The sequence below is a fragment of the Ranitomeya imitator genome, chromosome 5 (assembly GCF_032444005.1).
Source record: "Ranitomeya imitator isolate aRanImi1 chromosome 5, aRanImi1.pri, whole genome shotgun sequence".
NCBI lineage: Eukaryota > Metazoa > Chordata > Amphibia > Anura > Dendrobatidae > Ranitomeya > Ranitomeya imitator.
The window spans coordinates 215,548,608-215,692,786 of record NC_091286.1 but is presented as its reverse complement, the minus strand read 5'-3'; the positions used below and the strand labels follow the sequence as shown (position 1 = coordinate 215,692,786).

At 43.7% G+C, this 144,179-nt stretch overlaps 1 protein-coding gene across 2 annotated transcripts; it reads right to left on the bottom strand.

Moving 5' to 3' along the window:
• Positions 1-31,600: 31,600 nt before the first annotated feature.
• TAB2 (TGF-beta activated kinase 1 (MAP3K7) binding protein 2) lies at positions 31,601-139,102 on the bottom strand. Of its 2 annotated transcripts, none has more exons than XM_069725891.1 (8): positions 138,751-139,102; positions 97,973-98,018; positions 81,298-81,484; positions 62,373-63,804; positions 43,119-43,279; positions 35,215-35,308; positions 34,766-34,861; positions 31,601-33,842 (listed from the first exon to the last, which is right to left on the bottom strand). In XM_069725891.1, the coding sequence occupies exons 3-8, from the start codon at positions 81,397-81,399 to the stop codon at positions 33,697-33,699; spliced, it is 2,031 nt and encodes a 676-aa protein (XP_069581992.1). In that variant the 5' UTR covers positions 81,400-81,484; positions 97,973-98,018; positions 138,751-139,102; the 3' UTR covers positions 31,601-33,696. The 2 variants fall into 2 exon arrangements, with proteins under 2 accessions (XP_069581992.1, XP_069581993.1); XM_069725892.1 differs by lacking the exon at positions 138,751-139,102 and adding an exon at positions 128,047-128,135.
• Positions 139,103-144,179: the final 5,077 nt, after the last annotated feature.

Sequence of the window (144,179 nt, the reverse complement as noted above, 5' to 3'; positions counted from 1 at the left end):
AAGTTCCTGGTCACTCCCTTTTATCAAAAACTCAAAATGACCATTGATGCATTTGAGTAAGATATTATTAACGGTAAAAAGAAATAAATGTCACCGTGATAATACAGACTTCACCAAGAACCAAGCTTTCAAGTGGACAAATCGTAATAATAGACGGTTTGCTGGTATGGAGTCGAGAAAGTCTTGCATCAATTCTGGGGAAACAGGAGCAAGGACTGAACTTTCATCCAGTGATTTTTTTTATCATCGGAAGTAAGCGATACCGAAGGCGCCATAGGAGGAGGGGGAGACGGAATGCTAATAACCACAAGACAGAGGGGCAAAGGACACAGAAAGTAGTCACCAATGTATCAGAGGGAAACCAGACACAACCGGAAATGTTGAACCTGTATATTTGTACATCTAGTCCTTTGAAAACATGTAATCTGCAAATTTTGAACCTACCCTCTTACATCTTGTCAGACTTAGAAAAATCAGTGCTGACTCAAGGCCTCTCCTTTTCTCCTATGAATACCTTAAATAAATTTATTCTAGTGAAAGACCTGTATCTGTTTTGCCACCAGATGACTTTCAAACTATTGTACCACCAACCTTCAATTATAGACTCTTTCCCAGACCATGAAAAACAGGTATTGCAGGATTTATTAGAGTTGTTACAAGAAAATGAAAGCCCTATGCACAGTAAAAGATTCACTAGGAGAACTCCCTCACAGGCTACTCCCTCCCTGTCACTTTTTCCTGTAATTCAAATCTTTATTGTTAGTATGCAGAGACAACAAAAGTCTAAAATTGGACAAAAATCATCAAGATAATCTTAGTCATGAGGAGAGGATGGCTCTTAAAAATCTTTGTAATAACAACGATTTTATTGTACGGGAAGCTGACAAGGGAGGGAATATTGTACTCTGGCCACATGATCTATATGTGAAGGTAGTGTCCAGACAGACATCATACAGAGAGCATTGTATCACAACATCTTGAATAAAAAGGAAGCAGATTTTTTGACAACTCACCATCCGGTAACTCAAACATTCTTTTCTCTACCAAAAGTCCACAAATCGGTCACCAATCCACCAGGTAGGCCTATTGTGTTGGGGATTGGGGGTTTGATGTAATGACCTTGTATTTATCTTGACCACTTCCTACAACTCCTAGCATCTTCATTGGACTCATTTATTCAAGACTCTGGACATTTGATGTCCTATCTGGAAGAATTAACTGTACCAGAGGGGACCCTCTTGGTGAGCCTAGATGTGGAATCACTCTACACCTGTATTGCACATGATCTTGGGCTACGAGAAGTGTCGTCATTTTTGGATAAATAACGAATTGGAGAGGGTGAGCACAATGGATTTATTCTGGAACTCTTGTATTTTATTTTGGATAAAAATTACTTTACATTTGATAGAAAGCTCTATAGGCAAATCTCGGCAACAGCTATGGGGGTGAGATGTGCGCCCTCATATGCTAATTTATTTTTAGGATGGTGGGAGGAGAAGTTGGTATATGTACATGAACTTTTTTCTACCAGGGTGGCATCTTGGAGACGCTATATAGATGGCGTACTGCTACTCTGGATGGGTACTCTTGATGATTTTATGAGGTTCATTGAAGATCTTAACCACAATTCTCTTAATATTAGACTCACCTCCACCATCTCGGATAACAGTATCAAGTTTGTGGATATCAAACTTTCAATCATTGGCAAGAAGATCTCCTCATGTCTCCACCGGAAGGACACTTTGACTAACAGTCTTCTCCACTACAACAGCTTCCATCCTCAGCACTTAAAGAATGGAATCCCGAAAGGTTAGTTCTTAAGAGTACGCAGGAATTGCAGCTTTCATGATGACTTCCGACTTATGGCCAATGACTTAAAGGAAACCTGTCACCTGAATTTGGCGGGACCAGTTTTCGGTCATATGGGCAGATTTTTCGGGTGTTTGATTCACCCATTCCTTACCCGCTGGCTGCATGCTGGCCGCAATATTGGATTGAAGTTAATTCTATGTCCTCCGTAGTACACACCTGCGCAAGGCAAGATTGCAACAGCTATTTCAGTTTCATATATCTAATAACTGTTGGACACAGTATTGTTTCTGCCTTGAAATGAGGTTTATTGTACTAACAGAAAATGTGCAATCTGCATTCAAACAAAATTTGACAGGTGCATAAGTATGGGCACCCCACCAGAAAAGTGACATTAATATTTAGTAGATCTTCCTTTTGCAAAAATAATAGCCTCTAATCGCTTCCTGTAGCTTTTAATGAGTTCCTGGATCCTGGATGAAGGTATTTTTGACCATTTCTCTTTACAAAACAATTCCAATTCAGTTAAGTTTGATGGTCGCCGAGCATGGACAGCCCTCTTCAAATGATCCCACAGATGTTCAATGATATTCAGGTCTGGGGACTGGGATGGCCATTCCAGAACAGTGTAATTGTTCCTCTGCATGAATGCCTGAGTAGATTTGGAGTGGTGTTTTGGATCATTGTCTTGTGAAAGATCCATCCCCTGCGTAACTTCAACTTTGTCACTGATTCATGAACATTATTGCCAAGAATCTGCTGATACTGAGAGGAATCCATGCGTCCCTCAACTTTAACAAGATTCCCAGTGCCGGCATTGGCCACACAGCCCCAAAGCATGATGGAACCTCCACCAAATTTTACTGTGGGTAGCAAGTGTTTTTTTTGGGATGCTGTGTTTTTTGGCCGCCATGCATAATGCCTTTTTGTATGACCAAACAACTAAATCTTGGTTTCATCGGTCCACAGGACCTTCTTCCAAAAAGAAATTGGCTTCTCCAAATGAGCTTTTGCATACCTCAGCCGACTCTGTTTGTGGCGTGCTTGCAGAAACGGCTTCTTTCGCATCACTCTCCCATAAAGCTTGTCCTTGTGCAAAGTGCGTTGTATAGTTGACCGATGCACAGTGATACCATCTGCAGCAAGTTGATGCTGCAGCTCTCTGGAGGTGGTCTGAGGATTGTCCTTGACTGATCTCCCCATTCTTCTTCTCTGCCTTTCTGATGTTTTGTTGGCCTGCCACTTCTGGCCATAACAAGAACTATACCTGTGTAATTCCATTTCCTTACTATGTTCCTCACAGTGGAAATTGACAGGTTAAATCTCTGAGACAGCTTTTTGTATCCTTCCCCTGAACAACTATGTTGAATAATCTTTGTTTTCAGATCATTAGACAGTTGTTTTGAGGAGCCCATGATGCCACTCTTCAGAGGAGATTCAAACAGGAGAACAACTTGCAAGTGGCCACTTTAAGTAGCTTTTCTCATGATTGCATACACCTGGCTATGAAGTTCAAAGTTTAATGAGGTTAGAAAACCAAAAAAGTGCTTTAGTAAGTCAGTAAAAAGTAGGTATGAGTATTTAAAACAAGAAAATGATAAGGGTGCCCATACTTATGCACCTGTCAAATTTTGTTTGAATGCAGATTGCACATTTTCTGTTAGTATAATAAACCTCATTTCAAGGCAGAAACATTACTGTGTCCAACAGTTATTAGATATATGAAACTGAAATAGCTGTTGCAAAAAAAACAATTTTTATAAAATATTAAGCTTAAGATTAATAGAGGTGCCCAAACTTTTTCATATAACTGTACACTTCACAGGCTTTTATAAGCAACTTTGAGTGACTTTTGTATATAATATTTGTAGTGGGTGGTGGTTTGCAAACTACACTCTGGTTGAATTGAATTGTTGAGCTTGTCCCAAATGTAACATCTCAAGAATCTTAAAAAAGCAGATAAAGTCTATGTTCTTTTTTTAAGAGATCACAAATAATTTGATGCCCATGGGCATGGATTGGCACCAAATACAAACTTTAGGTATCATAATCTGGGTTCCAGGAGATACATGTCTGTATTTCTGTGTATGCTTTCTTCTGACTGGTTTTGTTAAAGTAGAAGAGGTCAACTGTTCAGTATATTTGGGTCTGAGCTCTCTACCATTAGCTTGGGAGCTGCACCTCTTTGTATGCATACAACTCTATAGGTGGGGATACCATTCTGAATGTATTTCCCACAACAATCAGTCATGATTTCTGATCTACTTACCTGTTGTATATTATGGAAGGCTCCATTTAGGATATATAGAATAAGATCCATATATGTTGTATGACTCCTGACAATTGTGTGAATTTGTATGAGCAACCCTCAGACTCACATTTTTTTGTACCATATTATTTTCTTACCCTAATAAGCTTAGTGGTGATCTGTATTATAATACTTACGATATGAGCCATTTGAATGAATGATGGCCATGTGAGAATGTTGATAATCCTAAGTATGCTTTCTAAAAATAAGTATTGTATACTCTTAATGAGTGGATCTATATTTTCACTAGTCTGACTGAAACAATTGCTAGTGGAAGTAGCCTCCTTTACCCCACTAAATAGAAAGTCTATAACTTAGTCGGCCTCTTAGGTCTAATACTGGAGTGTGTCAATAATCACTACTAAAATATGTGCCATAAATGGATTGCAGTAAAATCTAATTTGTGAATGGTAATAACAAACAGAGTAGAGTCTTTCTTCATGAAAAGGTTTATGGTGGTACTTTCGATATATCTGCCGGCCGCATATGGTGTCCATGTTAAGGTCTGCACAGAGATAGTGCGCATGGAGTATGGTAGACCATATGTAGAGATGACCTTGCTACTGGGGTAAATACCTTGCTGTTATCACATCAATATACCGGCAGGTTATATGTCGCGGTCTGGACCCTTTGTGAATTATGAGATCTTCACATAGGACCTGCGGACATGTGACCATAAATATGCAGCGTGTAATGGTAGGACCTTAGGTCAGGTGATATATTGCGCAAACGCAGAGTTCATTTTAATGCCTTGTGCAGTATTGACTTAAAGATCTGAGGGTGACGTTATGACCGGTCTGCGCAGCTGCGGACCTAAGAGTCCTTTGGTCACTATACCAACGCTAGCACACACGCATAGGAGACTGAACTTTCTTAGCACTAACACTTCCTGGTATCGGAAGATGCCGCACTGAACGCACGTGTACCTCATGCAGTGAGTCTAGCAGCTGTCACCTGACATGTATATATTGATATACAGCATTGAACCCACTAACCTCTTACTTGCCCCTGATGAAGTCACGGTAGTGACGATACGGGTTGGGCCTACAGAACATGGCTCTATCCTACTATCTATGAGAGTGCAAATGATGCATGGGGTCTTGGGAATTGGTCAGTAGTCGTGACTGGTATAAGATTGGTAATGTATCTGAACATGTGCTGTCATACGGAATGCTGGATTGGTCTATTTAGAGGGCCGTAATATGAATACATTTGGATACCCTTTTTGAACATCCCCTCTAAGAAATTGATTAGACCACAGCAATTCCATGTTGTATTTGGTGCCAATCTCTGGTTGTAAATGTGTACTGGATTTATCAATATTATTATATATTGTATACATGTACATATACTGTCTGACCACCCTCTTATTAGTATATTAACTCTTAAAGTCCAAATATTAGATTGGATTTCTATTAATAAGATAGTTTGATGTTAACAGGCTAACCATGATTCCTGTTGGGCTAGGCCACATCAAGTGGCAGTATACTCTTTCTGTGTATTTTAAATATCCCTTTGTGTGTGTTTTTTGCGGTGTTTGTATATGTTAATACAATTTGATATGTTATATAAAGGTGATCCCTGCTTTCTTGTATGTCTTCTGGCCTTGGTTTTTTGATGCTCTCCACGGGAGATCGTAGTGGGACACTAGTTATGAAATGGATTGCATTGGAATGGAGTATACTGTTGGTTTATTATTAATTTATTTTTTACAGTTGATCAAGGGCATCAGGGATTAGCTGTATGCAGAGTATGTACTGTATGTATGCACTGTATGTCTATATGTAATGTATGTCTATATGTATGTACTTTATGTATATGTACTGTATGTATATATGTATGTACTGTATATGGGTGTGTTTTTTTAATTCTTTTACACTTGAACACAGTAGCTGGATGATGGGACTACTACTGTCCCATCATTGGCTAGCTGTCACTGTAGCAGGCATAGCCGGATGGGACTAGTAGTCCTATTGGACCATGCCTGCCTACATACAGCCACACACGCACAGATACACACAAACACCCGCACACAGACACGCACATCATCTCCGTACACACAGTCTCCACCACACACTCTTCCTCCTCCCGATCTGCAGCGTTTCTCACACCCAACTCCACAGCATAACCGCAGATCTTTTTAAACCAGATTTGACTGAATCAATGGAAGTCAATGGGTGCAGAAACGCTGCAGATCCACAAAAAGAAGTGACATGCTGCGGAAAATAAAATGCTGCAAATCTGCGCGTTTTTCTCCATTGACTAACATTGCTTGTGCATTACACTGCGGATTTGATGCAATTCCAAAAATGCTGCGGAAACGCATCAAAATCTGCAATGTGTGCACATAGCCTAACAGTAAATCTGCGCTATAATAAGACTCCTTCCCTTCTGAGCTTTGCACTGTGCCAAAAACATATTTACAGATTACACGTAGGAAATTGGTGCACTCAGAGGAGAAATTGTACAACATATTTTGGGGTACATTTTCTCCGGTTATCCTTGTGAAAATGATAAAAAAAAAAAAACGGTTCAAAATGGGGTCAAATGTGGGGGGGGGGGTTCCACTGTCTAGGCACATCAGGGGCTCTCCAAAAGCAAAATGGTGTCTGCTTTTGATTTCAGCCATTTTTGTGTTAAAAAAAAGTCAAACGGTGCTCCTCTTCCAAGCCCTGCACCCAAACAGTAGTTTTTCCCCTACACATGGGGCATCGGTGAACTCAGGAGAACTGGACCCAAAATCTGTTGTGCAATTTTTCCTTTTACCCCTGTGAAAATAAAAAAAAATTGGGGGTCAAGTAAAATGTTCATTTTTATTTTCCTTCCTCATTGCTTTAGTTCCTTTAAGAAGATGAATGGTTAAACTTTCTGAATATGGTTTTGAGGACTTGAAGGCATGCAGTTTTTAGAATGTTGTCACTTTTGGGTATTTTCTGACATGACATATAGGCCCCTCAAAATCACTTAAAAAATGATGTGATCTCTAAAAAAGAAAGGGTTGTAAATTTTGTTGGAAAAATTAGAAATCACTTGTCAACTTTTAACCCTTCTCAAAAATTGTGCTGATGTAAAGCACAAATGGGATAGGTTATTAACTATTGCGTGAAGGGCTTAACCCCTTTCTGACCTCGGACGGGATAGTATGTCCGAGGTCAGAAGCCCCTCTTTGATGCGGGCTCCGGCAGTGAGCTCGCATCAAAGCCGGGACTTGTCAGCTGTTTTGAACAGCTGACATGTGCCTGTAATAGGCGCGGGCAGAATCGCAATCTGCCCGCACCTATTAACTAGTTAAATGCCGCTGTCAAACGCAGACAGCGGCATTTAACTACTGCATCCGGCCGGGCGGCCGGAAATGACGTCATCGCCGACCCCCGTCACATGATCGGAGGTCGGCGATGCTTCAGAATGGTAACCATAGAGGTCCTTGAGACCTCTATGGTTACTGATCGCCAGTAGCTGTGAGCGCCACCTTGTGGTCGGCGCTCACAGCACACCTGATTTTCTGCTACATAGCAGCGAACAGCAGATCGCTGCTATGTAGCAGAGCCAATCGTGCCATGCCAGCTTCTAGCCTCCCATGAAGCATGGCAAAAGTAAAAAAAAAAAAAAAAAGTGGAAAAAAAAAAATATGAAAGTTTAAATCACCCCCCTTTCGCCCCAATCAAAATAAATCAATAAAAAAATCAAATGTACACATATTTGGTATCGCCGCATTCAGAATCGCCCGATCTATCAATTATAAAAAAGCATTAACCTGATCGCTAAACGGCGTAGCGAGAAAAAAATTCGAAACGCCAGAATTACGTTTTTTTTGGTCGCCGTGACATCGCATTAATATACAATAACGGGCGATCAAAAGAATGTATCTGCACCAAAATGCTATCATTAAAAATGTCATCTCGGCACGCAAAAAATAAGCCCTCAACCTACCCCAGATCATGAAAAATAGAGACGCTACGGGTATCGGAAAATGGCGCAATTTTTTTTTTTTTTTTTTTAGCAAAGTTTGGAATTTTTTTTTTACCACTTAGGTAAAAAATAACCTAGTCATGTTAGGTGTCTATGAACTCGTACTGACCTAGAGAATCATAATCTCAGGTCAGTTTTAGCATTTAGTGAACCTAGCAAAAAATCCAAACAAAAAACTAGTGTGGGATTGCACTTTTTTTGCAATTTCACCGCACTTGGAATTTTTTTTCCCGTTTTCTAGTACACGACATGCTAAAACCAATGATGTCGTTCAAAAGTACAACTCGTCCCGCAAAAAATAAGCCCTCACATGGCAAAATTGACGGAAAAATAAAGTTATGGCTCTGGGAAGGAGGGGATTGAAAAACGACCACGGAAAAATTAAAAATCCCAAGGTCATGAAGGGGTTAAGGGCAAAAAAATTAAGTTTGAATAAAGCAAAATTTTTGCCATATTTCTGATTGATTTTTTCACTAATTTCCAATATTTTTTTTTTTTTTTTTATAATGAAGTACAATTTGTCATGAAACAAATATCAGAATCAGTGGGATTACGTTGACGAGTTCCATACTTATCACCACAGGAAGTGACAATGGTCAGAATTCTAAAATTTGTCCTGTCTTGAAGGTAAAAACAGGCTTTGGGGCAAATGGGTTAAAGCGGGGACTGTTTAAACCAAATATACAAATTCGGTGAACCATTTTGTGGCCAAACATTTAAGTGCAACTTCTCACCTGATTGTTCTCCATCTCAGCCCTTCTCTAGCTCTATGAAGCAAAATCTGTGAAGGAGGGAGGCATTAGGTGGAGAGAGAGTGAAAACAAGGAGGTGGGAAGGGGTACTTAAATGTTTGGTCATATCGGAGAGCACTGAACACTTGTATATATATTGAATAGTCATTCTGTGCTAACAGAGTCCATTTAAAAGGAACATGTCATCAGTTTTGTGAAATAGCAGCTAAAAACATCACCTTATTCAGTGTCTGCGCTGCATTCCCTAAATACTTATATAACCCCAAATATACTCCCGAAAACCTTATTTAATTTCTTCCGCGTTATATGGTAATCTTCTCAGTCCGGTCCAATGGGCGTGGTTTCGGACTTCTGCTCGGCGTCCTGACATGGATAATGATCCACATCGCCATGCATTATATGTTCCGGCAGTGAGAATTTTTTTTGAAATGGCTAAGAAGGATATTGAGGCAATACCCACCAGGCTTCCGATTGCGGTCAACTTGACACCGTCTGAGAAACGGGCGCTCTCTAACCTGAAAACCAATAGTGAGTTCATTATACGTGAAGGCTGCAATATTGTTCTCTGGCCCCATTATTTCTACTTGGAAGGAGCCCATAGACAACTAGATAACTCTAGATTTTATCGTAGGCTCCCACCAGACCCTACTGGCGTGTACTTGACAAAACTGTGAACGCTTATCGATAGAGCCTTGGAACTAGGCATAATCAATACAGGTGAACGGGATTTCATCTGGGTCAAACATCCTGTTGTGTCAACCTTTTATATGTTGCCAAAAATCCACAAGGACATCCACAAGCCACCTGTAACAACTCTGCTGGCATCACAGCATGGCCTCACATCTCTCACACAATCTTACCCACTGCTCCAGGCCATGATGTGGTTTCTGTTTCATGCCAGCTCCATGTTCTGTGTCTCTGCTCTGTGCATGCTTCATGGCTATGTGTATAGGGGGCCGGCGCCTGAACTCTCTGGTTCTTATAGGAATCAGGTGCATCTGTCTAATCAGTTCCTGACCAATTATCAAGAGGCCTCCTGTATATAGTGCAGCTCCACCTTGTGGTCTGGGCCTGTGCAATGTGTTAGCTCAGTTACTGTTTAGCTGCTGAGTTTGCCTGGCCTTGCTCTGAGTTACTCCCTCTCTGGAGGCTTTTCTCTGTGCTATTGCCTTGATCTTGTAGTCCGCCCTCCAGGAGGCAGAATATCCTGGTCCCTGTGTCTTGTTCCATTGCCTTGTCTGTACTTAGTCTTTTCTCGGTCTCCTTGTCTGTGGCTTCCTTCCCTGCTTTGTCTTTCCTTGTGTTCTCAGTCTGCTTACACTCCGCACTCTTGCGGCTCTGCACTCAGACCTTGCTTTGCACTCTCTGGCTTTGCTCTGTGGCTCTGCTCTTTGCGGTTCTATCTGGCTCCGCGCTTTGCGGTTCTATCTGGCTCCGCCTCCTGTGTTTCTGCACTTGGCTCTGCCTCCAGCGTCTCCGCTCTTGGCTCCGCCTCCAGCGTCTCCGCTCTTGGATCCGCCTCCAGCGTCTCCACTCTTGGCTCTGCCTCCAGCGTCTCCTCTCTTGGCTCCGCCTCCAGCGTCTTCGCTCTTGGCTCCGCCTCCAGCGTCTCCGCTCTTGGCTCCGCCTCCAGCATCTCCGCTCTTGGCTCCGCCTCCAGCGTCTCCGCCCTTGGCTCCGCCTCTTGCGGCTCCGTCCTTGGCTCTGCCTTCTCCTTCTCTTAGTTCCTCCTTCTACTTGTTACTTAGTCCTCCTGTCTGAACAGGTTCCAACCTGTTTCACATACCTGCCTGCAGACCGGTCCCTACCGGTTCTTCCTATGTTCCAGCCGTACCCGCCTGCCTACCAGAGAGCCAGCCGTGTCCGCCTGCCCGCCAGTGTCTCTGTTGTACCCGTCTGCCTGCCTGTGTCCCAGCTGTGCCCGCCTGTCAGCCAGAGTGCCAGCCGTGCCCGCTCCGTTCCTTAGTGGGATCAGCAGCCACAGCCAGACATCACCCTGGAGTGGCACCTGGTAGCTTCCTATTGCACAAGTCTGACCTCACCATCAGAGGCTCCAGCGAACACCTAGGAAGCTACTTAGTTACGCCCCTTCCAGGGAAGTTTGGTCTGTGGTCCAGTGGGGCCACACCCCCGTATGCCCGCGCCAACCAGTCTGGGCGCGTGCGTGACAGTTTGCACAGGCCATGGTCCCCGCTGAGTCCCATGTACCTTCGCTCTCGGAGCAAGATGAACTCTCTTCTTGCCAGTATTGGCCTCCGAGGAAAATGTTTACCCAGTCTGAAAGCCAGTCCTTCACTGCTCCATCCCCAATTGTCATCGCTAATGAGCTGTTGGATGAACTTCAAGCCTGCGCTCCTAATGTCGAATCCAAGCCAGCAGATCCTCCATGCTACTATGGGGACCCAAATCAATGTCATGTGTTCCTGGAGCGGTGCTTGCATTATTTCAAGTGGCATGCTACCCAATTCCCCACTGACTGGTTGAAAGTAGGTTTCTTAATGGCCTACCTTAGAGGAGATGCTTTGATGTGGTGCGACCCCCTTTGGGAAGCAGGGGACCCCATCATCTCGAATCTGCCGGCCTTCCTGGTGGCCTTCTGTAAAGCCTTCGATGAGCCAAGTACTGCATCTCCTGAGAAGTCTTCCCCTTCAAGCTCACAGAGACGGTCAAGACGTAAGAAACCTGGAGGTAAACCGTCACTTCCGTCCATGACCGTCCAAGACTCATCTGTTCCACAACCTGCCAAAACGGCCACCCGAGCAAGATCCAAGAGGTCTAATAAAAGGGGTCTGGCAAATCTGCAGCCTGAATCTGGTGCTGAGATTGAAATACGGTATCCCTGTGTTTTGTAAAGAACATTCAGATGGTCTTTGCCCTGTGAAGCCTGTACTCCAAAACCCTGGGCCAGTAGGAGAGGCTGCCCCTGGCGAGAGTACTTCCTCTCCGTCAAAGTTAATGACTGTTTCTCTGCCTTCTGGGAGCTTTGGTGTGTTTAAGCTGCCTATCATTCGGAGTCAGTGTATGGTCTCCGTTCTACAGCTCCCGAACCCGGTGTGGGCGTTGTCTGATAATGGCCGAGCCCTGCTAAAGAGCAGTCTAGTCCTGCAAGGACAACTACAGCTCCAAGTTGGAGCCTTATGCACGAAGAAGTTTGTTTTCAGTATGCTGTCTGTTATGCCCATGGGTCATTCTGAGCCAAGGACTCTACCACCCGCTCTGGTCAAGAGTTCCAGTAAAGTGCTTCGTTTGAACTTACCCAGTCTTGAGAAGTGTCTGGTTCCCATGCGTCAAAGACACTCAGCAGTGTCATCTTCTTCAGCTGGTCTGCTAGTCGTCGAGTCAAGGTGTGCTGACGTCACCGAAGATGGGGAAACGGTGACGATGTCTCCACACATCTCCAATGACTATACCAGTAAACAGTTAGTCGTCGAGTCAAGGTGTGCTAACGTCACTGAAGATGGGGAAGCGGTGACTATCTCTCCACACATCTCCCACAACTATTCCTGTAATCTGTTCCTAGGAACATCCCCGCCGTTTGGACGATTTCTTCTGGATAACGGGCAGAAGATGGTTCCTATGTGGATACCTTCTGCGTCCTTGTGGCCGGCTGGTGAAGATTTCAAAACAGAAGTTTGTTCACCTCAATCTTTCTCTGACCCGGTGGAGCTGTTGTTCTCCTCTCTCATCTCTAATGACTTTTCTTGTGTTCCGTATCTAAGAACATCTCTGCTACCTGTCGGGCAAAAGTTGAATCCTATGAGAAGGCTTCCAGTTTCCATGTGTCCGGCTGGTGAAGATGTTAAGACACCAGCATTCAATTCCCTGTTACCTGTCTACCTGAAGGAGGTGGTCCAGCTCATTGTGGAAGCTAACCCTGTTGAGCACCAAGAGACTTTGTTTTATGAGATTCCTGGTGACCCGCCTGCCTTATTCTACCCTGAAGATGTCATGTTGGCCTGGACTATGTGTGCTCCTATCCTTCTTCTACAAGTTATTCTGGCGGGCTTGAAGAAGAGGGGCCGTAAAGGGGGGGGGGGTACTGTAACAACTCTGCTGGCATCACAGCATGGCCTCACATCTCTCACACAATCTTACCCACTGCTCCAGGCCATGATGTGGTTTCTGTTTCATGCCAGCTCCATGTTCTGTGTCTCTGCTCTGTGCATGCTTCATGGCTATGTGTATAGGGGGCCGGCGCCTGAACTCTCTGGTTCCTATAGGAATCAGGTGCATCTGTCTAATCAGTTCCTGACCAATTATCAAGAGGCCTCCTGTATATAGTGCAGCTCCACCCTGTGGTCTGCGCCTGTGCAATGTGTTAGCTCAGTTACTATTTAGCTGCTGAGTTTGCCTGGCCTTGCTGAGTTACTCCCTCTCTGGAGGCTTTTCTCTGTGCTATTGCCTTGATCTTGTAGTCCGCCCTCCAGGAGGCAGAATATCCTGGTCCCTGTGTCTTTGTCCCTGTGTCTTGTTCCATTGCCTTGTCTGTACTTAGTCTTTTCTCGGTCTCCTTGTCTGTGGCTTCCTTCCCTGCTTTGTCTTTCCTTGTGTTCTCAGTCTGCTTACACTCCGCACTCTTGCGGCTCTGCACTCAGACCTTGCTTTGCACTCTCTGGCTTTGCTCTGTGGCTCCGCTCTTTGCGGTTCTATCTGGCTCCGCCTCCTGTGTTTCTACACCTGGCTCCGCCTCCAGCGTCTCCGCTCTTGGCTCCGCCTCCAGCGTCTCCGCTCTTGGCTCCGCCTCCAGCGTCTCCGCTCTTGGCTCTGCCTCCAGCGTCTCCGCCTCTTGCGGCTCCGCCCTTGGCTCTGCCTTCTCTTTCTCTTCTCTTAGTTCCTCCTTCTACTTGTTACTTAGTCCTCCTGTCTGAACAGGTTCCAACCTGTTTCACATACCTGCCTGCAGACCGGTCCCTACCGGTTCTTCCTATGTTCCAGCCGTACCCGCCTGCCTACCAGAGAGCCAGCCGTGTCCGCCTGCCCGCCAGTGTCTCTGTTGTACCCGTCTGCCTGCCTGTGTCCCAGCCGTGCCCGCCTGTCAGCCAGAGTGCCAGCCGTGCCCGCTCCGTTCCTTAGTGGGATCAGCAGCCACAGCCAGACATCACCCTGGAGTGGCACCTGGTAGCTTCCTATTGCACAAGTCTGACCTCACCATCAGAGGCTCCAGCGAACACCTAGGAAGCTACTTAGTTACGTCCCTTCCAGGGAAGTTTGGTCTGTGGTCCAGTGGGGCCACACCCCCGGATGCCCGCGCCAACCAGTCTGGGCGCGTGCGTGACACCACCTGGACGTCCAATTGTTTCCAGCATAGGGAGCCTTTGTGAGAAGGCTTGTACATACGTTGACTTCTTGCAACCTCTGGTATTGGAACTCCCCTCGTATATTAGGGACTCATCACATTTTATTACATCCCTACAGGGAATTACTCTTTCCCCGGGTGAAATTATGGTTACATGTGATGTCGAGTCGCTATATTCGAACATTGATCATGATCATGGTCTACAAGCGGTTCTGTTTTTCTTGGATTTACAACAGAATTGTGACAGGATGCACAACTCTTTTATTGTGGACCTTCTTGACTTCATTCTTAAACATAATTTCTTTGTATTTGATAGGACTTTTTTCCTCCATGTATCTGGCGTGGCAATGGGGGCCCATTGTGCCCCAGCCCTGGCGAATCTTTTTTTGGGGTGGTGGGAGTCCACCATTGTCTACAACTCCATGTGGTACAAATTGAAGGTACAATACTGGTCGAGGTATATCCCAGGATGAAGATGGGACCTTCATAGACTCTTTAAATCACAATTTGCTCAATATTTTTTTTACTTTTTCATGCTCTTCCTCCTCAGTGAGTTTCCTGGACCTTAATATTGTATGTCGGAACGGTGCCTTGGCTACATGCTTATATCGTAAGCCTACTGCCACAAATAATCTTGGTGTATCGCAGCTTCCATCCACCGCACACCAAAAGGGGAGTTCCCGTAGGACAATTCCTGAGAACTAGGAGGAACTGCACACTTGATGAGGATTTTCGTAAAGAATCTCAGGACCTCACTTTAAGGTTCAAGAAGAGGACATATCCCAATTAATACATCTCTCAAGCATATCAGAGGGCCAGTCTTCAATAACAAGTTTCCTTATTGGAACCCGGAAAGAAACCCCCTGATAAATATGTGCGCTTCATTACAGGATACAATACCCACTGGTCTCAGGTAAGACAAATCTTACAAAAACACTGGGGGGTACTCACAACAGATTTACTAACATCTCAGACTATCAGTGAGCGGCCGCTCATAACCACCAGGAGAGCACCCAACCTAAGAGACATCCTTACAAGAAGCCATTATACCAGGCCCACTATAAGACTGAATCAGGGCATTTCATTAAGGGGCTCCTTTCGCTGTGGCGACGGCATCTGTCCATACATGCATCCCGTCAGGGACATTTTCTACAATCCCACTGATCAGACTGAGTATAGCCTGAAGCCCTATATTAATTGCAAGACCACAATTGTAACCTATGCAATCATTTGTCCTTGCCCGCTTGTATACATGGGACAGACGTCTCAGGAGTTACGCTGACGCATTCAAAAACATTTTTCTACTATCAATACTGCATCTGCAGATTCCCGCAAGGGCAAGGACCTTACTACAGTGGCATCTCAGTACTTATCACATCATGCGGGTAGGTGCTCAGGCACCAGGATAGTGGGCCTTGAACATGTCAGGGGCTCAGGCAGGGGTGGATCGCTGGTGAAAAAGCATCTACAAGTAGAAGCTCGATGGATCTTTTTGCTCCACCCCACAGCTCCATCGGGTATAAATGAGGATCTTCTCTTTACTGGCTTCCTGGGTTGACTTGCTGGTTGTTAACGTCTCCTATATGTCCCTTCCAGGTTGTGTTCCAGACTTACCTTGGGATCCATCGGCCTTTGAACAGCGTATACAGCCGTGACTGAAGGTGAAAATCACAAATAAGGACCTATACATATTTTGCAGTATGAATTTGCGGAACCCTAGATATATAAAAAAGATGGAAAGAGAAAAAAGAAAATATATTAACATTTATGTGGACTCCTTGGGCTCAACCGGGCAACTGGTGCATGCAGTTTGCACATTAAACCGATCTCATGGTGGAATAGTTTGGGATCGGTTTATACTTTGGCACTTGACCTCCAGTCTATAGTCATTTGGTTTCCATTTCTACATTGGTGCCCTGTCAATTTCCCTATATTAATTTCTGGTTTTCCTAGGCCAGTAGTATATCTGTTCTGCGGGCTCCCTGTTCTATTTTGTACCTGTATGCCATCAGATTGATTAGTATCTTTATTTTGGTTCTTCATTGGCTAAGTTCATCTTGTGAATGGCAATATACCTCCTTATTAGGACATCATAAATCTTAATGTCCATTAGGTTCCTCCCCTACCTATAGCCCCAGCTTAACTTTTTACTATTATCGTGCCATTTTATGTGGTTGTTCCTCTTCATTAGCAGCTATCTGTACCAATTGGCCTACACAACTGCTATGGGGCACTGTATGGAATTCCCTTCATACGACTTAAGAACCCTTGACTATATGGGTGTCTGTAACTTCTCTCTGATGGTCATACATATTTACGAATCCTGTAATCCGCTTTTTGTTACATAGACTTCCGTTCCCAGTACCTAAGTTTTTCTCTAATACACAATTATATGTTTCTATGTATGCTATATCTATTTGGACACATATTTAATGTGCCATATAATTGTCATTTATGTGCTCTTCATGTTTCATACAATAAATACAGTCTGTTGCAACCAAAAGACACCTCTATATATTTAACTGTTTTTCTCCCTACAGATATCATCACATATCCATATATGGGCAAGGGAGAATGATAACAATTATTTTGGAATTTGCCATCTTCCCCCTTTTTTGCTCTTAAGGTAATTAATTTTCTTTATTTTTCTTTGTGTTTTTTTTCATTTCCCCATTAATGTACACTTCATGTGTGCCTTTGTTGTACTGTTCATATATGTTGTTGTCTTTAATTCACCATTTGTTTATATTAGGCATTATCATATTCCATCTGTTTTTCACATATTCCTCACTATGTTATGGTTTATATAGCAATGATTTTCTCCTGCCCCTTTGATCTGTCATCATGCTTGATCCTTCTCTTTACACACAAGCTCACGATGCGCATTGTGTACTACTGGCAGAGACGTCTGCCCGCATTTTTTGCCCTCTTCATGTCACTTCTGTTTCCGGCTCTTTGCGTACCAGCCTGTACTGAAAGGTATTTAAACCGGCATTGATCGCTCAATTGGTACTCTCCCCTGACAAAGCCATCCGTGTAACAGCGACACACGTTGGGTTTTGTCCCCACGCTGATCCCTGCCCTTTCCTTCTCTCCCCGGCTACAGCATTCTTTATCCTGGGCTTGACTATTTAAATATAGAGGACACCATCAACAATAATGTCTAATGTGCTCAACCTGCAGCATGTCAAAACACAGACTATACAAAAAAAAGAGAAAAGAAACATGCACAAACGCAGGATCACTAAGACAGTATATAGTATATAAACATATAACGTTTTATTTAATGTCTTTTAACCCTCTTTTTGCCTCAAACCCCTCAGCCCTATGCAGTATGTGAGCTGGCCTATTAGGAACTATTTGTTGGGTAAATGTATTTTTTTCCCCCTGATTAACCCTTTGGGGTCTTTTTGCTCAACCATGCTGTGTATCTATTGAGATTCCTATCTAGATTTGGTGCCAAACTGTTATTTGTGCTTTTGGGTTATTTAGCTACATGTGTTCTTGATGCCCATTATATTAGCACCATAACAATATTATATTGTTTACATTGTTTATATCTATATTGGGTACCAATCCATAATCAATAGGCTGTTTGGAGGTAAAATAGGATTTATTGATGTTTGTGGTTCATTATACGATTATTTGAGGTTATTTGGTGAGGGATTGTCCTCTTCCATTGGCAAGATTTCATCCTTGTACACTGCCCTTGTTCTTGGGCGTATTTTTTTGTATTCATGTTTTTAGATGTTTTTAAAAGACATTAAATAAAACGTTATATGTTTATATACTATATACTGTCTTGGTGATCCCTACGTTTGTGCATGTTTCTTTTCTCTTTTTTTGTATAGTCTTTACCCTGGGCTTGTTACAGGGCTGGACATGTGGACTCTGAACGATATCGCTTTCATATGGCTGTGGTAACTTATCCTGGCCCAATGCATGCTTAGATGTGTACCATCTTTTTTGTGGGCATTGGCACAACGCTTATTTAAGCCTTTCTGTACCATTTACCCTACATCACAGGCGCATTAATATTGTTCTAGCATACAGGTACACACTATATATAATTTTGTGGTTTTGGGTTATCGTCAGTGTATTCTGTGATGATCCAGTTACCCATATGGTTCTGTTTCCACTCTTGGCACAAACAGTGACTGCCTATTTCTCCAACCCCAGGGGGGGGGGGGGTTTGATTGGCAATTCATGCATTAATACACGAGGTCATTTGTTATTTTGTATCATATCCTGTTTATTGTGTAAATATCTATGAAAGACTTGCACTCTCCTTGACCTCCATTACTCTGGCGGGATCACCTTGGGGATCTTGGGATTTTTTAGATGTTTTTATATTTGTTGTATCAATAAAAGTTTTTTATATATGTATATAGTGGTGTGCATTACTTTGGAGTGGTTCCTTTTTTTCTTTGTTCGCGCCTGCGCATAAATATCAAGTGCACATGGGCTCGCCAACGTAGTTAGGTACATGAGCCGGAGGTACGTATGCAGGCGCATGACATCTGTTTTTTGGATTTGCCCACAGATGGGCAAAGCATACTATGCAGATGTGAAAGGCAGTATTTCTGAGCAGGCACGAGATGTCACACGGGGATGTGGATGACGCAAGAGGCATTGAGGCCCGAAACCACGCCCATCGGACCGGACTGAGAAGATTACCATACAGCAAGGGAGAAATTTAAAAATTTTTTTTTCGGGACTAAACAAAGGGAGTCAGGGGGTTATATAAGGTTTTAGGAAATGTAGTGCAGACACTGAATAAGGTGATTTTTTTTTTTTTTAGCTGCTACGTCACAAAACTGGTGACAGGTTCCCTTTAACCCCTTGCTTGGAACAAACAAGTATCTCTTGTTTCTAGAACCAGCAGACAGCACTAATCAGATCTTTAACAGTTACAGAATCTCACTTAAATCTATAGGTGTGGGAAACCAGAAGGAAGCTACACTAGGGAAGCACCACACAGAACAAGAGAACGGAGCAATAAAATCCCACAAGACATTCATAAAAATCGTACAAATTTTATTTAAACCAATACTAACTAACACTAGGGAAGCACCACTACGCCAATTTATCGTACTCACAAGATTCAAATAAAAGCAATGCCTTGCAGTATAGTTCAAAATGTAGGTGTCTTGCCCAACTGTTATGAACAGGTAATTCAGAACCACAATGGACATTGAAGTTCAGAGCACACAAAGTGACCTGACAATTACCAAAAACAAAGGACGAGCTCTGATACGTGGAAACTCTGCTGACCGCAATCCCTAATCCTAACACACCACACTAGAGGTAGCCGTGGATTGCGCCTACCGCTCCCTATGCAACTCGGCACAGCCTGAGAAACTAACTAGCCCTGAAGATAGAAAAATAAGCCTACCTTGCCTCAGAGAAATTCCCCAAAGGAAAAGGCAGCCCCCCACATATAATGACTGTGAGTAAGATGAAAATACAAAAACAGAGATGAAATAGATTTAGCAAAGTGAGGCCCGACTTACTGAATAGACCGAGGATAGGAAAGATAGCTTTGCGGTCAACACAAAAACCTACAAACAACCACGCAGAGGGGCAAAAAGACCCTCTGCACCGACTAACGGTACGGAGGTGCTCCCTCTGCGTCTCAGAGCTTCCAGCAAGCAAGAAAAACCAATAAAGCAAGCTGGACAGAAAAAATAGCAAGCAAAAAATAACACAAGCAAAACTTAGCTTATGCAGGATAGACAGGCCACAGGAACGATCCAGGAGGAAGCAAGACCAATACTAGAACATTGACTGGAGGCCAGGATCAAAGCACCAGGTGGAGTTAAATAGAGCAGCACCTAACGACTTAACCTCATCACCTGAGGAAGGAAACTCAGAAGCCGCAGTACCACTCTCATCCACCAAAGGAAGCTCATAGACAGAACCAGCTGAAGTACCACTCTCGACCACAGGAGGGAGCTTGGCCACAGAATTCACAACACCCAACTCTAGTTTCTCCTGCTCTGCTTCGTCCAGGGCTTGTCTACATGATTAAACCGCTTAGCTCTTATACTCTTGTATTACAAATAGTAGTCATTAAAACAAGTCTTGAAACACTGTGTCCCTCAATGTTAAAAAATGTACAGAGAAAAAAAAAATCTATCTGGACTAAAATTTCATGTAACTGAGAAAGTCCAAAAAATATGAAGAGTTGGAGATTCCATAAGGGATTTTAACACATGAGAGCTACAGCATATATACATTAAGGACACTTGTGCCGAATGGTTTCAATACAGAAATAGAATTAAAGTCATTTTAAAATTGGAAAAATATATATTTTTGTATCTACTGGTTAACAAGGTAGCCGGATAGATTTTTCCATATGTTTAGATTAGTAATACAACCCCTGGCAAAAATTATGGAATCACCGGCCTTGGAGGATGTTCATTCAGTTGTTTAATTTTGTAGAAAAAAACGCAGATCACAGACATGGCACAAAACTAAAGTCACTTCAAAAGGCAACTTTCTCGCTTTAAGGAACACTAAAAGAAATCAAGAACAAAAAATGTGGTAGTCAGTAATGGTTACTTTTTTTTAACCAAGAATATGGAGCCACTCAAGTCTGAGGGAAAAAATTATGGAATCACCCTGTAAATTTTCATTTCCAAAACTAACACCTGCATCAAATTAGATCTGCTTGTTAAGGTACCTTCACACAAAACGATATCATTAACGATATCGTTGCAACGTCACGCTTTTTGTGACGTAGCAACGATCCCGCTAACGATCTTGTTATGTGTGACAGCGACCAACGATCAGGCCCCTGCTGGGAGATCGTTGGTCGTTGGGGAATGATCAGGACCTTTTCTTGGTCGCTGATCACCCGCTGTCATCGCTGGATCGGCGTGTGTGACGCCGATCCAGTGATGTGTTCACTTGTAACCAGGGTAAAATATCGGGTTACTAAGCGCAGGGCCGCGCTTAGTAACCCAATATTTACCCTGGTTACCATTGTAAAAGTAAAAAAAAAAAAAAAAAAAACAGTACATACTCACATTCTGATGTCTGTCACGTCCCCCGGCATCCACAGGGTTAAAACTGCTTTCGGCAGGAGCGCTGCTAATGCACGCACTCCGGCCGAGAGCTTCCCTGCACTGACTGTCAGTGCCGGCCGTAAAGCAGAGCACAGCGGTGTAGTCACCGCTGTTACTGCTGGCGCTGACAGTCACTGCAGGGAAGCTCTCGGCCGGAACGCGTGCATTAGCAGCGCTCCTGCCGAAAGCAGTTTTAACCCTGTGGATGCCGGGGGACGTGACAGACATCAGAATGTGAGTATGTACTGTTTTGTTTTTTTTAACTTTTACAATGGTAACCAGGGTAAATATCGGGTTACTAAGCGCAGCCCTGCACTTAGTAACCCGATGTTTACCCTGGTTACCCAGGGACTTAGGCATCGTTGGAGACAGTTTCAACGATGCCGAAGTCTTTCCCCTGATCGCTCGTCGCTGGAGAGAGCTGTCTGTGTGACAGCTCCCCAGCGACCACACGACTTACCAACGATCACGGCCAGGTCGTATCGCTGGTCATGATCGTTGGTAAAACGTTTAGTGTAACGGTACCTTTAGTCTGCATCTAAAAAGGAGTGATCACACCTTGGACTGCTGTTGCACCAAGTGGACTGACATGAATCATGGCTCCTACAAGAGAGAGGTCAATTGAAACAAAGGAGAGGATTATCAAACTCTTAAAAGAGGGTAAATCATCACACAATGTTGCAAAAGATGTTGGTTGTTCACAGTCAGCTGTGTCTAAAATCTAGATCAAATACAAACATGGGAAGGTTGTTTAAGGCAAACATACTGGTAGACCAAGGAAGACATAAGAGTCAAAACGATAAGCTTCAAGCAATATGTCTCCAAAACAGGATATGCACAACAAAACAAATAGGGAACGAATGGGTGGAAAATGGAGTCAACGTCTGTGACCGAACTGTAAGAAACCGCCTAAAGGAAATGGGATTTACATACAGAAAAGCTAAACAAAAGCCATCATTAACACCTAAACAGAAAAAAACAAGGTTACAATGGGCTAAGGAAAATCAATCGTGGACTGTGAAAGACTGGATGAAAGTCATATTCAGTGATGAATCACGAATCTGCATTGGGCAAGGTGATGATGCTAGAACTTTTGTTTGGTGCCGTTCCAATGAGATTTATAAAGATAACTGCCTGAAGAAAACATGTAAATTTCCAGTCATTGATGATATGGGGCTGCATGTCAGCTAAAGGCACTGGGGAGATGGCTGTCATTACACCTTCAATAAATGCACAAGTTTATGTTGATATTTTGGACACTTTTCTTATCCCATCAATTGAAAGGATGTTTGGGGATGATGAAATCATTTTTCAAGATGATAATGCATCCTGCCATAGAGCAAAAACTGTGAAAACATTCCTTGAAAAAAGACACATAAGGTCAATGTCATGGCCTGCATATAGTCCGGATCTCAATCCAATTGAAAATCTTTGGTGGAAGTTGAAGAAAATGGTCCATGACAAGGCTCCAACCTGCAAAGTTGATCTGGCAACAGCAATCAGAGAAAGTTGGAGCCAGATTGATAGAGTATTGTTTGACACTCATTAAGTCCATGCCTCAGATACTGCAAGCTGTTATAGAAGCCAGAGGTGGTGCAACAAAATACTAGTGATGTGTTGGAGTGTTTTTTGTTTGTTTTTCATGATTCCATAATTTTTTCCTCAGAATTGAGTGACTCCATAATTTTTCCCCTATGCTTGGTTAAAAAAATGTAACAATTACTGACTACCACATTTTTGTTCTTGATTTCTTTTAGTGTTTCTTAAAGCCAGAAAAGCCGGATTACTTACCGGTAATGCTCTTTTGAGTCCACGAAAGTACCCACTAGAGAGAGGATGCACCGATAGGAACAGGAAACCTACAGAAATAAAAGGGGGCAGTCGACCTCTCCTCAGTTGGATTTCAGAGTACTAGAGGAACCACCCCAGTATTAGGTACATGCGATCTACAGCTATACATTCAAGAATCCTATTTTGCGCTCTTAATTATCCATAATTTTTAACATGTACTATTTACAACTTAGGGAGGGAAGTGAATGGGTGCTGTCCTGGACTCATTAAAACAGCATGCTTTTCTGACTTTTTACCCTTTGCCAGAACACCCACTAGAGAGATTTTTAGAGATCATCAGCTGGGAGGGACCACCGTGCTGAGTACAGCTCTGCCAAAGGCTAAGTCTACCAAAGTCAGAAGAGGATGAGAGATCAAGTCTGTAGTGATTATAGAAGGTAGACGGAGTCGACCATGTTGCATATAAATTCAATTGGAACATCTGCTCTCTCAGCCTGGAAGATGCCATGGCTCGAGCTGAATGTGCCCGGAGGATTTTCATTTTTTGTGGAGTATACCAGGTAGATCGCATCCCTGATCCAATGAGATAAGTTGCCCCTCGTGACTTTATACCCTTTTTTTGCGGCCCTGAAAGGATATAAACAGCCCTGTACTGTCTCCAGTCCCTAGATCTATGTATTTCATGACCGCTCTTTTGACGTCTAGGGTATAAAATTCTTCTTCTTCTGGAGTAGAAGAAGGAGGGAAGAAATATTCTTGAGATCTATGAAACGTTACTGCCACCTTAGCGAGATACGAGGGATCCGGTTTAAGTATTAAACTATCCTGGGATATTAATCAAAAAGGTGGGTCAATGGATAGTGCTTGGATATCACTAACCCTTCTAGCTGATGTCAGTGCCGTCTTTAGAGATAAATATTTCAGTAGAACTGAGTCTAATGGTTCAAATGGTGATCCTGCCTGGGCCTGCAGGACTAGATTCAAGTCCCAGGGAGGAATACGAGATATGTGAACCGGATTTATGCGTTCACATGCCTTGATGAACAGAGATATCCACCTATTCCCTGCTATATTATGACTGTAAAGAGCTCCTAGAGCAGACACTTGGACTTTTAATGTGTTAACAGATAGACCTAAATCTCTACGTTTCTGTAAAAATTCTAAGATAGGTCTTATCGGAACATCTCTGGAGCAGATGTGTGTAGAGATCTAAGAATTTTCGCCTTATTTTGGTGTAAATTTTTGCTGAGGGTTTTCTGCTCTGCAGGAGCGTATTAATTAGCCCTTCTGAGAACCCTCTTGATCTTAATAACTGCCTCTCAAGTTCCAGGCCGTCTGTCAAGTGTAGACTGCCTACTTGAGGAAGGAAGAATGGGCCCCGGGAGAGCAGATTGGGGAATAAAGGAAGGGTCTGATATTGACATGGCCTGCAGACAAGAGAAACACAGCCTCCTGGGCCAGAATGGTGCTATCAAGATTATTCTTGTCTTCTACTCCCTGATTTTCCTGATGACCAGCGGAAAAAAAAATATTGGTGGAAAGGCATAAGCTAGCTTGAAATGCCATGGAGCTTGAAGGGCATCCACTATTTCTGGATGATCTATTACGTTCAGGGAGGCAAATCTCTGTACTCGCTTGCTGTTTCTTGTGGCAAGATCTATTTGAGGAAGATCCCACATGTCCACGATCTTTCTGAATATCTGATGGTTCAGACACCATTCTCCTTGCCTCAACATATGACGACCTAGAAAATCTGCTTTTAGATTGTCCTTGCCCTTGATATGAACAGCAGAGAGGGATAGTAAATGATCTTTGGCTAAATCGAAAATTTCTTCTGCGGAAGACAAGGCTTTCTGATCTGGTTCCACCCTGCCTGTTCACATAGGCGACTGCTGTGGTGTTGTCTGACATGATTATTACGGGTTTTCCTTGAAGTTGTGGGAGATAATGGTGCAGAGCATGACTTACCACATCCAATTCCTTTAGGTTTGACGACCTTTGTAATTCTCGTATGTTCCACTGACCCTGTGTGACACGGTCTCCCATATGGGCGCCCCATCCCATAGGGCTAGCGTCCGTAGTGATTATACATGAAGGCTTCACCACCCAAGGGACTCCGCTAGATAGATGGGTATTATCTAACCACCAAACCAGAGAAGATAAGACTTCCGCGGATAGAGTTATTATTCCTCCATGGTGACCTTGTAAACATCTCTCCTCAAAGAAGATCTGATGCTGCAGCTTCCGAGTATGATACTGGGCTCATTGGACCGCTGGGATACAAGACGAAAGGGAACCTAATGGGGACATTGCCTCCCTTAGAGACATCCGGGGTGTGTCTATTGCTGCTCTAATTTTTCTTTAATGCATTAACCCCTTTACCCCCAAGGGTGGTTTGCACATTAATGACTGGGCCAATTTTTACAATTCTGACCACTGTCCCTTTATGAGGTTATAACTCTGGAACGCTTCAACGGATCTTGGCGATTCTGACAATGTTTTCTCGTGACATATTGTACTTCATGAAAGTGGTAAACTTTCTTCGATATAACTTGCGTTTATTTGTGAAAAAAACGGAAATTTGGCGCACATTTTGAAAATTTTGCAATTTTCCAACTTTGAATTTTTATGCCCTAAATCACAGAGATATGTCATATAAAATAAGTAACATTTCCCACATGTCTACTTTACATCAGCACTATTTTGTAACCAAAAATTTTTTTTGTTAGGGAGTTAAGAGTTAAAAGTTGACCAGCAATTTCTCATTTTTACAACACTATTTTTTTTTAGGGACCACATCACATCTGAAGTCATTTTGAGGGGGTCTATATGATAGAAAATAACCAAGTGTGACACCATTCTAAAAACTGCACCTCTCAAGGTGCTCAAAACCACATTCAAGAAGTTTATTAACCCTTCACGTGTTTTACAGGAATTTTTGGAATGTTTAAATAAAAATTAACATTTAAATTTTTTTTTTCACAAAAAAATTTACTTCAGCTTTAACCCCTTAGTGACCGAGCCAAATTTTTGAAATCTGACCAGTGTCACTTTATGTGGTAATAACTCTGCAATGCTTCAACAAATCCCAGTGATTTTGAGATTTTTTTTCCGTGACACATTATACTTTATGATAATGGTAAATTTTGTTCAACATTTTTTGTGTTTTTTGATAAAAAATATCAAAAATTTGAGAAAAATGTTAAAAAATTAGCAATTTTCTAAATTTGAATGAGTATCCCTTTAATCCAGATAGTCATACCACAGCAAACCATTAATAAATAACATTTCCCACATGTCTGCTTTACATCAGCATCATTTGTAAAATGTTATTTTATTTTGTTAGCAGTTTAGGAGGTTTAAAAATGTAGCAGCAATTTTTCATTTTTTCAAAGAAATTTACAAAATTTATTTTTTTAGGGACTTACCCATGTTTGAAGTGACTTTAGGGGTCCCATATATTGGGAAACCCACAAACGTGATACCATTTTAAAAACAGCACCCCCTGACATATCAAAAACTGCGGTCAGGTAGTTTATTAACCCTTCAGGTGCTTTACAGGAATTAATGCAAAGTGGTATGACAGAAATGAAAATGTGTATTATTACCACCTAAAAGTCTCTAACTTCTAAACAGATTACTACAGCCGTCAGACTCTAAGGCCGCTATTTGGCCATGAATTGCCATCGCAAACCTCAGGACAACAAAATCATGATCTGAGGGCACCAATTGTGACAAAGAAGAAGCCCCCACACTCTGTTAACCATTTATAATGATGTAGTCACTATTGACAGCAGCATCTAAGGGGTTAAACAGATTTAGATGGTGCAAATACTGATCGTGGCTGGTACAGCAAGTTGTCAGCTATAGTGTACAACTGACAGATGCTGGATTGTCACCTGTATGGGGAGGCTATTCTCTTATATCTCAGGTCAGTTAAAAGACGTATTGGCGGTCATTAAGGGGTTAAATTTGTTTTATTTTCCCAAGGGTAAGAGAAGAAATTGGACCTCAAAGTTGTAGTGCCATTTGTTTTGAGTATGTCGATACCCCACATGTGGGAAAACACCACTGTTTTGGCGCACAGCAGAGCTCAGAAGGGAAGGAGCGCCGTTTGACTTTTCAATGCAAAATTGACTGGAATTGAGATGGGACGCCATGTTGCGTTTGGAGAGCCCCTGATGTGCCTGAACATTGAAACCCCCCACAAGTGACACCATTTTGGAAAGTAGACCCCCTAAGGAACTTATCTAGATGTGTTTTGACAGCTTTTAACCCCCAAGTGTTTCACTACAGTTTATAACGCAGAGTCGTGAAAATAAAAATTAATTTTTTCCCACAAAAATGTTTTTTGGACCCCCAAATTTTTATTTTCCCAAGGGTAACAAGAGAAATTGGACCCCAATAGTTGTTGTCCAATTTGTCCTGAGTATGCTGACACCCCATATGTTGGGGTAAGCCCCTGCGCATGGGAGAGCTCGGAAGGGAAGGACCAGTTTTACTTTTTCAAGGCAGAATTGGCTGGAATTGAGATCGGATGCCATGTCGCGTTTGGAGAGCCCTGATGTGCCTAAACAGTGGAAACCCCCAATTCTAACTGAAACCCTAACCCAAACACACCCCTAACCCTAATCCCAACCATAACCCTAACCACACCTCTAACCCGGACACACCCAACCCTAATCCCAACCGTAAATGTAACCCTATCCCTAAATTTAGCCCCAACCCTAACTTTAGCCCCAACCCTAGCCCTAATGGGAAAATGGAAATAAATACATTTTTAAATTTTTTTTTGTTTCCATAACTAAGGGGGTGATAAGCGGGGGTTTGATTTACTTTTATATTGGGTTTTCTAGCGGATTTTTATGATTGGCAGCAGTCACACACTAAAAGATGCTTTTTATTGCAAAAAATATTTTGAGACCTATAATTTTTCCATATTTTGGTCTACAGTCATGTGAGGTCTTGGTTTTTGCGGGACGAGTTGACGTTTTTATTGGTAACATTTTCGGGCACGTGACATTTTTTGATCGCTTTTTATTCCGATTTTTATGAGGCAGAATGACCAAAAACCAGCTATTCATGAATTTCTTTTGGGGGGGAGGGCGTTTATACCGTTCCGCGTTTGGTAAAGTGGATAAAGCAGTTTTATTCTTCGGGTTAGTACGATTACAGCGATACCTCATTTATATAATTTATGTTTTGGCGCTTTTTATACGATAAAAACTATTTTATAGAAAATTATTTTTGCATCGCTTCTGAGGACTAACTTTTATTTTTTCGCTGATGCTATATGGCGGCTCGTTTTTTGCGGGACAAGATGATGTTTTCAGCGGTACCATGTTTATTTATATCAGTCTTTTTGATCGCGTGTTATTCCACTTTTTGTTTAGCGGTATGATAATAAAGCGTTTTTTGCCTCTTTTTATGGTGTATACTGAAGGGGGTTAACTAGTGGGACAGTTTTATAGGTCAGGTAGTTGCGTACGCGGCGATACTAAATATGTTTACTTTTATTGTTTTTTATTTAGATAAAGAAATGTATTTATGGGAACAATTTTTTTTTTTTTTTTTTTTACACATCTAAAAATTTTTTTTTTTTACTTTGTCTCAGGGGGGACATCACTGTATAGTGACAGATCACTGATCTGACACTTTGCAGAGCACTGTGTCAGATCAGCGATCTGGCGTGCCCTGCTGCTTAGTTACCGGAGCCTGCTCTGGACCCAGAAGTACTCCCCCTGCAGGACCCGGAATTAGCCCTGCAGCCATTTTGGATCCGGGGCCTGCAGGGAGAAGACGCTCGGTACAAGGTGAGCACATCGCCTTGTACCGATCGTCTCAGGGAAGCCCGCAGGGAGCCCCCTCCCTGCGTGATGCTTCCCTATACTGCCGGCACACTGCGATCATGTTTGATCGCGGTGTGCCGGGGGTTAATGTGCCGGGAGCGGTCCGTGACCGCTCCTGGCACATAGTGCCGGATGTCAGCTGCAATAGCTGACACCCGGCTGCGATCCCCCCGTGAGCGCGGCCGATCGCGCTGGACGTACTATTCCGTCCTTGGGAATTAGCGCCCACCCCACATGGACGGAATAGTACATCCAATGTCAGAAAGGGGTTAAATCTTTACCTCTGGGAGTATGCATCTCTGACTCGTTGAGTCTAGGTGAAGACCCAAAAAAGACTGGAGGGTTTGTGGTACGAGCCTGGATTTTTCGATATTGATGGTCCACCCTAATCCCTGCAAGGACAAAATTGTATCACCTAGACCAAAGGTTCCCAACATTTCTTATGTTGAGAGCCACATCCAGCCTTGAGAGGGTCGCGAGCCACATTCAGCTCCCGCCCCCTCAAAATAGTGGCAACCAAAGCCCCATTACAGGAATAATGGTAACCTAAGTTTTTCCAAAAGAATCAATCACCCCAAAGCAATATATAAAGATCCAGGGGTTCCTACAATTCAGTATTCTCTGTCACATCCAGCTTCAAACACTTCCTCTGATAGGTGGTGTTATCTTGTCTCCAGCGTACCATTCTTAAATCATCTCAAAACCCGTAAGACCAGTATATGTGCATCCAGATCTGCTCTTCTTTGCAGGGCTACTCACAATTCACCATTTTCATACCTGTTTGCTAGAACTGGAGCTAATGCACCAAGCTGGCAGACAGCCGTGAGCCACGATTCATGGGACCGCAAGCCACATGTGGCTCCCGAGCTACAGGTTGGGGACACCTGACCTAGACGATGTTTACATTGGGTGACCGAATTTCCTACTATGAGGAAGTTATCAAGATATGGTATAATTAATGTATCCTTCTGACGTAAGAAAGCCATAACGTCCAACATCACCTTTGTGTACACTCGGAGTGCCATAAAGCCACCAAAGGGCATCACCATGAACTGGAAGTGGTGGATCTCTCCCGCAAAGAACACTGCCACTCTGAGGTACTTCTGATGTTCGCAGTGTATGGGTAGATAGTAGTATGCATCTACAGATCTAGACCCGCCATCATACATCTAGGAAACAGAAGTTTTATGGTGGATCTAATTGATTCCATTTTAAATTTTTGATTGCGGATTGTCCTGAATGAGCCATAACATTTAGAGATCAGGAACAAATGGGAATAAAATCCCCTTCCCTCCTGGTCTTCCAGAACCTTTATTAGAACTCCCTTAGACAAAAGGCTGTACATTTCTCACTCAAGAGCCGCCTGTTGCATTGGCGACATGAGAGATTTAACTATAAGGCTATGTGCACACGTTTAGGATTTCTCGCAGAAAATTCCTGAGAAAAACCGGACATTTTCTGCACAAAACATGTGGAATTCATTCTAAATGATGGGATGCTTATTGTATGCGGTTTTATAGCGTTTTTATCGGGAAAAAACGCGAAAAAAACGCCACACAGCCTTAATGATTCCTGGGGAATCTGATGGAAGTCTATTCTCAGTCCTTCTTTAACTATCTTCAAGATCCAGGTACTCGCTGTTATGGTTTCCCATTTTTGGAAAAAAAAAATTTAGTCTGCCTCCTACTGGAGGATCAGGATTATCTATATCCGCCACCTTTCCAGAAGGAAGATCCTTTAAATATGGCACCTTTTTGCTTATCTTCCCTTGTAGTCCAATGGCTGTCTTTCTGACATCCCCCTTCTATTAAATGTGCAATTTAAAGGTGCTAGTGTGTCCGGACTGCATAAAGTGCATAAGTGATGTACAAAGGGTATAAATACCAATATATTAGTGATCCGTGGCTCACTTCCCCTTCACTCCTTGAAAAAGCTACGGTGGCGAAATGTACGTTGGAGCTGGTGTCCTTGGGAGCCACGGATCACTAATATATTGGTATTTATACCCTTTGTACATCACTTATGCACTTTATGCAGTCCGGACAGACTGATTATTAGATTTGCACTTTATATGATTTTTTGAGGGTCATTTAGCCAATTATATTTGTATATAATATGGGATCTGTGTTCCTAATGATATATATATTCTTTGTACTATGATATATATGGTGATGGTTGTTAGTTTCTCCTGGTTTTTAATTATATTCAATAAAATTATTTTAAAGCATTTGATACTTGGATTTTGAATATTGACTTTTGAGTAGGTTTTCTATCTTTCTCCAACCCCCCAGATTCTGAAGCCTCCAAGCAAGAAAATCACTGATAAAACCAGGATGATAAGAATTGGGACATCGACCACACACTGATGAAAACTGATCCAAAGCACAGATGTAAATCCAGAGATGTGGAGTCGGGGAGTCTGTGTCCATTTTGGAGTAGTCGGAGTCTATACAAAATGGACAGACTCCTTTTTGCTGAATATTTTTTCATAAAAATTTGGAAAAGTTATGTAGTGTCCTATAAATGACTGGTCTGTTCCTGATCTAAGGATGTAGGCTTTTAGTGGAGATGAATCTGTGCTGCACTTTATGTAGATAGATGCTCAGTAGCAAGACGTGTGAGGGAGTCTGAGTCGAAGTCAGGGATATTGAGGAGTCAAAGTCAGTGGTTTGGCCTATAGACTTCACAGCCCTGTGAAAATCGGTCTGTTCTTTTCTAGAAGTACGTGGAAAAACAAAACAAACCACAAATTAGTATTTAGAATATATATTTTTTTAATTTTTATAAATAACTTATCTGTTACAAAGACTGTTTACCCAGCTAAATCACAAAACCATCAGCTCAAGATGTCCAAATTAGATTTTATTATTAAAACAAGTAAAAATTTGTCAATCTTCACAGAAAACTGCAGAAAAAAGCTGAAAATGGTCTTTTAAACAAAAAACATTGCTTGCAAGTGCTTTGGTTCTGCTGTTTAGCCCAATTATAGTGCTGGAAGGCCTAAGACATAACAAGCCTTTGCAACACTTTGGTTACCTAGAAATTTAATCTGTAACACAATGAAATTGCCTTAAGATAAAAGGCTCATCACATTTTAGTTTTCTGGTACAAAAACCATACAAACAACTGTCTGATGTTGAGTCATTTACAGTGGATGACTTTACTAAACCAATGGCTACTTAAATATCAAAGCCTGAAAAGAAAAAAGTGAGCCACTGATTGTCAACAATTTATTCTCTTAATACTTAAACAAGAGCAGCAATAACGTACATTTCTTTGAGATGCCAAGCAGTGTATGGTTTTATTTCCTAAAGAGTGATTTGCTTACGAAACGTGTGGTATTTCTGCCCTAAGCTTCAGGATGTTCAACAGCTCATTGCTTCAAGACAGTGAATATTTTTAAATTGGCCAAAACCTACCTCTGAATATTTTTCTTTGCTGGGAATGAAGGAATGAGAATTACCCAGATCTATGTTTACATAGGAGCTTCCGTTTTAAGATACAAGTGTCTCAAACTGAAAAATCACAGATTTGAGGCTATTGTAGCAAAGAACATGGACCCATGTGTATACAAAATAAGTTAAAAAAACAGAGCTTCCTAAGAAGATCCTGGGCATCAGCAAAATGTCTCATTCTCAACAGATAGACAATATTGACAATACAGTACTTTTGTATTACTGAACATATGATGGTGCAAAATGAAACCTGCATCTTCAGATAGCGGAATTACTATGGCGCCCTACATACGATTATTAAGAATCTGGGTTTTCCTTTTGCCATAAATATACCACTTGTTCTAAGACTTAACTGGCATGAGGCATTTGGCACATTTTGGAATAAAACGATTCAAGGAAATCAATACAAAGTAGTCACCCACTGTAAAGTCTAATGTGTATAGAAAAAGATGGTACAACATTGTGCCTTTTCAGGATTTTCACAGGACATCAGAATATACAAAAGAAATATGTTTTGTGGAGGAGAGATGGCCAACAAATCAAACTATGCACAATGCTTTATTCCCTTCCACCACCCAGTTAAAAGGCACCAAATTTTTGATGAGAGATCTAAAAAGGACATTGACTGTGCCAAATAAAAAAAAAAAAAGGAACAGTAAGAAAACAAAAAACAAAACAAAAAAAACTATTACAACTATACATACAGAAAAACATGAAATTAATAAAGGTGAGATGGGAAAATAGGTCACTTAGAGCAGGCTTCAGAGCTATGTACAACTGGAAAGAAAGCTTTAGGTAATTTCACTGTATCGTACAGAGACAACACATGCAGTTTTTCATCTATGTTGCATTTGATTGTACTGATGCTGGTTTCACAAGTCATGGGAGGTTCCCGAGAGGCACTTAAACACATGAACTGAATAGTCCTTCCTCTGTTCATGCAACGGCAACAGCTTACAGCAAGTTGCAAATCCTTTGTTTTAGTGTTTATTTGGGGTTGCTGGTTTCGCATAAGGAGAATTTAAAAGCCAAAGACAAATTTCTTGGTTTGCTTCTTCTCTGAATATCCAAAACGATCCAGTAACGGATTTAAAAAAAAAAAAAAAAAGTAGTAAGGACCCAAAATACTGGGCACAGTGGGAAATCTTTAAGGGCTATTAATACTGTACATGGTACAGGCGGTCAGCTGGGAGCCAGGTTGAATCAGTCTTACACTGATTAGAGAATTTAAGAAAAGGGGAGAAACCCAACTTCGCACAACCAACACTGAGGTATTATTCTGTGGACTTATGTTTGCTAGTAGTAAACAACCACAAGGCCGTTCTTTTTCCCATCATTAAAAATGCTGTTTCTGACAATCTTCCGTATATTTCCATTGACAAAATTGACCTACTGGCTCAGTAATTCCTGGGCATATCGCACTGTTCACATCGGTTTAAGGCAGGGTGGTTCAGAAAAGTACATGCAGTGCAATTCCACTGAGCTCCCTCATCTTCCTCTGTGTCGGGAACCTTTGTTGGCGTTTTGACAGTGGACCTTTGATCTAAATGAGAACACAACATTGAATTAAAGTAGTAAAATGAACCAGACAAAACCCCTCCAAAAAAATATGTAGCGACAAGCTCTGAAGAGGGATCTTGAAATAAAGTATTGTAGAGATCCTGACAGCTGATGCATACTGCCTGATCCACAGGCTCAGCAAAGTAAGCCTGGCTCCAACTTTATCATTTACATGGTTGATTATAACGGTTTCCTATGAATAAGAGAGAGAGAGAGAGAGAGAGAGAGAGAGAGAGAGAGAGAGAGAGAGAGACACGTTTTCTCCGTCAGCTGAAAACAGCTCTTTTTTAATGGATCCGGCAAAAACCGGATGAAAGGTGTGGCCATCAGGCACAATCTGGCGCTAATACAACTCGATGAGAAAAAAACGGATTCGGCAGATTGTGCCTGGGGGCAAAAACCTGATGTGTGAAAGTAGCCTAAGGGAGACTGCATCAGGTTTTTGCCATTAGTCTGAGGACAGCATAATGTATGGGCAGAGCCTGATTGCAAAGACGTGTCGCTTGCTTAGCAGCTTGCTGTAGTTTCACTACAATCAGTGTTTCATCAGCAGGAGATTATCACTGTCAGACTAGGGGCCTCGTGCAAGCCAGACCAGCTCGTGTGTGTAACACTGGTTGGCAGCTTGCTGACAATGTACACAGGAAGCTGCCAATGAGGGGTGCAGTTGGGGTTATACATAGCTCAGCATTCTGACCACTGCTAAATCTACAGCAGAGAAAAAACAAAATTCTATAAAAACTGCACTGTAATGTAAGTGATACATTGCTGGAACCATGCTGCTCTTGCATTCCATAGCAAAACCCTGCTGGTGCTAGATTCCCTATAACTAGATTGCATATTGTCAGTTTAGTATATAATACTGCAGTTTTATTTTGCCTATGTTTTGCTTTTGCATGAACTTACCAACAGATTGTGTACCTTTTGGCTTTGGTGGCACTGGGCCTAAAAATCCAATGTTATCATAGAAATTATGAATGGCACTGGGATCAAAATGCGGTCCTAAACAAAACCAGGTAAGAAAAGTCAGTTTTTGACCATTGTTTGTGACGTAAAATTTCATTTTAGTAATTAAAAAACAAAAACAGACAAAAGGGCATCATCGTGTAATTTAAAACAGAACAAAATAACTAAACATTTTAAAATCTACAGCTTGAAGCTGTACTGCCAAACCAAAATACACTAAATTGTAATTTATGAAGTTTACGAATCATTTAGAATCAAATTGTAAATGCAAAAATTCTTTAGGGGGAAAACAGATCTCAATACAAGTCAGAGACATATCAAGTCATATAAAAAAGGCAGACTTAAAAATAGACATGGTAAAGAAAAGCTAGAACATTCTATGAACTCACCTCTTGCCTGGAAAAGATCTATTTCTTTGGTGAGACAGTCTATATCAATTTGCAACTGCCTGTTAGAACTTCTTAATTGCTGCATTTCTTCCAGCTAGAAAAGGGAAAAAAAAGTCTATTACACAGATTTCTAGGGTACTAAACGCATCCAAATCAAAGTATGCATTATGCATTGAGCAACAGTAGTTGTATGACAAGTCCTAATAGCCACAGACCATTGAAATGCGGCTAAGCAGCAAGTTACTAGCATTTTTTTTCTTAATGTACAGTGCGCTAAAAGCTGTATGACAAAAGAAAAAAGCCCCATGCATGACGTTTATGCACAATTAGCGAATACATGACAATTTTATTGATTCATTACCATAATAATGCAACACAAAGAAAAAGAGGATTGGTGTTATATTACTGTGTCACTGAATAGATAAAAGGACAGGCTATATTATTTATTGGCAAGTAGTGCACAAGCATCTCCTGTGGCTTTCCTCTGCATTTCATTTATATCCTGTTATTCATGTTTAGCACTTTAGTGTCTACTTAAAGGGTTTGTCCACTACTCAGACAACCCCTTCTTAATCCCCATGAACTTGCTCCAGTTTTTTAAAATGCGGTGCCCAGAACTGGACACAGTATTCCACATGAGGTCTGACCAAGGAGTAGAGGGGGGATAATTATTTCAAGTAATCTAGGCTTCTTTTAATACCTCCCATAACTGTGCTTGCTTTTTGCTGCTGCATCACACTGTTGACTCATGTGCAGTCTGTGATCTATTAGTATACCCAAGTCTTTTTCACGCATGATGTAGCCTAGTTCTATTCCTCCCATTCTGTAGATGTCACTTATTTTTCCTGCCTATATGTAGAATCTTGCATTTTTCCCTGTTACATACCATTCTAATAGTTGCTGCCCATTGTTCAAGCTTATCTAGATTCTTCTGAATCCTTTCCGTGTCTTCTCTAGTGTTAAAGGGAACCTGTGTAAACGCTTATTTTTAGTGTGAAAAGACGACTTTCACTGATATTTGTGGGGTATAGATGACATTTTGATAACAAAAATCTAATAGGTTGGTGTGGTGACCAAAAATCTGCAATTCAGGCATTTGGCAGGTGATTGGCAGCCCATTTACAGTGTCCAATTATCGGGAACCTAGCTTTCAGATTTCAGAGGAATGGTCTCTCCCAATAATTGTGAACTATACAGCTGGGCTTATACTATCCAACCCGCTGCGTTGAACAACAGCCAATCAGCTACACATTTGCAGATCCGCAGTTGTTTAATATCTTGTTTTAACAGGCATAGGCTATGTTGTGAGGCGAAATTTTAACCCCGCGTGTTCCAATTAACCAAACAATTTTGCCCCTATCTACATAATGAGGAAAAAGTGAAAGGAAAAGTGTAGGAGGCAAATTGACAGCTGCCAGATGTGAAGAAGGGGGACTTAAAGAGTGAGAGCAATGGCGCCAAAGAGTATATACCGTACAGTTGCTAAGGTGGGGCCCCGACCATGGGATACTCACCACACACGGGGATATGAACACACACACAAAATGCGCCCTCACTACCACGTGCTTGAACACATATACCACCCTCAGCACATATTTTACCACACATACACCAACCTCGCCACATAAAAGTCGAAACACAAAAGTCGCCGCTCAAAACTCGCCACATGCAAAACTAGGCTCACGCAAAACTCGCCACACGTGCAAAACTCACCTCATGGAAAACTCGCCACACGCAAAACTTGCGCAAATGGAAAATGGCCACATGCACAAAAGTTGCCTCACACAAAACTTGCACATACTCAAAACGCACCACATAAAACTCGCCATGCGCAACTTGCTACACTAAGCTGTCACATGCAACTTGACACACAAAAAGTTGTTACACGCATGTCGCCACACAAAACTCATCTCACAAAAGTCGCTACATGCATGTCGCCACACGCAACTCAACACACACAACTTGACACCTTGAAACTCGCCTTAAAACACACACAAGTCTGGTATTATCCTTCAAAAATAAAAATCTGATTAACCCCTTCATGACCCAGCCTATTTTGACCTTAAAGACCTTGCCGTTTTTTGCAATTCTGACCAGTGTCCCTTCATGAGGTAATAACTCAGGAACGCTTCAATGGATCCTAGCGGTTCTGAGATTGTTTTTTCGTGACATATTGGGCTTCATGTTAGTGGTAAATTTAGGTCAATAAATTCTGTGTTTATTTGTGATAAAAACGGAAATTTGGCGAAAATTTTGAAAATTTCACAATTTTCACATTTTGAATTTTTATTCTGTTAAACCAGAGAGTTATGTGACACAAAATAGTTAATAAATAACATTTCCCACACGTCTACTTTACATCAGCACAATTTTGGAAACAAAATTTTTTTTAGCTAGGAAGTTATAAGGGTTAAAATTTGACCAGCGATTTCTCATTTTTACAACGAAATTTACAAAACCATTTTTTTTAGGGACCACCTCACATTTGAAGTCAGTTTGAGGGGTCTATATGGCTGAAAATACCCAAAAGTGACACCATTCTAAAAACTGCACCCCTCAAGGTGCACAAAACCACATTCAAGAAGTTTATTAACCCTTCAGGTGCTTCACAGCAGCAGAAGCAACATGGAAGGAAAAAATGAACATTTAACTTTGTAGTCACAAAAATGATTTTTCAGCAACAATTTTTTTATTTTCCCAATGGTAAAAGGAGAAACTGAACCACGTACGTTGTTGTCCAATTTGTCCTGAGTACGCTGATACCTCATATGTGGGGGTAAACCACTGTTTGGGCGCACGGCAGGGCTTGGAAGGGAAGGAGCGCCATTTGACTTTTTGAATGAAAAATTGGCTGCACTCTTTAGCGGACACCATGTCACATTTGGAGAGCCCCCGTGTGCCTAAAAATTGGAGCTCCCCCACAAGTGACCCCATTTTGGAAACTAGACGCCCCAAGGAACTTATCTAGATGCATAGTGAGCCCTTTAAACCCCCAGGTGCTTCACAAATTGATCCGTAAAAATGAAAAAGTACTTTTTTTTCACAAAAAAATTCTTTTAGCCTCAATTTTTTCATTTTCACATGGACAACAGGATAAAATGGATCCTAAAATTTGTTTGGCAATTTCTCCTGAGTACACCGATACTTCACATGTGGGGGTAAACCACTGTTTGGGCACATGGTAAGGCTCGGAAGGGAAGGAGCGCCATTTGACTTTTTGAATGAAAAATTATCTCCATCGATAGCGGACACCATGTCGCGTTTGGAGAGACCCTGTGTGCTTAAACATTGGAGCTCCCCCACAAGTGACCCCATTTTGGAAACTGGACCCCCCAAGGAACTTATCTAGATGCCTAGTGAGCACTTTAAACCCTCAGGTGCTTCACAAATTGATCCGTAAAAATGAAAAAGTACTTTTTTTTCACAAAAAATTTATTTTCGCCTCAATTTTTTCATTTTCACATGGGCAATAGGATAAAATGGATCCTAAAATTTGTTGAGCAATTTCTCCCGAGTACGCCGATACCTCATATGTGGGGGTAAACCACTGTTTGGGCACACGGCAGGGCTCGGAAGGGAAGGCGCGCCTTTTAACTTTTTGAATGGAAAATTAGCTCCAATTGTTAGCGGACACCATGTCGCATTTGGAGAGCCCCTGTGTGCCTATGCAATGGAGCTCCCCCACAAGTGACCCCATTTTGGAAACTAGACCCGCCAAGGAACTTATCTAGATGCATACTGAGCACTTTAAACCCCCAGGTGCTTCACAGAAGTTTATAATGCAGAGCCATGAAAATAAAAAATAATTTTTCTTTTCTCAAAAATGATTTTTTAGCCTGGAGTTTCCTATTTTGCCAATGGTAATAGGAGAAATTGGACCACAAATGTTGTTGTCCAGTTTGTCCTGAGTATGCAGATACCCCATATGTGGGGGTAAACCACTGTTTGGGCGCACGGCAGGGCTCAGAAGGGAAGGCACGCCATTTGGCTTTTTAAATGGAAAATTATCTCCAATCATTAGCGGACACCATGTCGCGTTTGGAGAGCCCCTGTGTGCCTAAACATTGGAGATCCCCCACAAATTACCCCATTTTGGAAACTAGACCCCCAAAGGAACTAATCTAGATGTGTAGTGAGCACTTTGAACCCTCAAGTGCTTCACAGAAGTTTATAACGCAGAGCCATGAAAATAAAAAAAAAAAATTATTTTCTCAAAAATGAATTTTAGCCCGCAATTTTTTATTTTCCCAAGGGTAACAGGAGAAATTTGACCCCAAAAGTTGTTGTCCAGTTTCTCCTGAGTACGCTGATACCCCATATGTGGGGGTAAACCACTGTTTAGGCACATGCTGGGGCTCGGAAGTGAAGTAGTGACGTTTTGAAATGCAGACTTTGATGGAATGCTCTGCGGGCGTCACGTTGCGTTTGCAGAGCCCCTGATGTGGCTAAACAGTAGAAACCCCCCACAAGTGACCCCATTTTGGAAACTAGACCCCGAAAGGAACTTATCTAGATGTGAGGTGAGCACTTTGAACCCCCAAGTGCTTCACAGAAGTTCATAACGCAGAGCCGTGAAAATAAAAAATCATTTTTCTTTCCTCAAAAATGATGTTTTAGCAAGCAATTTTTTATTTTCTCAAGGGTAACAGGAGAAATTGGACCCCAGTAATTGTTGCGCAGTTTGTCCTGAGTATGCTGGTACCCCATATGTGGGGGTAAACCACTGTTTGGGCACACGTCGGGGTTCGGAAGTGAGGGAGCACCATTTGAATTTTTGAATACAAGATTGGCTGGAATCAATGGTGGCGCCATGTTGCGTTTGGAGACCCCCTGAAGTGCCTAAACAGTGGAAACCCCTCAATTCTACCTCCAACACACCCCTAACCCTTATCCCAACTGTAGCCGTAACCCTAATCACAACCCTAACCCCAACACACCCCTAACCACAACCCTAATTCCAACCCAACTCTAAGGCTATGTGCCAACGTTGCGGATTCGTATGAGATTTTTCAGCATCATTTTTGAAAAATCCGCGGGTAAAAGGCACTGCGTTTTACCTGTGGATTTACCGTGGATTTCCAGTGTTTTTTGTGCGGATTTCACCTGTGGATTCCTATTGAGGAACAGGTGTAAAACGCTGCGGAATCCGCACAAAGAATTGGCATGCTGCGGAAAATACAACGCAGCGTTCCCGCGCGGTATTTTCTGCACCATGGGCACAGCGGATTTGGTTTTCCATATGTTTACATGGTACTGTAAACCCGATGGAACACTGCTGCGGATCCGCAGCGGCCAATCCGCACCGTGTGCACATAGCCTAATTCTAAAGGTATGTGCACACGCTGCGGAAAACGCTGCGGATCAGCAGCAGTTTCCCATGAGTTTACAGTTCAATGTAAACCTATGGGAACCAAAAATCGCTGTACACATGCTGCGGAAAAACTGCACGGAAACGCAGCGGTTTACATTCCGCAGCATGTCACTTCTTTCTGCGGATTCCGCAGCGGTTTTAGAACTGCTCCAATAGAAAATCGCAGTTGTAAAACCGCAGTGAAATGCGCAGAAAAACCGCGGTAAATCCACGATAAATCGGCAGCGGTTTAGCACTGTGGATTTTTCAAATCCGCTGCGGAAAAATCCGCATAGGACCAGAATACGTGTGCACATACCGAAACCCTAACCCTAGCCCTAACCCTACCCCTAACCCTAACCCTACCCCTTACCCCAACCTTAGTGAAAAAAAAAAAAATTCTTTATTTTTTTTATTGTCCCTATCTATGGGGGTGACAAAGGGGGGGGTCATTTACTATTTTTTTTATTTTGATCACTGAGATAGGATATATCTCAGTGATCAAAATTCACTCTGGAACGAATCTGCCGGCCGGCAGATTCGGCGGGCGCACTGCACATGCGCCCGCCATTTTGGAAGATGGCGGCGCCCAGGAAAGAAGACGGACGGACCTCGGGCGGCCAGGTAAGTATAAGGGGGGGGAGATCAGGGCACGGGGGGGGCGTCGGAGCACGGGGGGGTGGATCGGATCATGGGGGGGGTGGATCGGAACACGGGAGGGAGGATTGGAGCACGGGGAAGGATTGGAGCACGGGGTGAGGGATCGCTGTGCGGGGGGGGTGGATCGGAGCACGGGGGGGGGGGGTCGCTGTGTGCGGGGGGGGGGGGGATCGGAGTGCGGGGGGGTTTGATTGCAGCACAGGGGGTGTGATTGGTGCACGGGGGAAGCGGACAGGAGGACGGGGGAGCGGAGCACAGGACGGAGGGGAGCGGACCACAGATCGGGGGGCTGGGGGGGGCGATCGGGGGGCTGGGGGGGCAATCGGAGGGGTGGGGTGGGTGCACATAAGTGTTTCCAGCCATGGCCGATGATATTGCAGCATCGGCCATGGCTGGATTGTAATATTTCACCAGTTTTTTAGGTGAAATATTACAAATCGCTCTGATTGGCAGTTTCACTTTCAACAGCCAATCAGAGCGATCGTAGCCACGAGGGGGTGAAGCCACCCCCCCTGGGCTAAACTACCACTCCCCCTGTCCCTGCAGATCGGGTGAAATGGGAGTTAACCCTTTCACCCGGCCTGCAGGGACGCGATCTTTCCATGACGCATATGCTGCGTCATGGGTCGGAATGGCACCGACTTTCATGACGCAGCGTATGCGTCAAAGGTCGGGAAGGGGTTAATAAGCAGACAAACTACAAGAGCAACAACTGTACCATATAGGAAATACGGCAGCAGTCAGTCAACCTGTCTATTATGTGTATGTGTGAGCTAATATATACTGCCAGGGGGAGGGCTTCCTGTTGGCTTGGGATTTATCAGGCTGCCAATTTAGCTTACAAATACTGAGGTAAAAATACTGACCAAATAACGTGTGAACGCGGTCTAATACAGGAGGAGATGACACACAAATATATACAGGAGGAGATGACACAGGTATATACTATATACAGGAGCAGATGATACACAGGTATATACTATATACAGGAGGAAATGACTTACAGGTCCATACTATATACAAGAGGAGATGACAGTATATACTATATACAGGAGGAGATGACATACATGTATATACTATATAAAAGAGGAGATGACACATAGGTATATAGAGATGACATACAGCAGGTAGGTATATACTATATACAGGAGATGACATACAGGTATATACTATATATAGGAGATGACATACAGGTATATAGTATATACAGAAGAGATGACATACAGGTATATACTTTATACAGGAGGAGATGACATGGGTATATACAATATACAGGAGGAGTTGACATACAGCAGGTATATACTATTTACAGGGGAGATGACATACAGGTATATACTATATAAAAGAGAAGACATACAGGTGTATACTATATATAAGGGAGATGACAAACATGTATATACTGAGGTGAAAATGAGGGGTGTGAGGTGAAAATGAAAAGGTGTGAGTGCAAAATGAGAGGAGTGAGGAAAAATAGTGGAGTGATCGGAAAATGACATATGTGAGGTCGAAATGACAAGTGTTAGGGGGGAATGAGAGGAGTGAGGGGGATAAGAGGAGTGAGGGGGAAAATGAGAGGTGTAAGGGAGAAAATGAGAGATTTGAGGGGGAAAATGAGAGGCGTGATGGGAAAATAAGAGAAGTGAGGTGCTATAACTAACCACTGATATTTACTATGACCAGGCAACGCCGGGCTCTTCAGCCTATATATATATATATTTTAGATTTTCCTTATAACTGTTCACTTTCCAATACAAAGTCAGTGGTTTCAAAGTAACAATATCCATCACAAATGCAACATTTAAACCTCAAATTTAACATAATTAAAAAAAAAAAAAAAAAAAAAACACCCAAAAACAACATTGGCAAGTCAATTTAAGGCATAGTGCAAACTTACTGATGGAATTTGTGAAACTGAATTCGACCTATTTAAGCGTCTCTGGGTGAGATTATTTTCCATTTCATTGACCTCTGTTTTAAGTTTATCCAACTTTTTCTTTTGTATTTCTAGTTCTCGATGAAGCCGCTCCATTCTTGCCTTCTGATGTATCAGCAAAGCTGAAAAAAAGCATGTTTAAAAAGGTTTATTGGTAGTTCTGACTAACTTAAAAAGTTAATTGCACTACAGTGACTTGGAACAATTGAAAAAAACAAAACAAAAAACAAAACCAAAAAGCCAATTTAAACAATTGGTATAAAGGTACCTTCACACATAACGATATCGTTAATGATATCGTTGCTTTTTGTGACGTAGCAACGATATCGTTAAGGAAATCGTTATGTGTGACAGCGACCAACGATCAGGCCCCTGCTGTGCCATCGTTGGTAGCTGAACAAAGTCCAGAACTTTATTTCGTCGCTGGATCTCCTGCGGACATCGCTGGATCGGCGTGTGTGACACCGATCCAGCGATGTCTTCACTGGTAACCAGGGTACACATCGGGTAACTAAGCGCAGGGCCGCGCTTAGTTACCCGATGTTTACCCTGGTTACCAGCGTAAAAGTAAAAAAAACAAAACACTACATACTTACCTACCGCTGTCTGTCCCCGGCGCTCTACTTCTCTGCACTCCTCCTGCACTGGCTGTGAGCGTCGGTCAGCCGGAAAGCAAAGCGGTGACGTCACCGCTCTGCTTTCCGGCCGCTGTGCTCAGTCAGTGCAGGAGGAGTGCAGAGAAGCAGAGCGCCGGGGACAGACAGCGTTAGGTAAGTATGTAGTGTTTGTTTTTTTTTACTTTTAGGATGGTAACCAGGGTAAACATCGGGTTACTAAGCGCGGCCCTGCGCTTAGTTACCCGATGTTTACCCTGGTTACCGGCATCTGGTCGCTGGAGAGCTGTCTGTGTGACAGCTCTCCAGCGACGCTGCAGCGATCCGGATCGTTGTCGGTATCGCTGCAGCGTCGCTTAATGTGAAGGGGCCTTTAGACTAACAGCACACAACAAAGTAATTTATGTGATCGGACACCCTCCTGATACCACATGGACCTATGAATATCAGAATCTGTACATCACATGAACAGGGCCAACTGATGAACTGTATTGGGTAAATGTGTTGAGACAGAGGCAGCTTTATCCCCTAACATCACACTGAAGTGCTTCAATTTATCTGATTTACAGTTCTCCCTTCTCACTAGACACCTTGACTATGTGTAGTATATGATTCCCTGTGCATTTTGTGTGATAACAGGGACATCTAGGGACAGCAGCCGTGGAACGGAGGGCGCCAAAAACCTCCTAAATAGGGTGCCAACCTCTGCTGTCAGGCAGAGTGAATACTAGGACAGCTCAGGGATGCATAGGCCATGTGGTATCACCTGGGACCAGTATATACAGTTTTTATCTCTATAGCTCTTGTTCTCTCCATTTGATACTAATGACATCCTAAAATGGGAAAAATATAATAGAATACAAATATATACAATGTTATATATATAGATGATGTTCTCAGCCGTAGATCCGGTTTATGTTAATAGCAATAGAATAATCAGTGGATTAATATGATGCCAGTCCAATAGAGATCGGGCTGATTGAAACACATACTGCATATTGTAAATTCCACTATAATTGGTGCTCGCAATTGGGTGACATAGAAAATTGTTTCAGCTGAAAAAATTTAATAATAAAACTTATTTTTGGAAAAGTAGTGCCATCTCAAGGCCAAATTATGAATAGCAATTGCTAATTGTTTTTTGAATCTCAAAAGTTCATCATTATATCATTATTATTTATTTATATAGCATCATTAATTCCATGGTGCTGTACATTAGGAGACATTATTTATAGCACTAATCACTTTATGAGATTTATTAAAGAGCAATTATAGCAGAACAGCACTTTCTTAACATATTTTGTGATTTGTGATAACATTTTTATTAGCAATTTTTTGAGATTCCATTGTAAGATAAGTTTTAAAAACATTAATTTGATAAATATGTCACTCAAATAATCATTTGTTTACTTCCAACAGCTTGTTTTTCAAGTACCTTTTTTCCTGCAATTTCTTAAAGTATTTCTTAACTATGTATTAATAAATTTATTTTAATTGAATCTTTGTGTCACTTCAAATTATTTTTTGTAATAAATATATATATATATATATATATATATATATATATATATATATATGTGTATATATATATATATATATATATATATATATATATATATATATATATATATATATATATATATCTATATCTCTATATATATATATCTCTATATATATATATATATATCTCTCTCTATAGAGATATATATATATAGATATATATAGAGATATATATATACATAGATCTATCAATCTATCTATCTATATCTATCGATCTATCTATCTATATCTATCTATCTATATCTATCGATCTATCTATATCGATCTATCTATCTATCTCTATCGATCTATCTATCTCTCTCTCTCCATCCATCTCTCTCTCTCTATCTCTCTCTCTCTCTATATATATATATATATATATATATATATATATATATATAGATAGATAGATAGATAGATAGATAGATAGATATAGATAGATATATATATATATAGATATATATATATAGATATATATCTACTATATAATTGTCTAGGGTCACTTCCGTCTTTCTGTCTGTCCTTCTTTGTCACGGATATTCATTGGTCGCGGCCTCTGTCTGTCATGGAATCCAAGTCGCTGATTGGTCTCGCCAGCTGCCTGTCATGGCTGCTGCGACCAATCAGTGACGGACAGTGACTGTCCGATTAGTCCCTCCCTACTCCCCTGCAGTCAGTGCCCGGCGCCCGCTCAATTCTCCCTGCAGTCACCGCTCACACATGGTTAATGCCAGCGGTAACGGACCGCGTTATGCCGCGGGTAACTCACTCCATTACCGCCGCTATTAACCCTGTGTGAGCAGTGACTGCGGGAAGTATGGCAGCACACTGCAGCGCTAAAACATGCAAACTTGAAAACACGAAATTTGAACTGCATTACTGCACTAGAAATATGAAAAATGAGAGCTTTTAGCGCATTAAAATGGCCAATTTTATGTATACCTGGTAGCCACTTTACGGCATCTCTCTTATACCAGGTCCTACGCTTGCCTTACCTCGCTGAGAATAAACGTCTCCATCTGAATGGGTGCATGTGAAACCTCTTCTTAGACTAAAATTCTAGTCTAAGAAGAGGTTTCACGTGCACCCATTCAGATGGAGACGTTTATTCTCAGCGAGGTAAGGCAAGCGTAGGACCTGGTATAAGAGAGATGCTGTAAAGAGGCTACCAGGTACACATAAAATTGGCCATTTTTATGCGCTAAAAGCTCTCATTTTTCATATTTCTAGTGCAGTAATGCAGTTCAAATTTCGTGTTTTCAGGTTTGCAAGTTTTAGCGCTGCAGTGTGCTGCCTTATTCACTTAACTATATACGAGTTGGCGACTCTAGGTTCAGCACCTGTTCACACTGAGTCTATGTTTGGATGTGCCGGTCAGGTTTTTGAAATGCGGCAAGTATGGAGCGGGCGCCGGGCACTGACTGCAGGGGAGTAGGGAGGGACTATTCGGACTGTGGCCATCGCTGATTGGTCGCGGCAGCCATGACAGGCAGCTGGCGAGGCCAATCAGCGACTTGGATTCCATGACAGACAGAGGCCGCGACCAATGAATATCCGTGACAGAAGGACAGCCAGAAAGACGGAGGTGACCCTTAGACTATATATATATATATATATATATATATATAGCACATATACACACACAGTACAGACCAAAAGACAGACACCTTCTCATTTAAAGATTTTTCTGTATTTTCATGACCATGAAAACTGTAAAGTCACACTGAAGGCATCAGAACTATGAATTAATACATGTGGAGTTATATACTTAACAAAAAAGTGTGAAACATCTGAAAATATGTGTTATATTCTAGGTTCTTCAAAGTAGCCACCTTTTGCTTTGATGACTGCTTTGCACACTCTTGATAAGCTTCAAGAGGTAGTCACCGGGAATGGTCTTCCAACAATCTTGAAGGCGTTCCCAGAGATGCTAAGCACTTGTTGGCCCTTTTGCCTTCACTCTGCGGTCAAGCTCACCCCACACCACCTCGATTGGGTTCAGGTCTGGTGACTGTGGAGGCCAGGTCATCTGACGTAGCACCTCATCACTCTCCTTCTTGGTCCAATTGCCCTTACACAGCCTGGAGGTGTGTTTGGAGTCATTGTCCTGTTGAAAAATAAATGATGGTCCAACTAAACGCAAACCGGATGGAATAGCATGCCGTTGCAAGATGATGTGGTAGCCATGCTGGTTCAGTATGCCTTCAATTTTGAATAAATCCCCAACAGTGTCACCAGCAAAGCACCCACACCATCACACCTCCTCCTCCATGCTTCATGGTGGGAAACAGGCACGTAGAGTCCATCCGTTCACCTTTTCGGTGTCGCACAAAGACACGGTGGTTGGAACCAAAGAACTCAAATTTGGACTCATCAGACCAAAGTACAGATTTCCACTGGTCTAATGTCCATTCCTTGTGTTCTTTATTCCAAACAAGACTCTTCTGCTTGTTGCCTGTCCTTAGCAGTGGTTTCCTAGCAGATGTTTTACCTTGAGCACCTGCTGCACAAAGTCTCCTCTTAACAGTTGTTGTAGAGATGTGTCTGCTGCTAGAACTCTGTGGCATTGACCTGATCTCTAATCTGAGCAGCTGTTAACCTGCGATTTCTGAGGATAATGACTCGGATAAACATCCTCAGAAGCAGAGGTGACTCTTGTTCTTCCTTTCCTGGGGCGGTGATGGTTTTTGCCACTGCACTTGGGGACACTTTCAAAGTTTTCTCAATTTTTCGGACTGACTGACCTTCAACGAGTGATGGCCACTCGTTATTCCTTACTTAGAATTTGTATTATGGCAAGAAAAAAGCAGCTAAGTCTATTCAGCAGGACTATCAGCTGTGTATCCACCAGACTTCTGCTCAACACAACTGATGGTCCCAACCCCATTTATAAGGCAAGAAATCCCACTTATTAAATTGACAAGGCACACCTGTGAAGTGAAAACCATTTCCGGTAACTACCTCCTGAAGCTCATCAAGAGAATGCCAATACACTATGTTCCAAATGATTATGCAGATGACATTTTTCTCGGATTGTTTTAAATGGTCGGTGCAAATGGCAGTCAGTCTAATAAAAGTCATCACCCGTTAGAGTATACATCGAATTTTATTTAAGAAACCTCCCAATGATGACAGTATAATCTCCAAAATGAATAAAAACTCAAAATGCACTGTTCCAAATTATTAGGCACAGTAAAATTTCTAAAAATGTGATGTTTTAAAGAAAAGAAATTGCTCATTTGTGGAATTTGCAGCATTAGGAGGTCACATTCACTGAACAAAAAAGCTATTTAAAGGGAACCGGTCACCCCCAAAATCCATGGTGAGGTAAACTGCCGATGTTACCTGAAAGAGGAGAAAGAGAGGTTAGATTAGACTCACCCATGGACGGTCCTGATCGGATGGGTGTCTCAGGTCCGGAACAGCGCCTCCTATCTTCATTCCATGACGTCCTCGTCTTCACGCCGTGGCTCCGGCGCAGGCGTACTTTGTCTGCCCTGTTGAGGGCAGAGCAAAGTACTGCAGTGCGCAGGCGCCGGAAAGGTCATAGGCCCGTCGCCTGCGCACTGCAGTACTTTGCTCTTCCCTCAACAGGGCAGACAAAGTACGCCTGCGCCGGAGCCGCGGCGGCGGACTTCATGGAATGAAGATAGGAGGCGCCGGAGCAAACCCGAGACACCCATTTGACTGGACCGCAGCGGGACCGCCCGTGGGTGAGTATAATCTAACCTCTTTTTCTCCTCTTTCAGATTACATCGGGGGCTTATCTACAGCATTACAGAATGCTGTAGATAAGCCCCTGATGACGGTGAGCTTAGCTCACCAACGATTTTGGGGGTGACAGGTTCCCTTTAACTCCAAAACATCCTAACTGGCCAAGTTACATGTTAACATAGGACCCCTTCTTAGATATCACCTTCACAATTTTTGCATTCTTGAGTTTTTGGATTGTTTCAGCTTGTACGTCTTTGCATGAAGTCAGAATAGCTTCCCAGAGCTGCTGTTTTGATGTGAACTGCCTCCCACCCTCATAGATCTTGTGCTGGATGATACTCCAAAGGTTTTCTATAGGGTTGAGGTCAGGGGAAGATGGTGGCCACACCATGAGTTTATCTCCTTTTATGCCCATAGCAGCCAATGACTCAGAGGTATTATTTGCAGCATGAGATGGAGCATTGTCATGCATGAAGATGATTTTGCTCCTGAAGGCACGTTTCTGCTTTTAGACCATGGAATAAAGTTGTCAGTCAGAAACGCTATTTACTTTACAGAGGTCATTTTCACATCTTCAGGAACCTTAAAGGGCCCCACCAGCTGTTTCCCCATTATTCCAACCCAAAACATGATTTCTCCACCTACTTGCTGACGTCGCAGCCTTGTTGCGACATGGTGGCCATCCACCAAACATCCACTACTCCATCCATCTGGACCATCCAGAGTTGCTTGACACTTATCAGTAAACAAGACTGTTTGAAAATTAGTCTTCATGTATGTCTGGGCCCACTGCAACCGTTTCTGCTCATGAACACTGTTTAGGGGTGGCCGAATAGTAGGTTTATGCACCACAGCAAGCCTTTGAAGGATCATACACCTTGAGGTTCGAGGGACTCCAGAGGCACCAGCAGCTTCAAATAACTGTTTGCTGGTTTGTAATGGTATTTTGGCAGCAGCTCTCTTAATCCAATGAATTTGTCTGGCAGAAACCTTCCTCATAATGCTTTTATCTGCATGAACTCTGTCTGTGCTCTGCACTATTTAACGCTTTTCAGCGGCAGAGAGATCCTTTTTATTTCTCATTTTGCTTGATACCTTTGGCCTGCTTAATAATGTGGATCATCATCTTTAAGTAGTTTTCCTTTAATTAGAATCACCTGGAAAACTAATTATCACGTGTTTAAGATTGATTTCAGTTATCTATTGAGCCCTGAGACACAATACCATCCACAAGTTTATTTGAAAAACAAAACAATTAAATCTTTAGGACACAAATCCAATTTGCATAATAATTTGGAACACACTGTAGTGTGCAAAGCAGTCAAAGCAAAAGGTGGCTACTTTGAAGAACCTAAAATATAAGAAATAATTTCAGTTGTTTCACACGTTTTTGTTAAGTGTCTAATTCCACATGTGTTAATTCATAGCTTTGATGCCTGCAGTGTGAGTTTATAGATATATAGATATATATATATATATATATAGATATATTCTATATCTATATATATATATATCTATATCTATCTATCTATCTATCTATCTATCTATATCTATCTATACACATACATATACACATACATATATACACATATATACTAGATGGTGGCCAGATTCTAGCGCATCCGGTATTCTAGAATATGTATGTAGCTTATTTTTGAAGTTTTCAGAATAATACAATTTATACACAGGATTCGGCCGGCCGCGACCAATTAGCGAAGCGCTGTTCAAATTCCGCGCCAATTCGCGGGTGGACTGCGTACGTTGCTGATTGTTCGTGGCCGGGCGTGACCAATCAGTGAAGTCAGGGCCGGCTCCAGGTTTTTGAGGGTCCCGGGCGAAAGAGTCTGTGGGCCCTCCTCTAACACATACCACGATTCATGATGCACAGATACAGCAGAGAAATATAGCACAGCCAAGTAGCATATAACACAGCCCACGTAGTATATAACAGCCCACTAAGAAGGTACATAAAGCTGGCACCTCGCACTGTATCCGGTCCCCCTGCTTTCAACTTGTCTCAGGTATTTGCTAATCTGTATGCGATCATTATATCCTACACAGAATTCGGAACAGCCTATTATATATAGTATCTAGTCATTATGAGTTACCGTATATACTCGAGTATAAGCCGACCTGAGTATAAGCCGACCCCCCTAATTTTGCCACAAAAAAAAACTGGGAAAACTTATTGACTCGAGTATAAGCCTAGGGTAGAAAATGCAGCATTTACCGGTGAATTTCAAAAATAAAAATAGATGCTCCATACCGTTCATTATTGCCCCATAGATGCTCCATATACAACTGTGCTATATAGAATGCTCTGCACCGTTGATTATGGCCCCATAGATGCTCCTTATAATGCTGTGCCATATATGCTCTGCACCTTTGATTATGGCCTCATAGATGCTCCTTATAATGCTGTGCCATATATGCTCTGCACCTTTGATTATGGCCCCATAGGTGCTCCTTATAATGCTGTGCCCCATATATGCTCTGCACCTTTATGGCCCCATAGGTGCTCCTTATAATGCTGTGCCCCATTTATGCTCTGCACCTTTATGGCCCCATAGGTGCTCCTTATAATGCTGTGCCCCATATATGCTCTGCACCTTTATGGCCCCATAGGTGCTCCTTATAATGCTGTGCCCCATATATGCTCTGCACCTTTATGGCCCCATAGGTGCTCCTTATAATGCTGTGCCCCTTATATGCTCTGCACCTTTATGGCCCCATAGGTGCTCCTTATAATGCTGTGCCCCATATATGCTCTGCACCTTTATGGCCCCATAGGTGCTCCTTATAATGCTGTGCCCCATTTATGCTCTGCACCTTTATGGCCCCATAGGTGCTCCTTATAATGCTGTGCCCCATATATGCTCTGCACCTTTATGGCCCCATAGGTGCTCCTTATAATGCTGTGCCCCATATATGCTCTGCACCTTTATGGCCCCATAGGTGCTCCTTATAATGCTGTGCCCCATATATGCTCTGCACCTTTATGGCCCCATAGGTGCTCCTTATAATGCTGTGCCCCTTATATGCTCTGCACCTTTATGGCCCCATAGGTGCTCCTTAGAATGCTGCTGGTGCTGCCATAAAAAAAAAAAAAAAAAAAAAAATCACACTCACCTCTCTTCTCAGGACGCCGGCGCTTTCAATAATTACCTGCTCCTCGTGTGGCTCCGTCTCCAGCACTGACGCTCAGCAGAGGGCTCGCACTGACTACGTCACAGCGCCCTCTAACCTGAGCGTCACTGCTAGAGGACACTGCAGACAGAGCCGCACCGGAGCGAGGAGCAGGCAATTATAGCGCTGCGCTCCCCTTACCTGCTGCGGCGCGGTCCCTGCAGTCCCTGGCTTCTCCGGCGCTGCAGCTTCTTCCTGTAATTGAGCGGTCACATGGCACCGATCATTTACAGCAATGAATATGCGGCTCCTCCCCTATGGGGGTGGAGCTGCCTATTCATTTCTGTAATGAGCGGTGCCATGTGACCGCTCAGTGCAGGAAGAATCTGCAGCGCCGGAGAAGCCAGGCACTGCAGGGACCGCGCTGGGAGCAGGTAAGTATAACTACACAGCCCCCGCTCCCCCTCCCCTGCTGACACCCGGGTATATGACTCGAGTATAAGCCGAGAGGGGGACTTTCAGCCCAAAAAAATGGGCTGAAAATCTCGGCTTATACTCGAGTATATACGGTACTTTTCAGGCCTGATGTATACTTAATATATAGCATCGCAGTGGTATAAAAATCTGGAATTAATGTTAATGTTATCTGTAATGGATACGCTGTTTTGCATAAATAACTTTTCTATATGAGGACCTAGAAAAAAGTAAATATTGTATGCTAGACTACATTTAATGGATGTACCGATATGGTTATTTAACCTTTATTATTAGATCTAAACGGTACATGATATCTTTTTACTCTAAGTGAAGGTATATCTTTGAGTGCTGCCATATGTTTACAAGGAATGCCATATATTGTACCCTTCTACACACTCTGTTTTTGTGAGGTCTTTCTCTGCTTTGTGGATTTTAATTTTGAAAATAAAGAAACGTGTTTTTATATATGGATCTCTTCTTGCGGCTAATGGAATATAAGTCCGCTTTTTTGTGTGGTTACTAAAGGCTTGAAGTGCCATAGAATTGGATTAAGACGAGACACTAAGGATTTTTTTGAATATAACAGCCCACGTAGTATATAGCACAGCCCACGTAGTATATAGCACAGCCCACGTGGTATATATAGCACAGCCCACGTGGTATATATAGCACAGCCCACGTGGTATATATAGCACAGCCCACGTGGTATATATAGCACAGCCCACGTGGTATATATAGCACAGCCCACGTGGTATATATAGCACAGCCCACGTGGTATATATAGCACAGCCCACGTGGTGTGTATATATAGCACAGCCCACGTGGTGTGTATATATAGCACAGCCCACGTGGTGTGTATATATAGCACAGCCCACGTGGTGTGTATATATAGCACAGCCCACGTGGTGTGTATATATAGCACAGCCCACGTGGTGTGTATATATAGCACAGCCCACGTGGTGTGTATATATAGCACAGCCCACGTGGTGTGTATATATAGCACAGCCCACGTGGTATATATAGCACAGCCCACGTGGTATATATAGCACAGCCCACGTGGTATATATAGCACAGCCCACGTGGTATATATAGCACAGCCCACGTGGTATATATAGCACAGCCCACGTGGTATATATAGCACAGCCCACGTGGTATATATAGCACAGCCCACGTGGTATATATAGCACAGCCCACGTGGTATATATAGCACAGCCCACGTGGTATATATAGCACAGCCCACGTGGTATATATAGCACAGCCCACGTGGTATATATAGCACAGCCCACGTGGTATATATAGCACAGCCCACGTGGTATATATAGCACAGCCCACGTGGTGTGGAACGGACGCCGGGTGTGGCACTCCCGCCACCGATCATCAATTTATTAAGTCCCAGATAACCCCTCTAAATTAACAGGAGGTTCTGTAAGAGGCAAGAGACCTCATCTGTTAGCATTTGGAGGAGACCTCTTCTGCAAAGTATCACACCATAGACATAACTTTCAATACTAAAGAGGCTCAGGTGATTTAGTATATTCTATTCAAATTGTTACTGTGGGTTGACGTACTAGCATGCATATAGGGATTCAATTAAACTCTGTATAAGCTCTGCTCACATCTGCTATGCAGAGAGTCAGTGCACACTACAAAGACCGGAGCAGAGCTTCAGGTGAACAGGAGGGAGCGAGGAGAGAGAGTGTGGGAGCACGCTCTGTATATAGGAGCGGTGTGTGGACTCATGCTGGATATATGGGGGCTAATGGTGTATTAGAAGGAGCTGTGTGTGGGATCATACGGTATATAAGGGGGGGTATCAGTATACTTAATTCTGTTTAATATTTTACTTTAATAATTGTGTTATTAATATTGCGTAGAATTAATGTCAGCCTATTGGTTCAATCCTCCACAGTCAGTGTCTCTGTGGGCCCTTTAGAAAATGAATTGCCCAACACTGGCATTTCAATATGGAGCTGCACGCAGAAAACAGCATACAATGGAGAAAAATCAGGGACTTGGCTTAGTGAAATTAGCAGTCAGCCAGCCCTCTTCACACATGTCTTAGGTCACATGTTACATAGGTTGAAAAAAAGACCGAGGTCTATCAAGTTCAACCTTTCACAGGAAACAATGTTCTGCATGCTAGCCTAAACCCTGGACAGTAGTGGCTCTGAGAGAATCTCAGCTAAGGCTAGTAAAACTATATAGATTATATTATTTGCCATTATAAGCTGCTATAAAAGGGAACCTGTAATCAGATTCATGCCCAAACCACAAGCCGCATCAATCTTGACAGTGGTTGAGTGATTGTAGCCAGGAATATTGTACTCCGAAACGTTGAAACCTTTAGGGTATGTGAACACGTTCAGGATTGCATCAGGATTTGGTCAGGATTTTTCATCAGTATTTGTAGCCAAAACCAGGAGTGGAACAATTAGAGGAAAAGTATAATAGAAACATATGTACCACTTCTGTATTTATCACCCACTCCTGGTTTTGGCTACAAATACTGATGAAAAATCCTGACCAAATCCTGATGCAATCCTGAACGTGTGCACATACCCCAAGAGTAAACAATGCTTAAACAAGCTAGCCAGGGAATCAGCAGATTTCTCTCTACCCTTCAGTTCACTAAGGCTGCCGTCACACTAGCAGTATTTGGTCAGTATTTTACATCAGTATTTGTAGCCAAAACCCGGAGTGGAACGATTAGAGGAAAAGTATAATAGAAACATATGCACCACTTCTGTATTTATCACCCACTCCTGGTTTTGGCTCACAAATACTGATGTAAAATACTCAGCTTTAAAAATACCACGCTATAGAATATGCATATATATTAAAAAAAAAAAAAAAAAAACATTCACATATATACGCATGCATATATCTTCCACTACAGAGAAGCCATGCGACCACAGGATGCCGCTATTTGCAAGTAAAAGTTTGGTAGGTATCCACTATATAGGGGGCTGCAGTCATAAAATAGCAGGATATATAAACCTTCCTTGTAAGCGTTCAATAGTAGGAGGTTTTACTTTCCATATGTATGCACAGGGAGAAATGGATCAGGACAGGAAGAAGATGGCTGGGTACCCACCTCAGAGTAGTGAGTCAAGGACGCATGGGCCCCAGCCGACTACTCAACATGGAGGGAAGTGTGCTCCCGATTCACTATCCTGACATAGGCATGGTCGCCCTGCTGTTCACTGAACTATGAGGATTTACCAAGTTCAATACATTCTATTGATGACATTTCTGATCAACCGCTGGAAGAAGTGACATTGCTGCATTCTGCTAAAACCAAGGTTTTGTGCAACATACTGAGAACAAAAAAACATGCTGTAAACATGAGATTTCTGAAATCTCAGACTTTGCTGGTACTTTAAAACGCAGCTGAAAGCTTGCATTTAAAAAAAAAAAGCATAAAAACGCAACATGTGAACAGACCGAGTGGTTTAAAAATTTTGTCATTTTGTCGTTGTGTCATTTTATGTGTTGCTTGCATTAAAACTGTGAAGCCATTACAATTTCTTGGTAATCGTGATGACAGTGTGCACAATAAAAGATTTTCTCTACAAATGATGTATATGGTAAATAAGTGAAACTTTAGAGACCAATACATAAATTATTATAGGCAGACTTATTGGCCATCTTAGTCAAGAATGATTATAGCCATTGTGCCATTTAAAAGGAATCCGGTCACCAGATATAACGACTTGCAGATATGAGGTTAATGTGCAGGTTAACATACCGTAGTTATTATGCTGTTCAGCGCCTGCACGCAGCGGGGAGAAAATTATCTTTATTCTTCCCGCCAGCAATGGGTATTCAGTCATAGGGGCGGGAGCAGTGCGGGTTCAGTCACTGCTCCGAGTTTACAGAGCGGCCACTGTAACCGTGTCACCGGTCGGAGCAGGGGGTCCTGACTGAATACTGATGGGGACAATAAAGATCATTTTCTCCCTGCTGCATTCGGCTGCGAGCAGGCGCCAGACAATATAATATTAACCTGCAGATATGAGGTTAATCTGCAGGTTATCAGGTTCCCTTTAAACATGGCCTGTTACCAGTACAAAAGTGGACAGTTTTTGCTCTTACTTTATTCCCATTGCTCCTTTAAGTATTCGGTTCTGCATTTTTTTTTTCTTTTTAAATCCGCCATACGGTTGCAGAGATATTGACCTATTCATTTACTGCTCATTTTTGTGGTCTTTACAAACAGGGTGTTGATCACAGGATTCTCTGGGAGCATGTCTTTAGGCTGCACAGTATTACCCTGCGAGTCACACGTCTTGTAATGAAAATAAAAACTGGGACCAAACACAGATCTATCTAAAACGGAATGGCAGATTTACCAAAAACAAAAAACTGAATAAAATAAGAGCAAAAACTTACAATTTTTTTTGATTTGCCAGCAAACTCGCCTGACCTTAAACCCATAGAGAATCTATTGGGTATTGTCAAGAGGAAGATGAGACACCAGACCCAACAATGCAGATGAGCTGAAGGCTGCTATCAAAGCAACCTGGGCTTCCATAACATCTCAGCAGTGGCACAGACTGATCGCCTCCATGCCACGCCGCATTGATGCAGTAATTGATTCAAAAGGAGCCCGACCAAGTATTGAGTGCATTTACTGTACATACATTTCAGTAGGCCAACATTTCCGATTTTAAAATCATTTTTTCAAGCTGGTGTTGTAAAGTATTCTAATTTACTGAGATAATGACTTTTGGGTTTATTGGCTGTAAGCCATAATCATCAACATTAACAAAAATAAACACTTGAAATAGATCACTATGTGTAATGAATCTATATGAGTTTCACTTTTTGTATTGAAGAACTTAAATTAACTTTTTGATGATATTCTAATTTAGTGAGATGCACCTGTATGTAACCAATAGAAATGTATTGAATGTGGTAAATACGCATAGTTAAGGCTGTTTTCACATTTGCGTCTGTGTGCGCAGTGTACGATCCGCATGCGTACCTATCTTTAATCATGGTGTATGTATGGACATGCATTTGCATGCTTTTGCGTACGCATGAGTTTTTTCGCGGTGTGCGGTGGGGCGCGGGGAACGCAACATGTTTCATTTTTGGAAGTGTCAAAAATCAGTCAAATATGTGGAGGCATGCACACGCGGATGAGTGCGTTAAAAAAACGCATTACTGTCTATGGGAACACATGCGTATGTATGCGTTCAATGCGCATGCGTACTTCGGACTGCGCATGCCCAGGAACTGATTGAGACACGCCCTCCTGGAACTATCGAACACATGCGCATAAAAAAACGCTGCTTTTTCTGCCGTTATGCGTAAGCTGATGCAGATAAACGCTGCGTTAGCATTGTGTTTGCGGATGATACACTGCGCACATAGACGCAAATGTGAAATTAGCTTAAGTGAACACATGTGGATTTACATGCGTTCAATAGACTGCATAAACTGCAACTCAAGCGCTGCTAGTTCCGGATTGTGGGCATGTACACTTAGTGGACTTGAACCTGTGAGGGCCTTAATATTACTTTTACGATGTACTGCAATTCAATAGTAGCTTGGAATGTAGCGAAAATCCCATGAAAATCATCCTCTAGATGAGCTTCACCATAGTACAAAAATAGCAGCGACAGGGGCCGGAGCGCACAAGCACCAGTAACCGCACCATTTTAAAGCCATCGCGAGATTATTAGTGGAATATAAAAGGTTACGGTATATCATACAGTCACCATCAACCACATGTAAAGATACCTCAGCTCCTGAGCATCAACACCTGGCTACCCCTACAATCATATACATGTACGCCAATTCATGTGAAGGGGTTAATGAAATTAATTTTCAGAATGGCTTTTTTGTCCTATTTCAAGAAATTTTATTGCGTTCACTAAAATGACATGTAGAAGGCTTGTAAATGTCAACATCATATTTTGCAATGAAAACTAGGGCTTTTAAAGATACATACATGCTCAGTTTTGCTAAAGAAGCAATTCCGGGAACATTTCCTAGGGCAATATAAAGAAAAAAAAATACCAGTCATTGCAAAGACATGTGTTTTGTTTTTTGCATTAACCCCTTAAAAGAAGATTTGGGGATTCTATCTTTTCCTTTTCCCCCCCCCCCCCAAAGAGCTATAACTATTTCTTCATACTCTTAGACGTACAACAGCTTGTTTTCTTGCGGGAAGAATTGTAGTTTTGAAATACAACATTTACTTTATCTTATGTACTGAACAATTGGAAAACAAAATCCAGATGTGGTGAAAAAGCAAAATTCTTCCATTTTTTTTTTTAGTTTAGTTTCATTTCTACAGTGTTTGTGCAGTGAAAAAAAAAATTACTTAACAGGATTTTTCAGGTCTGCATGAGTACGTCGATATCAAGCACGTATATAGCCTTTTTAACGCGGCTATAGACAAAAATTCGAAGTTTGTTGGGGAAAAAATGTTTTCTATGTGTGACACGCTGGCATTTTTATTCATGCCATTTTGGAGCAATCTGATAAATTTAGATTTTAGAGTTTTGAATATTTTGATAAAACCATGCGAGATACCAGCTATTTTTTTTATCTTCACTTTTTCCCCAGGAAGAAAAAAAAAAGGGAAAAAGAGGAAAGTTTTTTTTGTTTGTTTTTCTTTTACACTTTTCTCATCAGTCCCATGAGGGACTTCTAAAACTTGTACTATAAAAGTTTTTCAGTATGTAATGAAAAAAAAAATGTCACTCCCCCCTATAGTGACTGGACTTACAGGACAAAGAATGTGGCAGAGACTGGAGGCCTCAACAAACAAGGCAGACTGTAAAGCTTAAACGACGCTCCTGAGCCTGCTCCAGACTTGCTATATGATGTATATATACTGTATATATCTTCCATCGAACATTAAGGGGTTATTGCTTGGATTGAATTATAAGGCCTTTTTCACACGGACAGGTCAGATCATGGATTATTGCATTGATTGAATACAAAATCATTGTAAAGTAACATGATTTTAGGCAACTATGGCAAAGGTGCAGCATTTTGACACAATCTACTATATAATTGTCTAAGGGTCACGTCCGTCCGTCCGTCTGTCACGAATATTCAATGGTCGCGGCCTCTGTCTGTCATGGAAATCCAAGTTGCTGATTGGTCATGGCTGTTTTGCCGCGACCAATCAGCGACCGGCACAGTCCAGAGGAAAAATGGCCACTCCTTCCTCCCCTGCAGTCAGTGCCCGCTCCATACTCCCCTCCAGTCAGCCCTCACACAGGGTTAATGCCAGCGTTAATGGACCGCGGTGTAACACACTCCATTATCGCAGCTATTAACCCTGTGTGACCAACTTTTTACTATTGATGATGCGTATGCGGCATCAATAGTAAAAAAATCTAATGTTATAAATAATAATAATAAGAAAAAAAGGTTATTCTCACCCTCTGCCATCGCGTCCTCTCCTCGGCACTGCAAGCGGCAGGTTCCGGGGCCAAGGATAGTATGCGAGAAGGACTTTCCATGAAGTCCCTGTCATGTGACCGAGACAACATCACAGGTCCTGCGCTCATACCAACCCTGGGACCGGAAGCTGCAGCGTGCACCGTACACAGGCGACAGGACTACAAGGGCTCCCTCGGATGGTGAGTATGTGTTTATTTTTAGTTTAACTCTTATTTTTAACCTGTTACATGCGTGTCTGGGCAATACACTACGTGGCTGGGCAATACACTAAGTGGCTGGGCAATACACTACGTGGCAGGGCAATACACTACGTGGCAGGGCAATACACTACGTGGCAGGGCAATACACTACGTGGCAGGGCAATACACTACGTGGACATGCATATTCTAGAATACACGATGCGTTAGAATTGGGCCACCATCTAGTATATATAATTTAATTCAATTAAAATAAATTTATTAATACATAGTTAAGAAATACTTTAAGAAATTGAAGGAAAAAAGGAACTTTAAAAACAAGCTGTTGGAAGTACAAAAATTACTATTTGAGTGACATATTTATCAAATTAATGTTTTTCAAACTTATCTTACAATGGAATCTCAAAAAATTGCCCGATGCGTTAGAATCGGGCCACCATCTAGTCTTACTATAATTAAGGCCGGAGTCACACTACAGCGAGATACGGCCGAGTCTCGCTGGTTAAAACCAAGCTCTGGCACCGGCACTCCAGAGCGGAGAGTTCGGCTCCATGTATTGCTATGCGACCGCACGCTCCGCTCTGGAGTGCCGGTGCCAGAGCTTGGTTTTAACCTGCGAGACTCGGCCGTATCCAGCATGTGAATAGACATCGAAAAGCTTTCCTTTCTCCCCTCCCAACATCAAACCACATGTACCAGTGTTTTTTTTGTTTTTTTTTTACCATGGTTTTCCCAAATTTGCAGCAACAACAAGTTAATCCACCTCGAATACAAAAACAAACTCCAAACTTTACATCTGCTACTTCATCTCTTCCTTGGGATAACAGTGGAAAAAGGAGATTGACGTTCAGAATAGACCGCGTTGCTGTACAAAGGTTGCAATTCCAGAGTAGGATAGCAATTTCATAGTTTTTATGAGTTTGGTGCTCGCATTGAGCTTTTTTAAACACAAACTACATTATGAATCGGTTTTCAGATTACAGTATTTTTGGGGGGAATCTGCAATTTTTAGTGAGAAAAACTCTGCAAGCAGCTTTCTGTGATGAAGCAGAACACCAACAATTCCTCCTCCCAATCACAGAGAACTATTCTCTCTCCTCTTGCCTGACAGTGATATCTGATTAGTAGGGATAAAAGAGGAAATTACCAGGACCTGTGTAGCGAAAGGACCATTCAGGTCATGTGATCACACACATGCCTGGATGAATCTTCAATATGCTCTAATGCAGTGTTTGCCAACTCCAGTCCTCACGAGCCACCAACAGGTCGTGTTTTCAGGATTTCCTTAGTATTGCACAGGTGATGGAATTATTGCCTGTCCAGGTGATGCAATCATCACCTCTGCAATACTCAGGAAATCCTGAAAACATGACCCGTTGGTGGCTCTTGGGGACCAGAATTGGGGAGCACTGCTCTAATGCATTGTATGTGTTTTGATGTTTTAGCCAAGCCAAGTGTTTTTATGATGTAGATGAGTTGTGTGAAGGTGTAGTTAGGGTTGTGGAGTTGGTAAGCTAAACCTACGACTCCTCAATTTTCCCGACAGACTCCATAGCACTGGTGCACCATTGACCTTGGACATGAAGTGCTGCAGAATTCATCTCAACTAAAAGCTGAGATCCTTAGATCAGGAATAGGACAATTCAGAACATTCCCAAATTTTTATGAAAAAAATTGACAACACATCCTGCATTGTACTACTGTACCCAATATATTATATATTTTAGGAGTTGGGATATTTCCTTCCGACTCCACAGCCCTGTGTGTAGCATAACTTTGCACTGTACATGCAGCAGGGGTGTAATTTACATACTGCAGAGAACAATACCTTACCTCCTTTTTTACCCAAGTGCATTACAACTTGCAACACTGACCTCTCCATTTTACCCCAGGTAAGGTATAATTATTAAGAAATATGTTCTGCCCATTTTTCTGCTGCCTAAACCTGGTGTGTGTCTTATATTCCGAAAAATACAATAGTTAAAACAATTTTCTGAAATACTAATTGCTGTTTCTCTGAAGTGCAAAACATTCCGTGCACTAAAGTGAAGTAGTTAAAATACAGAAAAACAACCAGAGAATTGGAAAGGAAAAAAAAAAGTTAAACTAAAAATTGTTACCTTGTGTATAGGCTGCATCATCCGAACCCACGCTTAGCTTCCTTCCATCATTTATCCTATCATGTGCTAAAACAGGGTCTGCTATATGGATACCTTCCGACTCCGCAAACGGAAGGAGATTTGTAGGTTCAAAAGTTGGGGACACAACACCAGGGGAAACTGAAGGAGGTTTGTTTGGGGACACAGTTATTTTAAATGTATATTTTGTATTGGGCTGAGTCACTACCACACGAGGCGATGTCGCAGACAAGTTGTTTCCAAGTGCCCGGCTTTTGGGTGGATGATGATGAATAAAAGCAGGTCCCATGCTTACTTGTCCAGAGACATTTCTGGTGGTACTGGTTGCACCAGGATTAGCGGAAATAAAAAGTGTTGGCTGATTTCTAACCATCTGATCATCACCTCCAGGAGCTGAAATATAAACCTTAGGCTGGCTGCGGCCTAAGCAGTCATCTGCGTTTTGAGGACCTGCAATGTAAACAGTAGGCTGGTTCCTTGAATGGCTGTTTAGAACCGAAGGGTTAGTGGAACTACGAGAACTTGAGGAACGCAACATTGAGTTACTTCTTTGGGGTGGTTCAAGTTTAATTTCTATTTGGTTTTTCCTGGGACCAGTTGAGATATTTTGAATGTTGTATTGGCTTAACGGCTGGGAACCACCCGATGAATGAAGCACTGGAGCTTGAGGAGTTGTGGGTGAACTAATAGGCATGTACACATGAGAGGTCTGATGACCCTGCTGATTAGGTTGTGCTGAGGTATGTGATTGAGAGTAAGAAGAAGGAAGGGTTGTCCAAGGATTTTGTGGTGTGGGCTGATAAGCTTGCTGTTGTGTGGGATTTGGAGACATCCAGCCTGATGGCTGTGGGGTTTGCCTTGATGCACCACCTTGAGAAGTGATATAAGGTCTTATATAAATAGAATTTCCATGTGGACTGTTAAGTACAGGAGGTGGACCACCATGTATGTGCAAAGATGTAGGAGTATTACGATTAGACTGGATATTTGGAGCCAAAGTAACCATGATGGGATTGAACCTGGTTGTTTGCAAACCCGAAGAACTTTTGCTGCCCAAATGAAGTCCAAATTGATGGCCCGGGTTTGAAGTATTTGTCATCCCAAACACATTATAGCTAGAAGGCACAACGGGTGCAGTCTGTGGCTCTGGTTGATACAATTCATTGTTGGATGGCCCTCCCTGAAGGTGTCCATCACTTATGCTGTGACTTAAAGTCCTGCCGTTTCCATTTATTCGGCTTCCATCCCTGCCCTCATGGTACTGAGACTGCAAATCCAGATTAAGGGATGTCATGTGATTTCTTAAACCAGCAATGCTCGAATCTTCAGAGGGGGACACGTCGCCTTCACCATACAGATATTTTGTACTCTCTTGAGATAGGACTGCGCAGCAAGCATCCAGATTATTGTTATTCTGGAAAAGAAAGGAAAATTGATTGAGCAAACTTTACTGAGGTTACAATCGCTATCATTTTTAGGGCCTGTACACAGGTAAAACCAAATGCATTTATTAGAGACCCATAACACTTGATATAAATGTTTCTTACAAATTCTATTAGCTTTTAAATTTCACTAATAGTGCCTCACTATTTGCAGATCATCAGTTATAGAAAACCCCAATAACCTAAATAGAAGCTATTCCTAGATTCACATTTTTCACACACATATATGCATAACTATTGTTAATAGGGACTAAGCCCAACAAAGTTTTTCTTCATGCAGACTGAGCCCTCGCAGGCAGGGTCTTTTTTCCTCCTGTACTTGTGTGTGCCATGTTTTACTCATGTTTATTATACTTGTCTATATTTGCCCCGTTACCCTTACATGTGAAGTTCACACAGGGCGTTTTTTTCTGCAGCAAAAACACAGGTTTAGGTGCGTTTTTTGCCGTGTGCGTTTTTTTTTTCCCTCTTTGTGCATGCTGATAAAGTTGAGTGCACACAGAGAAAAAAACCCAACTTCCTGTAGATCGATAGAATAGATACATTACCTGTGGTATCCTCTTCCCTGGCATTTTCCCACGGTGCAGAGGTTACCTCAGGTCAGGCTGCTCCGTCTCATTCATTCCCCAGTCGCTTACAGCCGGGAGCGATCACATTAGCAGGGCTCCTGGTTGTAAGCTTCATCTCCTCCAGATACTGCACAGGACACTCGTAATATCGGACTACGACGGATCAGGGAGTATACTGTTGCTCTTTTATTTTTATTACAGAAGATTGATGGGTTCGCTTTGGAATGGCAGAGCAGTAAAGATTGTCAAAACTGTGTGGGGTTTTCTGCATGTGTGTTTATTTAACCCTTTAACTGCTATAGGATTAGTAATGGATAGGTGTCTTATTGACACCTCTCCATTACCAGGCCAGCTTAATGTCACCTTACAATAGCAAGGCGACAATAACCCCTCATTGCCCCGCTTGCCACCACTATAAGGGTGTCTAATAGATGCGCCTATTCTGGGCCGCTGCGGGCTATTTTTAGGCTGGGGGCCTATATCAATGGCCCCTTACCAGCCAGAGAATACCAGCCAGAGAATACCAGCCCCCAGCTGTGAGCTTTAGCAGGGCTGGTTCTCAAAAATGGGGGGACCCAACAACGTTTTTTTTTTTTTTTTTAATTTATTTAATTATTTAAAAAAAATAAAAATAAATAACAGCGTGAGGACCCCTCTATTCTTGATAACTAGCCTTGCTGCAGCTGACAGCTGGGGGTTGCAGCCCCCAGCTTTGAGTTTTATCTGGCTGGTTATCAAAATTAGGGGGGAACCCACATTTTTTTAAAATTATTTATTTAAAGTGAAGGAGCGGCAGATAAAAACTCCCATCCACCACTCCCGCTCTCACTGTAATTAGCGGTGGCAGGTGTCAGATGATGGGATCAGTAGTCCCATCAGCTGACACAAGTGATCGGAGGTGAAGTTTACACCTCCGATCACAGCCGAGTGCTCCCCGCTGTCTGAGAGTGGGAACTGCGGCTCTCTGACCAGATGGGATGATTTCCCCGCCGATCAGAAGCGGCGTTTGCCGGTTGTCATGCATATGACAGCGAGTCAAACACAGTAATGTCGGACCCCCCATTCAAGTGAATAGGGATCGGGTCCGCTCTGCTGGATGACATGCGGCATGAACGCACCAGTCAGCCTGCCATCTAGATGTAGCAAAGCAGAGTGTGATGTCACATCCGGTTCTCCTTGACTTTTCTGCAGCAAATGCACTGAAAGAAAAGTCAACCTGCATATTTGCAGCATTTTTTCACCATCCATTCAAGTCAATGGGTGGAAAACGCTGAAAAAGCGCTGAAAGAAGTGACATGCTCCATGTAAAAAAAAAAAAAAAAAACACTGCAAAGCACAAAATACTGATCACACAAAAACCCAATGTGTGTGCATGAGATTTCTGAAAACTCATAGGCTTTGCTGGTACTGTAAAAAGCAGCTGAAAATTTAGCATTAAAAAACGCAGCAAAAATGCCCTGTGTGAACTTACCCTAAAGCGCCATGGAATAAATGGAGCTATGAAAATGTATAATAATAATATTGTGTGTATCTCACCTTTGGTGAATCCAGCTTCATGGCAGAATGGGCGGTCCTACCAAACCAACATTTTGGAGCAGCACAAATTGCCTGAGTGCAGCGGGACTCTTTCCATCCCCTTTGTGCTCCTGACTAGTATACATCACTGAGTTATCAACAGCTAAGCATGCACTGTACCCTGTCTGGCCAATTTTGCTGCCTGTGTGGTTTTAAATCATTAGCTGGTTGTAGCAGAGCTCCTCCAAAACAGCAGGGCAGAGCTGCATTTGTTACCTGCCAGAGAGACAGATAATTGCACGCAGCAGGATTTAATAGGCTCCATGAATCTACAAGATGGTTCCAATAGCAATTGAAGGGAAACAGAGCCCGGAAGGGCAGCCCTAAACCCTTCGCCCCAAACCCCGTTTTTACCTTCCTGACAAGGCCAACTTTTATATTTCTGACTAATGTCACTTTATGATTCTGATACTGTTTTCTCGTGGCATATTGTACTTTATGATAGTGGTAAAATTTATTCGATAACTTGCATTTCTTTGTAAAAAAAAAAAAAAAAAAAGGCAAAAATTCCACAATTTTCAAACTCAATTTTTATGCCCTTAAATGAGAGAGTCATATCACACAAAATAGTTAATAAATATAATTTCAGACGTGTCTACTTTACATCAGCACAATTTTGGAAACATTTTTTGTTAGGAAGTCATAAGGATTAAAAGATGACCAGCGATTTCTCATTTTTACAAAAATTAGCAAAACCATTTTTTTTTTTAGGGACCACCTCACATTTGAAGTGACTTTGAGGGGCATATAGGAAAGAAAATACCCAAATATGACACCATTCTAAATACTGCATCCTTCAAAGTACTTAACCCCTTAATGACCGCCAATACGTCTTTTAACTGACCTGAGATATAAGAGAATAGCCTCCCCATACAGGTGACAATCCATCATCTGTCGGTTGTACACTATAGCTGACAACTTGCTGTACCAGCCACGATCAGTATTTGCACCATCTAAATCTGTTTAACCCCTTAGATGCTGCTGTCAATAGTGACTACATCATTATAAATGGTTAACAGAGTGTGGGGGCTTCTTCTTTGTCACAATTGGTGCCCTCAGATCATGATTTTGTTGTCCTGATGTTTGCCATGGCTATTCATGACCAAATAGTGGCCTTAGAGTCTGACGGCTGTAGTAATCTTTTTAGAAGTTAGCAACATTTAGGTGGTAAAAATACACATTTTCATTTCTGTCATACCACTTTGCATTAATTCCTGTAAAGCACCTGAAGGGTTAATAAACTACCTGACAGCAGTTTTCAATATGTCTAGGGGTGCTGTTTTTAAAATGGTATCACGTTTGTGGGTTTCCCAATATATGGGACCCCTAAAGTCACTTCAAACATGGATAAGTCCCTAAAAAAATAAATTTTGTAAATTTCTTTGAAAAAATGAAAAATTGCTGCTACATTTTTAAACCTCCTAAAATGCTAACAAAATAAAATAACATTTTACAAATGGTGCTGATGTAAAGCAGACATGTGGGAAATGTTATTTATTAATGGTTTGCTGTTGTATGACTATCTGGATTAAAGGGATAATCATTCAAATTTAGAAAATTGCTAATTTTTTAACATTTTTCTCAAATTTTTGATATTTTTTATAAATAAACACAAAAAAATGTTGAACAAAATTTACCATTATCATAAAGTATAATGTGTCACGAAAAAACAATCTCAAAATCACTGGGATTTGTTGAAGCGTTGCAGAGTTGCAGAGTTATTACCACATAAAGTGACACTGGTCAGATTTCAAAAATTTGGCTCGGTCACTAAGGGGTTAAACCCCCATTCCCCCCAAACCCCCATTTAAGAAGTTTATTAACCTTTCAGGTGCTTCACAAGAATTTATGGAATGTGGAAGGAAAAAATAAATATTTACTTTTCTTTCACCAAAAATTTCATTTAGGCTATGTGACCACTTTGCAGAAATGCTGCAGAAATATCCGCAGCATTTCCGCAACTCCCTGCCGCGGGTAAAATACATGCGAAATTCGCATGCGTTTTTCCGCAAAACAAGCGTTGTGCAAGCGTTTTTAGCCTGTGATTAAAAGTGATTGACAGGTTGGTCACACACTTGTCAAGGACTATGCTTGACAAGTGTGACCAACTTTTTACTAGTGATACTGCCTATGCAGCATCCATAGTAAATGATAGAATGTTAAAAATAATAAAAAAAATAAAAAATATGGTTATTTTCACCTTCCGACAGCCCCGATCTCCTCAGCGGTGCTCCGGCTACATTCCGTTCCCAGGGACACTTTGTGCGAAGGACCTTTGTAATGTCACGGTCACGTGACTGCAACGTCATCTCTGGTGATTTGCGCTATGCATCCCTGGGAACGGGAGCGGCTGCGTGCACCGCTGAGAGCCGGGAGGAGTCTGGGGGCCATCAGAAGGTAAGTATATCCCTATTTTTCATTTACTTATTTTTTACAGGAATACGGTACCCAGGGCCTGGAGGAGTCTCCTCTCCTCCAGACCCAGGGTACCATCCACACATGAAGTAAAGTGAGCATTTCAATGCAATCCTATGGCGGCGGAATCGCTGTGATTCCACAGAAATAATTAAAATGCTGCAGATTTTACAACTATGCGATTCCGCAGCGGGAAAATCCGCAGCGGGAAAATCCGCAGCGGGAAAATCCGCAGCGGGAAAATCCGCAGCATGGGCACAGCAACTGCGGAATCCCATAGGATTGCATTGAAACGCGTTCAAGCATTTCCGCTGCGGCAAAAACGCATAAAAAAAAAATGCAACGTGGGCACACAGCCTTAGACCTTTTTTTTTTTTCACTTTCACAGTGTAACAGGAGAAAATGGACCATACATTTTGTTGTGCAATTTCTCCCGAGCATGCCGTTACCCGATTCGTGGGGGAAATCTGGCAGGGCTCGGAAGGGAAGGAGCCATTTCACTTTTTGAATGTAGAATATGTTGGAATAATTAGCGGTTGCCATGTCGCATTTGGAGAGCCCCTGATGTGTCTAAACAATGGAAACCACCAACAAGTGACACCATTTTGGAAACTAGACCCCTCTGGGACCTTACTTAGATGTGAATTGAGCACCTTGAACCCCCAGGTGCTTAACAGAAGTTTACAACGTTTAGCCGCGAAAATAATTTTAAGCTACAAAAGTTTGTTGTTAAATTTCTCTTGAGTTCACAGATACCCCATATGTGGAGGAAAACTACTTTGGAGGCACAGTGCAAAGCTCAGAAGGGAAGAAGCGTCATATTACAGTGCAGATTTTGCTGCAATTGTTTGAGGGTGCCATGTTACATTGGCAGAGCCCCTGAGGTGCCAGAACAGCAGAAGCCCCCATAAGTGACCCCAATAAGTTACATTTTTACCACCAAGATTGTGTGTTAGGCTACTTTCACACTAACGTCGGTACGGGCCCGGCGCAGTATTACATCGCATCGGCTGCCCCATTGTAAGGTCCGGGGAGGAGGGGGCAGAGTTCCAGCCGCGCATGCGCGGCCGGAAAAGGCGAAACCGACTGACAAAACGTTACAAGCAACGTTTTTTTGTTCCGACGGACAAAAAAAAAAAAAACACGTCGCATGACGGATGCAACGTGTGGCAATCCGTCGCTAATGAAAGTCTATGGAGAAAAAAAAGCATCCTGCAGGCAACTTTGCAGGATGCATTTTTCTCCAAAACGACGCATTGTGACGAAGGCCAAACAACGCTAGTGTGAAAGTAGCCTTAGGCTACTTTCACACGAGAGAGGGAGAGACTTTTTTTCCGGCAATGAAAATCCTTCTGGGCATGCTCAGAGTTGAAAAACTGGATCAGTCGCTGGATTCCAGTGTGTGACGGTCAGCGATGGATCCTGCGTCCATAGGCTTCCATTATAGTTGTACAAGAGAGAATAGCGGGCACCACAAGAATAGGAAAAATCTGGGATCAACCATATGCATATAAAGAGAACCGTTGAAAATTAAACAACCAGCTCCCATCCTCCCAGCACTAGCACCTTACTTTTTCAGCTGCTGCATCTCTATCTGGCGCCCATCTTTTTGGGCCTTTTCTTTAGGACCTTGGACCATAGTATGTGTTTTGCTCCCAGGCTTGGGGGTGATGCTTGCTGCAACCTCATGGCACCTGTCCTGGTATGGCATTATTTGGTAAATATGCATAAGAAATTAAATCGGTGTCCGATTCCTAGCATTACTGTGTGTTTGGATTGTGTGATGCAGGTGGGGTACAGCTGGTAGCAGATGGGCAGCTATTACCATATATGTGTATACACATACCGTTTATCTGATGTGTCAAATTATTGGGTGCTGGTTGGCATTTGTTTCCATTTGCTTGGGGGATTGCATGTAGCTTACTGGCCATGTGCTTGTTTTTTGGTTTTTAAATGTTTTTAAAATGTGTGTCTTACCTTGCTGTGCTTTTTTGTATTAATAAAGTTATTTTTTGGTCGATCCCATTGTTATGCATATCTTTTCTCTTGTTTAATTTTCAAGGCTTCCATTATAGCAGACAGGCAGCGCAGGATGCATCGCTGACCGATTTTCTGATGTGCAGAAAAAAGTTCCTATGAACGTTTTCTTTACACGACAGACCGCTATTTCCCGACGGATCCAGTGCACGACGGATGGCCATCCGTCACAATCCGTTGCTAATACAAGTCTATGGGAAAATGCAGGAACCTGCAAAAAAATTTTTTTGCAGGATCCTGCATTCTCAAAAAACAACGGATTGTTACGGATTAAAAAAAAAACGCAAGTGTGAAAGTAGCCTAGCCTCAAGTTTTACATTTTCACACTGGGAAACGGGTAAAAATGGCACCAGAATCTGTCCCACTATTTCTGCTGAATGTAGAAATATCCCCATATATGGCTGTACAGTACTACTCTGACATACGGAGAGACTCAGGAGGGACGGAGCGCTATTTGCCTCCTGGTGTTCAGATTTTCCTAGACTAGTCTGTGGATTCCATATAAAAAGAGCCTCTAAGTACTAGAAAAGCAGAATCCACTCTCAAGTGACCCCATTTTGGAAATTATAACCCTTTGTGAATTTATTTACAGATGTAGTGACGATTTTGACTCCATGGGTGTTTTCCAGAAACAAGAATCAGTGGATGTTGCCGAGTGAAAAATGCAAACTGCCGTTTTAATGACCAGTACATTGTAGTGACCAGTACGTTACGGCCAGACTATGCTTCTCCAGACATGCACCTGTAAATTAGACGGGACATTTGGATTTGGGAGTGGAGATTTTGATGAATTTCTTATGAGGGGTGAGGAACCATTTAACTTTTCCAGAGCCTTTGTGCTACCAGTAACATGGAAGCACCCTATATCTCCGTTAACAGGTGACAGATCTGAGTGGGGACTTGCTTTTTTTGCAGATTGAGTTGAAGCTTTTATTGGGAACATTTTACATACCGTTTGGGATCACAGTTATCCAGCGCTCTATGATGGCAACTTTGGGGTTTACATCTAAATCTCTTGAGTGACGTGATTCAGATGAAACCCCCAAGGGGATCCATTCACTATAACGAGGCAGAAGATTTACTCTGGACTCTGTCTGGCCTCTGTTCGGGGGTTTCCTTCTTTTCTGAAGTGCAAAAAACTGACAGAAGGCACTTTTATGCAATACTAAAAAGACGGACACCGACGAGTCACAGGTCAGATGGCGTCCACAGTACCTGCATTTGCCTCTTTATAGTGAATCTTCCGCCATAGGTTTTGTCTGAATTTTACATATTTACACAGAAACCCCTGTGTAAGAGCTCAGCGCAGGATAACTGTGCGCCAAGCCTTACTGCGATCTTTGGATGAATGAAAAAAATCAACAGCATGTGAAGAACTGGTTTTGTTTATTTTTTTTTATGCCGTTCCTCGTGCAGTATAAGTGATTAGGCAACTTTATTCTTCGGGCCGGTGTAATTACAGCGATACCAGATTTATAGCGGGTTTTTATATTTGGCTGCTGTCACACAAAAATCGCTTTTTATTGAGAAAACTAGTTTTTGCGTGACCATATTTTGAGAGTTATAATTTTTTCATATATAGGCCAAGAGTCATGTGAGGGCTTGTTTTTGGCGGGACGAGCTGACGTTTCTATTAATACCATTTTCAGGCACATGACATTTTTTGATCGCCTTCTATTCTGATTTTTGGGAGACAGAATTAAAAACCAGCAATTCAGGAATAAAGGGGCGATATCTGAAAAACTGCAGATTTAAAAATAGAATCTATATTAATAATAATCTTTATTTTTATATAGCGCTAACATTCCGCAGCGCTTTACAGGTTGCACACATTATCATCACTGTCCCCCTTGGGGCTCACAATCTAAATTCCCTGTCAGTATGTCTTTGGAATGTGGTAGGAAACCGGAGTACCCGGAGGAAACCCACGCAAACACGGAGAGAACATACAAACTCTTTGCAGATGTTGTCCTTGGTGGGGTTTGAACCCAGGACTCCAGTGCTGCAAGGATGCTGTGCTAACCACTAAGCCACCGTGCGGTTTTGAACAGCTGACATGTGCCCGCAATAGGCGAGGGTGGAACTGTAACACCCCAGGTAACCAGTTGTTACAGAGGCATTGCTTTCCTCACAGGGTGAGCGATGTCATGCTTGGAGGGGAGGAAGGATCCCTTTATCAGATCACAGACATGCTCTTACTCCAGGCCAGAAGGGGGAGCTCTGATCCAGCTTGTGGGTGAGATATATAGATATACATTACAGACCAAAAGTTTGAACACACCTCTTAAATATTTTTCTGTATTTCCATGACTATGAAAATTGTACATTCACACTGAAGGCATCAAAACTATGAATTAACATGTGGAATTATATACGTAAAAAGTGTGAAACAACTGAAAATGTCTTCTATTCTAGGTTCTTCAAAGTAGCCACTTTTTGCTTCGTTGACTGCTTTGCACATTCTTGGCATTCTCTTGATGAGCTTCAAAAGGTAGTCACCGGAAATGGTTTTCACTTCACAGGTGTGCCCTGTCAGGTTTAATAAGTGGGATTTCTTGCCTTATAAATGGGATTGGGACCATCAGTTGTGTTGAGCAGAAGTCTGGTGGATACACAGCTGATAGTCCTACTGAATAGACTGTTAGAATTTGTATTATGGCAAGAAAAAAGCAGCTAAGTAAAGAAAAACGAGTGGCCATCATTACTTTAAGAAATGAAGGTCAGTCTGTCCGAAAAATTGGGAAAACTTTGAAAGTGTCCCCAAGTGCAGTTGCAAAAACCATCAAGCACTACAAAGAAACTGGCTCACATGAGGACCGCCCCAGGAAAGAAAGACAAAGTCACGTCTGCTTCTTAGGATAAATTTATCCGAGCTACCACCCTCAGAAATCGCAGGTTAACAGCAGCTCGCTCAGATTAGAGACCAGGTCAATGGCACACAGAGTTCTAGCAGCAGACACATCTCTACAACTGTTAAGAGGAGACTTTGTGCAGCAGGTCTTCATGGTAAAAAAGGAAACCACTAGGTTTGCTAGGAAACCACTGCTAAAGGACAGGCAACAAGCAGAAGAGACTTGTTTGGGCTAAAGAACACTAGGAATGGTCATTAGACTAGTGGAAATCTGTACTTTGGTCTGATGAGTCCAAATTTGAGATCGTTGGTTCCAACCACCGTGTCTTTGTGCGACGCAGAAAAGGTGAACGGATGGACTCTACATGCCTGGTTCCCACCGTGAAGCATGGAAGAGGAGGTGTGATGGTGTGGGGGTGCTTTGCTGGTGACATTGTTGGGGATTTATTCAAAATTGAAGGCATACTGAACCAGGATGGATACCACAGCATCTTGCAGTGGCATGCTATTCCATCCGGTTTGCGTTTAGTTGCACCATCATTTATTTTTCAACAGGACAAGGACCCCAAACACTCCTCCAGGCTGTGTAAGGGCTATTTGATCAAGAAGGAGAGTGATGGTGTGCTACGCCAGATGACCTGGCCTCCAGTCACCAGACCTGAACCCAATTGAGATGGTTCGGGGTGAGCTGGACTGCAGAGTGTAGGCAAAAGGGTAAACAAGTGGTAAGCATCTCTGGGAACTCCTTCAAGATTGTTGGAAGACGATTTCTGGTGACTACCTCTTGAAGCTCATCAAGAGAATGCCAAGAGTGTGCAAAGCAGTCATCAAAGCAAAAAGGTGGCTACTATGAAGAACCTAGAATATAAGACACACTTTCAGTTGTTTCACACTGTAAGTGTATAATTCCACATGTGTTAATTCATAGTTTTGATGCCTTCAGCGTGAATTTACAATTTTCATAGTCATGAAAATACAAAAAAACATTTAAATGAGGTGCGTCCAAACACATATTTATATATATATATATATATATATATATATATATATATATATATATATATATATATATATATATATATATATATATATATATATATATATATATATATATATATCTCACATACATACATACATACATACACACACACACTAGATGGTGGCCCGATTCTAACTCACCGGGTATTCAACATTATGCATGTCCACGTATTATAATGCCCAGCCACGTAGTACAGTTATATGGAAAAAGTTTGGGCACCCCTATTAATCTTAAGCTTAATGTTTTATAAAAATTGTTTGTTTTTTTTTTGCAACAACTATTTCAGTTTCATATATCTAATAACTGTTGGACACAGTAATGTTTCTGCCTTGAAATGAGGTTTATTGTACTAACAGAAAATGTGCAATCTGCATTCAAACAAAATTTGACAGGTGCATAAGTATGAGCACCCCACCAGCAAAGTGACATTGATTTTTAGTAGATCCTCCTTTTGCAAAAATAACAGTCTCTAGTCGCTTCCTGTAGCTTTTAATGAGTTCCTGGATGAAGGTATTTTTGACCATTCCTCTTTACAAAACAATTCCAGTTCAGTTAAGTTTGATGGTCGCCGAGCATGGACAGCCCGCTTCAAATGATCCCACAGATGTTCAATGATATTCAGGTCTGGGGACTGGGATGGCCATTCCAGAACAGTGTAATTGTTCCTCTGCATGAATGCCTGAGTAGATTTGGAGCGGTGTTTTGGATCATTGTCTGGCTGAAAGATCCATCCCCTGAGTAACTTCAACTTTGTCACTGATTCATGAACATTATTGTCAAGAATCTGCTGATACTGAGAGGAATCCATGCGTCCCTCAACTTTAACAAGATTCCCGGTGCCGGCATTGGCCACACAGCCCCAAAGCATGATGGAACCTCCACCAAATTTTACAAGTGTTTTCTTGGAATGCTGTGTTATTTGGCCGCTATGCATAAAGCCTTTTTGTATGACCAAACAACTCAATCTTGGTTTCATCAGTCCGCAGGACCTTCTTCCAAAAAGAAATTGGCTTCTCCAAATGTGCTTTTGCATACCTCAGCCGACTCTGTTTGTGGCGTGCTTGCAGAAACGGCTTCTTTCGCATCACTCTCCCATAAAGCTTCTCCTTGTGCAAAGTGCGTTGTATAGTTGACCGATGCACAGTGACACCATCTGCAGCAAGTTGATGCTGCAGCTCTCTGGAGGTGGTCTGAGGATTGTCCTTGACTGATCTCACCATTCTTCTTCTCTGCCTTTCTGATGTTTTTCTTGGCCTGCCACTTCTGGCCTTAACAAGAACTGTACCTGTGTAATTCCATTTCCTTACTATGTTCCTCACAGTGGAAATTGACAGGTTAAATCTCTGAGACAGCTTTTTGTATCCTTCCCCTGAACAACTATGTTGAATAATCTTTGTTTTCAGATCATTAGACAGTTGTTTTGAGGAGCCCATGATGCCACTCTTCAGAGGAGATTCAAACAGGAGAACAACTTGCAAGTGGCCACTTTAACTAGCTTTTCTCATGATTGCATACACCTGGCTATGAAGTTCAAAGCTCAAGGAGGTTAGAAAACCAAAAACGTGCTTTAGTAAGTCAGTAAAAAGTAGGTATGAGTATTTAAAACAAGAAAATGATAAGGGTGCCCATACTTACGCACCTGTCCCAGAACTATTTCGCTGTTTTCCGGGGCATAGTGCGCCGACGAATGCGCACTAATGCTTTTCGGCTTTGCCCGCAGTTGGGCAAAGCATACTGCGCGTGCGCAAGGCAAGATTGCCTTGTGCAGGCGTGTACTACGGAGGACAGAGAATGAACTTCAATCAAATATTGCGGCCAGCGTGCAGCCAGCGGGTAAGGAAAGGGTGAATCAAACACCCGAAAACTCCGCCCATATGACCGAAAACCGGTCCAGCCAAATTCAGGTGACAGGTTCCCTTTAAGTCTGCTTGAGCTAGTGGCTCATATGGTTCCTTAGAGTTTATTCAAGACCAGGTTTAGATCCCAGGGAGGCACTGAACTGCGAATTGTAGTCTCTGAATGACCATAACAAACCTCACTATCCATGGATGGGAGTCTAGCTGGAAGCCATAGAAGGAAATGAGGGCTGAGATCTGTACCTTCAATGTACTAGGCCTTATTCCTTTATCAAAGCCTGACTAGAGAAAGTCTAGAATTTTTGGAATATCTGGACCCTGAGAGACCGATACAGGAGCTGTACTCTGGGAACAGAACTTCTTCCATATTTTCCTGTATATTGCATAAGTTACAGGTTTTCTACTGTTCTGGATAGTGGCAATGACCGGCTCCAAGAGGCCTTTTAATCTTAGGATCTCTTTTTCAGGATCCATGCTGTTAATTGTAGTAGACCCGGGTTTTGATGAACTAAGGGGCCCTGAGAAAAGGTCTGTCCTGCTGGTAGATGGATTGGATCCTCCAAGGACATCCATTTCAGTAGAGGAAACCAGCTCCTTTTGGGCCAGTATGGGACTATCAAGATTACTGATGTCTGGCTCTCCTGGATCTTTCTCAATACCCTCGGTATTAAAGCCAACGGAGGAAAGGCGTATGCCAATTTCATGTCCCAATTTTGAGCCAGTGCGTCTATTCCTGACGGTCTGTCTCCTGGATTCAGCGAAAAGAACCTTTGTGTTTTTGTATTCTTCCTTGAGGTGAACAGATCCACTTCCGGGAAACCCCAACGTTGGGTTAGTTGGAGGAAGATTTCCTTGTTTAAGGACAACTCTGTGGGGCATAATTTCTGTCTGCTCAAAGTCGGCTACCTGGTTTTCGGCGCCTTTTAGGTGAGCTGCCGTTATTGATTTGACTGTATGTTCTGCCCAGGAGAATATTGTATCTGACAGGTTCTGTAAGTGACGATGTTTTGGACCTCGTTGGTGAATTAGAAAGGCTACAGTCGTTGAATGGTCTGAAAAGACACGGATATGTTGGTCTTTTAATTTTCCCTGGAATGTCCTTAAGGCTTCCCAGACTGCCATGAGTTCCCTGTCATTTAAAGACCTATTTTGTACTGATGCAGGCCAAGTCCCCTGAGAGTAGTCCTCTTCTATGTGGGCTCCGCAGGCGCTGAGGCTTGCATCCGTAGTGATGCTTATACACAGATGTTCTCCAAGGCCTTCCTTTCTCAAGATTTTTTGTTATGGTCCACCATGACAGTGAACTTTTTGCATCTAGGGATAGGCGCACTTTGTTGTCCAGGGTTACATCTCTGCCGTCCCAAAGTAAGAGAATTTCTTGCTGCAGGGGTCTTGAGTGATATTGACTCCACTGAACGCTGGAAATGAATGATGTCATTAAGCCTAGTACCCGCATGGCCTTTCTTATGGATGTCTGCTTTTGTAATGTTAGGATTTCTTTTTTGAATGATTCCTGATTGTGATGCGGGAGGTATGTATGTTCCTGAACTGAGTCTAGCATTACTCCGAGAAATAATTTCCTTGTTTCGGGTTTGAGGTTTGATTTTTTTAGGTTTATTAGCCATCCTAGGCTTTTTAGGAGTGACATCGTTGTTGTTAAGTTCTGTTCCATTTGTTGCGCGGAGTCTGCTGTAAGTAGGATGTCGTCCAGATAAGGGACGATGAGGATCCCTTTTTCCCTTAAGAAGGCCATCACCTCTGGCATGAGTTTGGTGAATATTCTGGGAGCAGACGAGAGGCCGAATGGCAGGCACGTGAACTGATAATGTAGAATGTGATCTCGGTCTTTTATAGCGAATCTGAGATACTGTTGGTGTGAGGCAGAGATGGGAACCTGGTAGTAGGCACTTTTTAGGTCTAATGTGCTCATTACTGATCCCTTCTGGATTAGAGGTATTACAGCTTTGAGGGATTTCATCTTTAACGGTTTGTAAGTTACTGATAGCTTTAAAGGTTTCAGGTATTCTCCGCTTGGTTTCTTTATGGAGAACAGACTTGAATAGTGTCCTTTGAACCTCTAAGAATGGGGTACCGGAATGATGGCTTTTATTTGGATAAGTTCCTGAATATCCTTTAGAAGTCTCTGATGAACCGATAATGACTGGGTTTGAGTTAGACAAAATCATTTGGGAGGTGTTTGGCTGAATTCTATTCTGTACCCCGTTCTATCAAAATGAAGATCCATGAGTTTTGAGTGATGTTCTTCCAACCCTGTAGGAAGTACTGAAGCCTTCCACCCACTGACTTGGCGTCATTGTTGGTTCTTGACTTCTGATCCTGAAAGGTACCCCTGCCTCTAACCCCTTTCGGGTAGCTCCATCTTCCACCTTTCCCTTTATAGTCTTGTCTGGGATGGGACCAAGTCCTACGAAAGGACGGTGTATTCTTTGGTTTTTCTTCAGGAAAGCCCTTCTTATCTGCTTCTTTTTCAAGCAATTCGTCCAATACTGGACCGAAGACATGAAGGCCAGAGAAGGGTATTGAACATAGTTTGTTTTTTGACTGCGTATCACCCAACCATGATCTGAGCCATAGAGCTCTTCTTGATGCGTTAGATAACGCGTTGTTTCTTGCAGCGAATCGAACGGATTCTGCCGAAGCATCGGCCATGAAGTCTGTCGCCATCTACAGGAGTGGTAAAGACTTCATGATTTCATCTCTGGGAGTCTTAGTATTAATCTGGGTTTCTAATTTTTCTACCCACAGAGACATTGACCTGGCAACTGAGGTGGCTGCAATATTTGTCTTCATGATGGCAGCAGAAGCTTCCCAGGCCTTTTTGGGGACATGTTCAGATCTTTTGTCCATAGGGTGTTTGAGACCCGAGGATTCCTCAAATGGAAGACCTTGGCTACAGGTATATCCATTTTAGGTACAGATTCCCAAACTTTGGTCTCATCTGGATCAAAAGGTAGACGGTATCTAAAATCTCTTGGGACTACTTGTTTCTTTCCTACATCACCCCATTCTTCCAAGATCATCTCTTGTATATGGCGATTCACAGGAAACACTCTGTTCCTGCGAGCTCTGAGCCCGCCAAACATCTCATCTTGGACCGTAAGGGGTTCTGTGGCCTCTTCTGCCTTCATGGTATTTCTAACGGCCTGCAGTAGTGTGTCCGAGTGCTCAGAAGAGAATAGATATTTTTCTCTTTCTTTCTTCTGGGAGGATATTTAAAGAGCATTCGCCCTCCATGGAGTCAGATATGGAGTAAGCTGAAAGCTCACCCTCTTCTGAACTAAGATCCTATTCCCACCTAGGTTTCTTAGGGCGGGGGGATTCGACTGGCATTAGTGCCGATACTGTGGACTGTACTTGCTCTCTGATCATAGTTTTGACACTGTTCAGAAAGTAAGTCTGTTCCTCTTTAAGCAGTCCTGCCATACAGCCATCACACACTTTCTTCGAATGCCCTTCTGAAAGTCTATTAGAAAATAGAGGGCATTTATTCGTCTTGCGATTTGGGACTGTCGCTGGACATTTGGGTGCCTCTTTATCGTGAAATATAGATACGGAAACTGCCCTATAGCTTGTGTGTGACTGGTAATGTGAGGAAATCCCCTTATAACTTAGGCTAAGTTCTCATTGCATTAGGGCAATCCGTTTAGCGCTAAGCACTAGCGGATTGCGCTAACGCAATGTCTTTTTAGGGGTCGTGTTAAACGTCTCCGCTAGCGCAGATCTCCGATCTGCGAGAGCGGGGAACGGACCTCGGGCGCGCCACGGACGCTGCAAGCAGCGTCCGAGGCGCGCCAAAAAAGAACGGCACATTGCTAGCGCGTGCCGAAAATGGCACACGCTAGCGATGCGCTTTAACACTGCTGGCAATGGGAGCGCTAACGGACGCGTTGCACGGCGTTAATTTCACCGTGCAACGCTGTCCATTAGCGCTCACCCTAAAACGCAATGAGAACCTAGCCTTACCTTTGCACCTTCCATCTCTCTAGGACTAGTGTGCTGTCAGATGTTTGAGGTTAAATAGGTTATCTTACCTGTCTTCAAATCATCTGACTCGTCCTCCTTCCACGCTCAGCTACAGGCGATCTCTTCTGATGACTGTGGGGTTCCTGGAACGCCCACTAATCCATGGGCGGGAATCCTATCCCCCGGGCTGCACACCACAGCCAGAGGCTGTGTTCCTTTCGGCGTCCCCGTCAATAACCATGAGGTCTGCCCGGGAACATCACCGGAAGTCAGAGCAACCGCTCAGTGCTGCGGCGCACTCGATGGCGCGGCGCGCCCCCCCGATGATGCGGCACGCACGGAGACACGACCCGCAAGAAGACGCGCCGCGCTCAATGGCGTGCTTAGGTCCGATCACCGCCGGCATGGATCGGGTACAGCTGGAGGCGCAGAGCCCTCTGGAGAGGGCTGCGCCGAAGACGGGAGCACAAAGCTCAGCCCGCGCTGAGGGACCTCCCTCGGTGTCAGCGCGATCCTGCATAGTCAGCCTGCGTTAACAAGCCCCCGCTGTTCAGAGCCCTCAGGAGAGGGATGAAGCCGCTCTGGGAGCCCTGCTCAAATCGGCTATTAGAATCTTCGGCATGGTAAGCCGCGCCAACGCTCCTCTGCGTCTGTCCCTGATAGGGACAGGAAAAACACTGAGGGGTGGAGGGGCTGTTTAACCTCTTCTGTGTTTCCTGTCCCTATCAAGGATAAGAAGGACAACCTCCTGGTGGTGCTGTCAGGAGGGACGTCCTGGAAAATAAAGTTATGGCTCTGGGAAGGAGGGGAGCGAAAAACAAAACAAAAATACCCAGGGTCATGAAGGGGTTAAAACACATAAATCAAAAGCTTTCCATCAAAGACTTATTGTTTAATACAGAAACATATCAATCACCACATGAAGCCGTCTCCCATTTTGTTTTTCTCTGTGCTGCAGCATTTGAGAAAATATGACAAAATAACATTGAAAGCTTTGGATTGGCTAAGGTAATGGATTGGCTCCTCAGTTTCATTCAAACTCTGTAGTACTTGTACTGCCTTTAAAAAGGAGTAATCTACCAATTAAAGTAGTTAAATTAGGTATTGTTTCTGTTTCAATTAAAGTTTAAAGAACCAACCTGCTGCATGCACCGGGAAACGACAACTTCAGGCACCTCTGGGAATTTCTGCCGCAGGTCATTTAAAACCTGAAAGTCCACTTGCGAGCTTCCTTGGGCCATTCGTGTATTGCCTGTGCAGAACTGTTCTTTACAGTACAGTTCTAGGCCTTGATGGAACCCAACCTCATCTCTTTGTAAGCATTTTCTGCAAGTAAATAAAGTAAAATGCAGTTGAAAATGCGGAAGATACACGCCTTACACTAATGTATCATTAGCACACAAAAGGGAGCTTTTCTGATAAAATGTAAAGATAGGACCTAGGATGGTGTGTAAATAAGATATTTACAATACTTTCTACACATGAATTCATCACTGTTAACGTTACCATTTTGTAAATTTAACCTACTTCTAAATCAAGGAGTACTTCAGGTGCAAGATCAATGCAATAGTTAACCGTTTACAAAACTGAATGCACGCACAATCTTTGTAGCTGCTGGAGGGATTTTCTGTCAATACCTGTTTAATTTGCATTGACTGTATGTGCCTTGGAGGGAAACTTAAGGTACCGTCACATTTAGCGACGCTGCAGCAATCTAGACAACGATCCCGATCGCTGCAGCGTCGCTGTGTGGTCGCTGGAGAGCTGTCACACAGACAGCTCTCCAGCCACCAACTATGCGAAGTCCCATGGTAACCAGGGTAAACATCGGGTTACTAAGAGCAGGGCCGCGCTTAGTAACCCGATGTTTACCCTGGTTACCAGCGTAAACGTAAAAAAAAAAAACAAACACTACATACTTACATTCCAGTGTCTATCCTCCGGCGCTCTGCTTCTCTGCACTGTGTAAGCGCCGGCCGGAAAGCACAGCGGTGATGTCACCGCTGTGCTTTACGGCCGGCGCTAGTGCAGAGAAGCAGAGCGCCGGAGGACAGACACCGGAATGTAAGTATGTAGTGTTTGTTTTTTTTTTACGTTAACGCTGGTAACCAGGGTAAACATCGGGTTACTAAGCGCGGCCCTGCGCTTAGTAACCCGATGATTACCCTGGTTACCAGTGAAGACATCGCTGAATCGGAGTCACACACGCCGATTCAGCGATGTCTGTGGGAGATCCAGCGACGAAATAAAGTTCTGGCCTTTCTGCTCCGACCAACAATGTCACAGCAGGATCCAGATCACTGCTGTGTGTCAAACACAACGATATCGCTAGCCAGGACGCTGCAACGTCACGGATCGCTAGCGATATCGTTGTTAAGTTGGCCAGTGTGAAGGTACCTTTATTTTCTTTCTTCAGATCCAGTTCTTTCTGGTGGATTGCAGAATCTGACTACAGTAAAGCCCTGGACTCAGTCTGTTTGGTGTGATATTTGGCAGCACTGTAATATAGGTCATCTACAAATATCCATCGATCGGATATATGCAAGCTTTTTTCTTGTTCGAGTGATTGCCGGACTGTTCAATAATCAGGAACACTCGTTTCCTGATAACTGGCTTCTCTAAATAGAGAAGGCCATTATAAAACCTGACAGATTTGTAGATTAGAAGTACCGTATTTTTCGGACTATAAGATGCACCGGACCATAAGACGCACCCCAAATTTGGGGTGAAAATTGCAGAAAAAAAAGATTTTTTATAAGATGGGGGTCCTTCTTATTGTCCGAATTTACAGTATCTTACCTGAGGGCTGGCGGTGGCAGAGCAGGGTCACAGGAGGCAAGGTGTCGGCAGAGGTGGGGTGGTGCTGGGATCAGGAGGTGCTGGGATCAGGAGGTGCTGGGATCAGGAGGTGCAGTGAGAGGTATGGCGTGAGAGGGGTCCCAGGCTTACCGTGCAGGCAATGCAGGCTTACCGTGGCGGCAGAGGTGCGGTGGCAGAGGAGGCGCAGTAAGCGGGGTCCCTTTCCCCGGTATGGTGATGCATCAGCCCGGTAAGCAGCAGAGCCGGGTGAATCCTGTTGTTATCGGTGGGCGCGGCCATCTTCCTGAGGCCGCGCGTGTGCAGATGAAGCGCTCTGCTTCCCGGGGCTTCAGGAAAATGGCCGCGGGAGGCCGCGCGTGCGCAGATGGAGATCGCGGTGGCCATTTTCCTGAAGCCCCGGGAAGCAGAGCGCTCCATCTGCGCACGCGCGGCCTCAGGAAAATGGCCGCCACCACCGATCACAGGATTCACCCGGCTCTGCTGCATACCGGGCTGCTGCATCACCTCACCGGAGAAAGGGACCCCGCTTACTGCGCTTCCTCTGCCGCCACACCTCTACCGCCACGGTAAGCCTGCATTGCGACTATTAGACGCACCCCCCCATTTTCCCCCCTTTTTTGGGGGGGAAAAAGTGCGTCTTGTAGTCCGAAAAATACGGTACTTTCAGCAACAAAAATATGTACGAAAACACAAGTTAGATGGATATAAAATGCCTATTCAACCATATAGGAAAAAGCTTGCTGGGAATTTAGAGCATCCTGGGAATTTCCAAATTCATTGTAAGGAAAACTATTTTTTAGGAGAAGGCTAAATGAAATATACCTGTACACAATACTTTTTTATGTGATCAAAGTCTTTTCACAATTGTTTTTGAGAGTGCAGTGAAATTAGCTCAAGATTATGTAGCAGGGTTGATAAAACACCCTGATCTAACACCTTCACCCTTTTTTCTACATCGTGAGTACACTACAAGGCTCTAATCTACACATTCAGCAATACAACAGAGAACAAAATTGATAAAACCGCAACCTCCCACCAAACACTTTCGCACATCACACCACAGACCAGATAGAATAGCAATATACAAGATATTCGGTTATTAACACAAGCCGTGAAAGTGTGGTGTGTAAAAGCATATACCACTGATCAGTCATAAACCACCAGCCTAAGGCTTCGTTCACACTTCCATTGGTCATCCTGTATCAGAGTGCAGTGAACCGACGTATCGACAGATGTTGGAAAATTAGAGGAAAACGTGTGCAACGCCTCCAGTGTTATGACGGATGCGTCGCATGAGTCCCGGGCTGAATTTACAGGTATAAATATCGAGAGAGAGATAGAGATCGAGAGAGAGATCAAGAGAGGGAGAGATAGAGAGAGACAGATCGCGAGAGAGATCGATCGAGAGAGACAGAGTCCTGGCATGCTCAGATGTAAAAACTGTATCGGTCACTGGATTCCTGCATTTCACAGTGTGCGCAGGATCCAGTGTCCATAGGCTCCCATTCTGTGGAACGACGTATGCCGCAGGAGGCGTCGGGGAACGCTTTTCCACTGCAGACAAAAAAACGTTCCTTTGAACTTTTTTTTTTCAAAAGATGGTCCGTCAAATTCCGCAGGATCCAGTGCACGATGGACGAAACGTGTGGCCATCCGTCTTGATACGTCGCTAAAAAAGTCTATGAGAAAATGCAGGATCCTGCTGATTTTTGCAGGATCCTGTTTTCTCAAAAAACGACGTATCTTGACAGGGCTACAAAGACGGAAGTGTGAAAGAGGCCTACAGGGTGCCATTCTGCCACAAATACAGCTCTAGCCTGTCCAAGGACAGACTCCACAAAATGTGAGGGAACTTTGTGGTATCTGACGCCAAGACATTAGCAGCAGATGCTGGCTATAGATATGGAAAGCATAACAAACATCAGCATTAAAAGGGTTATCCCACAAAGTACACTTAAAAAAAACAAGATACACAGCCAATATATATATAGTAAGTATGTAATGTTTATTGACAAAATACTTACCGTATATACTAGAGTATAAGCCGACCCCCCTAATTTTGCCACAAAAAAAATGGGAAAACTGAATGACTCGAGTATAAGCCTAGGGTGGAAAATACAGCAGCTACCGGTAAATGTCAAAAGTAAAAATAGATACCAATAAAAGTAACATTAATTGAGACATCAGTAGGTTAAGTGTTTCTGAATATCCATATTGAATCAGGAGCCCCATATAATGCTCCATACAGTTCATGATGGCCCCATAAGATGCTCCATATTAAAATATGTCCCATATAATCCTGCATAAAGGTTAATAATGGCCCCATAAGATGCTCCATACAGATATTTGCCCCATATAGTGCTGCACAAACGTTATGGCCCCATACAGACACTTGCTCCATATAGTGCTGCACAAACGTTATGGCCTTATACAGACACTGGCCCCATATAGTGCTGCACAAACGTTATGGCCCCATATAATGCTGCACAAACGTTATGGCCCCATATAATGCTGCACAAACGTTATGGCTCCATACAGACACTGGCCCCATATAGAGCTGCACAAACGTTATGGCCCCATATAGTGCTGCACAAACGTTATGGCCCGATACAGACACTGGCCCCATATAGTGCTGCACAAACGTTATGGCCCCATACAGACACTGGCCCTATATAGTGCTGCACAAACGTTATGGCCCCATATAGTGCTGCACAAACGTTATGGCCCCATACAGACACTGGCCCTATATAGTGCTGCACAAACGTTATGGCCCCATATAGTGCTGCACAAACGTTATGGCCCGATACAGACACTGGCCCCATATAGTGCTGCACAAACGTTATGGCCCCATACAGACACTGGCCCTATATAGTGCTGCACAAACGTTATGGCCCCATACAGACACTGGCCCCATATAGTGCTGCACAAACGTTATGGCCCCATACAGACACTGGCCCTATATAGTGCTGCACAAACGTTATGGCCCCATATAGTGCTGCACAAACGTTATGGCCCGATACAGACACTGGCCCCATATAGTGCTGCACAAACGTTATGGCCCCATACAGACACTGGCCCTATATAGTGCTGCACAAACGTTATGGCCCCATACAGACACTGGCCCCATATAGTGCTGCACAAACGTTATGGCCCCATACACACACTGGCCCTATATAGTGCTGCACAAACGTTATGGCCCCAGACACTGGCCCCATATAGTGCTGCACAAACGTTATGGCCCCATACAGACACTTGCCCCATATAGTGCTGCACAAACGTTATGGCCCCATACAGACACTGGCCCCATATAGTGCTGCACAAACATTATGGCCCCATACAGACACTTGCCCCATATAGTGCTGCACAAACGTTATGGCCCCATACAGTGCTGCACAAACGTTATGGCCCCATACAGACACTGGCCCCATATAGTGCTGCACAAACGTTATGGCCCCATACAGACACTTGCTCCATATAGTGCTGCACAAACGTTATGGCCCCATACACACACTGGCCCCATATAGTGCTGCACAAACGTTATGGCCCCATAAGATGCTCCATACAGACACTTGCCCCATACAGTGCTGCACAAACGTTATGGCCCCATACAGACACTGGCCTCATATAGTGCTGCACAAACGTTATGGCCCCATACAGACACTGGCCCCATGTAGTGCTGCACAAACGTTATGGCCCCATACAGACACTGGCCCCATATAGTGCTGCACAAACGTTATGGCCCCATACAGACACTTGCTCCATATAGTGCTGCACAAACGTTATGGCCCCATACACACACTGGCCCCATATAGTGCTGCACAAACGTTATGGCCCCATACAGACACTGGCCCCATGTAGTGCTGCACAAACGTTATGGCCCCATACAGACACTTGCCCCATATAGTGCTGCACAAACATTATGGCCCCATACAGACACTGGCCCCATACAGTGCTGCACAAACGTTATGGCCCCATAGATGCTCCATACAGACACTTGCCCCATATAATGCTGCACAAACGTTATGGCCCCATAAGATGCTCCATACAGACACTTGCCCCATTTGCTGTTGCTGCAATAAAAAAAAACAAAAACAAAAAAAAAAAAATCACATACTTACCTCTCCGTCGCTCAGGCCCCCGGCACTTTCAATATTTACCTGTTCCTCGTTCCGGCGCCGCTCCATCTTCCGAGTCTTCTGCACTGACATTCAGGCAGAGGGCGCACACTAACCACGTCACCGCGCCCTCTGACCTGAACGTCACTGCAGAAGATGCTGAAGACGAAGCAGCGCCGGAACGGGGAGCAGGTGAATATTGCGCAGTGCTCCCCTCCCCATTATAGTCACCTGCTCCTGGTGCGGTGCAGTCCCTGCTTTCCTGCAGCTTCTTCCTGTATTGAGCGGTCACCGTTACCGCTCATTACAGTAAGGCTTGCTTCACATTGCGTTAGCGGGTATCCGCTAACGGAATCCGTTACATAGCGCCACTAACAAAATGTAATGGATCCGTTAGCGCACCCATTGACCGCAATGTATGTAACGCATCCCTAACGCATGCCATTTTTGGCATGCGTTAGCGATGTTCCGTTATTTTGTGACAGACCTTGAACGCTGTCTGCAGCGTTTTTGGGTCCATTCTCACTAGCAAAGATCGGGCATCTGCGCTAGCGCGATCGCTAAACGTGATCCTTTTTGGACATTGCGTTAATGCAGTCCGTTGGCGTATGCGCTAAACGGACTGCACTAACGCAATGTGAACCTAGCCTAATGAATATGCGGCTTCACCCCTATGGGAGGTGGAGCCGCATATTCATGACTGTAATGAGCAGTACCATGTGACCGCTCAGTACAGGAAGAAGCTGGGGCGCTGGGAAGACAGGGACCTGCAGGGACCGCACCAGGAGCAGGTGAGTATAACTAGACAGCCCCCCCCAGCTCCCCCTCCCCTGCCGACCCCTGGGTATGACTCAAGTATAAGCTGAGAGGGGGACTTTCAGACCAAAAAAGTGGGCTGAAAATCTCTGCTTATACTCGAGTATATATGGTAATTCATAAGTAAAAAAGGAAAAGCCACCAGGTGGCGAAAGAGTACAGGGCACCATCAAGAGGTATGAATAAATTAATGTATCTTTTAGTGGATACATAGCATTTGCATTGACTTGTGTTTTTGTACATTTTAAGTAATAGAGCTTAGATTAATAAGTTCCACAATTCGGTGTGTTAAAAAAAAAAAAAAGTTCCTGTGCTGAGATAATCTTATAAATGTGCCCCTGCTGTGTACTGTGTAATGGCCTTGTCTGACCTTACAGGAACATGGTCTGATCATACCACAGCTCGTGGGCAGGGAGGACACAAAAGAGGTTACAGATAGGACAGCATGGGATCACAGCTGATTATTTCTGTGAGGTAAAACATTGTTTAAAACAGGCAGGGAAATATTTTACACACAATCAGCTGTGATCCGATGCTGTAATGTCTGTATCCTCTTTTGCTTCCTCCCCTGCCCAGGAGAGGTGTATGATCAGACTATGCCCCTGTACGGTCAGACACGGCCATTACACAGTACACAGCAGGGGAACATTTATAAGATTATCTCAGCACAGGAACATGTTATTTTAAATACACCCAATTGTGGCATTTATTTTTATTTTAAGAGCTGTTGATTAAAATATACTTTTGTACGTGGCACAAGCCCTTTAACCCCTTCACCCCCAAAACTTTTCACCTTCATGACTGGGCCAAATTTTATAATTCTGATGAGTATCACTATGTGGTAACAACTCTGGAACGCTCCAACGGATCCTACCGATTCTTAGACTATTTTTTTCTAGATACATTGTACATTATGATAGTGGTAACATTTTTTCAGTATGACTTGCCCTTATTTGGAAAATAAAAAAATTTGGCAAACATTTTTCAATCTTCTAATTTTTATGCCCTTAAATCAGAGATATATCACACAAAATGGTTACCGTAAGTAACATTTCCGACATGTCTCCTTTACATCAGCACAAATTTTTGAAAATGTATTTTTGTTATGAAGTTACAAGGGTTAAACTTAAAAGCTGACCAGCCACTTCTCATTTTTCCAACAAAATTAGCAAACCATATATATAAATATTTTTTTTTTTTAAAGGAACCATGTCACATTTGAAGTGACTTTGAGGGGTCTATATGACAGAAAATACCCAAAAGTGACACCATTCTAAAAACTGTGCTCAAAACCACATTCAAGAAGTTTATTAACCCTTCAGGTGCTTCAGGGGAATGTTTGGAATGTGCAAGGAAAAAGTGAACATTTAACTTTGTAAAAATATTTTTACTTTAGACTTAAACTATGACACCAAAATTACTCCCACAATTACAGCTGAATGTAGAAATACCCCAAATGTGGCTGAACAGTACGGCAATACTTGGGAGGGACAAAGCACTATTGGCAAATAGCGCTCAGTCCTTCCCGAGTCTCAACGTATGGCTAAGCAGTACTGTTATACAGGAGGCATCCTGGAACACAGATTTTTCTATAATAGTTTGCGGACTCAATGTACAGAGCCCCTAATTGCTAGAAGAGCAAAATCCCAACTTTGGTGGCCCCATTTTGGAAATTATACCCCTTTGGGAATTTATCTACAGATGTCTTGACTATTATGACTCAATGGGTGAAAACTACAAACTTTCACAGTAGTGACCAGTACATTGTAATGCCCAGGTCAAGCACCTGTAAATTAGGCAAGCTCTCATAGCCACAGAAATGCCAAACATGTTGACACTACCTGCGGTTTAGGCACATTGGGGCTCATGGAGGTGGGGGGGGGGGGGGGGGGGAAGGCATTTGGAAGCAGATAATTTGCTGAATAACTTTTTGGAGGGTGAGGAGCCAATGTGCTATCAGTAACGTGGAAGCTCCCGATATTTCCGTTTAAGGGAACCTGTCACCCCCAAAATGGAAGTTGAGCTAAGCCCACCGGCATCAGGGGCTTATCTACAGCATTCTGGAATAAATAGGCCCCCGATGTAACCTGAAAGATGAGAAAAAGAGTTTATATTATACTCACCCAGGGGCGGTCCCGCTGCAGTCCGATGGGCGTCGTGGTCCGGTGCAGGGCCTCCCATCTTCATAGGATGATGTCCTCTTCTTGTCTTCACGCTGCGGCTCTGGCGCAGGCGTACTAAGGTTGCCCTGTTGAGGGTAGAGCAAAATACTGCAGTGTGCAGGCGCTGGGCCTCTCTGGACCTTTCCGGCACCTGCGCACTGCAGTACTTTGCTCTGCCCTCAACAGAGCAGACAAAGTACGCCTGCGCCGGAGCTGCGGCGTGAAGACAAGAAGAGGACATCATCGTAAGAAGACAGGAGGCCCCAGACCGCGACCAGAATGCTGTAGATAAGCCCCTGATGCCGGTGGGCTTAGCTCACCTTCCATTTTGGGGGTGACCGGTTCCCTTTAACCAGGAACTTAGTGACGCAATTCAGATGAAACCTCGAGGGATAAATTTACTATAACGCGGCAGCAGAGTTACTCTGGACTCCCAACTGGCCTCTGTTCGGCATTGTCCTTTTCCACCCCAGAGGTGCACAAAACTGTGGCCGATGGCACTTATGCAAGCCTAAAAAGACGAACACTGCTGGATCACATGTCAGAAAGCATTCTAAGTGCCTCCATCTGCCTCATTATAGAGAATCTCCCCTGGGGATTCCATCGGAATCACATTTCAGAGACTTACATGGAAACCCCGATGTAAACACTCAATGTAGAGTGCAGGATAAATGTAAGCCGATCCTTACTGTGATCATTGGGAGGCAGAATGAAAAAAAAAATTAAATCAACAGCAGGTAAAGAATGGATTTATTTTTTACGTGGTTCCTCATGCGGTATAAATAATTGAACAACTTTATTCTTTGGGTCTATGCAATTACAGCAATTTATAAATCAGGTTTTTGGGTTTGGCTGCTGTCACACTAAAAATAAAAATAAAAAAAAAAAAACTATTTTTTTTTCTTGCATCACCATATCTTGAGAGATCAAATTTTTCCAAATTTCTGCTGACAGTCATGTTATAGCTTGTTTTTTTGCGGGATGATTTGATGTTTTTATTGGTACCATTTATATATTTTTTGTTAACCCCTTCCCGACCTGTGACACAGCGTATGCGTCATGAAAGTCGGTGCCAATCCGACCTGTGACGCATATGCTGTGTCACAGAAAGATCGCGTCCCTGCAGGCCGGGTGAAAGGGTTAACTCCCATTTCACCCGATCTGCAGAGACAGGGGGAGTGGTAGTTTAGCCCAGGGGGGGTGGCTTCACCCCCCCCATCCCCGTGGCTACGATCGCTCCGATTGGCAGTTTCACTTTCAACAGCTAATCAGAGCGATTTGTAATATTTCACCTAAAAAACTGGTGAAATATTACAATCCAGCCATGGCCGATGCTGCAATATCATCGGCCATGGCTGGAAACACTTATGTGCCCCCACCCCACCGATCGCCCCCCGATCTGTGGTCCGCTCCCCTCCGTCCTGTGCTCCGCTCCCCCGTCCTCCTGTCCGCTCCCCCCGTGCTCCAATCACACCCCCCGTGCTCCAATCACCCCCCCCCCCCGCACAGCGATCCCCCCCCGTGCTCCGATCCACTCCCCTGCACAGCGATCCCCCACCCCGTGCTCCAATCCACCCCCCCGTGTTACGATCCACCCCCCCATGCTCCGATCCACCCCCCCGTGCTCCGACGCCCCCCCGTGCCCTGATCTCCCCCCCCCCCCCCCCTTATACTTACCTCCCGGGATCCGTCCGTCTTTTTTCCTGGGCGCCGCCATCTTCCAAAATGGCGGGCGCATGTGCAGTGCGCCCGCCAAATCAGCAGGCTGGCAGATTCGTTCCAAAGTGAGTTTTGATCACTGAGATATAACCTATCTCAGTGATCAAAATAAAAAAAAAAATAGTAAATGACCCCCCCCCCCCCCCCTTTGTCACCCCCATAGGTAGGGACAATAAAAAAATAAAGAATTTTTTTTTTTTTTTACACTAAGGTTAGAATAGGGGTAGGGTTAGGGCTAGGGTTAGGGCTAGGGTTAGGGGTAGGGTTTCGGTATGTGCACACGTATTCTGTTCCTCTGCGGATTTTTCCGCTGTGGATTAGATAAATCCGCAGTGCTAAACCGCTGTGGATTTATCGCGGATTTACCGCGGTTTTTCTGCGCATTTCACTGCGGTTTTACAACTGCGATTTTCTATTGGAGCAGTTGTAACACCGTTGCGGAATCCGCAGAAAGAAGTGACATGCTGTGGAATGTAAACCGCTGCATTTCCGTGCAGTTTTTCCGCAGCATGTGCACAGCGATTTTTGTTTCCCATAGGTTTACATTGAACTGTAAACTCATGGGAAACTGCTGCGGATCTGCAGCGTTTTCCGCAGCGTGTGCACATACCTTTAGAATTAGGCTATGTGCACACGGTGCGGATTTTGCTGCGGATCTGCAGCGGATTGGCCGCTGCGGATTCGCAGCAGTGTTCCATCAGGTTTGCAGTTCCATGTAAACATATGGAAAACCAAATCCGCTGTGCCCATGGTGCGGAAAATACAACGCGGAAATGCTGCGTTGTATTTTCCGCAGCATGTCAATTCTTTGTGCGGATTCCGCAGCGTTTTACACCTGTTCCTCAATAGGAATCCACAGGTGAAATCCGCACAAAAAACACTGGAAATCCACGGTAAATCCACAGGTAAAACGCAGTGCCCTTTACCCGCGGATTTTTCAAAAATGATGCTGAAAAATCTCACACGAATCCGCAACGTGGGCACATAGCCTTAGGGTTAGGGTTGGAATTAGGGTTGTGGTTAGGGGTGTGATTAGGGTTATGGCTACAGTTGGGATTAGGGTTAGGGGTGTGTTGGGGTTAGTGTTGGAGGTAGAATTGAGGGGTTTCCACTGTTTAGGCACATCAGGGGTCTCCAAACGCAACATGGCGCCACCATTGATTCCAGCCAATCTTGTATTCATAAAGTCAAATGGTGCTCCCTCACTTCCGAGCCCCGACGTGCGCCCAAACAGTGGTTTACCCCCACATATGGGGTACCAGCATACTCAGGACAAACTGCAAAACAATTACTGGGGTCCAATTTCTCCTGTTACCCTTGTGAAAATAAAAAAATGCTTGCTAAAACATCATTTTTGAGGACAGAAAAATTATTTTTTAATTTTCACGGCTCTGCGTTGTAAACGTCGGTGAAACACTTGGGAGTTCAAAGTGCTCACCACATATTTAGATAAGTTCCTTGCGGGGTCTAGTTTCTAAAATGGGGTCACTTATGGGGGGTTTCTACTGTTTAGGCACACCAGGGGCTCTGCAAACGCAACGTGACGTCCGCAGACCATCAAAGTCTGCATTTCAAAAGTCACTACTTCCCTTCTGAGCCCCGACGTGTGCCCAAACAGTGGTTTACCCCCACACATGGGGTATCAGCGTACTCAGGACAAACTGGACAACAACTTTTGTGGTCCAATTTCTCCTGTAACCCTTGGGAAAATAAATTCTGGGCTAAATAATTATTTTTGAGGAAAGAAAACGTATTTATCATTTTCACTGCTCTGCGTTATGAACTTCTGTGAAGCACTTGGGGGTTCAAAGTGCTCACCTCACATCTAGATAAGTTCCTTTCGGGGTCTAGTTTCCAAAATGGGGTCACTTGTGGGGGGTTTCTACTGTTTAGCCACATCAGGGGCTCTGCAAACGCAACGTGACGCCCGCAGAGCATTCCATCAAAGTCTGCATTTCAAAATGTCACTACTTCACTTCCGAGCCCCAGCATGTGCCTAAACAGTGGTTTACCCCCACATATGGAATATCAGCGTACTCAGGAGAAACTGGACAACAACTTTTGGGGTCAAATTTCTCCTGTTACCCTTGGGAAAATAAAAAATAGCGGGCTAAATATCATTTTTGAGAAAAGAATTTTTTTTTAAATTTTCATGGCTCTGCGTTATAAACTTCTGTGAAGCACTTGAGGGTTCAAAGTGCTCACCACACATCTAGATTAGTTCCTTTGGGGGTCTAGTTTCCAAAATGGGGTAATTTGTGGGGGATCTCCAATGTTTAGGCACACAGGGGCTCTCCAAACGCGACATGGAGTCCGCTAATGATTGGAGCTAATTTTCCATTTAAAAAGCCAAATGGCGTGCCTTCCCTTCTGAGCCCTGCCGTGCGCCCAAACAGTGGTTTACCCCCACATATGGGGTATCTGCGTACTCAGGACAAACTGGACAACAACATTTGTGGTCCAATTTCTCCTATTACCATTGGCAAAATAGGAAATTCCAGGCTAAAAAATCATTTTTGAGAAAAGAAAAATTATTTTTTATTTTCATGGCTCTGCATTATAAACTTCTGTGAAGCACCTGGGGGTTTAAAGTGCTCAGTATGCATCTAGATAAGTTCCTTGGGGGGTCTAGTTTCCAAAATGGGGTCACTTGTGGGGGAGCTCCAATGCATAGGCACACAGGGGCTCTCCAAACGCGACATGGTGTCCGCTAACAATTGGAGCTAATTTTCCATTCAAAAAGTCAAAAGGCACGCCTTCCCTTCCGAGCCCTGCCGTGTGCCCAAACAGTGGTTTACCCCCACATATGAGGTATCGGCGTACTCGGGAGAAATTGCTCAACAAATTTTAGGATCCATTTTATCCTATTGCCCATGTGAAAATAAAAAAATTGAGGCGAAAATAAATTTTTTGTGAAAAAAAGTACTTTTTCATTTTTACGGATCAATTTGTGAAGCACCTGGGGGTTTAAAGGGCTCATTATGCATGTAGATAAGTTCCTTGGGGCGTCTAGTTTCCAAAATGGGGTCACTTGTGGGGGAGCTCCAATTTTTAGGCACACGGGGGCTCTCCAAACGTGACATGGTGTCCGCTAAAGAGTGCAGCCAATTTTTCATTCAAAAAGTCAAATGGCGCTCCTTCCCTTCCAAGCCCTGCCGTGCGCCCAAACAGTGGTTTACCCCCACATATGAGTTATCAGCGTACTCAGGACAAATTGGATAACAACTTTCGTGGTTCAGTTTCTCCTTTTACCATTGGGAAAATAAAAAAATTGTTGCTGAAAAATCATTTTTGTGACTAAAAAGTTAAATGTTCATTTTTTCCTTCCATGTTGCTTCTGCTGCTGTGAAGCACCTGAAGGGTTAATAAACTTCTTGAATGTGGTTTTGTGCACCTTGAGGGGTGCAGTTTTTAGAATGGTGTCACTTTTGGGTATTTTCAGCCATATAGACCCCTCAAACTGACTTCAAATGTGAGGTGGTCCCTAAAAAAAATGGTTTTGTAAATTTCGTTGTAAAAATGAGAAATCGCTGGTCAAATTTTAACCCTTATAACTTCCTAGCAAAAAAAAATTTTGTTTCCAAAATTGTGCTGATGTAAAGTAGACGTGTGGGAAATGTTATTTATTAACTATTTTGTGTCACATAACTCTCTGGTTTAACAGAATAAAAATTCAAAATGTGAAAATTGTGAAATTTTCAAAATTTTCGCCAAATTTCCGTTTTTATCACAAATAAACACAGAATTTATTGACCTAAATTTACCACTAACATGAAGCCCAATATGTCACGAAAAAACAATCTCAGAACCGCTAGGATCCATTGAAGCGTTCCGGAGTTATTACCTCATAAAGGGACACTGGTCAGAATTGCAAAAAACGGCAAGGTCTTTAAGGTCAAAATAGGCTGGGTCATGAAGGGGTTAATCACAGTTTGAATGCTGCTGAAAGGCATCAATTCCTTGGTTATCTTTTTGTATCCCTTTCCTGTTTTATACTGTTCAACTATCTTTTCAGGTAGATCCGTTGACAATTCTTTTGCTTTCCTCATGACTCACAATCCAGAAACATCAGTGACTGGATGAAAGATGCAAGAGTCTGTCTGGATCCCAGAAACTCACTCAGCTTTTATGTACACACACTGATTACAAGCAAACAGGTCACAGGTGAGGAAGTTACCTTTAGTAGCCATTCAAACCCATTTGTGTTAACTTCTGTGCATGTTATCAGGCCAAAACCACCAGGGTATGTAAACTTTTGATCAGGGTCATTTGGATGTTTTGGGTTGTCATTATGATTTAAAAAGAGAAAACACAGTAGTTTGACAATAAATGGCTTCATCCAATCACTAACCATGAGTGGAGAAAAGGTTTTGGTGTTATTCATATTCTCTGAAAAAAAGCCAAGAAAGCAAAAATTCTGCCGGGGTATGTAAACTTTTGAGCTCAACTGTGTATGTCTTATAAAAGCTGCAAAGGAGCACAGAATGACCCATAAATTGCATAATGTGTAAAACATGACTGTTGTGCATGCTTTTAACTTGTATGCGAAAGGTCAAGAAGCACGGAGTGAGCTGAAGCACGGAGAGAGCTGTGGCAGGATAGCACAGTGTGGATAATAAAGGGAAGGGTGCCTATCAAACCCACATAAGGCCTTTGAAAAGGCAGGAAATAGGCTTGCAGAAGGAGAAAACAGGGAAGGAGGAGTGCTGTACTTCAAGATCACAATAAGGAGTAGTAAAATCACAAAGTGGCATTTAAGAACAGGAAGAGGGATACATGTGGTATTGCCCCATTCAGAAAAGTCCTATCAAAATATTAAAATTATTAACCCGATTGGTAAAACGGGAAAAAAAAAAAAAAAAAAAAAAACTTGAAAATTACCAATTTTTTTTGGTCACAGCAATTCTTAAAATAAAATAAAAACATCACATCAATCCCAAATTGGTAACAATAAAACCCTCATTTTACTAAAAAGAAGCTGTCACACTGCGCCATTAACGAAAAATAAAAAAATGTTACGAATACCTGAAACTGGCAAAACAACCCAATTTTTTTTCTATTTTGCAAACGTTAGATTTTTTTTTTCATCCTTAAAATAAATACTTCTTTGGTATTGCCATAACTGCAATAGGATTCTGCTCATCTGTACAATGTCATTTTTACCACAAAACGTACACCATAAAAACAAAATCGCAAAAAACCTATTTCAGAATTGTTCCCTCCCCACTTGGAAATGTGGTAAAATTAATAGTGTCATTTAAAAGTACAACGCATCCCCCAAAAAAACTAGGCCTCATCTACGTAGACGACAAAAAAAATTAAAATAAATAAAGCTGTTGCTCTGGGAAAAGAAAAAAAAAATGGAAACTGTGGTTAAAAGTTTTAGACAATGTGGATCTAGATATCCTAGTTTGCGGATTATAAGACACATTGGACCATAGGAAGCACCCCAAATTTGGGTAAGAAAAAAGGTTTAAAAAATATGATGGTGCATCTTATAGTCTGCCTTTACAGTCGCTTGCCGGTTTTGATTATGCAGTTTGAACCCCAATGTTCTCATGCAAATATCTGAGGCCTTCAGAGTAGATGTAGTTATTTATATTTAGAATAAATTACATATAGGTGGAACCAGTTTACTAATTATGTGAATTCTAGAGACAATTGGTCACAAAGGATTTTATTTAGGGGTATCAGACTACTGGGGACACGTCACTATTTTCAGATATATAAAATTTTAAAATATTTAGAAAATTATACATCATTTCCATTATATTAAACGCCAAGTATCAAGTATTTGTGAAGCGTATCACATAAAATCCAAATAAAATATATTTAAGATTGTGGGTGTAACGTGAAAAAATATATAAAAGTTCACACAGGGTATGAATACTTTTTCAAAGCATTGTATACAAATCTATAAACATCTACAAACTACTTTTACAGGGTTATTTATGTACATAAGCTTTGAAATACAGCCTTCTATATTTAAGCAACTCTAAATTTAGAAATGTTAAAGCGCTAAGACAAAACTGATGAAGTCTAGTTTCCAAAGAGCAGACATCACTTAAACAACTTTTAAAACAGCCCTACAATTGCAGAGATGTACAAGTAGTTTGGGAATGAAGCCAAGCGTATAACAAATGAGCATTTCACACCAACAATATCTAGGTTACAGGAGTTACCTCAAGTGCCCTTGTAGACTTTAGATCTGTGTCTTCACCGCATTTTCTGCAAGAAAAAAAAAAAAAAGGAAACCACAGATTAATAAAAACAACATATTGGAGGGAACAGGATTTCTTACATTAAAATTTAAAATGTTTTTTTGCTTATTGGAAATAAATATTCCCTACTCTTGCCGGTCAAGGGTCAGCTCTGCCATGATTACTGTCTACATGGACAAGGAGCTTACAGATAGGCTGCAATACTGTTGACATGACATCAACAATGCAGACAATCTAAATAGAGACCAGGATAGCAATGTAAAGCCAGCAGTGGACCCATGGATTTTTTTAAGCTATCGGAGCCTATGCAGGTTTTCTTAAAATGGAAACCCCTTTAATAACAGTATCATCCATACACAAGCACATGCATTTAACGTGCCTATAGAGACTATGGAGTTGGCTTGATATTTTCTGGAAGACAAAATGTTAGAGAGATTATCAAGAAAAAAAACAAAAACTTCACAGGGAGAGAATTGCTAGGCTCACTGGCTACATGGTTCTTTTGATTTATCTTGTACAGTATAAGGCCCATTGACAAGTCCGTGTCTCCAGTACATGGGGTGTTCCGTTTTCACACATACCGGAGACACTTACACACACCCATTATAATCTATAGGGCTGCGCACATTCCAGTTTGTTCACACAGACCGTGAGTAGATGTGTTCTTTTTTTTCCAAGTAGCAGTAGATGTCAATACGTGCTTAATACATAAAGTGCAACATCCGTGTACCATCTGTGTGATACGTACCAGAACAGAAGGCAAAATAGAAATGACAGATGTTTAGGTGGTAGATGTGCAAAAATAGAAAACGATGTGAGGCTAGATAGCTAACTAGATATCTGTGAGATATATAAATCAGTGCTTTGCGTATGTAGTTTACTGTACATATATTAAGCTAATAAATGCAAAAAAAAATTGACTAGGGGATCTCCTTTATGTTTGATAACCAGCAAAGGTAAAGCAGACAGCTGTAAGTCATCAGGTTAGGAAGGTCCCTGGTTATTGGGCCCTTCTCAGCCTCCCCAAAATTAGCGCATCCATTAGATGCTCCAATTCTGCACTCAACGAGACCCAGCAGCTCCGATTAGCCTTGTTGTCAGTACCGGGCAACTGTAAATAGCAAGAAATACATTTTTTGCTTTTCACATATGCCGGAGTCAGATTCAGGGAAAAATTAACTACACTGGAGATGTGTGGGAACATTTCTTGCTAATAAATTGTTGAATGAGGGACAGTATCTTGTGTTCATTTCCCTCTTTAGATGTTTTCAGGAATCCATTTCTGGACTGCATCGGATTCGATGGAATACGGCGGACCGGCTCCACCACTCCCCTTAAATATTGATGAACCAGGGGTAGTGCGTTTTTGCCCTTATTCAAATATATCTTATTTAATATCTTTTGGTACCGATTTGGAGACTATTTTTTGGTGACATTTTGTACTTCGGGATAGTGGTAAAATTGCTTCGCTATGACGTCTTTATTTGTGAAAAAAACGCAATGTGGGTAAAAATTTTGCAATTTTCAAACTTAATTTTTATGCCTTTAAATCAGAGTCACGTCACATAAAATAGAGAAGAGAAGAAGAACATGCTTCTGACCATCGACGGCTTTACCGGACAAAATCTCCGATACCACTTCAATCATTCCTACAATTTCTTCTGGAAATAGTTTCTTGTCAAGAACCTAGTAGCACATTCCTGTTCGTCAAAGTGAACCATGGCATACAGAAACACTTCACACATACAGGCTGCCAGCATCCTTCAAAAAGCCGTGACAGTGATTTATTTCATTACAGAGATGGGTAACTAAGTCGACAAAGTTAAGCAATAGCAGGACCAAGTAAAGTTCAAGGTGAATGGGATATGACAGTTTTAGAAACTATGAATGAGTGCTTCCACTAGCAAAAACAAATACAATTTAAATATCACCACAAGAATACACAACAAGTGCAGGGGTCTACACAAGGCTAGACAAAACCTATTCCAGCTCTTGAAAATATCCAGTTTTACCACATGATCTTTAAGCAATTGTTAGCCAGGTGCTTCCAACACGTGACATGGGCATGGTCACTGACAGGCACTGCTACCCACACCAGCAGTGATAACCGCCAGTGTTTGCAGGAATAATGGCAGAGCGACTTCGCAGGCGACAGCAGTTTCCCTGAAAGATTGTGACAGTGCATGATGATAAGGCTGTGTGCACACGATGCAGATTTGGTGCAGAATTTTCTGCATAAAATCTGCACTAAATCTGCATCTCCTGGCAGAATCCGCAGGTGCGTTTTTTCTGCGTTTTTTGTGCAGATTTTACCAATGGATTTCTTTTATGGAGGGGTGCAGAAATGCTGCAGAACTGCACAAAAGAAGTGACATGCACTTCTTTGAACTCTGCAGCGTTTCTGCGCAGATTTTTCTGCACAGCTTTTTTTTTTTTCACATTGATTTACATTGTACTGTAATCACAGTGCAGTTCCGCAGCGTTTCTGCTGCAGAAAAATCTGCTGCAGTTCTGCACTAAATCTGCATCGTGTGCACATACCCTTAATGACAGTGCAGTTTAAAGTCGCAGCTTGACCTCTGTGTGCATTGGCACCCTAATAGAGCATTTCCTGACTGCATGTTTAACAAGACCATTGCCACAAACGTTTACTAAACTGGCTGTTTACATTTGGGTCACCCAATCAAAAGTCACAAATTCTAAATAATCACACGGAGAGGCTGCATTCAGTCCTTAGCTGCGATTGCGGTAAAACTGCATATAGTTTAATAAAACTTTTTTATTTTATTAAATGATGCATTACTGCCGAAATAGTGTTTGAGAAGAAAAAAAAATAAAATAAAAGGAGGTAGTATAGATGAATCCAGTGATTTGAAGTACATGGTAGAGAGGATTCTAAGGCTGCGTGCCCACTCTTAGGAATAGCAGCATTTAGAAGCACAGTGGATGGGATTTCTAGAAATCACACGACCACTGGGGTTCCATTTACCACTGCATATACTGGCTCACAGGGCAGGTTTACTAGTGGCAGCATGTTAATTTCGTAGCAGAGCTGTGTAGCTTCCTGCATAGCCATTCATTCGACGCATTAAATCCGCATGGGTCACTAAGAACATGCGGATTTAACTGCGTGAGTAGAATACAGCGTACAAAACGCTGCTATTCCGGATCGTGGACACATAGCCCAATAGATCATGAACTGGAAGACACTGTTATAGCCTTGTTTAACCCCATATTAGTACACCGATATCCCCCCACTTTGATGTGGGCTCCGGCAGCGAGTCCACATCTTTCCGGGGACATGTCAGCAGTTTTGAACAGCCGACATGTGCCTGCAGTAACCTCGGGTGGAATCGCAATCCACCTGCGGCTGTTAACTATTTAAAAGCCTCTGTCAAACTGACAGCAGCATTTAAAACGTGCTTCCAGCCATTGAGCCGAAAATGCGCGCACTGGTGACCCCATCGCATGATCGGGAGTCATCGTTGCATCGGCAGGACAACCAGAGGTCTCCTTGAGACCTCAATGGTTGTCAGTGCCGGATTGCTATGAGCACCACCCAGTGGTCGGCGCTCAGAGCAACCCAGCTACATAGAGGCGAACTGAACATCACCTCTACGTAGCACAGCCGATCAAGTTGTGCCAGCTTTTAGTCTCCTATGGAAGCTATTGAGCATGCCAGAAGTAAAAATTATATTTATATATATATATATATATATATATATATATATATATATATATATATATATATATATATATATATATATATATATATATATATATATATATATATATATATATATATATATATACACACATACATATACACACACATGCATTAATGCACACATACAATATATATATATATATATATATATATATATATAATGTGTGTATATATATATGTGTGTGTGTGTATATATATATATATATATATATATATATATATATATATATATATATACACACACATACACACGCATATATACACACACATTATATATATATATATATATATATTGTATGTGTGCATTAATGCGTGTATATATATATATATATATATATATATATATATATATATATATATATATATATATATATATATATATATATATATATATATATATATTATATATATATATATATATATATATATATATATATATATATATATATATATATATATATATATATATATAAAGATTGTGGCCCGATTCTAACGCATCGGGTATTCTAGAATATGCATGTCCCCGTAGTATATGGACAATCATGATTTCAGAATTCACTAGACTGTGCCCGTCGCTGATTGGTCGAGGCAACCTTTATGACATCGTCGCCATGGCAACCATTATGACATTACGTCGATACTGTGCCCGTTGCTGAATCAGAAACGTGGGATTTCTACGTCCTTTATGACATCATCGTCGCTGTGCCCGTTGCTGATTGGCCTCGACCAATCAGAGACACGGGATTTCCAGGACAGACAGACAGAAAAACCCTTAGACAATTATATATATATACTAGATTGTGGCCCGATTCTAACGCATCGGGTATTCTAGAATATGCATGTCCCCGTAGTATATGGACAATGGGGATTCCAGAATTCGCGGCAGACTGTGCCCGTCGCTCATTGGTCGAGGGAACCTTTATGACATCATCGTCGCCATGGCAACCATTATGACATCTACGTCGATACTGTGCCCGTCGCTGATTGGTCGAGGCGAATTCGCGGCAGACTCTGCCCGTCGCTGATTGGTTGAGGCAACCTTTATGACATCATCGTCGCCATGCTGTGCCCGTCTCTGATTGGTCGAGGCCGCCAGAGACGCGGGATTTCCAGGACAGACAGACAGACGGAAAAACCCTTAGACAATTATATATATAGATTAGCTTTTGAACCCGTTCTATGCCCGGGTTCTAACGCATCGGGTATTCTAGAATATGCATGTCCCCGTAGTATATGGACATTGATGATTCCAGAATTCGCGGCAGACTGTGCCCGTCGCTGATTGTTCGAGGCAACCTTTATGACATCATCGTCGCCATGGCAACCATTATGACATCTACGTCGATACTGTGCCCGTTGCTGATTGGTCGAGGCCTGGTGGCCTCGACCAATCAGACGCGGGATATCTACGTCCTTTATGACATCATCGTCGCTGTGCCCGTCCCTGATTGATTGGTCGAGGCCGCCAGGCCTCGACCAGAGACGCGGGATTTCCAGGACAGACAGACAGAAAGACAGACAGACGGAAAAACCCTTAGACAATTATATATATATAGATAGATACCTGTGTGTCATCTCCTCCTGTATATAGTATATACCTGTGTGTCATCTCCCCTGTATATAGTATATACCTGTGTCATCTCCTCCTGTATATAAGTATATACCTGTGTGTCATCTCCTCCTGTATATAGTATATACCTGTGTGTCATCTCCTCCTGTATATAGTATATACAGTTAGGGCCAGAAATATTTGGACAGTGACACAATTTTCGCGAGTTGGGCTCTGCATGCCACCACATTGGATTTGAAATGAAACCTCTACAACAGAATTCAAGTGCAGATTGTAACGTTTAATTTGAAGGGTTGAACAAAAATATCTGATAGAAAATGTAGGAATTGTACACATTTCTTTACAAACACTCCACATTTTAGGAGGTCAAAAGTAATTGGACAAATAAACATAACCCAAACAAAATATTTTTATTTTCAATATTTTGATGCAATTCCTTTGGAGGCAATCACTGCCTTAAGTCTGGAACCCATGGACATCACCAAACGCTGGGTTTCCTCCTTCTTAATGCTTTGCCAGGCCTTTACAGCCGCAGCCTTCAGGTCTTGCTTGTTTGTGGGTCTTTCCGTCTTAAGTCTGGATTTGAGCAAGTGAAATGCATGCTCAATTGGGTTTAGATCTGGAGATTGACTTGGCCATTGCAGAATGTTCCACTTTTTGGCACTCATGAACTCCTGGGTAGCTTTGGCTGTATGCTTGGGGTCATTGTCCATCTGTACTATGAAGCGCCGTCCAATCAACTTTGCAGCATTTGGCTGAATCTGGGCTGAAAGTATATCCCGATACACTTCAGAATTCATCCGGCTACTCTTGTCTGCTCTTATGTCATCAATAAACACAAGTGACCCAGTGCCATTGAAAGCCATGCATGCCCATGCCATCACGTTGCCTCCACCATGTTTTACAGAGGATGTGGTGTGCCTTGGATCATGTGCCGTTCCCTTTCTTCTCCAAACTTTTTTCTTCCCATCATTCTGGTACAGGTTGATCTTTGTCTCATCTGTCCATAGAATACTTTTCCAGAACTGAGCTGGCTTCTTGAGGTGTTTTTCTGCAAATTAACTCTGGCCTGTCTATTTTTGGTATTGATGAATGGTTTGCATCTAGATGTGAACCCTTTGTATTTACTGTCATGGAGTCTACTCTTTACTGTTGACTTAGAGACAGATACACCTACTTCACTGAGAGTGTTCTGGACTTCAGTTGATGTTGTGAACGGGTTCTTCTTCACCAAATTAAGTATGCGGCGATCATCCACCACTGTTGTCATCCGTGGACGCCCAGGCCTTTTTGAGTTCCCAAGCTCACCAGTCAATTCCTTTTTTCTCAGAATGTACCCAACTGTTGATTTTGCTACTCCAAGCATGTCTGCTATCTCTCTGATGGATTTTTTCTTTTTTTTCAGCCTCAGGATGTTCTGCTTCACCTCAATTGAGAGTTCCTTTGACCGCATGTTGTCTGCTCACAGCAACAGCTTCCAAATGCAAAACCACACACCTGGAATCCACCCCTGACCTTTTAACTACTTCATTGATTACAGGTTAACGAGGGAGACGCCTTCAGAGTTAATTGCAGCCCTTAGAGTCCATTGTCCAATTACTTTTGGTCCCTTGAAAAAGAGGACGCTATGCATTACAGAGCTATGATTCCTAAACCCTTTCTCCGATTTGGATGTGGAAACTATCATATTGCAGCTGGGAGTGTGCACTTTCAGCCCATATTATATATAATTGTATTTCTGAACATGTTTTTGTAAACAGCTAAAATAACAAAACTTGTGTCACTGTCCAAATATTTCTGGCCCTAACTGCACCTGTGTGTCATCTCCTCCTGTATATAGTATATACCTGTGTGTCATCTCCCCTGTATATAGTATACAGGTCCTTCTCAAAAAATTAGCATATAGTGTTAAATTTCATTATTTACCATAATGTAATGATTACAATTAAACTTTCATATATTATAGATTCATTATCCACCAACTGAAATTTGTCAGGTCTTTTATTGTTTTAATACTGATGATTTTGGCATACAACTCCTGATAACCCAAAAAACCTGTCTCAATAAATTAGCATATCAAGAAAAGGTTCTCTAAACGACCTATTACCCTAATCTTCTGAATCAACTAATTAACTCTAAACACATGCAAAAGATACCTGAGGCTTTTATAAAATCCCTGCCTGGTTCATTACTCAAAACCCCCATCATGGGTAAGACTAGCGACCTGACAGATGTCAAGAAGGCCATCATTGACACCCTCAAGCAAGAGGGTAAGACCCAGAAAGAAATTTCTCAACAAATAGGCTGTTCCCAGAGTGCTGTATCAAGGCACCTCAATGGTAAGTCTGTTGGAAGGAAACAATGTGGCAGAAAATGCTGTACAACGAGAAGAGGAGACCGGACCCTGAGGAAGATTGTGGAGAAGGACCGATTCCAGACCTTGGGGAACCTGAGGAAGCAGTGGACTGAGTCTGGTGTGGAAACATCCAGAGCCACCGTGCACAGGCGTGTGCAGGAAATGGGCTACAGGTGCCGCATTCCCCAGGTAAAGCCACTTTTGAGCTACAGAGAAGCAGCACTGGACTGTTGCTAAGTGGTCCCAAGTACTTTTTTCTGATGAAAGCAAATTTTGCATGTCATTCGGAAATCAAGGTGCCAGAGTCTGGAGGAAGACTGGGGAGAAGGAAATGCCAAAATGCCCGAAGTCCAGTGTCAAGTACCCACAGTCAGTGATGGTGTGGTGTGCCATGTCAGCTGCTGGTGTTGGTCCACTGTGTTTCATCAAGGGCAGGGTCAATGCAGCTAGCTATCAGGAGATTTTGGAGCACTTCATGCTTCCATCGGCTGAAATGCTTTATGGAGATGAAGATTTCATTTTTCAGCACGACCTGGCACCTGCTCACAGTGCCAAAACCACTGGTAAATGGTTTACTGACCATGGTATTACTGTGCTCAATTGGCCTGCCAACTCTCCTGACCTGAACCCCATAGAGAATCTGTGGGATATTGTGAAGAGAAAGTTGAGAGACGCAAGACCCAACACTCTGGATGAGCTTAAGGCCGCTATTGAAGCATCCTGGGCCTCCATAACATCTCAGCAGTGTCACAGGCTGATTGCCTCCATGCCACGCCGCATTGAAGCAGTCATTTCTGCCAAAGAATTCCCGACCAAGTATTGAGTGCATAACTGAACATTATTATTTGTTGATTTTTTTGTTTGTTATTAAAAACACTTTTATTTGATTGGATGGGTGAAATATGCTAATTTATTGAGACAGGTTTTTTGGGTTATCAGGAGTTGTATGCCAAAATCATCAGTATTAAAACAATAAAAGACCTGACAAACTTCAGTTGGTGGATAATGAATCTATAATATATGAAAGTTTAATTGTAATCATTACATTATGGTAAATAATGAAATTTAACACTATATGCTAATTTTTTGAGAAGGACCTGTATACCTGTATGTCATCTCCTCCTGTATATAGTATATACGTGTATCATCTCCTCCTGTATATAGTATATACCTGTAAGGCCGGCGTCACACTTGCGAGTTTTACGGACACAAGAGCGCAGAAACTACGTCCGTAAAACTCGAAAAAATACGGCACAATTATTCTCTATGCCCCTGCTCCTATCTGCCGTATTTTACTGATCAGTATTATACGGCTTTCTACGGCCGTAGAAAATCGCAGCATGCTGCGTTTGTCACCGTATTGCGCAAATAAAACGCCAATGAAAGTCTATGGAAGCCCCAAAAATACGGATTACACACGGACCAGCAGTACAGCCGCGATATAGCAAAAAGCCGGTAATTCGATTACCGGCTTTTGCTTTCTCCTTCCTAAAACCCGACATGATATGAGACATGGTTTACATACAGTAAACCATCTCATATCACCATTTTTTTTGCATATTCCACACTACTAATGTTAGTAGTGTGTATCTGCAAAACTTGGCCGTTCTAGCTCTTAAAATAAAGGGTGAAATGGCAGAAAAAATTGGCGTGGGCTCCCGCGCAGATATTAATAGCCTGGAGAGGGTCCATGGTTATTGCCCCCCCACCCCACCTGGCTAAAAACATCTGCCCCCAGCCACCCCAGAAAAGGCACATCTGGAAGATGCGCCTATTCTGGCACTTGGCCACTCTCTTCCCATTCCCGTGTAGCGGTGGGATGTGGGGTAATGAAGGGTTAATGCCACCTTGCTATTGTAAGGTGACATTAAGCCTAATTAATAATGGAGAGGCGTCAATTATGACACCTATCCATTATTAATCCAATTGAATGAAAGGGTTAAAAAAAAAACACACACATTATTAAAAATTATTTTAATGAAATAAAAACAAAGGTTGTTGTAATATTTTATTTAACGCCCAATCCAATCACTGAAGACCCTCGTTCTGTAAAAGAAAAAACATAATAAACCAACAATATACTTTCCTTCCGCAGATCTGTAAAGTCCAACGATGTAAATCCTTCTGAAGGGGTTAAAACATTTTGCAGCAAGGAGTTCCGCTAATGCAGGCTGCTCCTTGCTGCAAAACCCCGGGGAATGAAGCTAAATATAGGTCAATGATCTATATTTAGCTTCATTTGCGGTGAGGCGCCCTCTGCTGGCTGTTCATAGATCGTGGGAACTTACCTAGAAAGCTCCCAGGCCTCACCCAACCTGAGACCACGAAAAATGGAGACGCTACGGGTAACGGAAAATTGCACTTTTTTTATTATTTTTTTTTTAGCAAAGTATGGAATTTTTTTTCACCACTTAGATAAAAAAAGAACCTAGACATGTTTGGTGTCTATGAACTCGTAAAGACCTGGAGAATCATAATGGCAGGTCAGTGTTAGCATTTAGTGAGCCTAGCAAAACAGCCAAACAAAAAACAAGTGTAAGATTACACTTATGCAATTTCACCGCACTTGGAATTCCCCCCCCCCCCCCGTATTCTAGTACATGACATGATAAAACCAATGGCCCTCACCCGGCCATTTTGACGGAAAAGTTAAAAAGTTATGGCTCTGGGAAGGAGGGGAGCGAAAAACAAAGATGCAAAACCGAAAAAAGCTCCGGTCATGAAGGGGTTAATTAGTAACAAGTTTTTTTGATGCATCAACCCATCTAATAGAAGATGCAATTGAATAAAGCTGAATCCCCTCCTCCATGAGGGTAAGGGTATGTGTCCACGTTCAGGATTGCATCAGGATTTGGTCAGGATTTTATGTCAGTATTTGTAAGCCAAAACCAGGAGTGGAACAATTAGAGGAAAAGTATAATAGAAACATATGCACCACTTCTGCATTTATCACCCACTCCCGGTTTTGGCTTACAAATACTGACATAAATTCCTGACCAAATCCTGATGCAATCCTGAACGTGGACACATACCCTAAAGGTAGTTTCAAAAGCAGTGTAAACAAGCGGCCATTCACACCACGAACCAGCAAACGTTGAAATGATTTTCGGTTTGCCTAAAAGATGATCGTTCAAATCGTCTAATGTAAACAGGACCCTTTGCTGCTGATAGCAGCTTAAAGTGAACCTGTCAGAAGGATTTTGCCAAGTACCGTAAGCTACAGACATTGTCATGTTACTGCTGTTACACTGATTAAAATGATACATGGAGTAAAGAAATCAGTCTTGTGGTTCAGTGTTTAGAAGTTTTCAGTTAATGAAATGCTCGTGCTCCGGGGCGTGACTGTAGTCAGTCTTACCTTCCTGCTCTAAGCCAGAGAAACCTTGGAAAGACCTGTCTACAGGCCGCCCCAAAACACAAACAGTCTATGATGAGGAACATGAACTCCAAAAACGCACCCAGTCATCTCCTACCAGCCAACCTAGCTAACAATCGTTCTCTTACTGCCCTCAATGCCACTAACATGAGGATATAGATATGGGCAGATTTATTAATGCCAGCTCTGGCCACTATCTGCAGTGTAGAAATCACTTCCTGCACGTCCCATAATGCCTTGACCAGACAGATGTAATACGGCCAGTAGGCTCTATACTTTGGTTGGCATCACACGATGTTTCTGCAATTTATAAATGGAATATATCACTTGTATTTTTTCTACTAATCAGATATTAGTAAATATTTTAAGTTTCTGTACACAGTTATGGTAGCAGTGATTTTGCCCGGTCTGCTGTTCAATAAACTGACCACTGCACCAAACCACTGGGCTTAGAGTAAATGAGGAGATGGGAACTTTTGACTAGTCATTGAGACTCATCAGAAAACATTGTCACTGGATGTGCAGAGGACCTAATGGACAGAAGGAAGGATATTGATAAATATTTTGCAATGGTTAATCCCTTCACCCCGAAGCCTGTTTTCACATTCCTGACCAGGCCAGTTTTTGCAATTCTGACCACTGTCCCTTTATGAGGTCATTACTCTGGAACGCTTCAACGGATCCCGTGAATCTGAGACTGTTTTCTCGCGACATATTGTACTTTATGATAGTGGTAACATTTCTTTGATAGGACTTGCGTTTATCTAAAAACGGAAATTTGGCAAAGATGTTGAAAATTTCACGATTTTCAAACTTAATTTTTATGTCCTTAAATCAGAGTCATATTGCACAAAATAGTTAATAAATAACATTTCGCACATGTCTACTTCACATCAGAACTATTTTGGAAACTTCTTGTTAGGAAGTCAAGGGTTAAAAGTCGACCAGCGATTTCTTATTTTTACTACAAAATTAGCACAACCATTTTTTTTTTATTTTTTTTTTAGGGACCATCTCACACTTGAAGTGACTGAGGGCCCTAAATGACAGAAAAAGCCCCAAACTGACATCATTCTAAAAACTGCACCCCTCAAGATACTCAAAACCTCATTCAAGAAGTATATTAACCCTTCAGGTGCTTCACAGGAATTTTTGGAATATGGAAGAAAAAAAGTAAACGTTTACTTTTCTTTCACAAAAATTTTCATTTAGACCAAATTTGTTTTAGTTTCGCAAGGGTAACAGGAGAAAATGGACTAAACATTTTGTTGTGCAATTTCTCCTGAGCATGTCGATACCCCATATGTGGGGGAAATCTACTGTTTGGGTGCACGGCAGGGCTCAGAAGGGAAGGAGCACCTTTTCACTTTTTGAATGTAAAATTTGCTGGCATAATTAGCGGACGCCATGTCATGTTTGGAGAGCTCCTGATGTGCCTGAACAGTGTAAACCCCCAACAAGTGACACCATTTTGGAAACTAGACCCCTTAAGGAACTTATGCAGATGTGTATTGAGCACCTTGAAAAAAAACCCAGGTGCTTCACAGAAGTTTATAACGTTAACCCCTTTACCCCCAAGGGTGGTTTGCACGTTAATGACCGGGCCAATTTTTACAATTCTGGCCACTGTCCCTTTGTGAGGTTATAACTCTGGAACGCTTCAACGGATCCCAGTGATTCTGACATTGTTTTCTCGTGACATATTGTACTTCATGATAATGGTAAAAATTCTTTGATAGTACCTGCGTTTATTTGTGAAAAAAACGGAAATTTGGCAAAAATTATGAAAATTTCGCAATTTTCCAACTTTGAATTTTTATGCAATTAAATCACAGAGATATGTCACACAAAATACTTAATAAGTAACATTTCCCACATGTCTACTTTACATCAGCACAATTTTGGAACCAACATTTTTTTTTGTTAGGGAGTTATAAGGGTTAAAAGTTGACCAGCAATTTCTAATTTCTACAACACCATTTTTTTTTTAGGGACCACATCTAATTTGAAGTCATTTTGAGGGGTCTATATGATAGAAAATACCCAAGTGTGACACCATTCTAAAAACTGCTCCCCTCAAGGTGCTCAAAACCATATTTAAGAAGTTTATTAACCCTTCTGGTGCTTCACAGGAATTTTTTGAATGTTTAAATAAAAATGAACATTTAACTTTTTTTCACAAAAAAATTAATTCAGCTCCAATTTGTTTAATTTTACCAAGGGTAACAGGAGAAAATAGACCCCAAACATTGTTGTACAATTTGTCCTGAGCACGACAATACCCCACATGTGGGGGTAAACCACTGTTTGGGCGCATGGCAGAGCTCGGAAGCGAAGGAGCGCCATTTGACTTTTCAATGCAAAATTGACTGGAATTGAGATGGGACGCCATGTTTCGTTTGGAGAGCCCCTGATGCGCCTAAACATTGAAACCCCCCACAAGTGACACCATTTTGGAAAGTAGACCCCTTAAGGAACTTATCTAGATGTGTGGTGAGCACTTTGACCCACCAAGTGCTTCACAGAGGTTTATAATGTAGAACCGTAAAAATAAAAAATCATATTTTTTCACAAAAATTAACTTTCGGCCCCCAATTTTTTATTTTCCCAAGGGTAAGAGAAGAAATTGGACCCCAAAAGTTGTTGTAAAATTTGTCCTGAGTGCGATGATACCCCATATGTGGGGGGGAACCACTGTTTGGGCGCATGGGAGGGCTCGGAAGGGAAGGAGAGCCATTTGGAATGCAGACTTAGATGGAATGGTCTGCAGGCGTCACATTGCGTTTGCAGAACCCCTAATGTACCTAAACAGTAGAAATCCCCCACAAGTGACCCCATATTGGAAACTAGACCCCCATGGAACTTATCTAGATGTGTTGTGAGAACTTTGAGCCCCCAAGTGTTTCACTACAGTTTATAACGCAGAGCCGTGAAAATAAAAAATCCTTTTTTTCCACAAAAATTATTTTTTAGCCCCCAGTTTTGTATTTTCCCAAGGGTAACAGGAGAAATTGGACCCCAAAAGTTGTTGTCCAATTTGTCCTGAGTACGCTGATACCCCATATGTTGGGGTAAACCCCTGTTTGGGCACACGGGAGAGCTCGGAAGGGAAGAAGCACTGTTTTACTTTTTCAACGCAGAATTGGCTGGAATTGAGATCGGACGCCATGTCGCGTTTGGAGAGCCCCTGATGCCTAAACAGTGGAAACCCCCCAATTATAACTGAAACCCTAATCCAAACACACCCCTAACCCTAATCCCAACAGTAACCCTAACCACACCTCTAACCCTGACACAAACCTAACCCTAATCCCAACCCTATTCCCAACTGTAAATGTAATCTAAACCCTAACCGTAACTTTAGCCCCAACCCTAACTGTAGCCTTAACCCTAGCCCTAACCATAGCCCTAACCCTAGCCCTAACCCTAACCCTAGCCCTAATCCTAGCCCTAACCCTAGCCCTAACCCTAGCCCTAACCCTAGCCCAAATGGAAAAATGGAAATAAATACATTTTTTTTAATTTTTTCCTAACTAAGGGGGTGATGAAGGGGGGTTTGATTTACTTTTATAGCGGGTTATTTAGCAGATTTTTATGATTGGCAGCCGTCACACACTGAAAGACGCTTTTTATTGAAAAAAATATTTTTTGCGTTACCACATTTTGAGAGCTATAAGTTTTCCATATTTTGGTTCACAGAGTCATGTGAGGTCTTGTTTTTTGCGGGACGAGTTGACGTTTTTATTGGTAACATTTTCGGGCACGTTACATTTTTTTATCGCTTTTTATTCCGATTTTTACGAGGCAGAATGACCAAAAACCAGCTATTCATGAATTTCTTTTGGGGGAGGCGTTTATACCGTTCCGCGTTTGGTAAAATTGATAAATCAGTTTTATTCTTCGGGTCAGTACGATTACAGCGACACCTCATTTATATCTTTTTTTATGTTTTGGCGCTTTTATACGATAAAAACTATTTTATAGAAAAAATAATTATTTTTGCATCGCTTTATTCTCAGGACTAACTTTTTTTTTATTTTGCTGATGATGCTGTATGGCGGCTCGTTTTTTGAGGGACAAGATGACGCTTTCAGCGGTATCATGGTTATTTATATCTGTCTTTGATCGCGTGTTATTCCACTTTTTGTTCGGCGGTATGATAATAAAGCGTTGTTTTTTGCCTCGTTTTTTTTTTTTTCTTCTTACGGTGTTTACTGAAGGGGTTAACTAGTGGGCCAGTTTTATAGGTCGGGCCGTTACGGACGCGGCGATACTAAATATGTGTACTTTTATTGTTTGTTTTTTTTATTTAGATAAAGAAATGTATTTAGGGGAATATTTTTTATTTTTTTTCATTATTTAGGAATATTTTTTTTTATTTTTACATTGTCCCAGTGGGGGACATCACAGATCAGTGATCTGACAGTGTGCACAGCACTCTGTCAGATCACTGATCTGACATGCAGCGCTGCAGCCTTCACAGTGCCTGCTCTGAGCAGGCTCTGTGAAGTCACCTCCCTCCCTGCAGGACCCGGATCCGCGGCCATCTTGGATCCGGGGCTGGAGGAAGCAGGGAGGGAGGGGAGACCCTCGCAGCAACGCGATCACATCGCGTTGCTGCGGGGGGCTCAGGGAAGCCCGCAGGGAGCCCCCTCCCTGCGGGAAGCTTCCCTATACCGCCGGCACATCGCGATCATCTTTGATCGCGGTGTGCCAGGGGTTAATGTGCCGGGGGCGGTCCGTGACCGCTCCTGGCACATAGTGCCGGATGTCAGCTGCGATAAACAGCTGACACCCGGCCGCGATCGGCGGCGCTCCCCCCGTGAGCGCCGCCGATCGCGCTGGACGTACTATCCCGTCCATGGTCATGGGGGCCCACCCCACCTCGACGGGATAGTACGTCCCATGTCAGAAAGGGGTTAAGCTGTGAAAATAAAAAAAAATAATTTTTGCTCCAAATTTTATATTTTCACAAGGGCAAAAGGAAAAATTGGATCGTAAAGTTTGTTGTTTACGGATACCCCATATGTGGTCGAAAACTACTTTGGAGGCACAGTGCAAAGCTCAGAAGGGAAGAAGCGTCATATTACAGTGCAGATTTTGCTGCATTTGTTTGAGGGTGCCACGTTACATTGGCAGAGCCCCTGAGGTGCCAGAAAAGCAGAAGCCCCCATAAGTGACCCCATATTACCAATTAAACCGCTCAATTAATTATTCTAGGGGTGCAGTGATTATATTGACACCACAGTTGTGTAACTACTTTATACCAATGGGTAGTGAAGAAAACATGTTTTTCCATTTTTACCACAAAAGATTGTGTGTTAGCCCCAAGTTTTACATTCTCACACTGGGAAATGGGAAAAATGGCACCAGAATCTGCCCCACAATTTCTGCTGAATGTAGAAATACCCCATATATGGCTGTACAGTACTACTGTGACATACGGAGAGACTCGGGAGGGACGGAGCATTATTTGCCTCCTGAAGCGCAGATTTTCCTAGACTAGTTTGTGGATTCCATATAAAGCGCCCCTAAGTGCTAGAAAAGCCGAATCCCCCTTAAGTAGCCCTATTTTGGGAACGATGACCCTTTGGGAATTCATCTACAGATGTAGTGACGATTTTGACTTCATGGGTATTTTCCAGAAACAGGCAGCAGGGTATGTTGCTGAGTGAAAATTGCCAACTGCCGTTGTAGTGACCAGTACATTGTAGTGCCCAGCTCGTGTTTCTGCAGACATGCACCTGTAAATTAAGAAGGCTCTCATCACTACAGAAATGACAAACGTGGGCGCTAAATGTTGTTTAGGCACACTGGGGCTCAGAAGGGAGGAGGCAGTTGGTTTTGGGAGAAAAGAATTAGCTGCATTTCTTTTGGCGGGTGAGGAGCCATCTCGCTTTTAAAGAACCTTTGTGCTACCAATAACGTGAAAGCCCGCTATTTTTCCATTAATAGGTGACAGTAGGTTTGGTGACAGTTTTTACACGTACTGGAGACACTGACACACGTAGACCCATTCAAATGAATGGACCTGTGCACGTATCTGTGCTTTTTTCACATTTCGTGTGTCCGAGCGACCCACACGTCAATCTGTCAGTTTTTGTGCAGCTGCACGGATCATACAGACCCATTCAAGTCAATGGGTCCGTGTAAACATGTACCGCACATGGATGCCGTCCGTCCGTGTGCCGCATCAGTTTCACACGGACGGCCACCGGGGAAGAAGCGCTACAGTAAGTGCTGTTCCCCAGCGGCAGGTGCTGAAGCCAGCTCTCATCATTCTCCCCTGCTCTGACGGCAATCGGCGCGAGCAAAGGAGAATGATGAGCGTTAGCTTAAAGTCCGAATGATGACAGCAGGTGGGGGCTTTTGGGACTCTTACCCCCATCATCCGACACCCGCTGCCGCTAATAACAGTGACAGCAGGAACGGATGATCATGGTATTCCACAGCTGCCACCTGCGATCTAACTAAATAAATGAAGCAAAAACCCGGTGTGGGTTCCCCCCTACTTTCTTGAACCAACCAGACAAAACTCACAGCTGGGGGCAGCAACCCTCAGCTTCTGCAAGGTTGGTTATCAAGAATAAAGGGATCCCCATGCTGTAATACATCACTGTATGGTGTCAGATCGCTGATCTGACACACTGAACTGTAGAATATCAGATCAGGAACTAACAGGCAGGGAAGGAACTGACACGCAGGGAAGGAAGCATGCCGGCCCCTGCTCTCAGCAGGCGCTCACAAGGTACCTTCCCTGCAGGACCCCACAACCATCTTTGAAGCGCACAGGAAGCCCCTCCCTAGGCGATGCTCCTCTATGCCATTGTCACTACTGACAGCGGCATCAGAGGGGTTAAACGCCAGCGCTCGGTGCTAGCATTGCTGCAGGGTGTCAGCTGTCACATACAGCTGACACCCGCACCCGATTGCTGCGGCGCTCAGCATGAGGCCGCACAATCGGTGCGCTGTACTAGTACTGCTTTGCGGGAAGGCAATTCCCGCAGAGCAGTATTAGTACGCGGCACATGTTAGGAAGGGGTTAAAGCTAATTTTAAAAGATCTGAACAATAATTCATAGTATGGATGCAAAGCCTATGCATGTATCAAGACTGAGCACATTAAAGGGAACCTGACAGCTGACACACGCTGCCTAATCCTCAGGCAGCACATCAGGTACTGGCTGCACAATTTCAGACATACATGTACAAGTCAGCTACTGGCAGATATGCAACAATTTTCCTCTTTAGTGCCTCAAAGTGGATCGAGTAGTACGATTCAGTTGTCAGGTTACCTTTAAGCACACTATAACAGTGAAAGTGAAGATCTAAATGAAAAATAAACCAACAACTTTATATCATATCTTCCCCCGCATATCAGTCACACAAAAAAAAATAATCTAATTTTTCAGAAATCTCTACAGTGTAGAATCAAATTACAACTTCTGCCTGTAAGTCTATTAAGAGGGGAGGGGAGAGACGTTAGAGGGAAACATAAGCAGAAAGGCATAAGATGAAAATGCTCAATATTCCAATGAAGAGGAAAAAACAGCTAAAAATTGCAAGCTACAAATCATATACAGCTCTGGCAAAAAAAATAAGAGACCACCACATCAAAACCTTGTCATGGGCAGCCCAATCTCCAGACCTGAACCCCATTGAAAACCTCTGGAATGTAATCAAGAGGCTGATGGATAGTCACAAGCCATCAAACACAGAAAAACTGATTAAATTTTTGCTCCAGAAGCAGCGTGAAAGACTGGTGGAAAGCATGCCAAGACGAATGAAAGCTGTGATTAAACATCATGGTTATTCCACAAAATATTGATTTCTGAACTCTTCCGGAGTTAAAACATTAGTATTGCTGTTTCTAAATGATTATGAACTTGTTTTCTTTGCATTATTTGAGGTCTGAAAGCACTGTTTTTTGCCATTTTTAATTTTGACCATTACTCCTTTTCAGAAAAAAATACAACATTTATAGCTTGGAAATTCGGAGACATGTTGTCAGAAAAGAACAATTTACATTTTACTTAAAAATATACCTATAAAGAGAAAAATCAGAGAAACTGGAAATTTTGCAGCGGTCTCTTAATTTTTGCCAGAACTGTTTAGTTACAGTTGTGGCCAAAAGTATTGACACCCCTGCATTTCTGTCAGATAATACTCAGTTTCTTCCTGAAAATGATTGCAATCACAAATTCTTTGGTATTATCTTCATTTAATTTGTCTTAAATAAAAAAGCACAAAAGAGAATGAAGCAAAACATTGATCATTTCACAAAAAACTCCAAAAATGGACCAGACAAAAGTATTGGCACCCTCAGCCTAATGCTTGGCTGCACAACCTTTAGCTAAAATAACTGCGACCAACCGCTCCCGGAAACCATTAATGAGTTTCTTACAAAGCTCTGCTGGAATTTTAGACCATTCTTCTTTGGCAAACTGCTCCAGGTCCCTGATATTTGAAGGCTGCCTTCTCAAAACTGCCATTTTTAGATCTCTCCACAGATGTTCTATGGGATTCAGGTCTGGACTCATTGCTGGCCACCTTAGAAGTCTCCAGTGCTTTCTCTCAAACCATTTTCTAGTGCTTTTTGAAGTGTGTTTTGGGTCATTGTCCTGCTGGAAGACCCATGACCTCTGAGGGAGACCCAGCTTTCTCACACTGGGCCCTACATAATGCTGCAAAATTTGTTGGTAGTCTTCAGACTTCATAATGCCATGCACACGGTCAAGCAGTCCAGTGCCAGAGGCAGCAAAGCACCCCTAAAACATCAGGGAACCTCCGCCATGTTTGACTGTAGGGACCGTGTTCTTTTCTTTGAATGCCTCTTTTTTTCTCCTGTAAACTCTATGTTGATGCCTTTGCCCAAAAAGCTCTACTTTTGTCTCATCTGACCAGAGAACATTCTTCCAAAACGTTTTAGGCTTTTTCAGGTAAGTTTTGGCAAACTCCAGCCTGGCTTTTTTATGTCTCGGGGTAAGAAGTGGGGTCTTCCTGGGTCTCCTACCATTCAGATGCAGACGGATAGTACGGGTTGACACTGTTGTACCCTCGGACTGCAGGGCAGCTTGAACTTGTTTGGATGTTAGTCGAGGTTCTTTATCCAACATCCGCACAATCTTGCATTGGAATCTCTTGTCAATTTTTCTTTTCCGTCCACATCTATGGAGGTCAGCCACAGTGCCATGGGCTTTAAACTTCTTGATGACACTGCGCACGGTAGACACAGGAACATTCAGGTCTTTGAAGATGGACTTGTAGCTTTGAGATTGCTCATGCTTCCTCACAATTTGGTTTCTCAAGTCCTCAGACAGTTCTTTGCTCTTCTTTCTTTTCTCCATGTTCAATGTGGTACACACAAGGACACAGGACAGCGGTTGAGTCAACTTTAATCCATGTCAACTGGCTGCAACTGTGATTTAGTTATTGCCAACACCTGTTAGGTGCCACAGGTAAGTTACAAGTGCTGTTAATTACACAAATTAGAGAAGTATCACATGATTTTTCGAAGTGCCAATACTTTTGTCCACCCCCTTTTTTATGTTTGGTGTGGAATTATATCCAATTTGGCTTTAGGACAATTCTTTTTGTGTTTTTTCATTTAAGACAAATTAAATCAAGATAATAATAACAAAGAATTTGTGTTTCCATTCATTTTCAGGAAGAAACTGAGTATTATCTGACAGAATTGCAGGGGTGTCAACACTTTTGGCCACAACTGTATTGTTCACGTTCAAAAGAACGATCGCTTATTCTGAAAAGTCACCTGAAACTGCAGTTTCACTTAAAGGGGGTTGCTCTTTTTCAGAAAATGTTTAACACCAATGGCAGGGTTTTTTGATATTTTTTCTACAAAGCGCTATACTCACTTTTCCCCGGTCCAACAGAGTTTCCTCTGCTGCTCCAGGTGTCTATCATTAGCTGCTATGCTGAGGTCATGCTGACAGTTAATCAGTGATCTCAGTGGCTCTGAAAGGGGTGTTCCGTATACATGGAGCAGAGCCATGGAGTTCTATGATTGGCTGCTGAAAGTTAAAGGGAATCTGTCACCTACTTTTTCGTATATAAGCTTCGGCCACCGCCATCAGGGGCTTATCTACAGCATTCTGTAACGCTGTAGATAAGCCCCGAATGTAACCTGAAAAATAAAAAAAACAAGGTAAGGAACCGTTACACTAAGCGACGCTGCAGCGTCGCTGTTTAGGTCGCTAGGAGACGTCAAACACGGCAACAGCAGAACGATGCAGGAGCGATCCAGTGACGTACTTATCGTTTTCGCTGGTTGTTAGCAAAAGCAACAATGCCTGCAATTTTTTTTTCATGGAGCTGTCAAACATGACGAATCACGCCGACCTGACGACCAAATAAAGTTCTGGACTTCTAGCTACGACCAGCGATGTCACAGCGGGATCCTGATCGCTGCTGCGTGTCAAACACAACGAGATCGCTATCCAGGACGCTGCAACGTCACGGATCGCTGTCGTTCTCGTTCTAAAGTTGCTCAGTGTGAAGGTCCCAGGTCCCTTTAGATTATACTCACCTGGGGGGGCGGTCCCGTCTGATGGGAGTCGCGGTCCGTAGCCTCCCATCTTCATGCAATAACGTCCTCTTCCTTGCTTCCGGTCGCGGCTCCTCCGCCGACGTACTTTATCTGCCCTTTTGAGGACAGAGTAAAGTACTGCAGTGCGCAGGCGCCGGGAAAGGTCAAAGAAGCCCAGCGCCTGCGCACTGCAGTACTTTGTACTGCCCTCAACAGGGCAGATAAAGTATGCCTGCGCTGGAGCCACGACAGGAAGCGGATGTCATCGCATGAAGATGGGAGGCAACGGATCGCGACACCCATCGGATTGGACTGCACCGGTCAATTTCATAGCCAATGAGCGGTAATCAAAACTTAATATCTCAAGAACAGGTGCAAATGTGAACAAGTAGTAAATGGCTATTACTTGTATAAACAAGCTTTTATGCAGACAATACTCCAATCTTTGTATATGTGTATTCAATTACGGTAAGTCTTTACTAATAACATTGAAAGCAATGTGTACAACAATTTTATATTTTTTAAACAATTCTCACCATAAAACTGCATCTAAAAGGAATATGTATAAAAAAACTAAATACAAAAAAATCATGCTGCAACATTTGGAGCTTGTATGAAGATGAAATACAGGCAACTCATACTGAAGTGCTCATAAGAATGCACAGGGAGACAGACTGACTTGCAGTTCACTATGAAGACCATGATTGGGATAATCAGTAGCTGGTCATGTGTTGCAATAATGAAGCTGATAATGTAGAAAGAAAAAAACACCAGCTGATACCTTGTGTGTAACCAGCCTTTAGGTGCTATACTGCAAACAGATAGTCATCAGCTTGTCAGCTGCACACCTCCCAGCTTTCCCATGACAAGTATGCATGTTTATTTCAGTAGAAACCTGCTAAATCTATTGGGAAATATCAGGCTGTTCCATTGACATAAGCTGTGATATACATTTGCACAGCCAGATTTAAAAAGGAGTTGTCCAGTCTAAAGGTACCGTCACACTGAACGATATCGCTAGCGATCCGTGACGTTGCAGCGTCCTGGCTAGCGATATCGTTGAGTTTGACAGGTAGCAGCGATCAGGATCCTGCTGTGATGTCGTTGGTCGCTGCAGAAAGTCCAGCACTTTATTTCGTCGCTGGACTCCCTGCAGACATCGCTGAATCGGCGTGTGTGACGCCGATTCAGCGATATCTTCACTGGTAACCAGGGTACACATCGGGTTACTAAGCGCAGGGCCACGCTTAGTAACCCGATGTTTACCCTGGTTACCAGCGTAAAAGTAAAAAAAAAACAAAAAAAAAAAAAACACTACATACTTACCTTCCGCTGTCTGTCCTCGGCGCTGTGCTTCTCTGCACTGGCTGTGAGCGCCGGCCAGCCGGAAAGCACAGCGGTGACGGCCGTTACGATGGTAACCAGCGTAAACATCGGGTTACTAAGCGTGGCCCTGCGCTTAGTAACCCGATGTTTACCCTGGTTACCGGCATCGTTGGTCGCTGGAGAGCTGTCTGTGTGACAGCTCTCCAGCGACCAAACAGCGATGCTGCAGCGATCGATATCGTTGTCGGTATCGCTGCAGCGTCGCTGAGTGTGAAGGTACCTTAAGGCCAAGTTCACCATTTACATCAGAATGTGTAAGCCAATACCAGGAGTGGGTGAAAAATGCAGAAGAGGTGACATGTTTTTATTATAGCTTTTCCTCTGATTGTTTACAAATACTGATGTAAAATACTGACCAAGTACTGAATTTGTGAATGTGGCCTAGCAAGAAAAGTCTGCAGACACTGACTGCAAAAATTGCATTCCTGCAGTGGGGGTGGTCATGTGACCACAAGTATAAGATCTGCATTCTTGCAGTCACATACTGACTAGACTCTCCTTCCTTAAAGGGAACCTGTCACCCCCAAAATCGATGGGGAGTTAAGCTCATCGTCATCAGGAGTTTATCTACAGCATTCTGTAATGCTGTAGGTAAGTCCCCGATGTAACCTGAAAGAGGAGAAAAAGAGGTTAGATCAGGGGTGTCAAACTACATTCCTCGAGGGCCGCAAACCATGCGTGTTTTCAAGATTTCCTTAGCATTGCACAAGGTGCTGCAATCATTATGTGTGTAGGTGATTAAATTATCACCTGTGCAGTACAAGGAAATCCTGAAAACATAACCTGGTTGCAGCCCTCGAGGAATGCAGTTTGACACCCCTGGGTTAGATTATACTCACCCAGGGGCGGTCCTTCTCCGATGGGTGTCTCAGGTCCGGAACAGCACCTCCCATCTTCATCCCATGACGTCCTCTTCTGGTCTTCACGCCGCGGCTCCGGCGCAGGCGTACTCTGTCTGCCCTGTTGAGGGCAGAGGAAAGTACTGCAGTGCGCAGGAAAGGTCAGAGAGGCCCGGCACCTGCGCACTGCAGTACTTTCCTCTGCCCTCAACAGGGCAGACAAAGTACGCCGTAGCCGGAGCCACGGCGTGAAGACCAGAAGAGGACGTCATGGAATGAAGATAGGAGGCGCCGGAGCGGACCTGAGACACCCATTTGAACGGACCGTAGCGGGACCGCCCCTGGGTGAGTATAATCTAACCTTTTTCTCCTCTTTCAGGTTACATCAGGGGCTTATCTACAGCATTACAGAATGCTGTAGATAAGCCCCTGATGGTGAGCTTACCTCACCATCGATTTTGGGGGTGACAGGTTGTGACCCCACATACATAAATCACATAGTGCAGTGACTAAACAACCCACTTGCACAAGGAATACAAGGAAAACATGACAATATGCGCACTATTGTTCCTTCATCATTGCTCTTGTAAAACATTGTACATGTTACTTATGGTTATAATGTTTCAGTAACAAATCAGAAGCAAAATTACACAATGCAAAAGGTCATTAAAACGGAACTTTACTTTCAACAAACAGCATAAACTAACATGTGAAAATATAAAAAAACTAATGCATCTTAGGTTGGTTTCACACTTGCGTTAGGATGGTCTGCGTATGACTGCGTACATCCTCCGGTAAGATCCGCCTACTTCCGCATGCGTCCTGTGCACCACACAAACCCTTTTACTAACAGAGACATAGTGAATGAAGAGCAGACGTTCCTCTATATGAAGTGTATGGGGGTGGGGCAATCTTTAACATTGGGTACACAGGGACATGCGTTGTATGCAGATGTGTCCGCCGACCGCAAAAAGTTGCATTCCCGTGCAGTTGGCAAGCACGTCAAATTGCCGCATGCTGAAACATCCGCATACAACGCATGTCCCTGTGTACCCAATGTTAAAGATAGGTACGCAGGACGCATGCGGAAGTAGGCAGAGCTTAACGGAGGATGTACGCAGCCATATGCAGACCATCCAAATGCAAGTGTGAAAGCAGCCTTAGAGAAATCTGTTCCTTTCCCCCCACTTTATCACATACTTCGCTGCCTCCTGAACTTGTCAGCCACTGGTAAAAATTAGATCAAGGCCGTCTTGCTCAGAGGACCCAGACTGCAGGTCATGTGACACAGCACTTTACTTTCTATGCCGAGGGGAAGAGGAATGAACAGTAGGGGAGAGAAGATTGTGCAGAGAGCTCAGTTAGGCTACTTTCACACTAGCGTCGGTACGGGGCCGTCGCCATGCGTCGGCCCGACGTACCGATGCAAACTGCGCATGCAGTTTTACAACGCATCTGCTGCCCCATTGTAAGGTCCAGGGAGAAGGGGGCGGAGTTCCGGGCCACGCATGCGCGGCCGGAAATGGCGGACTCGACGGACAGAAAAACGTTACATGTAACATTTTGTGCCGATGGTGCGACAAAACACGATGCACCCGTCGCATGACGGATGCGACGTGTGGCGATACGTCGCAATGCGTCGCTAATGAAAGTCTATGGGAAAAAAAAGGCATCCTGCGGGTAACTTTGCAGGATACGTTTTTACTCCAAAACGACGCATTGCGACGTACATCAAAAAACACTAGTGTGAAAATAGCCTTAGGGCATGTGTCCACGTTCAGGATTGCATCAGGATTTGGTCAGGATTTTACTCAGGTAAAATCCTGACCAAATCTGCAGCGGAGGTCACTGGCAGGTCACCTGTGTTGTCCTTGCGTTGTTTCAGCATTGTAAGGACATGCTGCGTTCTTAAAAGACGCGCCGCATGTCCGTTTCTGCAGGTATGCCGCATGCGTCTTAATGCATAGTGGAGATGGGATTTCATGAAATCCCCTCCACTATGCTTTAACATCTGGACGCTGCGTGTTTGACGCTGCGGCTCTACACAGCGTCAAACACGCAGCGTTTCCGGAACGTGGAAAACACACCCTGACAAGTGTTTACCTCACATCAGAGCTTGATCTAGATCACCACAGCTCAGCTCAAATCTGTAGTCACTCTGTGCAACTGCACACTTATGAATCCCGCCACAGCACGCACTGTGCACTTTTAAGATTTGCTGCTTTTTGAGACAAGATTGGAGGGTATGTATGAGTTATACAAGATTTCGGCCAGTTGGCGCAGCTTCGCTTTCTTTACACCTGTATAGAGCAAGGCCACACCCTCTAGTCGGCTGCATCACTCAATAGAAGTGTATGGAGCGAGGACATGCCCACTGGCCGAGTATGTATAAGTCAATAAAGGTACCTTCACACATAACGATTTCGTTAACGATATCGTTGCAACGTCACGCTTTTGGTGACATAGCAATGATCCCGCTAACGAAATCGTTATGCGTGACAGCGACCAACGATCAGGCTCCTGCTGGGAGATCGTTGGTCGTTGGGGAATGATCAGGACCTTTTTTTGGTCGCTGAACACCCGCTGTCATCGCTGGATCGGCGTGTGTGACGCCGATCCAGCGATGTGTTCACTTGTAACCAGGGTAAATATCGGGTTACTAAGCGCAGGGCCACGCTTAGTAACCCGATATTTGCCCTGGTTACCATTGTAAAACGGGGAACGTGACAGACATCGGAAAGTGAGTATGTAGTGTTTTTTTGTTTTTTTTTACTTTTACAATGGTAACCAGGATAAATATCGGGTTACTAAGCGCGGCCCTGGACTTAGTAACCCGATGTTTACCCTGGTTACCCGGGGACTTCGGCATCGTTGAAGACAGTTTCAACGATGCCGAAGTTGTTCCCCTGATCGTTGGTCGCTGGAGAGAGCTGTCTGTGTGACAGCTCCCCAGCGACCACACAACAACTTACCAACGATCACGGCCAGGTCGTATCGCTGGTTGTGATCGTTGGCAAGTCGTTTAGTGTAACGGTACCTTAACTCATACTGTTCCCGGGACAGACATCGGTGAGTCGCCACAGCGCACAGTGTGTGGTGCACTGGGGGGATTCACAAGTCTGCAGTCACACAATGTGACTGCAGGCTTATCGATTTGGACCAGGCAAACCCTTTTACTAAAGGTACCTTCACACTGAGCGACGCTGCAGCGATACCAACAACGATGTCGATCGCTGCAGCGTCGCTGTGTGGTCGCTGGAGAGCTGTCACACAGACAGCTCTCCAGCGACCAACGATGCCGAAGTCCCCGGGTAACCAGGGTAAACATCGGGTTACTAAGCGCAGGGCCGCGCTTAGTAACCCGATGTTTACCATGGTTACCAGCGTAAACGTTAAAAAAACAAACACTACATACTTACCTTCAGCTGTCTGTCTTCCGGCGCTCTGCTTTCCTCTGCACTGTCAGCGCCGGTCAGCCGGAAAGCAGAGCGGTGACGTCACCGCTGTGCTTTCCGGCTGGCCGGCGCTGACACAGGATGCAGGAGGAGTGCAGAGAAGCAGAGCGCCGGGGACAGACAGCTGAAGGTAAGTATGTAGTGTTTGTTTTTTTAACGTTTACGCTGGTAACCAGGGTAAACATCGGGTTACTAAGCGCGGCCCTGCGCTTAGTAACCCGATGTTTACCCTGGTTACCAGTGAAGACATCGCTGGATCGGTGTCACACACGCCAATCCAGTGATGTCAGCGGGAAATCCAGCGACGAAATAAAGTTCTGGACTTTCCTCAGCGACCAACGATCTCCCAGCAGGGGCCTGATCATTGGTCGCTGTCACACATAACGATTTCCTTAACGATATCGTTGCTACGTCACAAAAAGCAACATTATCTTTAACAATATCGTTATGTGTGACGGTACCTTAACAGAGACACAGTGAATGAAACGCAGACGTTCCTCTATATGAAGTGTATGGGGGGTGGGCAATCACTGTAGCTTATCCACTCCCCCAGGCAAACACTGTATTACAAATTATAGATAAGAGCATGCAAAGTGTTCACTGGTAAGAAAGCAGGATAAAAGTTCACTCAATTCTGAAGTTACTTGAAAGAACAAGTAAAAGACAACCTGTTAAACTTCTACACCACCAGAAATTATTTATACGACTGTGTAGCCTATTAAAAGATAACCAAGATACCATAATCACTTTATGACCCCAAAGTGAGGTTTTAGCTATGATAAATCAGGTTTTGAAGTTTTGTGTACGTGTCTGGAAGTACATTGTGGTGTGACAATGCACTTGCAGCTCTTCATGCTGTATCCTTTGCCATGTACCGTAGAAAATGACCTGTCAACCAATCAACCAGAGAAAGTAGAGGTAAGCAGGGAATAGACCAGGATACTGAGGAGCTAAAAATGCATAGTCATATACAAATGCACTTTCAGAACTTCAAACACAATTTCTTACTGCTAAATCATTGCTTTGCGTTCGTTTAGAGATTAAAGGGGTTCAGCCATCTTCAGCCATAGGGGCGGGGTTTTGGGGCGTTTGATTCACCCTTTCCTTACTCGCTGGCCGCATGCAGCAGTTAAGGAAAGGGTGAATCAAACACCCGAAAACCCCGCCCCTATGGCTGAAGATTGTTCCCTCCAAATTCAGGTGACAGAGTTATCTTTTTCTGCTGCTGCTCCCAGTTTCACATTGACAGTGTTGGAGAAAGTGAGTTTGGTGCCGCTGAGCAGGGCATTCCATCTACATGGGCAAAGCCACTGAGCAGCAGAGACTCAGTGTTGGACCGACCTGGGGACAGTGAGTAAATCACTATTTTTCTTATTTTATTTATTTTTTATAGCCAAAAAAAAAAAAAAAATAATACAGAGGCAGCAGCTCCTTTTTAGAGCAGGAATGCTCGGCAAAGCGCTCACCTTTCTGTATTGCTGTAGAAAAAGTATACACACTGCCTGACATCCAGATAGTGGGTAGCTAATATATGCAATCTGTATCGCAAAGTCTGCTGACATACTTTTTAAAATTTCATTTTTGCCAGGATCTAAACTTTAGTAAAGGTACCTTCACACATAACGATATAGTTAACGATATCGTTGCAACGTCACGCTTTTTGTGACGTAGCAACGATCTTTCGCTAATGATCTCCTTATGTGTGACAGCGACCAATGGTCGTTGGGAAATGATCAGGACCTTTTTTTTGGTCGCTGATCACCCGCTGTCATCGCTGGATCGGTGTGGGTGACGCCGATCCAGCGATGTGTTCACTTGTAACCAGGGTAAATATCGGGTTACTAAGCGCAGGGCTGCGCTTAGTAACCCGATATTTACCCTGGTTACCATTGTAAAAGTTAAAAAAAAAAAAAAAAAACAGTACATACTCACATTGTGATGTCTGTCACGTCCCCGCCGTCAGCTTCCCGCACTGACTGTCAGCACCGGCCGTAAAGCAGAGCACAGCGGTGACTTCACCGCTGTGTTCTGCTTTACGGCCGGCGCCGCTGTAACGGTACCTTTAGGTAGCATCTAACAAGCATTTCTTTTTCTTGTCAGTTTCACACAATTGTATTTGAAGCGGTTTTCCATGCAAAATACAGAAACGCCTTTTAGGCTATGTGCACACATTCAGGAATGTCAGCAGAATTTTCCTGCACAAAACTGGACTTTTTCTGCAGGAAATCCGCTTGCGTTTTTTTTCGCTTTTTTTGGGTAAAAGAAAAAAAGTTAATTGTGCTAGGTTTTTGAGGCTAAACATTTTAGATCACCATCGATTGAGCTGTATGAGAACTTGTTTTTTATCTGTCCATTTTGAAGGACATACTACCTACCGTATGTTTTGATCACTTATAAAATTGAATTTTATGTGGCGCTGTGACAACTAAAAAGCCGTAATTCTGGAATTTTTAGTGGTTTTTTTTGCTCTTTACAGTTAGGTAGTTAAATTTTGATAAATCAGACAATGCTCAGACACCAAATGTATTTTTTATACATTTCTTTGTATTTAACTTGGGAAAAGGGGTGCAACTGATTTTTTTTTTTCTTTTAAATGTAAACCTTTTTTCTTTCACTTCGTTCTCTTAGGCTCGGTTCCCATGCTTTTGGTGCATTATTGACACTTCGTATTTTTCCAGCATCAAAAACAGCACCTTACAGTTCCAGCAAAGTGGATGGGATTTATAGAAATCTCATGCCCACAGTGTTTTTTTTTTTTTCTTTTACTCAGTGTAAACTGACCTGTGGTGAGCGTTTCAAATCCGTATAATGTTAATTTCTCTTTAATTACGCTGAGTCCTCTGTGAGGAATTTCCCCATAGTCTTGCACTAGATGCAGTAAATCCACTGGTTAACCCCTTCCCGACCCATGACGCCACGTAGGCGTCATGAAAGTCGGTGCCATTCCGACCCATGACGCCTATGCGGCGTCATGGAAAGATCGCGTCCCTGCAGATCGGGTGAAAGGGTTAACTCCCATTTCACCCGATCTGCAGGGACAGGGGGAGTGGTAGTTTAGCCCAGGGGGGGTGGCTTCACCCCCTCGTGGCTACGATCGCTCTGATTGGCTGTTGAAAGTGAAACTGCCAATCAGAGCGATTTGTAATATTTCACCCATTATAACGGGTGAAATATTACAATCCAGCCATGGCCGATGCTGCAATATCATCGGCCATGGCTGGAAATACTAGTGTGCCCCCACCCCACCCCTCCGATCGCCCCCCCACCCCCCCGATCTGGCCGGTACACTGCTCCGGCTCCCCTCCGTCCAGTGCTCCGCTCCCCCCCGTGCTCGTGCCCGCTCCCCCCGTGCTCCAATCACCCCCCCGTGCTCCAATCACCCCCCCTGCACTCCGATCCACCCCCCCCCGTGCTCCGTTCCACACCCCCGTGCTCCATTCCAGCCCCCCCGTGCTCCGTTCCACCCCTCCCGCGCTCCGATTCCCCCCCCCGTGCTCCGATCCCCCCCCCGTGGTCCCCCCCCACCCTATCATACTTACCGATCCAGCGGTGGTCCCGTCCGTCTTCTCCCGGGCGCCGCCATCTTCCAAAATGGCGGGCGCATGCGCAGTGCGCCCGCCGAATCTGCCGGCCGGCAGATTCGTTCCAAAGTGCATTTTGATCACTGAGATATAATCTATCTCAGTGATCAAAATAAAAAAAATAATAAATGACCCCCCCCCCTTTGTCACCCCCATAGGTAGGGACAATAAAAAAAATAAAGAAATTTTTTTTTTTCCACTGTTAGAATAGGGTTAGGGTTAGGGGTAGGGTTAGGGTTAGGGGTAGGGTTAGGGTTAGGGGTAGGGTTAGGGGTAGGGTTAGGGGTAGGGGTAGGGTTAGGGGTAGGGCTAGGGGTAGGGTTAGGGGTAGGGTTAGGGCTAGGGTTAGGGTTAGGAATGTGCACACGTATTCTGGTCCTCTGCGGATTTTTCCGCTGCGGATTTGATATATCCGCAGTGCTAAACCGCTGCGGATTTATGGCGGATTTACCGCGTTTTTTTCTGCGCATTTCACTGCGGTTTTACAATTGCGATTTTCTATTGGAGCAGTTGTAAAACCGCTGCAGAATCCGCAGAAAGAAGTGACATGCTGCGGAATGTAAACCGCTGCGTTTCCGTGCAGTTTTTCCGCAGCATGTGTACAGCGATTTTTGTTTCCCATAGGTTTACATTGAACTGTAAACTCATGGGAAACTGCTGCGGATCCGCAGCGTTTTCCGCAGCGTGTGCACATACCTTTAGAATTAGGCTATGTGCACACGGTGCGGATTTGGCTGCGGATTCGCAGCAGTGTTCCATCAGGTTTACAGTACCATGTAAACATATGAAAAACCAAATCCGCTGTGCCCATGGTGCTGAAAATACCGCGCGGGAACGCTGCGTTGTATTTTCCGCAGCATGTCAATTCTTTGTGCGGATTCCGCAGCGTTTTACACCTGTTCCTCAATAGGAATCCGCAGGTGAAATCCGCACAAAAAACACTGGAAATCCACGGAAAATCCGCAGGTAAAACACAGTGCCTTTTACCCGCAGATTTTTCAAAAATGGTGCGGAAATATCTCACACGAATCCGCAACGTGGGCACATAGCCTTAGGGTTAGGGTTGGAATTAGGGTTGTGGTTAGGGTTAGGGGTGTGTTGGGGTTAGTGTTGTGGTTAGGGGTGTGTTGGGGTTAGGGTTGTGATTAGGATTATGGCTACAGTTGGGATTAGGGTTAGGGGTGTGTTGGGGTTAGTGTTGGAGGTAGAATTGAGGGGTTACCACTGTTTAGGCACATCAGGGGTCTCCAAACGCAACATGGCGCCACCATTGATTCCAGCTAATCTCGTATTCAAAAAGTCAAATGGTGCTCCCTCACTTCCGAGCCCTGACGTGTGCCCAAACAGTGGTTTACCCCCACATATGGGGTACCAGCATACTCAGGACAAACTGCGCAACAATTTCTGGGGTCCAATTTCTCCTGTTACCCTTGTGAATCTAAAAAAATGCTTGCTAAAACATAATTTTTGAGGAAAGAAAAATTATTTTTTATTTTCACGGCTCTGCGTTGTAAACGTCTGTGAAGCACTTGGGGGTTCAAAGTGCTCACCACATATCTAGATAAGTTCCTTGGGGGGTCTAGTTTCTAAAATGGGGTCACTTGTGGGGGGTTTCTACTGTTTAGGCACACCAGGGGCTCTGCAAACGCAACGTGACGCCCGCAGACCATTCCATCAAAGTCTGCATTTCAAAAGTCACTACTTCCCTTCTGAGCCCCGACGTGTGCCCAAACAGTGGTTTACCCCCACATATGGGGTATCAGCGTACTCAGGAGAAACTGGACAACAACTTTTGGGGTCCAATTTCTCCTGTAACCCTTGGGAAAATAAAAAATTCTGGGCTAAATAATTATTTTTGAGGAAAGAAAACGTATTTATTATTTTCACGGCTCTGCATTATAAACTTCTATGAAGCACTTGGGGGTTCAAAGTGCTCACCACACATCTAGATAAGTTCCTTTCAGGGTCTAGTTTCCAAAATGGGGTCACTTGTGGGGGGTTTCTACTGTTTAGGCACATCAGGGGCTCTGCAAACGCAACGTGACGCCCGCAGAGCATTCCATCAAAGTCTGCATTTCAAAACGTCACTACTTCAATTCCAAGCCCCGGCATGTGCCCAAACAGTAGTTTACCCCCACATATGGGGTATCACCGTACTCAGGAGAAACTGAACAACAAATATTGGGGTCAAATTTCTCCTGTTACCCTTGGGAAAATTAAAAAATTCTGGGCTAAATAATTATTTTTGAGGAAAGAAAACGTATTTATTATTTTCACGGCTCTGCATTATAAACTTCTATGAAGCACTTGGGGGTTCAAAGTGCTCACCACACATCTAGATAAGTTCCTTTGGGGGTCTAGTTTCCAAAATGGGGTCACTTGTGGGGGGTTTCTACTGTTTAGCCACATCAGGGGCTCTGCAAATGCAACGTGACGCCCACAGAGCATTCCATCAAAGTCTGCATTTCAAAACGTCACTACTTCACTTCCGAGCCCCGGCATGTGCCCAAACAGTGATTTACCCCCACATATGGGGTATCAGCGTACTCAGGAGAAACTGGACAACAACTTTTGGGGTCAAATTTCTCCTGTTACCCTTGGGAACATAAAAAATTGCAGGCTAAAAGATCATTTTTGAGAAAATAATTTTTTTTTTTATTTTCATGGCTCTGCGTTATAAACTTCTGTGAAGCACTTGGGGGTTCAAAGTCCTCACCACACATCTAGATTAGTTCCTTTGGGGGTCTAGTTTCTAAAATGGTGTCATTTCTGGGGGATCTCCAATGTTTAGGCACACAGGGGCTCTCCAAACGTGACATGGTGTCCGCTAATGATTGGAGCTAATTTTCCATTTAAAAAGCCAAATGGCGTGCCATCCCTTCCGAGCCCTGCCGTGCGCCCAAACAGTGGTTTACCCCCACATATGGGGTATCAGCGTACTCAGGACAAACTGGACAACAATATTTGGGGTCCAATTTCTCCTATTATCCTTGGCAAAATAGGAAATTCCAGGCTAAAAAATCATTTTTGAGGAAAGAAAAATTATTTTTTATTTTCATGGCTCTGCGTTATAAACTTCTGTGAAGCACCTGGGGGTTTAAAGTGCTCAATATGCATCTAGATAAGTTCCTTGGGGGGTCTAGTTTCCAAAATGGGGTCACTTGTGGGGGAGCTCCAATGTTTAGGCACACAGGGGCTCTCCAAACGCGACATGGTGTCCGCTAACAATTGGAGCTAATTTTCCATTCAAAAAGTCAAATGGCACGCCTTCTCTTCCGAGCCCTGCCGAGTGCCCAAACAGTGGTTTACCCCCACATATGAGGTATCGGCGTACTCGGGAGAAATTGCCCAACAAATTTTATGATCCATTTTATCCTACTGCCCATGTGAAAATGAGAAAATTGAGGCGAAAAGAATTTTTTTGTGAAAAAAAATTACTTTTTCATTTTTACAGATCAATTTGTGAAGCACCTGAGGGTTTAAAGTGCTCACTAGGCATCTAAATTAGTTCCTTGGGGGGTCTAGTTTCCAAAATGGGGTCACTTGTGGGGGAGCGCCAATGTTTAGGCACACAGGAGCTATCCAAACGCGACATGGTGTCCGCTAACGATGGAAATAATTTTTCATTCAAAAAGTCAAATGGCGCTCCTTCCCTTCAGAGCCTTACCATGTGCCCAAACAGTGGTTTACCTCCACATGTGAGGTATTGGTGTACTCAGGAGAAATTGCCCAACACATTTTAGGATCCATTTTATCCTGTTGCCCATGTGAAAATGAAAAAATTGAGGCGAAAATAATTTTTTTGTGAAAAAAAAGTACTTTTTCATTTTTACGGATCAATTTGTGAAGCACCTGGGGGTTCAAAGTGCTCACTATGCATCTAGATAAGTTCCTTGGGGCGTCTAGTTTCCAAAATGGGGTCACTTGTGGGGGAGCTCCAATTTTTAGGCACACGGGGGCTCTCCAAACGTGACATGGTGTCCGCTAAAGAGTGGAGCCAATTTTTGATTCAAAAAGTCAAATGGCGCTCCTTCCCTTCCAAGCCCTGCCGTGCGCCAAAACAGTGGTTTACCCCCACATATGAGGTATCAGCGTACTCAGGACAAATTGGACAACAACGTTCGTGGTTCAGTTTCTCCTTTTACCATTGGGAAAATAAAAAAATTGTTGCTAAAAGATAATTTTTGTGACTAAAAAGTTAAATGTTCATTTTTTCCTTCCATGTTGCTTCTGCTGCTGTGAAGCACCTGAAGGGTTAATAAACTTCTTGAATGTGGTTTTGAGTACCTTGAGGGGTGCAGTTTTTAGAATGGTGTCACTTTTGGGTATTTTCAGCCATATAGACCCCTCAAACTGACTTCAAATGTGAGGTGGTCCCTAAAAAAAATGGTTTTGTAAATTTCGTTGTAAAAATGACAAATCGCTGGTCGAATTTTAACCCTTATAACTTCCTAACAAAAAAAAATTTTGTTTCCAAAATTGTGCTGATGTAAAGTAAACATGTGGGAAATGTTATTTATTAACTATTTTGTGTCACATATCTCTCTGGTTTAACAGAATAAAAATTCAAAATGTGAAAATTGCGAAATTTTCAAAATTTTTGCCAAATTTCCGTGTTTATCACAAATAAATGCAGAATTTATTGACCTAAATTTACCACTAACATGAAGCCCAATATGTCACGAAAAAACAATCTCAGAACCGCTAGGATCCGTTGAAGCGTTCCTGAGTTATTACCTCATAAAGGGACACTGGTCAGAATTGCAAAAAACGGCAAGGTCTTTAAGGTCAAAATAGGCTGGGTCTTGAAGGGGTTAAAAAAAAAAAAAAAAAAACACATGTGCGCTTTTAGTGCGTTTTTACAGCTGAGCTGAAACATCAAAAACACATGGAATCCGCACCTAATAAAATTTGGTCAAAGCCACATAGCAGGAGGTATAAAAAACAAAGCAGCTTTATTCAAAGCATGAAACACAAAGAGGAATGCAATGAAAAGCAACAAGTAACCAAATTTAAATGGGTGCAAAAACTCTGAAGCGTCAAAAACTCACCGAAAGCTTATTGTGTGAACGTAGGCTTAGGCTATGCTCATGTATTGCATTTTTGCAGTGGTGTTTTTTTGTTTTTAAACCAATTTTAAGCTGCATTTGGCCCCTTTCACACATCCGTGTCTCCGGTACGTGTGGTAATAGTTTTCACATGTACCGGAGACACGTACACATGTAGACCCATTCAAATGAATGGGTCTATGCACATGTCAGTGTGTTTCCATGAACCGTGTGTCCGTGTGCAAAACATGCTGACAATCATTTTTTGCCGTCAGCACGGACGGGAAAACATCCCGCACACGGAGAACACACTTTGATGTCCTCCGTGTGACACAGACAGCCGCCGGGGAAGAAGCGCTACTGTAAGTGCTGTTCCCGGGCGGCTGGTGCTGGAAGTGCATCATTCACCAGCAGGGACATCACCGGCTTTTTCCCCTCTTTTCAGATCGGCTGTGATGTCAGTGCTGGTGAATGATGCTGCGCTCTGTGGTTTTCAGCTGGGACGGTCGCATCTTGGCACCATCCTGGTTGAAAACTATTTAGCCCCCAGACTTGGATTACAGCGTGGTACACAACGACAGACAGGTATGGTATATTGTTGGTTTATTATTTTATTTGTATTACAGGAGATCGAAGGAGTCAGGGAATTAGGTTATAGTAAGTATGGTTTAATTTGAAACATTAAAGGAATCTGTGTAATTTTTTCAAATAAAGGACTTTATTCTGGCCGTGTCTTTACTTAACATTACAACTATAGGATTAGTAATGGATAGGTGTCTAATAGACCCCTCTCCATTACTAAGCCGTGGGCTGGATGTCACCCACAAATATTGCCCTACTTTCCATCGCTACAGGGCAAGTAGGAAGAGCAGGGCAAAACGCCAGAATAAGCGCACAGCTGCGGGCTGCTGTTTTTAGGCTGGGGGCTCCTTACCAGTCTGAGAATAGCAGCCCCCAGCTGTGAGCTTTAGCAAGGTTGTCAAAATGGGGGCGACCCCACACAGTTTTTTAAAATTATTTATTTAAATAATTAAACAGCATGGGGACCCCTCTATTCTTGATAACCAACCTTGTAGAAGCTGACAGCTGGGGGTTGCAGACCCCGGCTGTAAGTTTTGGCTGGTTGGTTAAAGGGAATCTGTCACCTTTTTCGTATATAAGCTTAGGCCACCGCCATCAGGGGCTTATCTACAGCATTCTGTAATGCTGTAGATAAGCCCCCGATGTAACCTGAAAAATAGGAACAAATTATATTATACTTACCTTGGGGGCCCCGCGGTCTGGCACCTCCCATCTTCATGCAATGAAGTCCTCTTCCTTGCTTTCAGTAGCGGCTCCTGCGCGGGCATACTCTATCTGCCCTGTTGAGGGCAGAGCAAAGTACTGCAGTGCGCAGGCGTCGGGAAGTGTACTGTACGAGAAGTGCCCCTCCAGCGCTGAAAAATAAAAACACACTGGAGTGGTGCTTTTAATAACGTTTTAAGCTAAGTTACAAGCAACGAATGAACCACTACCTTGACCTCTTCAGATGTGAATCTTCATCCTTGCAGGCCTGATTTGCCACATAATCCACCGTCACGAGTCTATCCAATAGAATCAGGTCACATGCACGCTCAATGTTCTCAGTTGTGGACAAGCGTTAGGCTCCTTCTTCATGGCTGACACTTGTGTGACCTTACTTGAACTTCTCTATCCATTCATACAAATTGCTTCGTGACAAAACACATTTTCCATTCTGTGCACAAAGCCTTTGATAAATATCGGCACCAGATACAGGAGCCTCAGAGCACAAAAATGGAGTCACTGCACTCCGCTCTTTCATGCAAGACAAGCGGGGCAGCCACTGTTTCTCACCGCAGTCACAAATGAACTGATGAAAGGGTAAGTTCACACTGGGTGTTTTTTTCACCATTTTTTCTGCAGCAAAACCTGATCTCTTGGCAGAAAAGAAACTGAAAATAAAAAAAGCATGTATTCCTTGTTTTTTCTTGTGTTTTTGCTGTAGTTATGGCATATGCTAGATTTGTCCATTGTGCATGCTGATAAAGTTTAGTGTTAAAAAAAACCTCCAATTCTATAGAATCAGGTTTTGGCACTCAAAAAGCACTCTTTGGGAGAGGGAAATGAGCTGTAAAACGCTCCTTCTTTGGGTAAAATGATCTTTGTGCAGCACACCATATTCTCATCTCGGTAGTGCATCGTGTAAATAGGTCTTGCACTGAAGAGTACTATGGCAGTCCATGTGTACAGAGTAATCAGGTATAGACCAGGGGTGTCAAACTGCATTCCTCCAAGGCTGCAAACAGGTCATGTTTTCAGGATTTCCTTGTACTGCACAGGTGATAATTTAATCACCTACACAAATAATGAGTTGGTGATTAAATTATCACCTGTGCGGTACAAGGAAATCCTGAAAACATGACCTATTTGCAGCCCTCGAGCAATGCAGTTTGACACCCCTGGTATAGACCATTCAGTGTGCATCGTTTGCTTTGGTAGGCTGTGTTAAATGTTTACTGATTGAAAGTCATGTTGTGCCGCCTCAGACCTATACCCCCAAAATCCACTTGGCATTGCCGCCCCATCTATCTAGACCATAATCATTTAGTCCATCCACAGAAAAGAGCGGTCATTTCAATCCTCTGCCTATCTGCTCTGTTCCCTGCACTACGAATTGTAAAATGTGCCTGGCCTATCCCCCTCTCTTCTGCCAGCTCAACGAGAATATTTTATATTTACAATTTTAATTGCAAAATACTACCAAAATAAAAAGGCACAAATTTAAAAGCAGTATAACTGAATGTGTTATTCAGATCCAATACAAAAAAAAAAAAAAAAAGGTCAATCTGATGGATGTGTCCCTTTAATAAGGTTAGACCATAAGCGTTTCCCATGATCAGTAATTGCTGCGGGTTTGATGTTGCATATTATACAGCGTTGAACCGACAGTGGCCAGCAGGGATGTGAAGTCAAGAGTCGTGGAGTCGGTGTCATGGAAATTGTGGAGTCGGAGGTTTGGCTTACCGACTCCACAGCCCTGGAGGCCAGCAGTACAGCAAATTGGATGGGACTTCTAGAAATCCCATGTCCACTGTGTGTCCACAGACGCCCGTGGATCACTCGCAGAGACCGACATGCGGCGGGTCTTTCAAGACCGCATGTCAATTTATCTTGCAGAGACGCGAGGCTCCACAAGAGAAATTTCACCAATAGACTGTACTGGATGTGATAAATCGGCACAGTTCAGTGAACACATGTGGATTTACCTGTGTTCAACAGACGGCAGCACTTTGGATGCAGCGAACATGCGCTGCTTCGAAAGTGCTAATAGTTTTGGAACGTAGACACCCGACCTGACTGGTGGGGCCACTGTCAGTCAGTTTTCATAGGTCAATCTCCCACAAACCAAACATGGATGGCCTCACCTAATCATACAACCAGTTTAGTGAGGTCCATTGGGGTCCTTGTACTTTGGGCAACAAGCACCGCACTGTAGAGCGTCAATCAATACTGAAATAGCCGACGATGTTCTAAACCCAAGTGAGCGATTAGAACCTAAGGGTATGTGCACACTTATTTGGGAGGAGGACCCAATCCGATACCAGACAGAAAACGCGGTTAAAAGAACCAACATATGTATAATAACTCGCCGTTTACACGATCAGACCTTTGAGTGTATTTTCACCTCCCTCGTTTTCCAAAGACACCAAGAAGTTAATAGAAGTGACCTACTCATTCATCAGGCATCTTCCACTCCGAGAAAATTCTATACTATGTACTAAGGCTAGGTTCAGACTGCGTTAATGGGACCGCGCTAACGAACAGCGTTGCACGGCGAAATTAACGCCGTGCAACGCATCCGTTAGCGCGCCCATTGGCAGCAATGGGAACGCACACCGCTAGCGTGTGCCATTTTCGGCACGCGCTAGCGATGTGCCGGTGTTTTGTGACGCGCCTCGGATGCTGGTTGCAGCGTCCTCGGCACGCCCGAGGTCCGTTCTCCGCTCTCGCAGATCGGGGATCTGCGAGAGAGAGAGGGGACGTTAAACGCGACCCCGAAAAAGACATTGCGTTAGCGCAATCCGCTAGCGCTAAACAGATTGCCCTAACGCAATCTGAACCTAGCCTAATACTCAACGGGAAGGCAAGAAAAAAAAAAAAAAAAATCAATGACACCCAGGATTCTTTTTCAGGGTTTTGCCAGCATTTATTGCTTGAAAACTCATTAGTCAAGGGAATTTTGAAAAATTAAAATATATTTAAAAAAGCAACCCAAATCAATAAGATAAAAAGCTGACGGTGGCAGAGAATGTGGGAAAAAAAAAGTGCTCTGGGATCACTAAAAAAAAAAAACACTAAAGAAAAAAGATTCAAAAACAAAAACTATTCTTTAACCTGAAGAGTGATTCTTGGTTATTTTCTTAGTCCGCCTGGTGTGCACATACCCTTAATATTACCTGCCCACTCCTGACAATAGGGAGGACCCTCCTGTTGGCAGTTGTGAACGCTGGCATGTCTGGCTTGCTGTGGCCATTATTGGATTTGGGTGGAATGCCACTGTGCCAGCCGTGGGCACCACCTGCAGCACACACAGCAGCCATTGCCATAGGTGACAGCTCTGCACCTCCCATGACAGCCTGTGCACAGCTCTGCCCAGGAGAACACGCCGCAGCCTGCAGTGCCTGGCTGGCACAGTGAGGGCGCCATGTGTGGCCCAGCGCACACCTCGGCTCAGGTGAGGAGCCTGCCACACAAGTGTCAGTGACAGGCCCAGACCGGGGCCTACCGCTGTATCACCGCCCACCGCCCCTTCCTCCGCTCAGGCCCGGGCCCAGCACCGCGCAGCCCCCGCTCACCTCACAGCCTTCTCCTCCGCCGCCAGCTCGGAGACGGGGCCCGCGACACCTCTCCGTCAGCCTCCCAGCGAAGCCAACTCGGTCCACGGGGGGGAGGGGGACAAGCGTCGCCTCTGCTGCCCCGGCCCGGCAATCTCACCGCCACCTCCCCCCCTCAGCCGCACTGCAAAGTCCCGGCCTCAAAATTGTGTCGGGCCCAGTCCAGAATGTCCCGCGCTCCGCCAGCGGAACCAAGCGCCTCTGACGTCACAGGTCCCGGAACGTAACGGTCCCTCCTCTAGCTGCAGTCCTGTCTATGACTCCTCTGCTTCCAGGCAGGAGACGAAACCAAAATACTAGTAGGGCGAAATATGGCGGACGAGAGCCCAGCGAGATCCCGCGAGAGGATGCAGTGCTGACGAGACTGTCAGTGCCGTGCTGCCGGAGACGCTGCAGGCTGTGTGTGACTGACTGCTCCAACCTGCCTGCTATTCATGTGTCAGCGAGGGAGCAGGGAAACGCAGGCTGCCTCTAGTCACTGACCGATAGCAGAGGTACTGAGAGCATGCTGCCTCTAGTCACTGACCGATAGCAGAGGCACTGAGAGCAGGCTGCCTCTAGTCACTGACCGATAGCACAGGCACTGAGAGCAGGCTGCCTCTAGTCACTGACCGATAGCAGAGGTACTGAGAGCAGGCTGCCGCTAGTCACTGACCGATAGCAGAGGCACTGAGAGCAGGCTGCCTCTAGTCACTGACCGATAGCAGAGGTACTGAGAGCAGGCTGCCTCTAGTCACTGACCGATAGCAGAGGCACTGAGAGCAGGCTGCCTCTAGTCACTGACCGATAGCAGAGGCACTGAGAGCAGGCTGCCGCTAGTCACTGACCGATAGCAGAGGCACTGAGAGCAGGCTGCCGCTAGTCACTGACCGATAGCAGAGGCACTGAGAGCAGGCTGCCTCTAGTCACTGACCGATAGCAGAGGCACTGAGAGCAGGCTGCCTCTAGTCACTGACCGATAGCAGAGGCACTGAGAGCAGGCTGCCTCTAGTCACTGACTGATAGCACAGGCACTGAGAGCAGGCTGCCTCTAGTCACTGACTGATAGCAGAGGTACTGAGAGCAGGCTGCCTCTAGTCACTGACCGATAGCAGAGGCACTGAGAGCAGGCTGCCGCTAGTCACTGACCGATAGCAGAGGCACTGAGAGCAGGCTGCCTCTAGTCACTGACCGATAGCAGAGGCACTGAGAGCAGGCTGCCGCTAGTCACTGACCGATAGCAGAGGCACTGAGAGCAGGCTGCCGCTAGTCACTGACCGATAGCAGAGGCACTGAGAGCAGGCTGCCGCTAGTCACTGACCGATAGCAGAGGCACTGAGAGCAGGCTGCCTCTAGTCACTGACCGATAGCAGAGGCACTGAGAGCAGGCTGCCTCTAGTCACTGACCGATAGCAGAGGTACTGAGAGCAGGCTGCCGCTAGTCACTGACCGATAGCAGAGGCACTGAGAGCAGGCTGCCTCTAGTCACTGACCGATAGCAGAGGCACTGAGAGCAGGCTGCCTCTAGTCACTGACCGATAGCAGAGGCACTGAGAGCAGGCTGCCTCTAGTCACTGACTGATAGCACAGGCACTGAGAGCAGGCTGCCTCTAGTCACTGACTGATAGCAGAGGTACTGAGAGCAGGCTGCCTCTAGTCACTGACCGATAGCAGAGGCACTGAGAGCAGGCTGCCGCTAGTCACTGACCGATAGCAGAGGCACTGAGAGCAGGCTGCCGCTAGTCACTGACCGATAGCAGAGGCACTGAGAGCAGGCTGCCTCTAGTCACTGACCGATAGCAGAGGCACTGAGAGCAGGCTGCCTCTAGTCACTGACTGATAGCACAGGCACTGAGAGCAGGCTGCCTCTAGTCACTGACTGATAGCAGAGGTACTGAGAGCAGGCTGCCTCTAGTCACTGACCGATAGCAGAGGCACTGAGAGCAGGCTGCCGCTAGTCACTGACCGATAGCAGAGGCACTGAGAGCAGGCTGCCTCTAGTCACTGACCGATAGCAGAGGCACTGAGAGCAGGCTGCCTCTAGTCACTGACTGATAGCACAGGCACTGAGAGCAGGCTGCCTCTAGTCACTGACTGATAGCAGAGGTACTGAGAGCAGGCTGCCTCTAGTCACTGACTGATAGAGACACTGAGAGCAGGCTGCCTCTAGTCACTGACCGATAGCAGACGCACTGAGAGCAGGCTGCCTCTAGTCATTGACCAATAGCAGAGGTACTGAGAGCAGGCTGCCTCTAGTCACTGACCGATAGCAGAGGTACTGAGAGCAGGCTGCCTCTAGTCACTGACCGATAGCAGACGCACTGAGAGCAGGCTGCCTCTAGTCACTGACAGATAGTAGAGGCACTGAGGAGGCTGTCTCTAGTCACTGACTGATAGCAGAGGTACTGAGAGCAGGCTGCCTCTAGTCACTGACCGATAGCAGAGGTACTGAGAGCAGGCTGCCTCTAGTCACTGACCGATAGCAGAGGTACTGAGAGCAGGCTGCCTCTAGTCACTGACCGATAGCAGACGCACTGAGAGCAGGCTGCCTCTAGTCACTGACAGATAGTAGAGGCACTGAGGAGGCTGTCTCTAGTCACTGACTGATAGCAGAGGTACTGAGAGCAGGCTGCCTCTAGTCACTGACTGATAGAGGCACTGAGAGCAGGCTGCCTCTAGTCACTAACAGATAGTAGAGGCACTGAGAGCAGGCTGCCTCTAGTCACTGACCGATAGCAGAGGCACTGAGAGCAGGCTGCCTCTAGTCACTGACCGATAGCAGAGGTACTGAGAGCAGGCTGCCTCTAGTCACTGACCGATAGCAGAGGTACTGAGAGCAGGCTGCCTCTAGTCACTGACCGATAGCAGAGGCACTGAGAGCAGGCTGCCTCTAGTCACTGACAGATAGTAGAGGCACTGAGGAGGCTGCCTCTAGTCACTGACTGATAGCAGAGGTACTGAGAGCAGGCTGCCTCTAGTCACTGACTGATAGAGGCACTGAGAGCAGGCTGCCTCTAGTCACTGACTGATAGCAGACGCACTGAGAGCAGGCTGCCTCTAGTCACTGACCAATAGCAGAGGCACTGAGAGCAGGCTGCCTCTAGTCATTGATCGATAGCAGAGGCACTGAGAGCAGGCTGCCTCTAGTCACTGACCGATAGCAGAGGTACTGAGAGCAGGCTGCCTCTAGTCATTGATCGATAGCAGAGGCACTGAGAGCAGGCTGCCTCTAGTCACTGACCGATAGCAGAGGCACTGAGAGCAGGCTGCCTCTAGTCACTGACCGATAGCAGAGGCACTGAGAGCAGGCTGCCTCTAGTCACTGACCGATAGCAGAGGCACTGAGAGCAGGCTGCCGCTAGTCACTGACCGATAGCAGAGGCACTGAGAGCAGGCTGCCGCTAGTCACTGACCGATAGCAGAGGCACTGAGAGCAGGCTGCCTCTAGTCACTGACCGATAGCAGAGGCACTGAGAGCAGGCTGCCTCTAGTCACTGACCGATAGCAGAGGCACTGAGAGCAGGCTGCCTCTAGTCACTGACTGATAGCACAGGCACTGAGAGCAGGCTGCCTCTAGTCACTGACTGATAGCAGAGGTACTGAGAGCAGGCTGCCTCTAGTCACTGACCGATAGCAGAGGCACTGAGAGCAGGCTGCCGCTAGTCACTGACCGATAGCAGAGGCACTGAGAGCAGGCTGCCGCTAGTCACTGACCGATAGCAGAGGCACTGAGAGCAGGCTGCCTCTAGTCACTGACCGATAGCAGAGGCACTGAGAGCAGGCTGCCTCTAGTCACTGACTGATAGCACAGGCACTGAGAGCAGGCTGCCTCTAGTCACTGACTGATAGCAGAGGTACTGAGAGCAGGCTGCCTCTAGTCACTGACCGATAGCAGAGGCACTGAGAGCAGGCTGCCGCTAGTCACTGACCGATAGCAGAGGCACTGAGAGCAGGCTGCCTCTAGTCACTGACCGATAGCAGAGGCACTGAGAGCAGGCTGCCTCTAGTCACTGACTGATAGCACAGGCACTGAGAGCAGGCTGCCTCTAGTCACTGACTGATAGCAGAGGTACTGAGAGCAGGCTGCCTCTAGTCACTGACTGATAGAGACACTGAGAGCAGGCTGCCTCTAGTCACTGACCGATAGCAGACGCACTGAGAGCAGGCTGCCTCTAGTCATTGACCAATAGCAGAGGTACTGAGAGCAGGCTGCCTCTAGTCACTGACCGATAGCAGAGGTACTGAGAGCAGGCTGCCTCTAGTCACTGACCGATAGCAGACGCACTGAGAGCAGGCTGCCTCTAGTCACTGACAGATAGTAGAGGCACTGAGGAGGCTGTCTCTAGTCACTGACTGATAGCAGAGGTACTGAGAGCAGGCTGCCTCTAGTCACTGACCGATAGCAGAGGTACTGAGAGCAGGCTGCCTCTAGTCACTGACCGATAGCAGAGGTACTGAGAGCAGGCTGCCTCTAGTCACTGACCGATAGCAGACGCACTGAGAGCAGGCTGCCTCTAGTCACTGACAGATAGTAGAGGCACTGAGGAGGCTGTCTCTAGTCACTGACTGATAGCAGAGGTACTGAGAGCAGGCTGCCTCTAGTCACTGACTGATAGAGGCACTGAGAGCAGGCTGCCTCTAGTCACTAACAGATAGTAGAGGCACTGAGAGCAGGCTGCCTCTAGTCACTGACCGATAGCAGAGGCACTGAGAGCAGGCTGCCTCTAGTCACTGACCGATAGCAGAGGTACTGAGAGCAGGCTGCCTCTAGTCACTGACCGATAGCAGAGGTACTGAGAGCAGGCTGCCTCTAGTCACTGACCGATAGCAGAGGCACTGAGAGCAGGCTGCCTCTAGTCACTGACAGATAGTAGAGGCACTGAGGAGGCTGCCTCTAGTCACTGACTGATAGCAGAGGTACTGAGAGCAGGCTGCCTCTAGTCACTGACTGATAGAGGCACTGAGAGCAGGCTGCCTCTAGTCACTGACTGATAGCAGACGCACTGAGAGCAGGCTGCCTCTAGTCACTGACCAATAGCAGAGGCACTGAGAGCAGGCTGCCTCTAGTCATTGATCGATAGCAGAGGCACTGAGAGCAGGCTGCCTCTAGTCACTGACCGATAGCAGAGGTACTGAGAGCAGGCTGCCTCTAGTCATTGATCGATAGCAGAGGCACTGAGATCAGACTTCCTCTAGTCACTGACCGATATCAGAGGCACTGAGAGCAGGCTACATCTAGTCACTGACCGCTTGCATAGGCACTGAGAGCAGGCTGCCTCTAGTCACTGACCGATAGCAGAGGCACTGAGGAGGCTGCTTCTAGTCACTGACCGATAGAGGCACTGAGAGCAGGCTGTTTCTAGTCACTGACTGATAGAGGCACTGAGAGCAGGCTGTTTCTAGTCACTGAC

What these genes read in the sequence shown, in the direction of transcription:
- TAB2 (XM_069725891.1), bottom strand. Translation starts at nt 81,399, where the DNA reads ATGGCCCAAGGAAGCTCGCAAGTGGACTTTCAGGTTTTAAATGACCTG. An exon ending in TTTCCCGGTGCATGCAGCAG is followed by an intron (nt 63,805 to 81,297) that starts GTTGGTTCTTTA and finishes TTTCTTTTCCAG; the next exon opens with AATAACAATAATCTGGATGC. An exon ending in AAAAGGTACACAATCTGTTG is followed by an intron (nt 33,843 to 34,765) that starts GTAAGTTCATGC and finishes GTTCTCATTTAG; the next exon opens with ATCAAAGGTCCACTGTCAAA.